The 144,179-nt window shown below is 42.8% G+C and overlaps 1 protein-coding gene across 1 annotated transcript; it reads left to right on the plus strand.

Annotated features, from left to right (window-relative positions):
• Positions 1–55,216: 55,216 nt before the first annotated feature.
• Positions 55,217–112,362, plus strand: LOC124775177 (serine protease 1-like). The gene is made up of 5 exons (XM_047250017.1): positions 55,217–55,534; positions 74,829–75,058; positions 103,262–103,430; positions 110,190–110,309; positions 112,306–112,362. Exons 1-5 carry the CDS (start codon positions 55,217–55,219, stop codon positions 112,360–112,362), a joined length of 894 nt encoding a protein of 297 aa, XP_047105973.1.
• The last annotated feature ends 31,817 nt before the right edge of the window (positions 112,363–144,179 follow it).

The following is a 144,179-nucleotide window of genomic DNA, read 5'->3' on the forward strand; positions in this document are numbered from 1 at the left end:
CGAATACTATCGAATTCATAAGCACGTTACCAGCTTGTCGACATTTGTATCCTATGGCAAAGCATGTTTCAGGCAATTCTTTAAACAGCTAGTAGTATTAACCACACTACGTTATCGACAATTCATCTAAGGTTGAGACAGACTTCCATATTCACAAGCAGGAATGGTTTCTTTAAGAGGGCACTGCCGATTTCCATCCGCATCTTGAAACAATTTGAACTTGTGCCCCGTCTCTTGACGTCGTTATCAACGGGATTCTAAAACCTAGTCTTCCTTGCTTCTGGTCCCCATTTGAAAAAATCCGCTATCTGTCTGGCCATTTATTTCCCTAGGAAGATTGTAAAAGAGTTTTATTCTTGCATATTTCACCCCTCTCCGTTACATTTTAATGAATCTAACTTTGGCACAGAGAGGGGTGAAATATACAAGTATAAAATTCTTTTCCAGGGAAATAAAAGACCGGACAGATAGCAGAATTTTTTTCAGGTGTGGATCAGAAAGAAGGAAGGCTAGGTTTTAACATCCCGTGGTTAACGACGTCAAGAGGCGCAACACACTTTCAGATGGTTTCAAAATGAGGACAGAAATCGGCCGTATCCTTTTAAAGAAACAATTCCGGCATTTGCCTGGACCGACTTAGAGATATCACAGGAAACCTAAACAAGTGTGGCTGGACGCACATTTGGACCTTCATCGTCCCGAATGCGGATCCTGTGTGCTAACAACCATGCCACCTCGCTTGGTGAAAATAGATTACAGATGTTCCTGCTTAACAATGATGACCATTATACATTAGTACAATGACTGATCGGTTAGCAGTGAACATGTTCTGGAACCTAGTGTCAGGGGCTGACACAATGGGCAGGAATGTACAATCCGTAAAAATAACCAAAGACGACTTTCAACGCAAAGTTACGTTTATTTAAATGGCACACGTATGTTTTTTCTATTGAAATGAAAACTATAGCTACAGTTGAGTGATAAGTCGTAGTACTAGCGTCCTAAACAAAATTATTATTACTTACATATAGCTCACAGACACTTCAAGTTTGTGTATGACATCCAGCAGGGAAAACGCACTCACAAGTAACCGGTAACGTCAAGTCCGATGAATTTGCATCACCTCAACAGATGTTCGAATTGTCCACACGTCTGGAGACGGTGAACAAGTGAAGGTTCCACAGACTGTAGTATTTCCACATGTACTGCCGCACACGCAGCGGTAATTCGTTGTTGCATATGCTCTGGGGCGGTTGGATGGTTGGTGGTAAACACACTCTTTCTCCGGGCCTCTGAGTCAGATATCCAACTAAGTCACATCGGAGGACGGGCTGGCTAGCTCACAGGACATCCCCGTCCAGTGCACCTATTTGGAAAAATTGCATCCACAACTTCCCTGGATACACGTGCATGGTACATAAGGAGACCATCATGCTGGAATCACATTGATAGAAGCGCCCACAATCTCACGTCCTCCCTGAGAAGGCGTAGAGTGTCTTGCAGAAATGATGCATATAGCCGCCCAGTTAATGTTCCCTGATAAAAGTAGAGCTCTGCAATACGGTTACCAATGAGCCACACGAAACACTGGCACACCCCTGTCGATGATGTGCAACTGCGGGAAGTCAGTGGGGGTTTTGCACGGAAATGGAGTGCATGTTCCGCCGATTCACATGATCATGTTTTGTGAACGAAGCTTTATCCCGTAAGCAATGTATCACGTAAGAAGTGCGGATGGGCTTGCAACAGCTGATGAAAAATGACAGAATTAACTGCAGGATTAAAAGTCATTCCCTTAGAGTTCTTTGTGGATTGAGATACGATACGGATGAATCGTATGTCTATGTGAAATTCTCAACACACTGCTGCGGCTTATTCCAGAACCGACGTACACTCACCTCCGGATTATGCACCACAGAAACCAGAATAGTGCTTCCGTTGTCATTGTTAGCTGGTGAGTTTTTACGTTGACGCTTTCTGGTGCCCAGCAGCCTGTTTTTCCATGTGACGCGTGCAGTTGTGGAAAATGGTACGATGTGTAGGACGTCGTCGATCTGGGTAGCGTTTAGCGTACACTGCAACAGCTGTGGTTGCATTTGCCTGACATTCGTCGTAAATTAACATTATATCTAGTTTCTCTTCATTACTGGCGACCGGCGTATCGATGAGACGACCGCAAATGTCACAGGGAAAGCAGTGTCCGAGACGTACGTGAAATGCGTCACAGTGTATTTACTGTTTGACACAAACAGCAGTACAGGAGGCCCGAGCAGGAGAAACTAGTAGACTTAACTTTCATTTTACTGATGACGTCTTCCATTCGTAAGGTATGCGACCACCCAGAATTGGCGTGTAGTAAGTCCATGGAAAGTGACAAGATGATTTCTCAGAATTACTACATACAGAGACTTAATAGTGTAGGTAGAACTAGCGCACTGATAGTAGCTTGTTTATAGCAGGCAACCCTTGCCCTGCAAATTGCTTCAAAAACGGTGACACCGTTGCCATCCCTGAAAATCTAGTATTTCGGAATATAAGAGGTTTAGAGCAGTGTAACCAAGTCTGCCATCACAAGCGGTACCTCTAGTATTCGTTCCTCAGCCATTTTTTAAACTAACATCGTGTTGAAATTGATGCTTCGTGAACCTTTATGGATTATGCATTCCTGTCTACTGTGTGAGCCCCTGGCATTGGTGCACCCCTAGCCAATTTCATTTTTCGTATTTTGTTTCTTCTCGGAAATATATGAGGTGTCAGAGTAAGGTGCGACATCCTGTATATATATTAAAATTTACGAAAACTTCTGTAAATTTATTTTAAGAGTTAATCCCTATTCAGAGAATATCTACACTCCTGGAAATGGAAAAAAGAACACATTGACACCGGTGTGTCAGACCCACCATACTTGCTCCGGACACTGCGAGAGGGCTGTACAAGCAATGATCACACGCACGGCACAGCGGACACACCACGAACCGCGGTGTTGGCCGTCGAATGGCGCTAGCTGCGCAGCATTTGTGCACCGCCGCCGTCAGTGTCAGCCAGTTTGCCGTGGCATACGGAGCTCCATCGCAGTCTTTAACACTGGTAGCATGCCGCGACAGCGTGGACGTGAACCGTATGTGCAGTTGACGGACTTTGAGCGAGGGCGTATAGTGGGCATGCGGGAGGCCGGGTGGACGTACCGCCGAATTGCTCAACACGTGGGGCGTGAGGTCTCCACAGTACATCGATGTTGTCGCCAGTGGTCGGCGGAAGGTGCACGTGCCCGTCGACCTGGGACCGGACCGCAGCGACGCACGGATGCACGCCAAGACCGTAGGATCCTACGCAGTGCCGTAGGGGACCGCACCGCCACTTCCCAGCAAATTAGGGACACTGTTGCTCCTGGGGTATCGGCGAGGACCATTCGCAACCGTCTCCATGAAGCTGGGCTACGGTCCCGCACACCGTTAGGCCGTCTTCCGCTCACGCCCCAACATCGTGCAGCCCGCCTCCAGTGGTGTCGCGACAGGCGTGAATGGAGGGACGAATGGAGACGTGTCGTCTTCAGCGATGAGGGTCGCTTCTGCCTTGGTGCCAATTATGGTCGTATGCGTGTTTGGCGCCGTGCAGGTGAGCGCCACAATCAGGACTGCGTACGACTGAGGCACACAGGCCCAACACCCGGCATCATGGAGTGGGGAGCGATCTCCTACACTGGCCGTACACCACTGGTGATCGTCGAGGGGACACTGAATAGTGCACGGTACATCCAAACCGTCATCGAACCCATCGTTCTACCATTCCTAGACCGGCAAGGGAACTTGCTGTTCCAACAGGACAATGCACGTCCGCATGTATCCCGTGCCACCCAACGTGCTCTAGAAGGTGTAAGTCAACTACCCTGGCCAGCAAGATCTCCGGATCTGTCCCCCATTGAGCATGTTTGGGACTGGATGAAGTGTCGTCTCACGCGGTCTGCACGTCCAGCACGAATGCTGGTCCAACTGAGGCGCCAGGTGGAAATGGCATGGCAAGCCGTTCCACAGGACTACATCCAGCATCTCTACGATCGTCTCCATGGGAGAATAGCAGCCTGCATTGCTGTGAAAGGTGGATATACACTGTACTAGTGCCGACATTGTGCATGCTCTGTTGCCTGTGTCTATGTGCCTGTGGTTCTGTCAGTGTGATTATGTGATGTATCTGACCCCAGGAATGTGTCAATAAAGTTTCCCCTTTCTGGGACAATGAATTCACGGTGTTCTTATTTCAATTTCCAGGAGTGTAAGAATTACGAAGATATACACACACTTTTGTCATGATACTGAATCTATGACGCCAGTATAAGGAAAAAGGACACTAGGAGAAAACGTATTCTCTAAATGATGATTTATCATTAAAATACATTTCTGAAAAGTCAGAGAAATTAATAAATTACGAAACTCACTAGCGGTAAATAAACGCAAGTTGCCACGATCAAAAGAATGCACAAATAGCGCGCTTTTACATCAAAAGGACAGAAGAGTGATGTTGGTCTGTGTTCGGTTTTCGTTCGACGGAACGCATATGTTTTCTCATAGTGGAGATGGAATAAAAAAGAATACAGTCACTTTGTTTGGACAAAATTTGTTTATATTTCTTCTGAAGCGTGGGGTATAGCATCAACTTATTTCAGATTTCTCTCTTCCTCTGATGGAGCACATTTGCAGTTGTATACACTGTGTCACTTAATTTTCGTCTTACTGGATCAACAGTATCACAAAACCCTGCTTTTTAGGAGGCAATCTTTGTCCAGAAGTCTGTCATTTCGCCCTGACGGTGCTACTTTACAACAGACACTGCTTTGTAGGAGGCCATCTGTGTCCAACAGTCTGTCATTTCATTTTGTCGGTGCTACTTTACAACAGCAGGATCGTCCTTATTAGGATTCGTTTCGAACTTCTGCACGCGTTAAAAAGAGAGAACTAACAGAGAGTAGGAAGCTACCACCCCACCACCGTTCTCATACTCCTCATACTCACGGAAGAGCAGCGCAAAAGAAGGAAGCCGGTATGGTAGTATTGTGTAAAGCAGAACTTTGATTTCTAGTGTATGTAACCCTCAACACTAGACTCGTACTCGCTATGTTTGTAACCTCTAGTTCCAGAGCGAGCAGAAGCTCATAGACAAACATCCTCCACATCGCTGTCTAAGAGACCCAGGAAAGTTGCTATATTCAAATTTTGTTCAGATTTCGGTCAAGGCATCATAGACATCACTGTCCATTCGGTGACATGCCTTATTTTGCATGCTATCAACTGTGGCGGCTAGCAAATATCGGCCTTGACTACTGGTGATAACATCAAGATCTGCCATTGTACTGCACACTACCTTGCTAGTGTTAATAATACCAGCAGCAGACAGGCTACATGATCTCATGCTGCAACTAGAAATTAGTGGACAAATGGCAGATTTTCCATCTTATACACATGTGGCTGTATCTCAGATTAATTTAGACACATACTGGCACGTTGGTTCACCACAGTGCACAGTGATCACGTCAATCCTGTTGCAGGTTCAGATCGTAGTCCGTGCCGAGTACAAAAATGCACTCAGCCACTGGCCTTGTTTGTAGTAATTTCTTGGACGATAACCAACACTTTTGACTTAGAAGATTTTGCACATTTTGGTTTCCAAATCCAATACTAGGTGAAGCTAGTTCCAGCTGAGATTCCATGCAAGGAACTTGATAGGTTACGTGCACAATATAATCAACTGTTTGAATACACATTCGTTTTTGTAACAAGGTTTGAAGCCCATGATTCTTTAAAGCAACCAACAGTGCTCAAGTCTTTAGAATAAGTCCAGTGCCTCTTACCATGCATGATTACAATAAAGCAGAACAATAAAAAGTATGGGAGTAATATTCCAGTATCAGCTAGCCAGTGGGCAATGCCTGTGGGTAAACTAAGAAAGTCAAATGAATCACTCACAACACGTGGTGATTTTAAGTGTATCAATAACATTCAAGCTAATACAGATCGATATCAATTTCTAGGAAAGTGAATTGTTTGTAAAAATTAGTGGCGGCCGTCTGGTCTCCCACGGGTGAGAGACCAGGAAAAGAGTAGCCCCTTGAGGCTCCCTTCCTGGGAATATGTGGGTGGAAACCACAGCAGCCCTTGGCTAAGTCTGACGTTACTTCCACTTGTGTCATGTTCCTTCTGTTTTCCTTCTATCGAACCTGCCTGGGACAACACTTGTTTTTTCGACCTCAAAGCTAATAAGTTCGAAGCCTGAGCGTGCCTTTAATTTTCTTTTCTAGGGCCAGAGGCAGCGTTAGGATAGCTTTCGGTACACCAACGAGGCCGGAAGAGGGAAACTGTAGCGTCTGTTCTCCCAGGGAACACATTGTGTGGTTCTGTTTGTAAAAGAATCCAGAGGCATAACTTCCTCTCAGTCAGATCTCCAGGAAGATCAGAGACAGAGATCAAAGACAGAAGCACTGAAGGAGAATGAAGAAAGGAAGAGGAAACGGAAGAGGTAAGGGAAGTTAAGGATTGGAACATGGAATGTGCTCACACTATTGCAGGCTGCCAAACTGGAAAATGCTAAACACGAAATGATGAAGAATAGACTGGACGTACCAGATATGTGTGAAGTGGATGGGAGTGTACGGAAGAACTGGATGGTGGAGAGTACGAATTTTTTTATTCTGGCAGAGAGGTGAGTGGCAGCTATGTTGTGACAATTAGTAAAATAGACGATGGAAAACGTATTGAAAGTGGAGTACACAGACGAAAGACTGATGATGATGAGATAACAACTTTCAAGAAGGGTGCCTTTTTAATACAAATATACATGCCAAAAAGTTGACACACTGATTAAAAAGTAGAAATATATTATAAAATACTGAAGAAACTATGGATAAAGAAAAAAAGAAACGCCTGCATAATCGTAATGCATGTATGCAGTGGTAGGAGAGGGGAAAGAAGAGGATTCGAAGATATGGACGAGAATTCAAATTAACAATAATTTCTGGAGAGAGAATTCTCTTGTGACTGGGAACACATTGTTTGAACATCAAAGGAGACGAATATATGCAGAGATATCTAGGTTGAATGACTACAGATTGATTACATCATAGCTCAGAATAGTTACAAAATCTGACCAAGGAATGACAGAGCGTAGAGTGGAGCAGACGCAGATTGAGAACAGAACTCGGTAATGGAGGACTTCCAAAGAAGATTGAAAAGAGAGGACGAAAAGTAAGAGAGAAATTTGATGCAGAAACGATAAAGAAAGAAGGTAAGGATGCTGAACTGGAAAACACATTTATGTCAAAACGGGGTAGATGGCCCAATGAAATGGAAGAGAATGAGACAAACTCTTAAGGAATCTGCAGAAGAAGTTGTAGGGAATGCAAATGCGAAAGAATAGGAAAAGAATGGGTACCAAAGACAATGCTGGGTAAGAGAGAAGAGAGAAGGAAATGGACGCCAGTAGGAATCGAGGAAGTGAAAAGAACGTACAGAGAGCTGAACAATGAATTGAGAAGACAGACAGGACAGGCAAGGAATACATGGACGAAAGAAAGAGGTAAAGAAATAGATAGGCTAGAAGAGGAAGCAAAATACGAAATGCATCTTTAAAGGAGAAGAAGACAGGGCTTTAAGAGACATGAAAAATCATAAAGGAAGTGGAAGTGATCCGTTACCAGCAGAGTTGTTTAAGAGCCTTGGGAGTAGCGGAGTGAAAAAGTAAACTCATCTATGTAATAAGATATACCAAAAAGGTGAACGGCTGGGTGGCTTTCTCTCGGCTTTAATGATACCACCAGGGAAGAAAAGCAATGTCAAGAAATGTGAGTATTTTAGACCCATAAATTTGATTTCTCATGCAGCAAAATTTCGGCTAAGGGTGATAAATGGAAGACATCACAGATGGCTGGACAAAAAATATTGTGGAAGAATAATACGGGTTTTAAAGAGGTAAAGGTAGAATAGATACAATTGTCCTGGTGAGAATTATATGTGAGAGATACATTGAAACAGGAAGAGAGATTAATAATATTTTCACTGACTTTGAGAACACCTTTAATAGAGTACAGTGGAATAAATTAATGGACATACTAAGGAAGACTGAAGTCGCCTGGAGGGATAGATGCTAATTAAAAATCTAAACTGAAGAGCCAAAGAAACTGGTACACCCGCCAAATATCGTTTAGGGCCCCTGCGAGCAATCAGAAGTGCCACAACACGACGGGGCATGGACTCGACTAATGTCTGAAGCAGTGCTGGAAGGAACTGACACCACAAATAATGCAGCACTGTCCATACATTCGTAAGAGTACGAGGGGTTGGAGATCTCTTCTGAAAAGATATGCTCAATAATGTTCATGTCTGGGAGTTTGGTGGTCGGCGGAACTGTTTAACATCAGAAGAGTGTTCCTGGAGCGACTCTGTAGCAATTCTGGACGTGTGGGGTGTCGCATTATCCTGCTGGAATTTCCTAAGTCCATCGGAATGCACAATGGACGTGAATGGATGCAGGTGATCAGTCAGGATGCTTACGGAAGTGTCACCTGTCAGAGTCGAAACTAGTCGTATCAGGGGTCCCATATCACTGCAACTGTACACACCCCATACTATTACAGCCCCATGCTGACATGCAGCATCCATTGATTCATGAGGTTGCCTCCATACCCTTACACGTCCATCAACTAGATGCAATTTGAAACGAGACTCTGCCTGTTTCATATCTCTGTATTTGAATACACATACCTATACCAGTTTCTTTGGCGCTGCAGTGTATAACTACCTCAGAAGGGAAGAGTACAGATTGGGAATCAGATGACAGAGGAAAGCACACTTGGAATGGAAGGAGAGTGAGGAAAGGCAGCTGCTTCTTCCCAATACTGTTTAACATATGTTTGGAGCATATTACACAGAAAGGTTTGAAACGAAAAGACAAGCGCGGATTGACTGTAGAAGGACATAATGTATTCGATTTGCGAATGGTGTGATGTTATTGGAAGAGAGCGAATGAACTGTGACTGGAAGGTTAAAAGAATTAAATAACATCTGTGAGGAATGTGAGAATAACGAAATGACAAAATGAGTGGAGATACGTGCAAGAAAATTAGGAGGAACTATAAAGGTAGGACAAGAAGATATAGAACAGGTTAGTGTCCTCACATATCTGGCAATCATGATTACGAAAGACATGAAATGCAATAAGGAAGCGAAAACACGCGTAGCAATGTCCAAGGAGGCATTCAGTAATAACAGGAGCTTCTATGTAGGTACATAGACATGAAACTGAGGAAAAAACTGGCGAAGTGCTTTATATAAAGCGTGGTAAACAGACGGAAGAACATCACAACACCTAAAATTAATTAACGTAAAGTAATGAAACTTCCGCAATACGTTTATGTAGGTACATATTTAGACGATTAACACAGGTTCTTGAAAGCCCGAGATAAGCCATTGCAAATATGAACTGTCTGTACATTATTAACAGGTGTAACCGCCAGACTAATGAACGCAAGCGTCCATGCATTGTGTTGTACAGGTGCAGGATTTAGTTGGTGTAATAGAGTTCCATGCCTGTTGCACTTGGTCCGACAGTACAGAGGCTGTTAATGCTGTTATTGGATGACGCTGGAGTTGTTGTCCAATGATGTCACATATGTACTCTATTGGAAACAGATCTGGTGATCGACCGGGCCAAAGCAATATTCCGACACTCTGCAGAGCATGTTGGGTTACAACAGCGGTATGCGGGAAAGCGTTATCCTGTTGGAAACCTCCCCCTGAAATACTGTTTGTAAATGGCAGCACAACAGGTCGAATCTCCAGACTGACGTACAGATTTCCAGTCAGGGTGCGTAGGATAACCACGAGGGTGCTCCTGCTGTCATACGAAATCACACCCCAGACCATAACTTCAAGTGTAGGTAGGGTGTGTCTAGCACGCAAACAACGTTGGTTGCAGCCCCTAAACTTGTCTCCTTCTAACCAGAACACAGACATCACTAGCACCGCGGCAGAACCAGCTTTCATAAAAATACAACAGACCTCCGCCCTGTCCTCCAATAAGCTGAAGCAGGAAATGGCAGTGGTTTGGGGCCAATGGAATTAACGCTACAGAGCGTCTGGCTCGGAGCTGTCCTTAAATCAACTGATATGTAACAGTTCGTTGTGTCACTGTGGCGCCAATTGCTGCTGCCGATGCAGTACGATGCGCCAGAGCCATACGCTGGACGCGATGATCTTTCCACTCGGTTGTACTACTAGGCCGTCCGGAGCACGGCCTTCTTGCGACCGTGCTTTCTCTTGACTACCTCTGCCATCAGCCATGTACAGGAGCTACGTTTCTGTCAAGACTTTCCGCAGTATCACAGAATGAACATCCAGCTTCTCGCAGCCCTGCGGCACGACTTCGTTCAAATTCAGTGAGGTGTTGATAATGGCGTCTGTGTCACCTTAAAGGCATTGTTGACTAACATCAACTCGCTACATCCAGTGTCAATGGTAACTAACCCTCACGACGGTTACAGCGTATATTTAAAGTGAACCTCACATGCATTCTCGTAGTAGCGCTGCTGTCGCTATGCTTATGCCACTGGGCCGAAATCTGAATAGACATAATCTCTCAAATGCAGAAACACACCTATCAACTTTCGTATCTGTCGCACAACTCCTTATTGCTGTTGCGTTCTTTTTTTTTTCTTTTTTTTTTGCTTAAATGTATTATACGGAGCTGAGACATCAACACTGAGTAAAATGAAAGAAAGAAGAATAGAAGCATTTTAAATGTGGATTTGGAGGGGGATGAGGGGGATAAAATAGGTATAAGTGAGGAACTAGAGGAGCTGGGAGAAGTGAGAGAGATTTTAAAGGTAATCAGGAAGAGGAAACACGATTGGGTTGGACACTAGATGAGAAGAGACTGTTAACTGATACATGCTATAGAAGAAACGGTGAATGGAAGAAGGAGGTTCAAATGGTTGAAACGGCTCTGAGCACTATGGGATTTAACTGTTGAGGTCATCAGTCGCCTAGAACTTAGAACTACTTAAACCTAACTAACCTAAAGACGTCACACACATCCATGCCCGAGGCAGGATTCGAACCTGCGACCGTAGTGGTCGCGCAGTTCCAGACTGTAGCGCCTAGAACCGCTCAACCACCCCGGCCGGCGAAGAAGGAGGAATGGACACAAATGATACCAGATGGTGGATAGTATAACGATAGAAAACAGTTGTCGGAAAACGAAGATGGTAGCAAATGACGGAACTGCATTGGGAGCTAGGGCAGATGATGAAGATTTTACTTTTAGAAAGTATGTAATAACTGATTGTTGAAGTATCGTTATGAGTAACATTCACGGTCGCATTTGCTTCCACAATATGTCCTAGACACCTAAGCAGCTGATCCAAGGTATTCGCAGTTGTGTTAATCAACTAATTACTGTTATTTATAAAGTGCTATTCATATTCTGTAATGACGTAAAATACACAATGGACGGAAATTGAATGTTGTGCAATTCTAATCATGGGCAAAACAAACCACCAGACAAAAAAACAAAAAAAACTAAGAGAAAACATCGGCTCCCAGTTTCTCTCTTACACATAAATTTACTGAATTTTCTCTTTTTGAGAGTACTGAAAAGTGATCTGTTTTAATCGTTAAAAACCATTCAACAACGAATATAGTATAAAGTATTTCCTTATTTAAGGCAGTCGCTTTCAACAGACTTTGCTGTCATCTTGAGGTCTTAAAGTGTCTTTGTTGTAAAACGTGTTCATTTTACGCTGAACGTCGCGCAAAAGATGTCAAATGAATAAAAATCAGCACATTATAACAGATTTTTCGTAGCTAAAATATTTGAAAACATAAAGCACTTTCCGCAGAAGGCCGTGTCCATATGTATATTGCTCACAGATGCTTGTTACATCTTACACAAGCGGTACACTATAGCCCATCTGTTTACATATGCTGGACAATTCTGTTGAAACCAGTCGTCGTAAAGAAAGAAATATTTTATGGGATCTTGGCTGTTAAATGCTTTTTTAACATTAATTTATGTTTGTTTCGCTATCAATGCTACCAGAACTACCGGTAATACTACAAAGCCCCGCGGAATTAGTCGAGCGGTCTGAGGCGCTGCAGTCATGGACTGTGCGGCTGATCCCGGCGGAGGTTCGAGTCCTACCTCGGGCATGGGTGTTTGTGTTCGTCCTTAGGACAATTTCGGTTAAGTAATGTGTAAGCTCAGGGACTGATGACCTTAGCAGCTAGGTCCTATAAGATTTCACACGTTTGAATACTACAAAGTACTACGTCATTTACATATATAGTGTACTAAAACTACCAAACAAATTTCAACGAGTGCGGAGGCGTTTGAACAATAATTCTTCCCAATCTTCCCGCGTGAATGGAACTGGTTCAAATGGCTCTGAGCACTATGCGACTTAACTTCTGAGGTCATCAGTCCCCTAGAACTTAGAACTACTTAAACCTAACTAACCTAATGACATCACACACAGCCATGCCCGAGGCAGGATTCGAACCTGCGACTGTAGAGGTCGCGCGGTTCCAGACTGAAGCGCCTAAAACCACTCAGCCACACCGGCCGGCTCAATGGAACTGGAAGAAATACAAGAAGCACAATGGGGGGTACGCTCTGCCACGTATTTCACTGTGGCCAGCAGTCAATGTAAACGTTGCTGGAAGCTCAGTAGTGTGAGGACGCAACCTGATAAAAGACTGGCATACTCAGGGTATACATTCGATAAATAAGACAGAGGCAAAGGGAAACTACGCCACGCGGAAAGCCAAACAGAGCACTGCCCCTGCCTTGCTCTTTGCAAGTGATTTCATCTTATGCGGTGCCTCAGTGATATCCGCGTTTTTACCACCGACGAGTTCTGTGCGCTGAATGCGTCCTGCGACACTTCGTGCGATGCCTCAAAGGATGGCGGGCGCTGGGCAGTGTACAGACAGCAGGTAGTTGATCCCCTGTCTGCCAGAGTAGCGGCATTGCAGGCGCAGCCCGTCCGCGGTGCAGAGAAACGGCGCACCATCAACCTGGCGACCCCTAGTCATGAGCGGCGGTGGCGGAACCGATCGAGACGCGCCCCACACTCTGCTGGCCGGCTTCTGAAGGCGGCGATGACGTCACGCGCAGGCCGCCTCCTGCCGGGTGCGTCGGTGCGTGGGAGGAGCGGACGGACTAATAAAGGGAAGCCTCAAGACTGGACAGTGACGCTCGCAGTTCAGGCCATCGCTGACACCGTTCTGGACGTCCTCTGAGCTACTTTTGGCAACTCCGTTTGTAGCCAGTGATTGTCTTGCTTAATCCAGCGCTTGCGTACCTGAACAGGTTCGCGTAGGATGCTTCTCTCAAATCTGTGACGTATGCCTCGTTTTAATCGAACACTTCAGTCAGCCATATGGTGTTTGTTTTCACGCAGGCGCTATTTTGTCGCCTGCATGACTAATTAATGTCTTCTTCGGGGGCAGCTTTGCGGGGAGTAGGCTGATTAGCAACTTTATTTTCTGGACTGGTGGCGTCCACTTTGATGAATAGCTCGCCGCCGCTGAAAAAGGCTACTAAGGGCGTCCTGGTACGACAGATGCGTGGGTCCTAGGGCAGTACACACACAATGAAACTAACACAGATTAGTAATAGTAAAATATATTACTCAACTTTGGTAACGCTCGGTACAACTCATAACTAGTCCTTGCTCTCCAAGTATCATCATTTCGGTTCCTTCCAAAAAGTTTTCGTGGTATTCTTCGTTAAAATATTCTGAGTGGTTGTTCATCATTGGTGTAACGCTAGTTTCAGAAGTTGTAGAATGCAGTTCTGTCCTATGTCTACTGCGTTGACTATAGTTCCGTGAACACAAAGTAAACAATGTTCCCTGAACTAAAATCGGAAGAGAACTAATTTTCTGTCTTGATTTACTATTAGAAAACAGTTTCAAACTAATAGGACTCAGTTAAATCTCTAGGCCTGTCCATACACGATAATTCTTCTCACTGTTCTGTTCCTGCCGAAGACCAACCTCTGTCTATCTATCGGCCATTGTTTCTGTCTCACTGGACGATTTGCAGACTTGAAAACACGTTTAACGTTCCACAGGAATGCCCTAGGAAGGCTCAGACTGGTTTACAACTTGCAACAGTCAGCTTCTGCTCATGCACGGTTACTTAATTTGCGTCTCTTCCTGTCGGCGCTGCCTCTCCAAGGAGCGTGATTCTCGCTGCGGACGAACGTCCGCAGTACGTCTACTACCAACTGTCGCAATTTCTTCTTGTGGGGTATGTCAGTACACCACACTTTCTAATGCCAGTTTCGATACGGCACAAATAAAGAGATCTCGATACGACTCGAGGCAACCATGAATGCTTACGTAAGACATGTGTCTGACAGTCGGTTGTTTAATTACGTCGGTACTTACGATGCTCAGTTAGGATGGACGTGAAGGGATAGACGACTTGATTTTCATACGTTCTGTTCGCTTCATGAGTTTCTTTTGTCACTGGTATCTCATACCGCTTCCCAAATACCTATCATAATACCATAACAGCACTACCAGATCCGATACATTTTCTTGGCTGTACTTTCGCGTAACAACAAATCTTTCTCTAGCTCCACTTCAGTTACACCTTTCTGTGAAAAACGGTCCTTTGACCAGCATCTCTTACTACTCTGCTTTCCAGAGAAGATTGAAGCTTAGCATGTTACCATCGCTGTAGCTTCCCTCTCGCCGTATTCCCGATGTTTTCCTTGCATACAACACTGAGTCAGTATCTGTCACAATGTCTATACAATACATGTTTTTTTTCAGTCTGTGTCCTGTTTTTTCCATCTCACCTGCCAGTCTTGATCTGCTGTTTCTCATTCTTCCTCTGGCCACTCAAATTATTTTCCACATTTAATTCCTTCTACACTGTCTCGATGTAGTTCCGTTAGATGTTATTACTCTTATTCGACCAGAACGTATTAGGAAACCTTTTTCTTCTTGTGGTCTTACAACCCTGCGTGGGTCATTGCCTTATGAACACTTTCCTTCCATTGTACCCTCTCGTTTACTTCCCTCCTCCATCCTCTGATTCTTAGGGCTCTGATATTTCTTCCACGTCATCCAGCCATTGCTTATGTGGTCTTCGTTTTAATCTTCTACACCTATATCTACATGATTACTCTGCAATTCACATTTAAGTGCTTGGCAGAGGGTTCATCGAACCACAATCATACTAACTCCCTACCATTCCACTCCCGAACAGCGCGCGGGAAAAATGAACTCCTAAACCTTTCTGTTCGAGCTCTGATTTCTCTTATTTTATTTTGATGATCATTTCTACCTGTGTAGGATGGGCTTAACAAAATATTTTCACATTCGGAAGAGAAAGTTGGTGACTGCAATTTCGTAAAAAGATCTCGCCGCGACGAAAAACGCCTTTGCTTTAATGACTTCCATCCCAACTCGCGTATCATATCTGCCACACTCTCTCCCCTATTACGTGACAATACAAAATGAGCTGCCCTTTTTTGCACCCTTTCGATGTCCTCCGTCAATCCCACCTGGTAAGGATCCCACACCGCGCAGCAATATTCTAACAGAGGAAGAACGAGTGTAGTGTAAACTGTCTCTTTAGTGAACTTGTTGCATCTTCTAAGTGTCCTGCCAATGAAACGCAACCTTTGGCTCGCCTTCCCTACAATATTATCTATGTGGTCTTTCCAACTAAAGTTGTTCGTAATTTTTACACCCAGGTACTTAGTTGAATTGACAGCCTTGAGAATTGTACTATTTATCGAGTAATCGAATTCCAACGGATTTCTTTTGGAACTCATGTGGATCACCTCACACTTTTCGTTATTTAGCGTCAACTGCCACCTGCCACACCATACAGCAATCTTTTCTAAATCGCTTTGCAACTGATACTGGTCTTCGGATGACCTCGCTAGACGGTAAATTACAGCATCATCTGCGAACAACCTAAGAGAACTGCTCAGATTGCCACCCAGGTCATTTACATTGATCAGGAACAGCAGAGGTTCCAGGACTCTTCCCTGGGGAACACCTGATATCACTTCAGTTTTACTCGATGATTTGCCGTCTATTACTACGAACTGCTACCTTCCTGATAGGAAATCACGAATCCAGTCGCACAACTGAGACGATACCCCATAGGCCCGCAGCTTGATTAGAAGTCGCTTGTGAGAAACGGTGTCAAAAGCATTCCGGAAATCTAGAAATACGGAATCAACTTGAGATCCCCTGTTGATAGCGGCCATTACTTCGTGCGAATAAAGGGCTAGCTGCGTTGCACAAGAACGATGTTTTCTGAAACCATGCTGATTACGTATCAATAGATCGTTCCCTTCGAGGTGATTCATAATGTGTGAATACAATATATGCTCCAAAACCCTACTGCAAACCGACGTCAATGATATAGGTCTGTAGTTCGATGGATTACTCCTACTACCCTTCTTAAACACTGGTGCGACCTGCGCAATTTTCCAATCTGTAGGTACAGATCTATCGGTGAGCGAGCGGTTGTATATGATTGCTAAGTAGGGAGCTATTGTATCGCCGTAATCTGAAAGGAACCTAATCGGTATACAATCTGGATCTGTTGTCCGTATCAAGCGATTTGAGTTGCTTCGCAACCCCTAAGGTATCTACTTCTAAGAAACTCATGCTAGCTGCTGTCCGTGTTTCAAATTCTGAAATATTCCATTCGTCTTCCCTGGTGAAGGAATTTCGGAAAACTGCCAGAATTTCTTCGGATTTTCTACCAAATTTCGAGACAATGCTTCGTTGTGGAACCTATTAAAGGCATCTCGCATTGAAGTCTGTGCCAAACTTCGCGCGTCTGTACTTTTTAGCCAATCTTCGGGATTTCGCGTTCTTCTGAACTTCCCATGCTTTTTCCGTTGCCTCTGCAACAGTGTTCGGACCCGTTTTGTGTACCTTGGGGGATCAGTTCCATCTCTTACCAATTTATGAAGTAGGAATCTCTCAATTGCTGTTGCTACTATATCTTTGAATTTGAGCCATATCTTGTCTACATTTGCATAGTCAGTTCGGAAGGTATGGAGATTGTCTCTTAGGAAGGCTTCTAGTTACACTTTATCCACTTTTTTTACCTGTCTGTTTCCTTTGGAAGACCTTTATTGCAGTCCTTGTGTCCTCCATGCTTAGGAAATGCACCAGTCAGGCTGTTCTTTTAATTTTAAGTAGTCTTACAATATCAGCTACTCGGTCCAAATCAAAGCTAGTCCTTGCTCTCCAAGTATCATCATTTCGGTTCCCTCCAAAACATTTTAGTGGTATTCTTCGTTAAAACATTCTGAGTCGTTGTTCATCATTGGTGTCCATCCTTCACATCCGCACTTAACCACTGGCCTAATTATAACTTCATATACAGTCGTTTTCAGCGGTCTACGTGCATTTATTATCATAGACGTCATTAGTTAGTTAAGTGTATAACAACACCTCTTACCACTTAAAATGCAGGCTCTTACTTCAGTGGACGTGGAATTTCCTTTATTAATGTAAGCTCCTAAGTATTCCAAATTCTCTACATGCTCAAAATTAAAACCTGCTGCTGATTAGTTATGTAGGTTATTTTTCCCTGTTCTATGGAGTTTCGTATGTTTAGTTTTAGATTCGTTAATTTCCAGTGTCCTGTGCTGTGTTGCTTCTTTATTGGTAGCCAACTCCTTCTACTCCATTGATGAATTTCTCAGTCCCCCACCATTTTAGTGCAGTAATGTGTTCATTGTAAATATTACAGTAGTTCTATTACATGTTTATCACCTTATAAATAATAAAAAAAATTATTTTGAATTCAGTGCATTAGTGTTTGTAAAATGATTCTTTCATATAGTGTTCATTAAAAAAATGACGATCATTCCACTTGGGACCTGTGGAAGGTACATTAGCTTATTTGTTTCAGTTGTAAATATTTGTCGTGTATTATTGTTTTTTGACATGTTCTACATCCTGGAGGACCTCCTCATTACGGATCAATTGGAATGAAAGTAAATCTAATCTAATCGAATCAGTTACACCATTGCTGTCTCCAGTGACATCCCTCGTCTACAAAACTGCAACGTCGTCAATGGAACGGCTCTCCAGCCAACTAAAGAAATTTAAGGAAAACCAAGGTGGACGGACGCAACGTAGTTTAGATTTATTTTCAACCCCTTTCAACGTTTCTATTTTCTGGAGATATATATAATTTATTCAGACAATCTTAATATTTTACAAAAAACAAAACATACAACAAGCCCAGTCAATATAAAACCACAGAATCCGTGAAACGGGAGTTCAGGTTAAATTTTAGTAATTCAAAATTTTAGAAATTCCAAAAATGACTAATCAGTCCGAACGGTGTTAATTTTGTTGTATCTTGAATCTACAGACAATTCACAAGAAGGTCATTGCAACTTAGCAGATGGCAAACTTTCACAGGCATTAAAGGTTGTAAAAGGAAAACTGGAGCTTTAAGCCTCATCCGCGCCGCAAAAGCAACAAGAAGATGAACTTTCCTCCGCCAGGGAGGGCCCGCACCACCAGTTCTTCACCTCGGCCATGGTCCAGGGAGACAACAACAACAGCAACAGATACTACCACTTCTCCGTGAAACGGGAGTTCAGGTTAAATTTTAGTAATTCAAAATTTTAGAAATTCCAAAAATGACTAATCAGTCCGAACGGTGTTAATTTTGTTGTATCTTAAATCTACAGACAATTCACAAGAAGGTCATTGCAACTTAGCAGATGGCAAACTTTCACAGGCATTAAAGGTTATAAAAGGAAAACTGGAGCTTTAAGCCTCATCCGCGCCGCAAAAGCAACAAGAAGATGAACTTTCCTCCGCCAGGGAGGGCCCGCACCACCAGTTCTTCACCTCGGCCATGGTCCAGGGAGACAACAACAACAGCAACAGATACTACCACTTCTCCCAAGCGACCCATCACATTTCGAGCAACTTCGCACACAAGATCTCGCCGTCGACTCATCCAAACACTGGTCTGTGAATGCCACAGGAGGACTCTCTCGCCGCAAGCGCCACCTGTCCGTCGGTCGCTGAAAGGGGGCAGAGATCAAAATTTGCGGTCAAAGATCGATCGAATCGAGCCGCCATGACTGAATCAGCATATTCAGGCAACAGATTGCTCCTTATACTGTATCTAAGTGCCCAAATATTTGCAGTTTTCATATAATTGCTTCCAAGGTGCAATTGAAAAGTAATGTGGAAAGAGCACCACTTTGTCTGACTCCTTTATGGATACTGAAACAGTCCCCTGGTTCCCCATTGACTTTCACCACAGCCTTAGACACAGCCACTCTCACCGTTGCCGTAGACACTGCCAGTGTTGCCTTATTATCGGAAATATATTTGGATGCTATCAGTTTTATATCCTCTAAACACCTTCCCTATTTAGACTATAGGGGGTCTGCTTAAAGTCCACGTAGATATTGTTAAGTTCTGTATTACGTTCATATGCTTTTTGCTGTGTTTGTATCAGCACGAATATCTGGTTTGCAGCTGACCTAGGCCAAAAACACACTTATACCTAACCAAAATATTTTCCAACTATAGGGCTAGCCTACTGTAATTACAAGATTCCGGATAAAAACTTATATATCACATTCGACAGAATGATCCCTCTGTAGTTACAGCAACATGCATTGTCGCGTTTCTTATATATGAACAAGATTACACCTACAGCAGGAACTCTTTCTTGCCTCTGGACCTCCTCGACCTTAACGCTCTTATCTGAACAACATGGTAGAAGCACCTGTTCCCAAAAGAGCAAGTCCCACTGTAATGTGTACGAAAATTTAACCTGAACTCTCGTTTCACTGATTCATTGGTTTTATATTAACTGGGCTTATTGTATGTTTTGTTTGTTGTTGAACCATTTTCTTGAAGTCCTTCTCAATAGTAGGATCTGACTCTTGAATAACCTCCCACATTGTATTTGAAAACTGGATAACATCTCCAGCTTCAGAAGACAGTTAATTATACACCTACTTTGTGCATCCTTCTTTCCAACCATATCTTTCACTTTTCCTAGCATTCTTAGTTGGCTCAGTCCCCTTAAATTTCCCTTCCCCAGAACTCTCTATATCAGAAACATCTATGTTCTACACCTACAAAATCTCTTTCTGATTGTCACTACCATCATTGTTATAGTCACATTATGATTATTATTGTTATTAATACTATTATTCTTTTATTATTACTGCATCAGCTGCAGTAGGACAAGTACTGCGAGTACTGACTTTGTTGCTTCGCAGTCAGCATTATTTACTGACATTGACACATCACATCCATGACACTTTGTCGTATTAAAATTGTTATTTCGTTGGAAACTATGATTTAAAAAAAGGTACTATATGTGTGAAATCTTGGTCCAATGTACGAGAGTACTTGACGGACCTGACCAGGTTAAATAAATAAATAGATAAATTGATGTGTCCGTCTGTATAAAGTAATGTCTCCTCTCTTTAGCAGCTCGGCAATTGTTCCATCATTTCCTTGAGATTTGTGAATTTTTTCAGTACATCACCTTCTATAGTTCCGCAAGAGTGGGCTCCTCTATTTCTCATTGTACTAGCATGCGGAGTATCGGAGCAGACCTGCGACTGGATTCAAGACTTTCTTGCAGATAGAACTCAGCGCGTCGCTCTTAACAGAACTAAATCGACAGACGTAAAGGTGACATCCGGAGTACCGCCGGGAAGTGTGATAGGACCGTCGCTGTTTAAAATATATATAAATGATCTAGTAGACAGCGTCGGATGATCTTCAAGGCTATTCACAGATGATGCAGTTGTTTATACCAAAGTAGCAACGCCAGACGATATCAAACGTTTGCAGAACGACCTGCAGGGAACTGAAGAACGGTGCAGACTCTGGCAGTTAGCCCTCAACGTAAATAAATTAACATATTGCGCATACATAGGAAAAGAAATCCACTACTGTACAGCTACACTGCTGATGACAAACAGCTGGAGACAGCGTCTGCCGTAAAATATCTAGGCATAACGATCCAGAGCGATGTTAAGTGGAATGGCAGTGCAAAAAAATGGTTCAAATTGCTCTGAGCACTATGGGACTTAACGTCTGAGGTCATCAGTCCCCTAGAACTTAGAACTACTTAAACCTAACTAACCTAAGGACATCACACACACCCATGCCCGAGGCATGACTCGAACCTGCGACCTTAGGGCAGTATAAAACAGATAGTGGGAAAAGCAGACACCAGACTCAGATTCATCACAAGAATCTTAAGCAAAAGTAACTCATCCAGGAAAGAAGTGGCTTATATGGCGCTTGTTCGCCCGATTCTTAAGTATTGTTCATCTGTATGGGGTCGCTAACAGGTAGGGCTGATAGAGGAGATAGAGAAGACCCAACGAAGAGCGGAGCGTTTCGTCACGGGATCGTTTAGTTGGCGAGAGAGCGTTATGGAGATGCTAAACAAACTCCACTGACAGACGTTACAAGACAGGCGTTGCGCAAGACGGAGAGACTTGCTATTAAAATTTCGGGACAGCAGTTTTCAGGAGAAGTCCGACAACAATTACATCCTCTCACATACATCTCTCGTATTGACCACGAGGAAAAATTCGAGAAATTAGAGCCAATACAGAGGCTTACCGACAATCATTCTTCCCACGCACTATTCGCGAGTGGAACAGAGTTGGAGGGATCAGAGCACCCGCCCTCCAGCGTTTGTTTAAAATATTCTCTCGATCTGCCCATCATTTTTCCCATCTCTGTCAGTAGGTTTTCACATTTAATTCCTTCTACACTGCTGCGATATATTTTCGTTGTACCTTATCACTCATTTTCGACAACAATGTAATACGAAAACTGTTCCACACAGTAATAATATACAGGCTTTTTCTGAATTCCATGCATTCATTACTATACCTACTATCATCATTTTTATCATTTTGTTCTGCTGACGTGCCACACATTACTAAGGGTGTCCTCTTAGATATGACATCCTGTTTCTTCCAAGGTGTAGCAAATGCACAAATAAGTAAATATTTGCTACCGATATCAGTACATCAAATTGGTAATATCGGAACAAAAGTGCAGACATAAACAGTGGACCGAGATATCGATTGCTTTTCTCTACAGGGTTTAGCGGGTATGAGTGCAGATATTTTGATATTTGTGGTATGGAAGAGCTCAGCCCCAGTTTGCAATCCTCAGCTTCAGCTTCAGCATCTTGTGTTGATTGTTTTTTCTCTGTGCCGAACAGTCTTCCCATAAACACGCAACAAACGTTTTCGACCTGATGTTTTTTGCGTGGCTACAGCTACAACACTAAGCGGTTTATATCTGTCAGTATAGACTTACCATTTTGCGTCCACGCTTCAACACCTGACCTGCTTCCCAATAGTGAATCAGTATTAACAACCTGCTCTTGCCACGTGTACGTATTTGGAGGTACTGCACAACCTAAAAACATACGACTTGTAAGAGCAATATTTATTAGTCTGCAAATAACGTAACTACCGATGTAATGTTGCTCAGCACGCCGTGTGAGTCACCAACAGAAATATATATATGAAGATGGTATCTGTTCTTTCGGACATGTCCGAATGAACAGATACCATCTTCATATATATATTTAAGGCTTACCGGCCATTTGACCATCTTCTTCTCTGCAGGCGCACAAACAGTGCCCGAACTCTTACGAGAATCGGCAGTAAAGCCGCGAGTAATGAGTATAATGGGCAGGGGCACTATGAATATAGTGCGGGACAATGTGGGTCTCACGGGAGGAGTGCCAGAGATAAGTTCCTGCTGTTCTCGGCGGCTCAGATGGATAGATCGTCTGCCATGTAAGCAGGAGATCCCGGATTCGAGTCCCGGTCGGGGCACATATTTTCAACTGTCCCCGTTGACTTATATCAACGCCTGTATGCAGCTAAGGGTATTCATTTCATTGTAATACCAACAGAAATGTCTGCAGTTAAATCTGTTACTACCTGTATAGCTTCTTTATCACAAAGGGGCTGATTTAGAATATAAGAAGAAATATGTAAATTATAAGCTACGTTTGCAAGAACCAAACAGTGTTTAAAAGCATATAAAAATATGTGTACTATACGAAAAAAGTTCAGACACAAACATAATCATACAGAATGTATCGTTTAACCGTGAAAACTGACTCAGGTAAAAGTATATCATAACGGAAACAAAGAAGTTCCAGTAAATGAACCGTTTCTGAGATACGTGAGAATGTCAATTTCCGAGCCACCACTAACCTCAGTCTCAATTTCGTCCCATTTACTACAAATGTATTTTAAATGGAGATTTTCGATTAATTTCCCAGGTAACTGTGCCCCAAATTTCATACCGCATTACGAAGAAATACGGCACTACTTAAGCGCTTTACATGTTACAGTTTACTGTTGAGTCGTTCCTGTTACAGGACTTACTGCACCCTTCGTTATCGCGGTTGGTTGCGCTGCAGCAGCCGTCCCTGCAGTGAGTCCCTAAGGTGCTGCTGTGGTCAGACTTCACTGTACTCGCAAAAAATGTATGAAAGAAATCCTTAGTAAATTTCGAAAGAGGAAAAATTTTCAGACAATTGTAACCAGATGAAAAAATTTGAACCATGATTGTCCCATGGTAGGTGTGGCATCGTCAGAGATCGCCATGCCACGCCAAAGTCTGCAACGAGAATCGATGCCAAAGAAACTAGCGAGCACTCGCTGTAGTCCGCTATGACGTATGGGAGACGCTCCTCAACATGACCTCTCACCTCTGAGAACAGCAGTTCCTTCGCCCCTAAGGTCAATACAATGTCGAGCATGCAAGTTTATAGCCCTCAGCTTCAACAGTGAACTTCATGAAAGACATTTAACGTTTCTGACGGAATGCACCTCTGTAAATGTTGCATTTTTTACTGCAAGAGAACAGTTTCTAATTAATGTATCAGTTGATGCTTTGTTAGTCAATCCCAGTTGCAAATTATCAAGCAATCCTGTGGCAAAGAACTGTGTCAAAGTAAATCTTTTATTCATTTATGTATTAAAGTGAACTAATATTTCATGCATTCTGGTTTGATGAGGCTTCTCCTATAGCAATCAAAGAACCCACTGTTGTGGTTTCGTCTAGTCACAACACTAGGTTTGTTACAGGTAGCCAACGCTCCTCGACTTCTGCACCTACAAATAATTTCTGCATGCCATTACACTGTGCACGGCCGAATGTGCATCGTACCAGAACTATACATTTTCTCTCCTATTGCCTTCTCATACTGAGCGAGGGAAAAATGACTGTCTAAGTGCTTCTGTGGCGCTCTGATCTCTTTTATTCTCGTGACCCTTTCTGCCAGATATAAAATATCGACAACGTAGTTTTCGAGTTTTCGCGGGTTTCTTCTACATTTTCGCGACAGCGTGTTGCGAGAGCTTCGTCGTCTATCGTCCTAGATTGCCGATAACGTTCCGCGAGCATTCTTGTTACTCTTACTACATGGTCTATAGTTGTTACAATCTTGTCGGGGCGTCTCTGAACTCGTTCTGTGTGCGTTGTCATGGCTGCTTACTAAAAACTCCAAAAACTGGAACAATATGATTGATATATAAGTCTGTTGCGTGCGAGTTTCTTTGAGTATGCACTTCACTTACGCAGAAACCTTTCATCAAACCAAAGTCTTCTATGCGCCTTGCCTAATGAACGTCTTATGTGATCATCCCTTTTCATATAGCTAACTACTTATGCGATGTGATGCACCCAAGTAGTTTGCCACTAATCTTGTGATGAGATACGATCCTTTGGTTTTGTTATTAGGATTTTCTTAAAACTGTTCACAGACAAAGACACCTGGACAGCTACCATTTCTTTTAACAAGCGGAAATTTTGTGTCTTTTTACAATTGCTTGCCATCGTGCAATGACGACACTTTTCTATACACACCAGCATCGCCAGCTGCTGCTGATCAAATGTGATAATCGTCTATATACGCTGAGAACATGACAGTTCCTATCACACTTTCTTGGAGGACACCAGATGCTACTTTCGTTTCTGTGGCACATTCGCCGTCCGGTACCCAAACTCAAGTTTGGTATTCGTTCTCTCATACACTACTTTTTTTCAGGCTGTTGACGATTAGACGGTACGGTCACATAGTGCACATTGTTTTACTTTGACTTTGCTTCTCAAGCTAATAGTTAAGAATCTTGCCGCACTCACTGTAGACTGCTCAGCTCCTACACTGGCGGCGAAAAACACAAACGATAGGTATTGTACTGGTGGGCACACTTTGGTACAGGCAGGAACTTAGAATTTGCACGTCTCGTGTACAGCTTGCTCGTAAGAATAGTAAAATTGCAACACGAGAATAGAAGACAGTGTGAGCATCATGTCTAGGGTTTGATCCAGTTTTTTACTGAAAATTATTTGAATAAAACAATGATACGGTGCCCCCAGCAAGAGTACTTGCCCGCGAAATGTAAAAGTCTCGAGTTCGAGTCCTGGTCCGGCATCCAGTTTTTATCTGCGAGGAGCTTTCTTCTCTAATTCTTATTGAGGTTAATGCAATGTTTCACACTTTCGTTTACTGCACAGCCGAAACCGCGAAACTGGAGACTCGTTATTGGTGTTCTGGTACATTTCTTAACCTCGCCTCACTTAGGAAGAAGGAATTACAGATCAGTGACACATTATCTTAGTGGCCAGTTCATCTTCCACACTTCGTTGGTGAGAAACCAGCAGAGAACCGCCAATAACTTTTTAGTCGTAATGATTGGCCATTACGCCAATCAGTATTCAAGTATCAAATGCTGAAGCCACACGTGCCCTTTTAAAAGTACCGTCAACTCATTTAATGCACTTAATACACGATTCAATACTCCATACGAAGAAAAATGTAAATGTTCGTCTGTTCGAAATCGTATACTTGCGTAAGTTCTTCGCCAATAGCTTTACCATTGTCACACAAGGTTGCATTAGGACAAGAGCATGTTTTTATATACCTACTGTACCGCCATATGGTAAATATATATAAATATAATATATAAAAGGGTAATACACTGAAGCGCCAAATACTGGTATAGGCATGCTTCATCAAAAGCAGAGATACGTAAACATGCAGAAAACAGCGCTGCAGTCGACAACGGCTATATAAGACAACAAGTGTCTGGCGCAATTTTTAGATCGGTTACTGCTGCTACAATGACAGGTTATCAAGATATAAGTGAGTTTGAACGTGATGTTATAGTCGCGCACGAGCGATGGGACATAGCATCTCCGACGTAGCGATGAAGTGGGAATTTTCCCGTGCTACCATTTCACGCGTGACAGAAGAGCAACCCTTCCGCAAATTGCTGCATATTTTAATTCTGGGCCATCAACAAGTGTCATCGTGCGATCCAATCAACGAAACATCATCAATAGGGGCTTTGGGAGTCGAAGGTCCACACGTCTACTCTTGATGACTGCACAACATACGGCTTTGGGCCTCGCCTGGGCCCGTCAACACCGACATTGGACTCTTGGTGATGGGAAACTTGTTGCCTGGTCGGACGAGTCTCGTTTCAAATTGTATCGAGCGAATGGACCTGTACGGGTATGGAGACAACCTCATGAATACATGGACCCAGCATGTCAGCAGTGGGCTGCTGAAGTTGGCGGAGGCTCTGTAACTGTGTGGGGCGTGTGCAGTTGGAGTATCCCTGATACGCCTACAAACGACTCTGACTGGTGACATGTACGTGAGCATTGTGTCTGACCATCTGCATCCATTCATGTCCACTGTGCATTCAGACGGGCCGGCCGTGGTGGCCGAGCGGTTCTAGGCGCTAAAGTCTGGAACTGCGCGACCGCTACGGTCGCAGGTTCGAATCCTGCCTCGGGTATGGGTGTGGGTGATGTCCTTAGGTTTGTTAGCTTCAAGTAGTTCTAAGTTCTAGGGGACTGATGACCTCAGAAGTTAAGTCCCACAGCGCTCAGAGCCATTTGAACCATTCCGACGGACTTGAGTAATTGCAGCAGGAGAATGCGACACCCCAGGCGTCCAGAAATTCTACAGACTGGATCCAGGAGTTTAAACACTTCTGCTGGCCACCAAACTCCCCAGACATGAAAATTTTTGATCACACCTGGGATGGCTTGCAACGTGCTGTTCAGAAGAGATCTCTTCCCCCGCATATTTGTGGTCATCCCTGCAGGATTCATGGTGTCAGTTCCCTCCAGCACTACTTCAGACATTAGCCGCTTCCATGCCACGCCGTGTTGCGGCACTTCTACGTGCTCGTGGGGGCCCTACACGATATTAGACAGGTGTACAAGTTTCGTTGGCTCTTCAGTGTTTATAAAGGGTATATATAGTTATATATATGAACCATGGAGCTTGCCGTTGGTGGGGAGGCTTGCGTGCCTCAACGATACAGATGGCCGTACCGTAGGTGCAACCACAACGGAGGGGTATCTGTTGATAGGCCAGACAAACGTGTGGTTCCTGAAGAGGGGCAGCAGCCTTTTCAATAATTGCAGGGGCAGCAGTCTGGATGATTGACTGACCTGGCCTTGCAACATTATCCAAAACGGCCTTGCTGTGCTGGTACTGCGAACGGCTGAAAGCAAGGGGAAACTACGGCCGTAATTTTTCCCGAGGGCATGCAGCTTTACTGTATGGAAAAATGATGATGGCGTCCTCTTGAGTAAAATATTCCGGAGGTAAAATAGTCCCCCATTCGGATCTCCGGGCGGGGACTACTCAAGAGGACATCGTTATCAGGAAAAAGAAAACTGACGTTCTACGGATCGGAGCGTGGAATGTCAGATCCCTTAATCGGGCAGGTAGATCAGAAAATTTAAAAAGGGAAATGGATAGGTAAAAGTTAGATATAGTGGGAATTAGTGAAGTTCGGTGGCAGGACGAACAAGACATTTGGTCAGGTGAATACAGGGTTATAAACACAAAATCAGTGCAGGAGTAGGTTTAATAATGAATAAAAAAATAGGAGCGCGGGTAAGCTACTACAAACAGCATAGTGAACGCATTATTGTGGCCAAGATAGACACGAAGCCCACGCCTACAACAGAAGTACAAGTTTATATGCCCACTAGCTCTGCAGATGATGAAGAAATCGAAGAAATGTATGATGAGATAAAAGAAATTATTCAGCTAGTGAAGGGAGACAAAAATTTAATAGTCATGGGTGACTGGAATTCCAGAGTAGGAAAAGGGAGAGAAGGAAACGTAGTAGGTGAATATGGATTGGGGCTAAGAAATGAAAGAGGAAGCCGCCTGATAGAGTTTTGCACAGAGCATAACTTAATCATAGCTAACACTTGGTTCAAGAATCATAAAAGAAGGTTGTATACATGGAAGAATTCTGGAGATACTAAAAGGTATCAGATAGATTATATAATGGTAAGACAGAGATTTAGGAACCAGGTTTTAAATTGTAGGACATTTCCAGGGGCAGATGTGGACTCTGACCACAATCTATTGGTTATGAACTGTAGACTAAAACTGAAGAAATTGCAAAAAGGTGGGAATTTAAGGATATGGGGCCTGAATAAACTGACTAAACCAGAGCTTGTACAGAGTTTCAGGGACAGCATAAGGGAACAATTGACAGGAATGGAGAAAAGAAATACAGTAGAAAACGAATAGGTAGCTCTGAGGGATGAAGTAGTGAAGGCAACAGAGAATCAAGTAGGTTAAAAAGACGAGGGCTAGTAGAACTCCTTGGGTAACAGAAGAAATATTGAACTTAATTGACGAAAGGAAAAAAATATAAAAATGCAGTAAATGAAGCAGGCAAAAAGGAACACAGACGTCTCAAAAATGAGATCGACAGGAAGTGCAAAATGGCTAAGCAGGGATGGCTAGAGGACAAATGTAAGGATGTAGAGGCTTATCTCACTAGAGGTAAGATAGATACTACGTACAGGAAAATTAAAGAGACCTTTGGAGAAAAGAGAACCACTTGTATGAATATCAAGAGCACAGATGGAAACCCAGTTCTAAGCAAAGAAGGGAAAGCAGAAAGGTGGAAGGAGTATATAGAGGGTCTATACAAGGGCGATGTACTTGAGGACAATATTATGGAAATGGAAGAGGATGTAGATGAAGATGAAATGGGAGATATGATACTGCGTGAAGAGTTCGACAGAGCACTCAAAGACCTGAGTCCAAACAAAGCCCCGGGAGCAGACAACATTCCATTAGAACTACTGATGGCCTTGGGAGAGCCAGTCTTGACAAAACTCTACCATCTGGTGAGCAAGATGTATGAGACAGGCGAAATACCCTCAGACTTCAAGAAGAACACAATAATTCCAATCCCAAAGAAAGCAGGTGTTGACAGATGTGAAAATTACCGAACTATCAGTTTAATAAGTCACAGCTGCAAAATACTAACACGAATTCTCTACAGACGAATGGAAAAACTAGTAGAAGCCAACCTCGGGGAAGATCAGTTTGGATTCCGTAGAAATATTGGAACACGTGAGGCAATACTGACCTTACGACTTATCTTAGAAGAAAGATTAAGGAAAGACAAACCTACGTTTCTAGCATTTGTAGACTTAGAGAAAGCTTTTGACAATGTTGACTGGAATACTCTCTTTCAAATTCTAAAGGTGGCAGGGGTAAAATACAGGGAGCGAAAGGCTATTTACAGTTTGTACAGAAACGAGATGGCAGTTATAAGGGTCGAGGGGCATGAAAGGGAACCAGCGGTTGGGAAGGGAGTGAGACAGGGTTGTAGCCTATCCCCGATGTTATTCAATCTGTATATTGAGCAATCAGTAAAGAAAACAAAAGAAAAATTCGTTGTAGGTATTAAAATCCATGGAGAAGAAATAAAAATTTTGAGGTTCGCCGATGACATTGTAATTCTGTCAGAGACAGCAAAGGACTTGGAAGAGCAGTTGAATGGAATGGACATTGTCTTGAAAGGAGGATACAAGATGAACATCAACAAAAGCAAAACGAGGATAATGGAATGTAGTAGAATTAAGTCAGGTGATGCTGAGGCTATTAGATTAGGAAATGAGGCACTTGAAGTGGTAAAGGAGTTTTGCTCTTTGGGGAGCAAAATAACTGATGATGGTCGAAGTAGAGAGGATATAAAATGTAGACTGGCAATGGGAAGGAAAGCGTTCCTGAAGAAGAGAAATTTATTAACATCGAGTATAGATTTAAGTGTCAGGAAGTAGTTTCTTAAAGTATTTGTATGGAGTGTAGCCATGTATGGGAGTGAAACATGGACGATAAATAGTTTGGACAAGAAGAGAATAGAAGGTTTCGAAATGTGGCGCTACAGAAGAATGCTGAAAATTAAATGGGTAGACCACATAACTAATGATGAAGTATTGAATAGAATTGCGGAGAAGAGGAGTATGTGGCACAACTTGACAAAAAGAAGGGACCGGTTAGTAGGTCATGTTCTGAGACATCAAGGGATCACAAATTTGGCATTGGAGGGCAGCGTGGAGGGTAAAAATCGTAGAGGGAGACCAAGAGATGAATACACTAAGCAGATTCAGAAGGATGTGGGTTGCAGTAAGTACTGGGAGATGAAGAATCTTGCACAGGATAGGGTAGCATGGAGAGCTGCATCAAACCAGTCTCAGCACTGAAGACCACAACAACAACAACAACAACATATAGTTATCAAAGCCATCATGTTCGTTTATTCCAAATCGTACAGCTTCGATTGTTCTTTCCGACTACTTTGATATTTACTCGCCATATATATAAGCAATACAATACTCTTGTTAGTTTATTCAAAACCTTAAATCTCAGAAAGTTCTTCACCGTTTCACTTGAAATTTTGACTCAAAATATCATCTGAATACACACGAGTTTTTACTTACCTATTTTTAAAATATGGAAAATATAAATAAATGCGTAATATATAAGGGTGATACCTTACTATCATAAACCTTGAAAAAGTCTTAACCGATGTTTCCTATATATACAGGGTCGAGAAAAATTGTGTCACGCGATTTTAACACTGGATAGCTGATGCTGTTGTTGTTGTTGTGGTCTTCAGTCCTGAGACTGGTTTGATGCAGCTCTCCATGCTACTCTATCCTGTGCAAGCTTCTTCATCTCCCAGTACCTACTGTAACCTGCATCTTTCTGAATCTGCTTAGTGTATTCATCTCTTGGTCTCCCTCTATGATTTTTACCCTCCACGCTGCCCTCCAATGCTAAATTTGTGATCCCTTGATGCCTCAAAACATGTCCTACCAACCGATCCCTTCTTCTAGTCAAGTTGTGCCACAAACTTCTCTTCTCCCCAATCCTGTTCAATACCTCCTCATTAGTTACGTGATCTACCCACCTTATCTTCAGCATTCTTCTGTAGCACCACATTTCGAAAGCTTCTATTCTCTTCTTGTCCAAACTAGTTATCGTCCATGTTTCACTTCCATACATGGCTACACTCCATACAAATACTTTCAGAAACAACTTCCTCACATTTAAATCTATACTCGATGTTAACAAATTTCTCTTCTTCAGAAACGCTTTCCTTGCCATTGCCAGTCTACATTTTATATCCTCTCTACTTCGACCATCATCAGTTATTTTACTCCCTAAATAGCAAAACTCCTTTACTACTTTAAGTGTCTCATTTCCTAATCTAATTCCCTCAGCATCACCCGATTTAATTTGACTACATTCCATTATCCTTGTTTTGCTTTAGTTGATGTTCATCTTATATCCTCCTTTCAAGACACTGTTCATTCCGTTCAACTGCTCTTCCAAGTCCTTTGCTGTCTCTGACAAAATTACAATGTCATCAGCGAACCTCAAAGTTTTTACTTCTTCTCCATATATTTTAATACCTACTCCAAATTTTTCTTTTGTTTCCTTTACTGCTTGCTCAATATACAGATTGAATAACATCGGGGAGAGGCCTCAACCCTGTCTCACTCCTTTCCCAACCACTGCTTCCCTTTCATGCCCCTCGACTGTTATAACTGCCATCTGGTTTCTGTACAAATTGTAAATAGCCTTTCGCTCCCTGTATTTTACCCCTGCCACCTTCGGAATTTGAAAGAGAGTATTCCAGTTAACATTGTCAAAAGCTTTCTCTAAGTCTACAAATGCTAGAAACGTAGGTTTACCTTTTCTTAATCTTTCTTCTAAGATAAGTCGTAAGGTTAGTATTGCCTCACGTGTTCCAACATTTCTACGGAATCCAAACTGATCTTCCCCGAGGTCCGCTTCTACCAGTTTTTCCATTCGTCTGATGCTAGTGAAGCCTAAATTACTAATGAATTGTATGTCGACAACGCACCATTTTTAAACTACGGAAACTTAAAGGCGCCACGGTCTCCGATTGGTCGCGGGATTGTCATGTTGCCGAATGCTCTACACTAGGCTTATCCAAGCATTGCGCCCCGCGGGCGCCAGGCAGTGTAGTTCAGCGCCCCGTCCGCGACCGTGTGTCGCTAGTGTCGTCATAGGAGCGAGAGAGACAGCTGCGGAGCGGCTGAGACCGCACACCACTTGTCTGCGGTGGACTGTCCCGCGGTCGGATCCAACGTAGACAAAATAACAGAGGAAGTGCACCTCTGTAAGAGAGGCCGATGAGCCGTAAAACAAGCAAACCATTTACCGTTTAGGTGACAACTAGTCTTCGTGTGGCCGAATTACTACGCCAAGCTTTAGACAACAATATCCAAAACAAGAATCGAAGAACATCTTAGTTGTTTTCTGACCCACAGGTTCATTCTATTAGTACTGCACATGAACACTCGTCATATGTACAATATGCGTCTTCAGAAAAATATATCAGTTTCTTCAGTGAACTAGAGTCATGAATATTCTATTTTAGAAATAATTTTATGTAAGGGATATAGAGTCTCATTCATACTGTTAGCAGTTACAAGTAAATATGTCTTTGTTATACTTCGGGCTTCATCTTTTTGTGTCCCTTTTCTGACTTTAGAAATCGCATCCTTAGTTTGCCGTTTTGTACGTAATAATTTTAAACGACCAAGTTTGAAAACTTATTAAAAAATAGAATTAAGGTTATAAAGCTCTATAATTCTTACAGTCAACATTGTTAAAGAAGACAATTAACATTTTACACTTTTTTTCTTTTTCGAGTAAACCGTTCTGCCTACATTTGGTACAATATTCCCTGAGACTGATACCCTCACAGAATTAGTCAAATTTTTATCGCCGAGTAACGAACGGTTCTTAGTTTTAGCAAGCTTTAAAAGAGAGAAAAAGCATTCACAGATATACGTGGAACGAAACATTGAGAGAACTTCAGCCACGTGCTTGTGCAAAAGAGGATATTTCTCTCGTGGAAGACAGCTGTAAAAGTCATCCAAAGTTTTACACATGAGAAAGCGGTCCTTCAGGCGGATATCGCACTGCAGATCAATCAGCTCTAGTTGACGCATTTGTGAGACGTCCTACGCCGAAGGGAAAACGGGCGAACAAATATATCTAAGGCCGATTGAAACTCACTAATTCGCAAATGATTTCAACATAACCTGAAAAATCCGCATCTCCTTTAACGCTGTTTAGCGCAGGAAAGTGTCCACAATTCCTCTTGCGCAATTTATTTTCCCGCAAAATTAGTTTTTTTTTTTTAAATGATTGAATTGTCTGCACCCAAATGAGCAACATAGTGACTTTCGCGTTGGAGTGAAATGTTCAAAGTATTTAAATGACCAGTAAGGTCACTCAAGAAAGGCAAATTCGCCACCCACTTAGGAACACAAAGTAATTCTTCTGGACGTCCTTTCATTTCCAAAAAGTTATTTATTTCGCCCCTCAAGGATAAAAACCGATGAAGCACCTTTGCTCTGCTCAGCCATCTTATTTCGGCGTGGTAGGGGATGTCCGGGTATTCCGCTTCGATATCAGCCAGAAATTCTTTTAATTGGCGATGTGTGAGTCCATGCGAGCGAAGATAATTAACCGTTCAAAGAACTGTGTCCATAACATTTTTAATGTTGACAATCTTCGCACAAAGTGCCTCCTGGTGTATCAGACAATGGACTGCCGCGAATAAGGACAACCCAACTGTCGTAACCCAGGAATCCAGTGCGCATCCCTCGTAGAGCAGGGGCTCCATCCGTTGTTACACTGGTCAGGCGTTTCCATTTTACGCCCATTGACTAATACGTTTTCCACGGCTAGAAAAATATCCAAGCCCGTGGTTGTGTCTTTTAATGGTATAATGGTATAAGATCGACAAATTCTTCGGTGACATGCAGATTGTCGTCGACACTTCGAATGAATAAAAACAGCTATGTCCGCAACGTCCGCGGACTCGTCAAGAGCGATAGAAAGTGAAATGAAGTTTGCCGCTCTCTCCATTAATTGCTGCTCCATATCTGATACGTATCTTCGACTCTGTGAGCACGATGCGCGCGTACAGCGGCATGGCGAGGTTCGGCGGGCGGTCCGCACGGCCAGCTAAGCGACACGGCTCGGCCACTGCGACAACATGGGAATTCGCCCGGGGCGCCGGCCGCGGGAGATCGCGGGCGCTAGCGCCCCGGGGGCACAGTTTGGACGAGCCTGCTCTGGACAACGCATGACCGCGAATGCTTTGCCTGCCGGAGATCGAGATGTATCCAAGGCGACCAACACGTTCGGTGGCAGCGCGCCAGCCTTCCACTGTGGGGGCCTGGTGGCGAATCCGCCGGGGACCCGACACATCCATTGTAGTTTCATGTACCGGGTTTGACGCGATACATGCTTGCTAACGTCGAATGGTGTTTTGCCGAACTGTTTCAAAGATTCCTGGCATTGCCCTGATGTGATTGGTGGCGTGTTGAAAGCGATCCATTAATTGAAGAATCCCCACAGAAAAACGTGCAATGGTGTGAAGTCTGGTGATTGCCGGGGCCATGTCCTACGAGTACCTCTGCCAGTTGCCAGGCCTTGAAGAGTTCATTTAAATATTCGCTCACAGTACCACTGTTATGTATGGGCGCCCCATCATGCTGCAACCACATGCGTAGCCGTATGTCCAGGGGAACATCTTCCAGCAGGCCTGGTAGAGTTTCATGCAAAAAGTGAAGATAATTTGCCCCAGTACGTCGAGGAGGTAGATGGACCAGGCAATCAGATGGTCACGCATAATGCCTGCCCAAATGCTGAGCGAACATAGTTCCTGGTGTCCGTGGACGCACTTGACGTGAGGATTTCTCCTTGCCCACTAATGAACGTTTCGAGTGTTGTAAAGGCCATCCCGATGGAAGGTGCACTCGTCGGTAAACAACGCAATGGCGGGGAAGTCGGGATCTCATGCAAGACGTCGCAGAAACCACTGGCAAATCCCTGGCCTGTGTTCATCGCCCGCCACAGGATTTAGGTCTTTCACAGGGTGGAAACTAAATGGATGCTGGCGAGTTGCTTCCTCGAAGCGCCCTAGAACAGTCTCTACAAATGCAGCATCCCGTTGTGTTCGAGGTCTTCCAGCATCACCATGATATCCCGCTAAAGAGCCTGTTTCGCCAAGTCGCCGCTGAACTGCTGCAAACGTTTGGCAGTGTGGGTGGCGTCTTGCTGGGTACCGTTCCTCGTACAAGCGCTGAGCTTCATGCGCTATTCCATAAACAAATACCATATCTCGTTGTTCTTCAAACGAATACTGTGACGTCATTCTTACTGCATGACTAAACCGAAGGTGACGTGTGTGTACGCCGAAGCGAGGCTTAAGTGTGAATGCTTCTGACGTGATGTGGAGACAAACAGCAAGACCTATTCGACACGTGTGCGTATCACGTTGTGGCTGTGGAGGGGTGAGAGACGTTTGTATGTGTGAACCGACAACCATAGTGCTGCCCGTCAACCGACGGACGGCAACAGGTCAATCCCAGGGCCAATCGGAGCGCGTAGTGCCAAGTTTCCGTTGCTTAAAAATGGTGCATTGTCGACCTACACAGCATTAATAATTTTGGTTCCTACTGGCATGAGCTATCTAGGGTTAAAATTTTATGACAATTTTTCTCCATCCTGTATGTACAGGGAACTATGTTCTCAAAAATCTCACAAAGTAGTCGACCGATTTACAGCAAATATTAGCATGTTATTGAAATAAACGTTTGGATAAGATAGGACATATATATAATTTCAATAAATCTTGCTGTTAGCATACGTGAATGTTGTATTTATAGCTTTCTGGATTATGATTACAATATTACTGTGTGTGTGGTCTTCAGTCCAGAGACTGGTTTGATGCAGCCCTCCATGCTACTCTATTCTGTGCAAGCTTCTTCATCTCCCAGTACCTACTGCAACCTACATCCTTCTAAATCTGTTTAGTGTATTCATCTCTTGGTTTCCCTCTACGATTTTTACCCTCCACTCTGCCCTCCAATACTAAATTGGTGATCCTTTGATGCCTCAGATTATGTCCTACCAACCGATCCCATCTTCTAGTCAAGTTGTGCCACAAATTTCTCTTCTCTCCAGTTCTATTCAATACCTCCTCTGAATTTACAATAACAACAGAAAAGACTCAAGGTCGTAGAGAGAGAGGGGGAGGGGGGATAGGAGTGGAAGGAAATACACATAAAAAGGGGAAAGAAGGAGACGAACGACGAGAGGGAGAGGAGAAAATGAACAAAAAGAAGTTGAGAGGAGGTGATGGACAGAGAGAAGAGGAAGGAGGATGGGATGGGCCTAAGAGAGGGCGAGTAGGAGACTGACAGAGACATGGGGAAGTAGGAGATTAGGATGTATGTCCGGTTAGCATATACACACATCAAAAAAGTTTGGCATCACCTCGGTTCCTAGAGTTACGGAACCTGTACAGAAAGCTGGAATAGAGATTAAGATAAACATAATTTCCACCATTTTTATTGCTAATGAAAACAACACATTGCATGTTGTAACACCATACAGCGAGACCTTCAGAAGTGGTGGTCCAGATTTCTGTACACACCAGTACCAATAGTACCCAGCAGCACAAACCTCTTTCATTGATGCACGCCGGTATTCGTCGTGCCGTACTATCCACAAGATCATCAAGGCACTGTTGGTCGATATTGTCCCACTCCTCAACGGCGATTCGGCGTAGATCCCTCAGAGTGGTTGGTGGGTCAACTCCTCCATAAACAGATCTTTTCAATCTATCCCAGGTTTGCTCGATAGCGTTCATGTCTGGAGAACATGGGGCCACTCTAGTAGAGCGATGTCGTTATCTTTAAGGAAGCCATTCACATGATATGCACGATGAGGGCGCGAACTGTCGTCCATGAAGACGAATGCCTCGTCAATATGCTGTCGATATGGTTGCACTAACGGTCGGAGGATGGCATTCACGTATTGTACAGCCGTTACGGTGTCTTCCACGACCACCAGCAGCGCACGTCGGCCCCACATAATGCCACCCCAAAAAAGCAGGGAACCTCCATCTTGCTGCACTCGCTGGACAGTATGTCTAAGGCGTTCAGTCTGACCGAGTTTCCTCCAAACACATCTTCGACGATTGTCTGGTTGAAGGCATATGCGACACACAGTGATGAAGAGAACGTGATGCCAATCCTGAGCGGTCCATTCGGCATGTTGTTGGACCAATCTGTACCGCGCTGCGTGGTGTCGTGGCTGCAAAGATGGACCTCACAATGGAAGTCAGGAGTGAAGTTGCGTATCATGCAGCCTATTGCGCACAGTTTTTTGTCCTAACACGACATCCTGTGGCTGCACGAAAAACATTATTCGACATGGTGGCGTTGCTGTCAGGGTTCCTCCGAGCCATAATCCGTAGGTAGCGGTCATCCACTGCAGCAATCGCCCTTGGGCGGCCTGAGCAAGGCATGTCATCGACAATCCCTGTCTCTCTGTATCTCCTCCATGTCCGAGAAACATCGCTTTGGTCCACTCCGAGACGCCTGGACACTTCCCTTGTTGAGAGCCATTCCTAGCAGAGAGTAACAATGCGGACGCGATCGAACCGCGGTATTGAACGTCTAGTCATGGTTGAACTACAGGCAACACGAGCCGTGGACCTCCTTCCTAGTGGAACGACTGGAACTGATCGGCTGTCGGACCCCCTCCGTCCAATAGGCTTTGCTCATGCATGATTGTTTACAGCTTTGGCCTGGTTTAGTGACATATCTGAACAGTCAAATAGACTGTGCCTGTGATAAACATCCACAGTCACCGTCTATCTTCAGAAGTTCTAGTAACCGGAGTGATGCAAAACATTTTTTGTTCGAACTGGAAACATGTACTCTCTGTTTTCTTTCTTTCCCGTTTGCTTCAATATTTTTCACCTTCATAAAAAATGAAATCCTACAAGTTGTTTATAAAAATATCGACTAGCATCATAGAAATTAGTAGTGTACAAATTGTGCAGTTGATCGTATACGAAGACACTGCTGACATGCAAGCTACTGCTCAACTGTCAACAAAATCCATATTTTCCGCTATCCGCCGCTCCCGGAATGACCGCTACAGTGGAACAATTTATCTGCGCTGTGTGTCAGTATAAAAGGGTCGAAGTCAAACTTATGTTACGCTTTTAATAACCGCATGGTGATACACTGTGACGCGAGGACGTACTGCTGATACATAAGAAAGGCAGATGTGAGACATCCTGTATATGCTGAAGTATGTTGCAGGCAATAAATGGTACCCGCTCTTAAAGTGCTCCCAAATACTCAAGGTCTTCTACAGTTTCCAAGAATTCTTCGAAGTCGACCATTTGCTTGTCTCATGTGCTCGATTTGCAGCACTATATCTGGAAATATAATCGATTTGACTGTATCACTTCTAACACCGTAGGGATGTTTTTATACATGTAATTTCGTTACATGACTTCATAGTTATTAACAGCTAACCTAAGTAATTCAGTCTCAGTTCGCCACTGTACGTGGTATATGTCAGTAGCGTTACGAGCATTAGAATGTGCTATGCAGCTTAAGAGAGGCAACTTGATATGCATAATGTTCCTATTTATGTGTTACCATTATATTTACAGCTTTCTTTGATACTACTTACATCGCGTATTTATGTGCAACAACGTTGTGTCTGTCATTAAAAAGAGAGAAGGCATTCTGTATTGTGATTCACCTACTCATTGTCTCAGCGGAGCCTGTCAAACAGATTCAGATTACACAAATCATTATCTTTGCTTGTACTTTCAAATTTGGCAATGGGTTACTGATTTTGATGTGATAACGGTTTCATCATCAAATCAAGACGTTAACATACGAAACACCTTTTGTTTGTTATGCCTGAAAGGTTAGATATGTGTCTAAATGTAGTGAACTCGATATTAAGTATGTAATCATTTATCAGAGTTTAAATCTGGCACGTATTCGTTTGGAACTTTTAGTTTCATTACATAAATTCTGATAGAATACGAGGAGCGTTTATTAGTTTGCAGAGATTATCAGGGTGGTTTTAGAAAAGGACGTTCTTGTGCTGCACAGATCCTTAACTCGAGGTCAGTATTAAGTCAAATTAAAGTAGCGAATAAACAGTGCATAGTTACTTTCGTTAACTTCAAGAAAGCACACGATTCAAGCGACAGACATACTCTTACGAGAATTTTACAGGAAATCGGCCTGGACCAAAAAATCCACAGCCTTATCCAATACACGCTGAGTGACACTAGGATACTAGTAAAGTTCAGTGGAACACTTTCAGAAAGCTTTGAGATAAAGACAGGAGTTAGACAGGGAGATGGACTTCCACCTCTTCTCTTCAACTGTGCACTGGACAAGGTGATCAGACAGTGTGGAAAATAAATGTAATTACAAAATATACCGTGCGGTACTTACCTGGGACACAAACGGAAGGGACTAGTAATAGACTGTTTAGCTTTCGCAGATTATCTGGCACTTAGGGCCTATAGCAAGCTCAGTGTAAGTAGCAGTAAAGCAGCTCAATATGCTCAAACTCGAGGCTGCCAAGGTAGGACTTCAATTGTCACTGGAGAAGATAAAATACCTCACCAACATCAGTGATAATCCCAGTGAACTTGTAACGCCGGAAATGCATATACTCCTATTTCCATCTATTGTACTATAATTTGTTTTCCTTATTTTTGCTACCTGAATATATGATATTTCTGTGTCTTTACATATAGTAATTGTTTTACTATTTGTATATATATATATGTATTTATGCATTTATGTCGATGTATAATTGATTTGTTGTGTAAAGATTATTTGTATTTTTACGCTGGGTCTTGCCTAGGGAAAACTGCTATCGAACGATTACGTCGATAGGTCGTGTGAAGAATCAAAGTGTGTAGGATCTTTGGTAGTGTTAACTCTGCCGCGTGGAGCGCGGGCAGGGCAGTGAGAGTCTGGCGGGAGTAGCGAGTGGAGCAGGTGTTGTGTGACGCTCCCGCGAGTTGCCGCGCTTTCGGGGTTTGGCAGCATGTAATTGCGCTCGACTCGCGATGATAGTTTCTGACATGGTGTCGCGGACGGGAAGCATTAGCTGGCGCACATCAAGAGCCCGTTTCGCCTGGTGACCGTGTCGAGAAGAAGGCGCGCCAACATCCAGCTTCTGCAACAGCGACGGCCGACAATCAGTGACTGTCGCCACCTCCTCGATCGACGGCTTCAAACCTTCAATCAACCGACAAGGAAGACTGGACGCACGTAAAGTTTTAGAGCTGTATGGCAGACCTCAGCTTTTAATCTTGTTCCATTTTCGTAACTATAATTACAGCAACTTAGCATGAACGTTTGTTGCTCATTGTCCCAATTGCATCACCAAGCAGAGTCCCTTCCTTTTCCGAAATGAACCCGAGTGTCGTTGAAATTCAAACGCCAGCATTAAAGTAATATAGCTAACTCGTTTTCACTGCTTTAATTTCAAAGTTCAATTATGGCATTAATAGCTGGCTACAATATTCAGATTACACAAGCACGAATTAAGAGCGCGAGCTTTGTTACCGTATTTTAGCTTACCTGTGACTGCAGCTCAGCTTGGTACGTACTAAATTTTACTATTGTTAATTGTTCAGAATCATTTAATTCAAGTTCAAAGCTAAATCTCTTCTTTCTAAATTGCGTAGATTCAAGTAGCTTTTGAAATGATTGTTGAGGTAGTCCAAGACTAACCGTATTTTACTGGATTTCGATGTGCTTCAGAAAGAAAGCTCACTATTAACTTCAGTCACTAAATTAACTTTCGATTTTCCGGTGTTATTAATTCTTTTGCTAAATTAAGTCAGAGTGTAGCGAAATTTATTACTTCTGACAGACTTTCAGTTTTCACACTACACGTGTCAACCTTCAGTTGCCACGCTTCTAGTGTTAATTATATGTGTAATAACCTTTCTTTTTCAGTTACTATAGTAATTGTCCTTAGGACTGGCGACCGTGATTTCCCCCAAATCTCAAATATCTAATTACCGCTAGTTAATTGTTAACGTAACGGCCGCACATTTACTTTCTTTATTAACTTTACCCCTTTTCAAAATTAATTTCCACCAGTTTCATTTGCATTTTTCCTTTCATTTAGATGTAACCCTTTCCTCCCTCTTTACCGATAGATTAACTTCGGTGACGATTGCTTTTCCCAAATTTCCATTAGGTACACGCGGTTTAATTTTTCACTGTCATTAAGGTCGGTAAGTGAGGGGGGAGGTTACACGCTACTGACAGAGTGAAAACTTGCGATTTATGTCAGAAGGTGAAGGTTACCAACTGTACGAGTCGTGGTCCTATGCAAAGTATAAGGCCTAACGACACCTTTGAGTTACTGTGCGTGGACTTGTACGGACCTTTGCCCAAGTCATCAGGAAACTTTGCTTACATTTTAGTAGTGCTAGAAGCTTTTTCCAAGTTCATCAAACTATACCCGATTAGGAAAGCTACAGCCAAAGCAGTCTATAGCAAGCTTGTGAACGATTATTTTGTTCATATTGGTAAGCCCAAGGCGATTCTATCAGACAATGGGGCACAATTTACTTCTAAGTTGTGGAATGAAGGCTTGGAAAGTAATGGGGTCGAGGTGATCCATATTTCAGCTTATTGTCCGGCTGGGAATCCCGCTGAGAGGTATATGCGCGAGCTAGGCCGACTGTGCCGTACCTATTGCCATCACAACCATAGGGCATGGGGCAAATATGTAGCAGTATTTGAGAGAATTATGAACACCTTGAGACATGAATCGACGGGATTTTCTCCAGAGGAAATCCTGTTGGATGACAGAAGTAAAAGTTTAGTGGAAGAGATAACCAAATTCCCTCCACGGATTGACATTAGTATTGGTGTGAAAAAAGATCGTTTGCGAGAAGTAATGAAGCTTAAAGCCGATGCTCGCATACGTCGTCATGACGCTAAAGCGCGTTTTGCTAAGTTTGCGATCGGAGACTTAGTACTTGTAAAAGCTCATGAGAAATCGAGCGAGATAGACAATGAAATCTCTAAATTTAAGTTTGTTTATAATGGACCATATAAAGTCATTGGTATACCTCACACAAATGCTTATTGCTTAGAGTATCCAAGCTCTGGAAAGCTGTTAGGTATACGAAATATAATAGATTTGAAATTGTACCAACCTAGGATCGATTAATACCACACAATGGGTAATTTGTACAATATGTAAATATAGAGTGTAAGACTTAAGGTTTGCTAGATTGCCATGATTTTGACTGACCAAGAGGACATTAAAGAAGTTGTAATTAATAAGTAATTAATTTTGACTAAATGATTTAAGAGAGAGTGATTATTTATCAATTGAAAAATCCAAGCTGCTAATTTAAGTTTTCAGCTGAGTCACAGTAGATTAAGCAACGTAAATATGATTTTGTAACTAGCTGTAAGATTTCATGAATATGTGTTTTACTAGTCATTGCCGATGTACTTAGACGCTGTTTTAAGTTTCAGGCTAGTACATGCGTGTGATGATGGACAGTGTTGAGTTATCCACTGTGATAGTATTAAGGGACTCCTTGAGATTACTCGGGAGTGAGTTTTTCCTAAAGAATTCAGTGAAACGGACGTTCTGGAAACGCCGTCACAAGGGCGAGTGAGATCAAGCGTGCCGCACACGCGGGCGCAACAATACTGGCGAGGCGAGCCGCTGTCGGCTCTTGTGCCGCTGTTGGCTCTTGTGCCGCTGTCGGCATCCTTTGTACTCGCGAGTACGGAATGTGGAGTTGCTTTTCTTCCCGGACAGCTGATGTGAAAGGATTCTGCTGTCAATATTTATGTTTTATTTTATCTGCTGTATATTATTTTCTTGTTTAGCGTTAATTGGACATGACGAGAATATTAATTATGAAAAGGTTACATAAATATGTGTATTCTATGTAATTAATTATTAGTTTGCGTATTTTGATATACCTGTTTTTTATGACCATGTACTCTGATCAATTTTGCAAATAGTATTCCATTTCTCATAGTGTTATGAATTTTAATGATTTTGGAATAGCTAAACCATTTTCTATATCTTCTATGAATTTTAATATGTTGTCAACCTGTTTTATTTTGTGCAAGATGACAGAGTCGAATAAGATTAGGAGTGTCCCCACTCAATTATTATGGTCTAAAAATTGATTTATGATTAATTAGACGAATGCTAAATTTTGTTGATGTTTTGAGCATATGCATTTCCGCTGTTTCTTTTTTGGGACATTTTCTGAGTCTGTTTACGTTACACGAACATCCTCAGACAATGTGGGGCACGTGTAACGCCGGAAATGCATATACTCCTATTTCCATCTATTGTACTATAATTTGTTTTCCTTATTTTTGCTACCTGAATATATGATATTTCTGTGTCTTTACATATTGTAATTGTTTTACTATTTGTATATATATATATGTATTTATGCATTTATGTCGATGTATAATTGATTTGTTGTGTAAAGATTATTTGTATTTTTACGCTGGGTCTTGCCTAGGGAAAACTGCTATCGAACGATTACGTCGATAGGTCGTGTGAAGAATCAAAGTGTGTAGGATCTTTGGTAGTGTTAACTCTGCCGCGTGGAGCGCGGGCAGGGCAGTGAGAGTCTGGCGGGAGTAGCGAGTGGAGCAGGTGTTGTGTGACGCTCCCGCGAGTTGCCGCGCTTTCGGGGTTTGGCAGCATGTAATTGCGCTCGACTCGCGATGATAGTTTCTGACATGGTGTCGCGGACGGGAAGCATTAGCTGGCGCACATCAAGAGCCCGTTTCGCCTGGTGACCGTGTCGAGAAGAAGGCGCGCCAACATCCAGCTTCTGCAACAGCGACGGCCGACAATCAGTGACTGTCGCCACCTCCTCGATCGACGGCTTCAAACCTTCAATCAACCGACAAGGAAGACTGGACGCACGTAAAGTTTTAGAGCTGTATGGCAGACCTCAGCTTTTAATCTTGTTCCATTTTCGTAACTATAATTACAGCAACTTAGCATGAACGTTTGTTGCTCATTGTCCCAATTGCATCACCAAGCAGAGTCCCTTCCTTTTCCGAAATGAACCCGAGTGTCGTTGAAATTCAAACGCCAGCATTAAAGTAATATAGCTAACTCGTTTTCACTGCTTTAATTTCAAAGTTCAATTATGGCATTAATAGCTGGCTACAATATTCAGATTACACAAGCACGAATTAAGAGCGCGAGCTTTGTTACCGTATTTTAGCTTACCTGTGACTGCAGCTCAGCTTGGTACGTACTAAATTTTACTATTGTTAATTGTTCAGAATCATTTAATTCAAGTTCAAAGCTAAATCTCTTCTTTCTAAATTGCGTAGATTCAAGTAGCTTTTGAAATGATTGTTGAGGTAGTCCAAGACTAACCGTATTTTACTGGATTTCGATGTGCTTCAGAAAGAAAGCTCACTATTAACTTCAGTCACTAAATTAACTTTCGATTTTCCGGTGTTATTAATTCTTTTGCTAAATTAAGTCAGAGTGTAGCGAAATTTATTACTTCTGACAGACTTTCAGTTTTCACACTACACGTGTCAACCTTCAGTTGCCACGCTTCTAGTGTTAATTATATGTGTAATAACCTTTCTTTTTCAGTTACTATAGTAATTGTCCTTAGGACTGGCGACCGTGATTTCCCCCAAATCTCAAATATCTAATTACCGCTAGTTAATTGTTAACGTAACGGCCGCACATTTACTTTCTTTATTAACTTTACCCCTTTTCAAAATTAATTTCCACCAGTTTCATTTGCATTTTTCCTTTCATTTAGATGTAACCCTTTCCTCCCTCTTTACCGATAGATTAACTTCGGTGACGATTGCTTTTCCCAAATTTCCATTAGGTACACGCGGTTTAATTTTTCACTGTCATTAAGGTCGGTAAGTGAGGGGGGAGGTTACAAACTACAGCTGGAACAAGGTTAAATTGAGAAAATTCACAGACTCAAGTATCTAGGAGAATGGTTGGAACCTAATCTATCAGAAGGAACAGCACTAACAACTCGGATTAATACGTTACAATTAGCATATCGATTAACCAAGAATATCTATAATAATAAATGCCTATCTCGTAATTCAAAACTAAAACACTACCAAACAGTTATCCGCCGTAAAGTCCTATATGCCTCAGAATGCTTGAATCTGAACAGGAAAAGCCTGACAGATAAACTACAGATTCAGGAGAGGACGATTCTGAGAAAAATTCTGGAACCGATCAAAACAGATGGTGAGTACAGAAGACAATCAAACCAGGAGCTATACAATCATACAGAGAAAATCACAGATGTAGACTGGAAGAGACGTCTCGCTTTCTACGGACATATCACAAAGATGGACCAAACAAGAGTGACCAACTCACTTCTCAGCTACTGGAAGAGCAGGAAGACCGTGACACCATGGCTGTTAGAAGTCAAGAAAGACATCCAGGAACTGAACGGAACTGACAGTGACATTAGTAACCGCGCACTTCTCAGAAGGATACTAAAAGAAAAGAGGTTTCAGGACAGATCGCCCCGTAAAAAGATTGGCACCCTTTGGACAATGGAGAGAAAGAAGAAACATATCCAGAGAATGCGCGATTACTGGGCAAACATCAAGTCCCTCTCCAGGCTGAAAAGTTGAACATCGTGGTCCTTAGCTGAGCCATTCGAAAGAAGAAGAAGAAGAAGAAGAAGAAGAAATCGAGCAATTTGTTTGACGGTTATCTCTAACATGACGATATATATATGGCAAATCGCTACAGTTCCTTCGCAGATGGCGATTTATGAGGTGCAGTTGGTCACAGTTTCGTTACGGTTACATTTTACAAATAATTCAGAATCTTTTTTTTTTTTTTTGTTTCTTTCAGCCAGTTTATGGTATATATAATGTCAGCATCTGGTATGCATAACAGTTTTAACATAAAGTCGCGGACACTCACTGTCAATTAATGGCCATATATCCCGCCAGCTTCTAGAATCTGAATATGATTAGAGTTCTGACTGCCTATTTCTTTGAGACAACTATCACTATTTTGCCTTCTGAGCATATTGTTTTGTTTCAGTTTTCCTAATGAAATCTGACATAGGGGATAGAAAAGAGCTTGTAAATAAATGTGTTGTAATGAAATTCCCTGTTCTTATAGTAATGTCTTAGTTTATTTCGTCAAGGATCCGTCATTAGTGCATTATTTAAGCATCCAACAGCAGCGCTGGATTAGCCGAGTGGTCTCAGGCGCTGCAGTATGGACAGTGCGGCTGGTCCCGGTGGAGGTTCGAGTCCTCCCTCGGGCATGGGTGTGTGTGTTTGTCCTTAGGATAATTTAGGTTAAGTAGTGTGTAAGCTTAGGGACTGATGACCTTAGCAATTCAGTCCCATAAAATCTCACATACATTTGAACAACATTTTTGAAACATCCAACAACAACGATTGGAACTTTCCGAAATGCCATACGTGTTTAATAGCACAGAATGCATACGAAAACGTTCAGAGGAAAATTATTTAAAATGTCGACTCGAAGTAATTCCAAGTGAAAATTTATTAGCATAGACAGTCAGAAACTACAGATCATGACAAAAACCAATTAATATAATTTATAGTTAAACCCTTGGTTTTCGTACCTTTAATCGTCTCAAAATCTATTAAAAAGCTTATATGATCTGAGCTAATGCTCTCAATGGTGTAAAACTTCAATTCTAGGTTCCTTTGTACATCCAGAACACAAAATTGCAATCGAGATGATAAATCACTCTACAACACAATTTCAAGATACAGAATAAACAAGGCTGTCGTTTTAGCTTTATTGTTGAATAAGATTAATTCAAAAACTACGCAATATGACACTATATACTTGAGTATAATATATAATTAAACCCTCATACCTTATTTGATGTTTGTAGCTTTAATCGTATATCGGATCTCAGTTTCAACTAAATATCAATAAAATGTTAATAAACCCTGGACTATTGCTCACAACTCTACAAAACTTCAGCTCATAGAGTATATGTACATCCCAAACACAAATCCATAGGTCATCATAGTAGACAATTTTAACAGTAGGCTGCTGGCTGGTCTACAGGCAGTTGACTGTAGTTAGCAGTTTCCTCCATGCATTATCTTGTCCAGCTCGTCATCTCACTGCAGTTGCTGCTGAGTTACAGTGATGTTCATAGAAACAGTGAGATAGCAAGGCCTTCAAAGATTCTCTTTGTTCGAGTTGATTCATTTAGTCACTTTCTGCACTGAAGTATAGGAGATATTGTGTGAAAAATATGGTTTTCAGATGTGTGTGTGTATTAGGTGCTTCCACATTTTTGGTAAATAATACAAAGATAGAAATATGTATGTTACAAACTTTACACGTGTGTTAGATACATTTTAAGTTGGCCAACATGGCGGATACTTACTGATTCGCATGTTTCGTTTCACTGCATGGTAAAATACCGGGCTCTAATTGCCCATTTCAGTTCAATGGATGTTAAAATACTGGGACATCATTGGAGAATAGGATAAAGGAGATGATTATTGTAAATGAAGTAAAACATCCACACAAAAAATATTTATTTAACAAAAGCCTTACTAAAATGGGATCTATGGTGGACAAAGCGATCTGCTGGGGATCGGCACATGACACTAACCAGAACACTACTCGCTCTATCTCACTTCATACACGTGAATCCAGGTTATGGCATCAAACTGCGCCACCACCAAGCATCTATATTCTACCATACAAAAAAAAAGGAAAATATGGTTCGAAAGAACAGGGTGCTGAGAAGTATATATTACGGACCTATGTTGCAGCAGCGAATACTTTACCATCCTGCTGGTCAAGGCGTCACACCACGATGCGTTCGGCGACTGAAGTCATGGACGACAACAATCTGTTGTTAAATGCGCGTTCCCAAAAAATGCAAGTACTCGGTCTCACGTTTGGTTAATTCAGAACGCAGGTACTTCCTTACGAGCCTCTGAAACCCCGATGGATTCCAGTGTGCAAATGGACCCATTTGCTGGTCTGCCAAACCAATTTGACATGCCACAACTGTGAGTGTCGGAATACGTCAAATGTTTCAGACGGCCGACTCAAGACAAATAAGCACACGCACGCATCATTTGTTGTGACCATGATGACATAAGCAGTACCTCTGACAGTTCACAAGGTGACTGACACAGGCTCTAAGTCACACACTAGGAAAGGACACAAGTCTCACCATTTAGGGAGAGCCCTGCAGTTCTTTACTAGCGAAGCGCTAGTACAAGAGACTTGTACCAGAGTGATCTTTCTTCCTTTCTCCCCATTTCCTCCTCAGCTCGGTTCCAAAAGCACATTTCTCTTTTTGCTTTCCCCACTTTCACACAAGCCAATCACGAATTGGAACGCGGTATTCTAAGCTCGGAGAATGGTCTTTGCACTGAAAACCGATTTGACCAATCAGAGACTTTAAAGTTAATTGGCAGAAAATTGAAAATAATTCAGCTTCACGGCCTCTTTCCCATATGTTTGCCATGTCTTTTGCTAAGACAATACAGGGTGAAAGCACAGCCCTCCATACACAGCTTGTTATCTCCCCTGTTGCGTCCATTTTAAAGTTTACAAATAACGGCCATAAGCTCGTAAAAGCTTCATGCTCTCACAAACATCTTTTTCAAACAGAATCTGGATGTCTAGACGCCAGATTCCCTGTCCCACGTACATTTGCAGAACGTTTACATTTCTTTTGGCGGCTTGCTCGCTAACTAGGGCCCATCCTCTGATTTATTCTCGGCCTACAATGCACTGTCGGCGACTTTTCGGCGCTAGGCCATATACCTGGACGTCTGCCCCCAGTCCAGCACCAAGCTGTGTTTTGCACGAAGTGACCGCTGCACGCTGCCGTTTGGAAATGTCTCCTCATCGTTCCCCAGAAAAAACGCGCTTTGTCGGCCCACCAACGCCGTGATTTTACCACAGTCTTTTAAGTCGGCACCCTGTTCCTTTGAACTCAGGTAAAGCTTACCGTATTTAATTCCCTAGAGCATGCAAACAAGACCATTAACTACTGCCCACCATTTCATCGTAATGTATGAAGTCAAATCGTAGTAGATCGTATTCCCTACACGAAATCAGAAGTGAGTGCCCTGCAATCTCTCACAGGTTTGGGTACAGGAGAAGGGAGGGAAGAGAGGAAGGGTTGATGATGTCATGCATTCAAGGTCAATGACCGCCGAAAGGCAGACTTCGTCCCCAAAATTGACATTGAATAACTAAAAAATTCTTATGAAATATCGTCTCAGATGTGTGGCTGGGTTGATGATTTCATGTCGTGCAGTTCACAGTTAGCAGCCACTAATGGGATGTCATTGGTGAACAGAAATATAATGATGTGTTGTCCAAGGAAGCGCTGTTCTTAATCTATATAAAGAGATTAGGGTACAATATGAACAGGCACCTTGCACTGTTCGCAGATGAAGCTCTTTTTATTGTCTAGTAAAGACAAAATGATTCAGGTAAGATATCGGCATAGTTAGAAAGGTGCCATTCGATCCTGAAAGACGTGGATTCCTCAAAATGGGTACTAAAAACATCCCCTAAATTTCATTTATACGGTAAGTTACACTAAGCTCAAAGTTGTCAATGAAACTAAATATCTAGGGATTACAATTATGAAGAAATTAAAATGGAACCTTCATACACAATATGTTGTAGGAAAAGCGAACCAAAAATTGCGCTTTATTGCCAGAATACTTACAAGAGGCTACAATCTATTAAGGCATTTCTCGAGTACCTAAAAACCTTGGACTCAGTTCAACATATATACATATTATGGAAAGCAGGATCATAAGAGATATCAAGCGTAGTTTTTGACTGGAGTGATGACTTTTTGGTGGGGAGGATGCAGCATGTTGCCTTGGATAGAGAGTCATCGACAGATGTGGAAGTAACTTCAAGTGTGTCACAGGAAAGCGTTCTGGGAACTTTGCAGCTCATATTGTATTTTGTAGAAACATTAATTGTAACATCATCTGCAGTTTAATGCATAGTGAAGTTATCTATAATGATGTAGTGTCTGAAGTTCCACGTTCAGGGCGCCATCGGCTGATCAAGCACGACCGATCACCGTGTCATCAACTGCCGATCGCGTAATTGGATGCAGCATGGAGGGCATGTGGCCAACACACCGCTTTCATGGTCAAAATGGTTCAAATGGCCCTGAGCACTATGGGACTCAACAGCTGAGGTCATCAGTCCCCTAGAACGTAGAACTACTTAAAGATAACTAACGTAGGGACATCACACACATCCATGCCAAGGCAGGATACGAACCTGAGACCGTAGCTGTCGCGCGGTTCCAGACTGAAGCGCCTAGAACATCGCGACAACATGGGTCGGGGTCGTTACAGGGTTTCTTGACTCTGTAACCGCTACCGATCGGTCGAGTAGTTCCGCAGCTGCGATCACGTGGCTCTTCACCTACCAGCAACAATTCCCTGGTAGTACCGGGAAACGAACCCAAGACCCAGCCTGGTAATCTGCCGCCCTGACTTGCCCCCCTTCTTGCAGTGGTGTACCGTAGGTCTCTAGAAGAGCGTAGCGTTCCAAAGGATTGGAAAAGGGCACAGGTCATCCCCGTTTTCAAGAAGGGACGTCGAACAGATGTGCAGAACTATAGACCCATATCTCTAACGTCGATCAGTTGTAGAATTTTGGAACACGTATTATGTTCGAATATAATGACTTTTATGGAGACTAGAAATCTACTCTGTAGGAATCAGCATGGGTTTCAAAAAAAAACGGTCGTGTGAAACCCAGCTCGCGCTATTCGTCCACGAGACTCAGAGGGCCATAGACACGGGTTCCCAGGTAGATGCCGTGTTTCTTGACTTCCGCAAGGCGTTTGATACAGTTCCCCACAGTTGTTTAATGAACAATGTAAGAGCATATGGACTATCAAACCAATTGTGTGATAGGATTGAAGAGTTCCTAGATAACAGAACGCAGCATGTCATTCTCAATGGAGAAATGTCTTCCGAAGTAAGAGTGATTTCAGGTGTGCCGCAGGGGAGTGTCATAGGACCGTTGCTATTCACAATATACATAAATGACCTGGTGGATGACATCGGAAGTTCACTGAGGCTTTTTGCAGATGATACTGTGGTGTATCGAGAGGTTGTAGCAATGGAAAATTGTACTGGAATGCAGGAGGATCCGCAGCGAATTGACACATGGTGCAGGGAATGGCAACTGAATCTCAATGTAGACAAGTGTAATGTGCTGCAAATACATAGAAAGATAGATCCCTTATCAGTTAGCTACAAAATAGTAGGTCAGCAACTGGAAGCAGTTAATTCCATAAATTATCTGGGAGTACGCATTAGGAGTGATTTAAAATGGAATGATCATATAAAGTTGATCGTCGATAAAGCAGATGCCAGACTGAGATTCAGTGGAAGAATCCTAAGGAAATGCAATCCGAAAACAAACGAAGTAGGTTACAGTACGCTTGTTCGCCCACTGCTTGAATACTGCTCAGCAGTGTGGGATCCGTACCAGACTGGGTTGATAGAAGAGATAGAGAAGATCCAACGGAGAGCAGCGCGCTTCGTTACAGGATCATTTAGTAATCGCGAAAGCGTTACGCAGATGATAGATAAACTCCATCGAAGACTCTGCAGGAGAGACGCTCAGTAGCTCGGTACGGGCTTTTGTTGAAGTTTTGAGAACATACCTTCACCGAAGAGTCAAGCAGTATATTGCTCCCTCCTACGTATATCTCGCGAAGAGACCATGAGGATAAGATCAGAGAGATTAGAGCCCACACAGAGGCATACCGACAATCTTTCTTTCCACGAACAATACGAGACTGGAATAGAAGGGAGAACCGATAGAGGTACTCAGGGTACCCTCCGCCACACACTGTCAGGTGGCTTGCGGAGTATGGATGTAGATGTAGATGTAGATAGATGTAGTTATGGAGGTGGACATTGTTTGAAGAACGTTGCACGGACGTTCAGTTGGAACTTGATAAGATTTGAAATCGATCCAAAGACTGGCAACATGCTTTAAGTGTTCAGAATTGTAAAATTGTGCACTTCTGTAAATGAAGAAACATAGTGTCCTATGACTATTGTATCGGTGAGTCACATTTGGAGTCGGTCAACTCATACAAAAACCTGTGTTTACCAGTTGGTAGGTATATGAAACTGGACGAGCTCATAGGCTCGGCCGTAGATTACACAAATGGTAGATGTCGATTCATTTTAAGAATGCTAAGGTAAAGCAATCAGTCTACAAAGACAAAGACGACTGCTCAAGAAACACTCTCTGCGACAGTAGAAAAATATACACTGAGGGGCAAAAGTTATGAGAAACCTCCTAACATCGTGTCGGACCTCCGCATGGACTCAACAAGTCGTTGGAAGTCCCTTGTAGAAATATCGAGCCATGCTGCGTCTACAGCCATCCATAACCGCCCAAGTGTTAGCAGCGCAGCATATTGGGAATAGCCGACATCTCGACTATTCCTCATAAATGTTCGATGGGATTGATGTTGGGCCATTTGGGTGGTCAAATCATTCGCTCGAATTATTCAGAATCCTGTTCAAACCAATCACGAACTATTGTGGCCAGGTGACAGGGCGCACTGTCATCCATAAAAGTTCCGTCATTGTTTGGGAACACGGGGTCCATGAATGACTGAAAATGGTCTCTATGTAGCCGAACATAGCCATTTTCAGCCAATGCTCTGTTCGTTTGGGTAAGATGACTCAGTTCATACCATACAAACACAGCTCACATCATTATGAAGCAACCACAGGCTTGTACAGCTGTCGACAATTTGGGTCCATGACATCGCAAGGCATGCGCGACACTCGAACCATGTCATCAGCTCTTATCAAAGGAAATCGTGACTCATCTGACCAGGCCACGGTTTTCTAGTTGTCGAGGGTTCAACCGATATCGTCACGAGTCCAGGAGAGGCGATGTCGAGCTGTTAGGAAAGGCACTAGCGTCTCTCGTCTGCTCCCATAACCAATTAACGCCAAATTTCACTGCACAGTCTGAAGGGATACTTTCCTCGAACGTCCCACATTGCTGCTTGTCTATTAGCACTGAGAATTCTACGTAAACGCCGCTCCTCTCGGGAGTTAAGTGAAGGCCGTCGGCCATTTTGCTGTCTGTGGTGAGAGGTTATGCCTGAAATGTGGAATTTTCGGCATATTTTTGACACTGTGGATCTCGGAATATTGAATTCTCTAACGATTTCCGAAATGGCATGTCTCATTTGCCTAGCTCACCCGCGTTCAAAGCCTGCTTATTCCCGTCGTACGTCCGCATTTACGTCGGCAACCTTTTGACTGGAATACTCTCTTTCAAATTCTAAAGGTGGCAGGGGTAAAATACAGGGAGCGAAGGGCTATTTCCGATTTGTACAGAAACCGGATGGCAGTTATAAGAGTCAAGGGACATGAAAGGGAAGCAGTGGTTGGCAAGGGAAGGAGGCAAGGTTGTAGCCTCTCCCCGATGTTATTCAATCTGTATATTGAGCATGCAGTAAAAGAAATAAAAGAAAAGTTCGGAGTAGGTATTAAAATCCATGAAAAATAAATAAATACTTTGAGGTTCGCCGATGACATTGTAATTCTGTCAGAGACAGCAAAGAACTTGGAAGAGCAGTTGAATGGAATAGAAAGTGTCTTGAAACGAGGATATAAGATGAATATCAACAAAAGCAAAACGAGGATCATGAGATGTTGTCGAATTAAGTCGGGTGATGCTGAGGGAATTAGATTAGCAAATGAGACACTTAAAGTGGTATAGGAGTTTGCTATTTGGGGAGCAAAATAAGTCATGATGGTCGAAGTAGAGAGGATGTAAAATGTAGACTGGCAATGGCAAGGAAAGCGTTTCTGATGAAGACAAATTTGTTTATGTGTCAGGAAGTCGTTTTGTGAAAGTATTTGTATGGAGTGTAGCCATGTATGGAAGTGAAACATGGACGATAAATAGTTTGGACAAGAAGAGAATAGAAGCTTTCGAAATGTGGTGCTACAGAAAAATGCTGCAGATAAGATGGGTAGATCACATAACTAATGAGGAGATATTGAATAGAATTGGGGAGAAGAGAAATTTGTGGCACAACTTGAGTAGAAGAAGGGGTCGTTTGGTAGGACATGTTCTGAGGCATCAAGGGATCACCAATTTAATATTGGAGGGCAGCGTGGAGTGTAAAAATCGTAGAGGGAGACCAAGAGATGAATACATTAAGCAGATTCAGAAGGATGTAGGTTGCATTAGGTACTGGGAAATGAAGAAGCTTGGACAGGATAGAGTAGCATGGAGAGCTGCATCAAACCAGTCTCAGGACTGAAGACCACAACAACAACATGAATCACGTGAGTACAATTAACAGCTCCGCCAATGCAATGCCCTTTCATGCATTATATGCGTGATTCCATCGCCATCAGCATATGTGCATGTTGCTATTTCCGTGACATTTTTTTACCTTAGCGTATTAAAAGAAAGGCAGCACGAATAATATCTAAATTGTTGGACTCATGAGAGGGCGTATAACGGGTATAGAAAGAACTGAACTGGTAAAGGCTTCAAAATCATACTTAATAAGCTTCAAGAACCAACTCTAAGTGAAGAAACTAGGAATGTAATACAACGCCATACATATCATTGTTTTTGGGATCGTGTAGATATTTGAACAACCCTTCTTCCCATACTCTACACGTTAACGGAACGGGACAAAGCCCTAAGAAATGGTGCAATGGAAAGTACGGTCTGCCATGCATTTCACTGTGGTGTACAGCAACGCGTGCATTTTGGAGAGGGATCCTCCGTCTCCGTTACCGTGGAAACGACAACCGCAACCGCGCAGGCGACCAGCGATGTGGCTGCGAAGGCTGGCGGCGGCGATCTCGCTGGCGCTGGTGTTGCGCGTGGCTGCGGACGGCGAAGGTGAGCGGCACGCGAACGCGCATCTGGAGATCTCCATCGAGGACCGGCCGTACATGGTGTCCCTGCACAAGAAGCTGCGGGGACACGTGTGCGCCGCGTCGCTCGTCTCCACCACGTGGCTGCTGACCGCGGCGAACTGCCTGCACGACGGCTACAGAGTGTCCGGGCCCGCCGGGTACATCGTGGTCGCCGGAATCACCGACCTCACGGCCTGCTACAACAACCTCGAGGAATGCGTGAAGACCGAGGTACCTCTCTCACTTTCTGTTCGTACATTTAACGAAATCACCCGATCAAGGTAACCGGTAATACTGGCGGCAATTGGGTAATTTCTACGAAGTGTTGCCTGTCGAACACGAGGGCTCCGAACGGTATAAGCTGAAGGAAAAAAACCGCAGCACCAGTAAAGAGTTGTGCGACATAATCGAAAGTTAGTAGGTGTCTTTCTACATCTGAAGGATTATGCCTGTTCAAAATTCGCGCCAGTCGCATACGAGTGCTATGAGGATGCAAGGTAATTTCCAAGAATGATTGCCTGTCAAAGTCGCTGGGTCCAAACGACACATATCGAATATGCGATTGCAAACCGATCATGCGACTCTCGTCGCGAGCGTTTTAAGTATGTTTACGGTGGTCACTACAGCAACGACAAAAGAAGAGCGTCAAAAAAAGACTTTTAGTTACAAAGGAGACGACTTACCTTACTCGTCATCGGTGTTCTAGTCATGTCAAAGTCCATGTTATGTGTACGCTACAAGGACAATTCCTTTTTAGCCATAGCCAGGGTAAACTCAGCCAGTATCACGCCAGAATATCGGCTGAGTGTCACATGCGTTTACTTTTCCCTGCAAACGCAAGCTGTGGAAATAGAGATACTGGAACAATTAGAGTTCGTCTCTTTGTCCTGGACGCACTTCTCTTCACAAATTTCCATAGCCGCTCGATATTCTGCGTGTGCACACTAGCATCATCCAAAGACACGAACTCTACAGAATGGTTCACAAACTCGTGGTCGAATCCATCAGCTTTCAGAGTCTTGTAGGACTGAAACCCGTCTGTACTGACTTTTGTACCAGGCAGCATGAAGTGCTTTATCAGTCTAAGTGACCTTGTCTCAAGACAATACTCTGACAACGAAACACTTCCGTGACATTCTTTCTATTCTACCGAATACCCAAATATGATCGATTTCACTCTTTGAAGATTGTCCTCTCTGGTTCTTCCCTCTAGCTTTATGAGATTGGCCCACTTCCACAACTTTACTCGCTCCACCAATTGCTACACTGTCGTTTGTCACTACCACGTAGCAGACTTCTCTGCAAAACCCGAAATAATCACATACGGTATTAGCAGACAACTCAGTTTCAGATGCTGTTGTTTGCAAGCTGTAGTCTCGAATCCAGCAAGATGGAAGAATTGCGCTGGTCTGGATGGATGATTTGGAAGAGTCGAACCATGTATTCTCCTACATCTACATCTACATCAATACCCCGCAAGCCACCTGGCAGTGTGTGGCGGAGGACACTTTACGTGCCACGGTCATTACCTCCCTTTTCTGTTCCAGTCGCAGTATGGTTCGCGGGAAGAACGACTGTCTGAAAGCCTCTGAACGCGCTCGAATCTCTCTAATTTTACATTCGTGATCTCCTCGGGAGGTATAAGTAGGGGGAAGCAATATATTCGATACTTCATCCAGCAACGCACCCTCTCGAAACCTGGCGAGCAAGCTACACCGCGATGCAGAGCGCCTCTCTTGCAGAGTCTGCCACTTGAGTTTGCTAAACATCTCCGTAACGCTATCACGGTTACCAGATAACCCTGTGACGAAACGCGCCGCTCTTATTTGGATCTTCTCTATCTCCTCCGTCAACCCGATCTGGTACGGATCCCACACTGATGAGCAATACTCAAATATAGGTCGAACGAGTGTTTTGTAAGCCACCTCCTTTGTTGATGGACTACATTTTCTAAGGACTCTCCCAATGAATCTCAACCTGGCACCCGCCTTACCTACAATTAATTTTATATGATCATTCCACTTCAAATCATTCTGCACGCATACTCCCAGATATTTTACAGAAGTAACTGCTACCAGTGTTTGTTCCGCTATCATATAATCATACAATAAAGGATCCTTCTTTCTACGTATTCCCAATACACTACATTTGTCTATGTTAAGGGTTAGTTGCCACTCCCTGCACCAAGTGCCTATCCGCTGCAGATCTTCCTGCATTTCGCTACAATTTTCTAACGCTGCAACTTCTCTGTGTACTACAACATCATCCGCGAAAAGCCACATGGAACTTCCGACACTATCTACTAGGTCATTTATATATATATTGTGATAAGCAATGGTCCCATAACACTCCCCTGTGGCACGCCAGAGGTTACTTTAACGTCTGTAGACGTCTCCCCATTGATAACAACATGCTGTGTTCTGTTTGCTAAAAAATCTTCAATCCAGCCATACAGCTGGTCTGATATGCCGTAGGCTCTTGCTTTGTTTATCAGGCGACAGTGCGGAACTGTATCGAACGCCTTCCGGAAGTCAAGGAAAATAGCATCTACCTGGGAGCCTGTATCTAGTATTTTCTGGGTCTCATGAACAAATAACGCGAGTTGGGTCTCACACGATCGCTGTTTCCGGAATCCATGTTGGTTCCTACAGAGTAGATTCTGGGTTTCCAAAAACGACATGACACGCGAGCAAAAAACATGTTCTAAAATTCTACAACAGATCGACGTCAGAGATATAGGTCTATAGTTTTGCGCATCTGCTCGACGACCCTTCTTGAAGACTGGGACTACCTGTGCTCTTTTCCAATCATTTGGAACCTTCCGTTCCTCTAGAGGCTTGCGGCACACGGCTGTTAGAAGGGGGGCAAGTTCTTTCGCGTACTCTGTGTAGAATCGAATTGGTATCCCGTCAGGTCCAGTGGACTTTCCTCTGTTGAATGATTCCAGTTGCTCTTCTATTCCTTGGACACTTATTTCGATGTCAGCCATTTTTTCGTTTGTGCGAGGATTTAGATAAGGAACTGCACTGCGGTCTTCCTCTGTGAAACAGCTTTGGAAAAAGGTGTTTAGTATTTCAGCTTTATGCGTGTCATCCTCTGTTTCAGTGCCATCATCATCCCGGAGTGTCTGGACATGCTGTTTCGAGCCACTTACTGATTTAACGTAAGACCAGAACTTCCTAGGATTTTTTGTGAAGTCGGTACATAGAATTTTACAAACTCGTTCATTTTCCACACTGTCCTCAATGCAACTGAAACGGTATTTCAGCATCGAAACTCCTCTTACGAAGCTTTACACACATCTCACTACCACAGTCCGTACAGTCCCTCCTTTTGTCGTCCGGTAGTACTCCATATCTGCGACAAAAAGTCGAACAATTTTCTACGCTATATAAACATGGAAATAGATTTTTCCCTGTGAAAGAATCCGTAAGAACGGCGGACATCCCACTCACTAACGACATAAATCGTCTGGGATTCCCTAGCAACTCACAAATAATTCGCGGAGGTATGTCATTTAGAGCAAGTAAGGGAACGACGGAAAACAGCCAAAAATGACAATCATAAATAATTGACCACAACGCCCACCACCAGAGTCGCATGATCGATTTATGATCGCACGTGCGATATGTATCGTTTGGACACCGCAATTTCGATACGCAATCATTCTTGGAAATTACCAATTCTAGTGTCCGATACCCCCCATCGACTTTCACGAATTACGTCATACGTAAAGCAAAGATGCTGCAATGGACAATCTATGAATAAAACGGATCATACTCGTAAACGAACGAATGTAGCGTGCCACAAAATAATACATTTAACGCGACTATTGTTTACTCACGAATTTCATTTAAACGAGTTGAAGACGACCGAAATAAATAGGAACACGAGAGCAATTACGACTGCATATATTATATAGTTGGAATCGGTAACTGGAAGCAACCTTTGTAGGAGGTCATATCTCATTTCTAGTTACCGATTCCAATATTGTTGTTTGTTGCGCAAAAATCTTATAACACATCGGAAACGACTAGACTTTCAAAAATGAAAATCTTTACACACTTTCCTGCACACGCAAAGAAATAAAACGCAAAAATGACCAAACCTTGCAACCGATAACTATACTGCACGAAAGTCACACCAGCTACAGTAGCTCCAAATAACACTCAGTAAAATCGATACACCAGGAGTGACAGTAAAAATAAGAGAAGTGTAGCAGAAACATCGAAAGGGGAAACATAAAAGTGGCTACATAAAAAGAAACTTACCGCATATGAACTTCCAAAGGAGTCAAAGATCGAGGCAGACAAGAAAGAAATATGGACATAACAAGAAATAATAACGTTTGAAGCTCAAACTGTATCGAAAGAAGCAAAATTCAGAATAACTAATGGAAAAAATAATAAGAAACACAAACTACCAGGTACGAATCAGGTACCACCCAAATCAGTTCTTCCCTACCACCCGCCCTCAATCAGACGCAAAATTTTAAAATAGTAAAAAAAAATGAAATCACGAGTCAATTGCATAAGCCCTCCAGCAAAGGCACAGAAATACCCCTCGGCCCACCATTGTAACCAGAAAGTATTAAAGCGACAGAAAAACCTCCCTCCACAGAAACCAAAAAAGTAGCACTCGCACAAAACAGCAAAGAAGAAACACAACGTAAAACAAGATAAATGTAGCAGACCCACCAACATCTAACAAAACGAAGCCTGTACTTTTGCTGACTACTTTCATAAATGCAAGAAGTAAGCAATCCTTCTCTTTCCCAGACCGACAACAGATTTTACAGCCTCCCAATACCCCTCGATAGTATTAGTACATGCCTTCGTCTTATAATCTTTAAACTGGGTACTGTGATTCAGGATAAAATGATGATAACCCCTTTCACCCAACCCCTTGTACGAAGCAAAGCCATCCGACATGACTACAGAACCTTCTTCCGCATATTCTTCAATTAAAGATGTCAAGACTTCCTTTGTCCGATTTGGTACAACCCTAAATACAACATCAGCGCAATCTCCTCCAGAAACTACTACTCCAAAAAACCAAAGCCCAACAACTTCGTGCCCCCTTTCGTACTTTTATTTCCAAAATGTGACTAATCTACTTCAACTATAGACCCTGCCACCTCTCCCCCCCCCCCTCCCCTCCCCCCCCCCCCACAATGACCCCGTATACTTTATAAATTCCCTGCAGACTTCTCTACAAAACGCAAAACGAGAAACAGTCGACTACAGTGCCACACGAAACCCCTGCTTCGTGCATGACAAATTTGCAAGAATATTCATAACAAAAATAGCAGATTAGCATGACAATTACTTCTAAATTCAGCCTCGATCTTTCGAACCACGTCCCCCTGCGTGTGGATCTCCATATGTTATTTTTTCTGCACTTCCATCCATGTATTTGTCGGAAGTTCGTGATAACGCAACTTTAGTCAAAACCATGTAATTTCCACAGACACTGCACTTGCAAAATTCAGCAATGACGCCCAATGATTGCAAAAATTTTATAGTTGATTTACTGTCACTCATTTTCGGAAGCAGAATTGTCGCAGTAAAAACAACCGACTCATCCAAAACCGACAGTGTGAGAAATCAGGACCTCATAAATCTCGACTACTTATAAATCACGAATATGTTCATTAACAAAAGATGCCGGAAACAAATTACGAGATGAAAACAAAACAATCTACATCGAATTTTTAATATACGCGCGTAACGAGGAAATCCAGAGAAATCATTTAACGTTTATCGACAGCAATCTGAGGCATAAACAAAATAACATCACACATTACGTCATTGGTCATTGGTTATCGGACACTAGAATTGACCCAAAATCGCAGCACCAGTAAAGAGTTGTGCGACATAAACGAAAGTTAGTAGGTTTCTTTGTACATCTGAAGGATTATGCCTGTTCAGATTTCGCGCGAGTCGCATACGAGTGGCGGTAGTAGCACTGCTGTGAGAATGCAAACCACATTTGGGTTAAATACACACTGTAACGAGCGTAAGCGTCAGTTGCCTGTGAGACTGGACGTGATGTTAGCCAAGAATGCCTCCAAGGCGACAAGAACGCCAGTATCAACATCACAGTGAGTTTGAACGAGGTCGTGTAATTCTACTATGAGAAGCGGAATGCTCCTCCTGCTATACTGCAAAAAGACTGTGCTGCAATGCAGCCGCCGTACATGGTTGCTGGCAGCGGGGGTCACGGGAACGTACGGTCGCAAGAAGACCGGGCACGGGACAGCCACATGGCATTTCCGAAAGGGAAGAGCATCGTGATCAGCGTATGGCTTTCGCGCCTCGTACTTCATTTGCAGTAGCAATCTGAGCTGCAGTTGGAACCAGAGTTACACAGCGAACTTTTACAAAACGGCTACATCAAGAACAGTGCCGACCCAGACGCTGTGTAGTGTGCACTCCAAAAAAATGGTTCAAATGGGTCTGAGCGCTATGGGACTTAACATCTGAGGTCATCAGTCCCCTAGAACTTAGAACTACTTAAACCTTAAGTAACCTAAGGACAGCACACACATCCATGCCCGAGGCAGGATTCGAACGTGCGACCGTACTGGTCGCGAGGTTCCAGACTGAAGTGCCTAGAACCGCTCGGCCACACCGTCCGGCGATATGCTGCCATTCATGAAAAGCATTGCAGGAGGTGTTTTACAACAGTATTACGCTCGTTACGTACCACTGTTATAACCCAAGATGCTCTACAGAATGTCGACATGTTGCTTTGGCCTGTTCGTTCACCAGATCTGACTCCAATCGAACACATATAGGACATCATCGGACGAAAACTCCCGCATCATCTTAAATCAGCATTAAACTTCCCTGCTCCTTGGAGCGAACAGTATTAACCGTCCCTGTATGGTACGACCTTCTGGTGACAAACAAACTCGAACTACTTGAAACAGTTAGCGCAGAACACGGAATCAGCGATCTTAAAGCCGTTACAGCATCGATTATTTCAGCCGTAAATAGAAATATTAAAAAAGGTTTAGCAAAAGTGACATAAAGCAAATTTCAGAGTACTTGAGGGCTCAAAACAAAAGTTTTATCTCAAGTACAGGAACAGTGGACAAAGTTCAAAACCATCGTACAGTACGCATTACATGAGTATGTGGCAAGCAAGATAGTAAAAGATGGAAAAGAGCCACCGTGGTACAACAACCAAGTTAGAAAACTGCTACGGAAGCAAATGGAACTTCACAGCAAACATAAACATAGCCAAAGCCTTGCAGACAAACTAAAATTACACAAAGCAAAATGTAGTGTGAGGAGGGCTATGCCAGAAGCGTTCAGTGAATTCGAAAGTAAAGTTCAATGTACTGACTTGGCAGAAAATCGTAAGAAATTTTGGTCTTATGTCAAAGCGGTCGGTGAATCAAAACAAAATGTCCGAACACTCTGTGACCAAAATGGTACTGAACCAGAGGATGACAGACTAAAGGCCGAAATACTAAATGTCTTTTTCCAAAGCTGTTTCACAGAGGAAGACTGCACTGTAGTTCCTTCTCTAGATTGTCGCACAGATGACGAAATGGTAGATATCCAAATAGATGACAGAGGGATAGAAAAACAATTAAAATCGCTGAAATGAGGAAAGGCCGCTGGACCTGATAGGATACCAGTTCGATTTTACACAGAGTACGCCAAGGAACTTGCCCCTCTTCTTGCAGTGGTGTACCGTAAATCTCTAGAAGAGCGTAGCGTTCCAAAAGATTGGAGAAGGGCACAGCTCATCCCCATTTTCAAGAAGGGACGTCGAACAGATGTGCAGAACTATAGACCTATATCTCTAACGTCGATCAGTTGTAGAATTTTGGAACTCGTATTATCATCGAGTATAATGACTTTTCTGGAGACTAGAAATCTCCTCTGTAGGAATCAGCATGGGTTTCGAAAAAAAAACGGTCGTGTGAAACCCAGCTCGCGCTATTCGTCCACGAGACTCAGAGGGCCATAGATACGTGTTCCCAGGTAGATGCCGTGTTTCTTGAGTTCCACAAGGCGTTTGACACAGTTTCCCACAGTCGTTTAATGAACAATGTAAGAGCATATGGACTATCAAACCAATTGTGTGATTGGATTGAAGAGTTCCTAGATAACAGAACGCAGCATGTCATTATCAATGGAGAGAAGTCTTCCGAAGTAAGAGTGATTTCAGTTGTGCGGCAGGGGAGTGTCGAAGGTCCGTTGCTATTCACAATATACATAAATGACCTTGTGGATGACATCGGAAGTTCACTGAGGCTTTTTGCGGATGATGCTGTGGTATATCGAGAGGTTGTAACAATGAAAAATTGTACTGAAATGCAGGAGGATCTGCAGCGAATTGACGCGTGGTGCAGGGAATGGCAATTGAATCTCAATGTAGACAAGTGTAATGTGTTGCGAATAGATAGAACGAAAGATCCCTTATCAGTTAGCTACAAAATAGCAGGTCAGCAACTGGAAGCAGTTAATTCCATAAATTATCTGGGAGTACGCATTAGGAGTGATTTAAAATGGAACGATCATATAAAGTTGATCGTTGGTAAAGCAGATGACAGACCGAGATTCAGTGGAAGAATCCTAAGGAAATGTAATCCGAAAACAAAGGAAGTAGGTTACAGTACGCTTGTTCGCAAAAATGGTTCAAATGGCTCTGAGCACTATGGGACTTAACATCTATGATCATCAGTCCCCTAGAACTTAGAACTAGTTAAACCTAACTAACCTAAGGACGGCACACAACACCCAGTCATCACGAGGCAGAGAAAATCCCTGACCCCGCCGGGAATCGAACCCGGAAACCCGGGCGTGGGAAGCGAGAACGCTACCGCACGACCACGAGCTGCGGACGCTTGTTCGCCCACTGCTTGAATACTGCTCAGCGGTGTGGGATCCGTACCAGATAGGGTTGATAGAAGAGATAGAAAAGATACAACGGAGAGCAGCGCGTTTCGTTACAGGATCATTTGGTAATCGAGAAAGCGTTATACGGAGATGAGAGATAAACTCCAGTGGAAGACTCTGCTGGAGAGACGCTCAGTAGCTCGGTACGGGCTTTCGTTGAAATTTCGAGATCATACCTTCAAAGAGTCAAACAGTATATTGCTCCCTCCTACGTATATCTTGCGAAGAGACCATGAGGATAAGATCAGAGAGATTAGAGCCCACACAGAAGCATACCGACAATCCTTTCCACGAACAATACGTGACTGGAATAGAAGGGAGAATCGATAGAGGTACTCAAGGTACCCTCCACCACACACCGTCAGGTGGCTTGCGGAGTATGGATGTGGTTGTAGATGTAGATGAGGGCTTGCAACCAACCAGTTTGTGTGCTAGGCACGCTATACCTTCATCTGGAGTTATTTTCTGGGGTACGATTTCGTATGACAGCAGGAGTACTCTGGTGGTTATCCCCCTCACCCTGAATACAAATTTGAACGTCAGTCTGATGATTTTACCTTTCGTCCTGCCGTTTATGAAAAGCATTCCAGGGGGTGTTTTACAACAGGATAACGCTCGTTACGTACCGCTGTTGTAGCCCAAGAACGTCGACGTGTTGCTCTGCCCTGTTCGTTCACCAGATCTGTCTCCAATCGAACGGATACAGGACATCATCGGACGACAACTACAGCGTCATCTTCTACCAGCAATATACTTCCCTGTTCGTTGCAACAAAGAACATTAACCATCCTGGGCTTGCTTGCGGTCAACATTCTGACAGCTATACCGGTTATTAATATATCAGTACTTCACTTTTCAGTGCCTTATCTCGAGCTCATATTAACCTGTGACCATGCAATACTAATTTCACCTTCATCTACATCCTCTTCCATTTCCATAATATTTTACTCAAGTACATCACCCTTGTACAGGCCCCCTATATACTCGTTCAACCTTTCTGCTTTCCCTTCTTTGCTTAGAACTGGGTTTCCATCTGAGATCTTGATATTCCAGTAAGTGGTTCTCTTTTCTCCAAAAGTCTCTTTAATTTTCCTGTAGGCAGCATCTATCTTACCCCCAGTGAGATATGCCTCTACACCCTTCTTCAGTGTGTATCAAACGACGAAATACATCGAACATACAGCTGTCGAGAAGGAAGATATGGAAAGCGTTAACTGCGTTGCCAAGGCAACAGCGTGTAACGCTTAGCGTTGTGAGTAGGAACAAGAGAAGGTGTTATAGTCTCGTTGTAATGTCGTACCGGCCGAAACTTAATTCCTCGATTGTGTAGTGTGCAATCTTGTTTGTGTTTCTGTTGGGAATATAGATTTCTGCCAAATGAAGGACATAGCTGAGCGAAATTTCGTAAGGAAGGCGCCATTGTTGATTCCTCATTTGAATTGTATTGTGCGCAGCGTCAGAAAACGTCATCGATATGGAAAAACACATGGATCGACAATTGTCAGATGGCCATCGAAAGGAGCATTATTTTTGTCTCGAGTTGCGCAAGACACTGTACCCTACAAGCGGCTCCTTCCAGAACTGAGTTATCGACAAACACCGTTTGTGACCACTACGGGTTCTGTTGAGAAGTATGCTACGCTATATTCACGAATGAAAGTGTTCCTATCTGTGGACAAACAAGATAGTTGAAATAAACGAATTAATTGAAAGGGAAGCCCCAAAGGCCGGCCGGAGTGGCCGTGAGGTTCTAGGTGCTACAGTCTGGAACCGCGAGACCGCTATGGTCGCAGGTTCGAATGCTGCCTCGGGCATGCATGTGTGTGATGTCCTTAGGTTAGTTAGGTTTAAATAGTTCTAAGTTCTAGGGGAATGATGACCTCAGAAGTTAAAAGTACCATAGTGCTCAGAGCCATAGGAATCCATTTTTGAACCCCCAAGGTACTTCATAGTTCGAATATTCTCGAGTGCCAAGAAATTTTTGCGACTATTAGAAAGCTCTTGATATTGACAGGATCCATAGTTACAACTTGAAGATGTAAGTCCTAGAACATCTTAAAAAAAGAAGGATTCAAACCCGAATATGTAAATCATTCTGTGGAATTTGTCTCTTCGGACGACCCAAATGTCTCAAAACAGGAATATACAGAGCTGTGAACATTTGTGAAATCTTCGATCAAAAGACAGGGCCGACCTGGAGACAGGGACGAACTCTACGCATTCCCGTACTGCTACGTCTACACCATGCGGTGATAATTCAACCTCCTGAGGCCCTACCAGTATTCCTGAGAGGCATATCTATAGTTTATCTGGGCTACAAGAAACAAGGGTTGCTTCCGGTGGCGCATACAACCTGCGGGAGAGCCCATGAAGAAGGCGCGGCTGACGAGTAAAGTGACTGAAATTACTAGTTCCCGTTGTAATTAATCATAACTAGCAAACATTTGTCTTTTGCCTTGGATTTAGTCGCCACAACAAACAGTATCATATTTGTGACCACGAGAGTATCGCGGTCGGTGTACAGGGATGGGAAAAGAAATCCCGGCACGAAGAAGGAGTTGTGCGACATAAACAAAGATTAGTACGAGTGTTTCTGCATATGAAATACGATGTCTGTTCAGATTTCGCGCCAGTCGCCTACAAGTTGCGCCAGTAGCATCACTATCAGAATGCAAATCAGGTTTGTTTTAAATACACACAGTAACGGCCTTGAAATTTAATTTCCATTGAGATTGGATGTGGTGAGTTGCATGAGTTGCTGTTGGTCAATAATATCTTTAACACGACAAAGACACCATTAGGTTACCCTCCATTCAGAGGCTGTTGGACGCAGCGACTGTTATTGACTGCCGGCCGGAGTGGCCGTGCGGTTCTAGGCGCTACAGTCTGGAACCGAGCGACCGCGACGGTCGCAGGTTCGAATCCTGCCTCGGGCATCGTTGTGTGTGATGTCATTAGGTTAGTTAGGTTTAATTAGTTCTAAGTTCTAGGTGACTGATGACCTTAGAAGTTAAGTCGCGTAGTGCTCAGAGCCATTTGAACCAATTTGTTATTGACTTGTAAATAATAGATTTCAGTTGTCAGTCATCCTTTTGAAATTTTATTGGCAGATCTAGATTTCAGCTAGAAACTAGCCATTCTCAATGCACTGTCGTTTTTGATCAATGCATGCCATGACTCATTCAATGAACTGTGGATGAAGCCCGACCAACAGGCATTACATGCATTGATCAAAAATGATAGTGCATTGAGAATGGCTAGTTTCTAGGTGAAATCTAAATATGCCAATAAAATTTCAGAAGGACGACTGATAGCTGAAATCTATTATTTACAAAAGACGCCATTATCAACACCTCATTGCGTTTGAACAAGAACGCGTAGCTGGGCCACGAGAAGGAGAAAGACCTATCAGGAATGTAGCCACTTACATGACTGCCCGCAGCGGTGGTCACGAGAATGTCGGTCTCGAGACGACCGGACACCGGATGGCCACTACAGATAGAGATGACCTTCGTTTTCGACTATGGCTCTGGCGCAACATACTTCATCTGCAACAGCAATTTGAGCACCTGTCGGCACCACTGTGACACAAAGCACTGTTACAAGCCGGTTACTTCAAAGATACTTCAAAGATATCTCCGTGGCAGACACCCTGTCAGTCCACTAACCCCAAACCACCACCTTTGGCGGTTTTTAGTGGTGGTCAAGCGAAAGTGCAATGGAGGGCAGGGTGGAGGTCTGTTGTGTTTTCTGATGAAAGCTGGTTCTGCCTCGGTGCCAGTGATGGCCGTGTGTTGTTTCGTAAAAACCCAGTTTAGGGCCAGCAAACTTATTGTCTGCCTGTTAGACACAATATACCTACACCTTGAGTTATTTTTTGGGGTGCGATTTCGTATGACAGCGGGAGCACTCTCGTGGTTATTCCACGCACCCTGACTGCGATATGCACATATGCAGATGGCGGTAATACCACGAACAGAAGGTACATCAGGGCAATGCACTGACGCAGCTTTCAGTTGCACTCAGGTCATGTGAAACCAACGTGCTTATGGTCACACGACAGAAATTGACAGAATTTGAAACCGGAATTGTAGTTGTAGCTAGACGCATGGGACCTCCCATTTTTGAAGTCATTCATGGACTTCACGTTCCCAAACAGTGATGGAATTTTTATGGATGACAATGCGCTATGCTACCGGGCAAAAGGTGTTCGCGACTGGTTCGAAGAAAATTCTGGGCAGTTGGAGCCATGGATTTGGCCACCCAGGTGGCCCGAAATGAATGCCATCAAAAATTCATGGGCAAAATCGAGAAGTCAGATGTTGTTAGTGATAGCAAAGGCCTACTGTTGCGTTCTTCTGAAAGGCCAGATTCAACAATTAACTCATTACCAAAAGAGTTACGATCAGGTCTGTCTGATATGTACGATGGGTGAAAGTCACTGTGAGTGATAATGTCCCTGTTTAAGGAGGAGATGCCTGTCACTTTGAACAATATATCTGTGGGCGAAATTGCCTTTATAGTGCAGTATTTACAATACTAGGAGGCTGTTCTCAACCATGCATCACTCGCCAAGTTTATAACCTTCTGAAATAGCACAGTCAACGGAGACCAAAAAAGATCAATTAGAGGAAAAATGCTGTAGTCGCCAATTTTTGCACAGTGCTAGGAGTTTGAATTCTGACAACGTAATACAATTGCTGATCAGTGTGATGTGAACGTTGGGATGGCGGACGTTTAGGGGTCACTTCTTTATGTTTTTCTCCAAAACCGCACCTTCTATCGCAAATTTTTCGCTGTACAAAGTTAAACTAGAAGAAAAGGTCTTGTTAATTTTTTCTGTGAGACTAACAGTTCCCGCGTTGCAACGAATGAAATAATCGCATATTTCTTAAAAATATTCATTTAATCGTACGAAATTAATGTTTAACTTCAATTGAGTTGGATTATATACAAATATTAAACCTGTGTACCACGTCTAAGTGCAGTCGAGCCGTATCAAGGGACAAATTGTGTTCCGGAGGGTTTAAGAAGATGAAGGGGGGATGTGTAGGAAAAAAGCGCGAAGTAAGATAAGACGCCGGACTGTGTTCATGAAATTCCCTACTCCATAGGTCTGCAAATCAAAGGTCGAACAGGTGCTTCACTACGTTGCAAGAAGCAACTAGAGATTGTGTCAAAAAGTAATACCAACCCTTCACGGTGCAGCTTGCGAATCACGGGCGACAAACTATGAGGACATGCCCGAGGGACGTTAGTTTTCCACAAAATGAGTTAACACTACGTGGAATACAAATATGAGTTAGGAATGAAACTTACACAAGAAATGCGGGTGGTTAGAATCTACAAAAATCCCTACACACTTTTCTGTGCTGCTAGAGGAGGCGCTGATCCCTAGTCATCCTGTGCGGTAACTGCAGCGTTCGTTCTAGAAAGGCTATTGCATCCCATCGCGAGCGCTGCTCTGTCCAGTGACACTATCCCCATACAGGCCCTAGCGCTCCAGGAAATCTCCGCTGTTTTCACTGTTCTACTAAACTGAAACTGAAGAATATATCGGAACTGTTCCGATATCTCCACTTAGCACTCCATTTCTAGCGTCCACAGCTCCACTCACTATCTGGCTCTGAGCACTATGTGACTTAACATCTATGGTCATCAGTCACCTAGAACTTAGAACTACTTAAACCTAACTAACCTAAGGACATCACACAACACCCAGTCATCACGAGGAAGAGAAAATCCCTGACCCCGCCAGGAATCGAACCCGGTAACCCGGGCGCGGGAAGCGAGAACGCTACCGCACGACCACGAGCTGCGGACACACTCACTATCACCAAATGAGAAAATGACAGTATGCAAACTGAAATCCACAGTTCCACTCACTATCACCAAATGAGAAAATGACAGTATGCAAACTGAAATCCACAGTTCCACTCACTATCACCAAATGAGAAAATGACAGTATGCAAACTGAAATCCACAGTTCCACTCACTATCACCAAATGAGAAAATGACAGTATGCAAACTGAAATCCACAGCTCCACTCACTATCTCCGAATGAGAGAATGACAGTATGCAAACTGAAATCCACAGCTCCACTCACTATCTCCAAATGAGCAAATGACAATATGCAAACTGAAATCCACAGCTCCACTCACTATCTCCAAATGAGCAAATGACAGCATGCCAACTGAAATCCACAGTTCCACTCACTATCACCAAATGAGAAAATGACAGTATGCAAATTGAAATCCACAGTTCCACTCACTATCACCAAATGAGCAAATGACAATATGCAAACTGAAATCCACAGCTCCACTCACTATCTCCAAACGAGCAAATGACAGCATGCCAACTGAAATCCACAGCTCCACTCACTATCTCCAAATGTGTAACTGACAGTATGTAAACTGAAATACCAACGGTGAGCTATAAGTAGAAAATGACAATCGACTAACAAACCCATAGCAACTGGAATACCAACATTCATAGGTTAGAGAATTCCCTCCCTAGGCCAGACAAGACGCCTCCTGAGACACGACAAGGTAATAGTAAGCAAAACGCAACAGGGAATAACAATATTAATATGGTAATAGTAAACTGCTGGAGCGTCTATGGAAAGGTCCCAGAACTGCTCTTATTAATAAACGGTCACAACGCCCACATAATACTAGGGACGGAAAGTTGACTGAAACCAGATGTAAACAGTAATGAAATTCTAAACTCAGATAGGAATGTATACCGCAGAGACAGGCTGGACAGTAAAGGGGAAAGCGTTAATATAGAGATAAAAAGTGCAATAGTATCGAACGAAATTGATGGAGATCCGAAATGTGAAATAATTTGGGTGACGGTCACGGTTAAAGCACGCTGAAACATGGTAAATGGATGTCTCTATAGGCCTCATGGCTCAGCAATTGTTGTGGCTGAACACCTGAGGGAAAATTTGGAAAATATTTCGAGTAGATTTCCCGATCATGTTATAGTTCTGGGTGGAGATTTTAATTTGCCAGATCTAGAGTGGGAGACTCAAACGTTTATGACGGGTGGCAGGGACAAGGAATCCAGTGAAATTTATTTAAGTGCATTATCTGAAAACTACTTTGAGCAGTTACACAGGGAACCGACTCAAGGCGATAACGTATTAGTTAGACCTTCTAGTGACAAACAGACCCGAACTATCTGAAACAAAAAAGGTAGGAAGATTTTTGTGTTTAGCAAAAGTGACAGAAAGCAGATTTCAGAGTATTTGACGGCTCAACACAAAATTTTTATCTCAAGCAAAGTTAGTGCTGGGGATCAGTGGACAAAGTTAAAAACCATCGTACAATATGCATTAGATGAGTATGTGCCAAGCAAGATCGTAAGAGATGGAAAAGAGCCACTCTGGTACAACAACAAAGTTAGAAAACTGCTACGTAAGCAAAGGGAACTTCACAGTAAATATAAACATAGCCAAAAGCCTTGCAGACAAACAAAAATTACACGAAGCGAAATGTAGTGTGAGGAGGGCTATGCGAGGGTCGTTCAGTGAATTCGAAAGTAAAGTTCAATGTACTGACTTGGCAGAAAATCGTAAGACATTTTGATCTTATCTCAAAGCGGTAGGTGGATCAAAACAAAATGTCAAGATACTCTGTGACCAAAATGGTACTGAAACAGAGGATGACAGACTAAAGGCCGAAATAGTAAATGTCTTTTTCCAAAGCTGTTTCATAGTGGAAGACTGCACTGTAGTTCCTTCTCTAGATTGTCGCAAGATGACAAAATGGTAGTTATCGAAACAGATGACGGAGGGATAGAAGAACAACCAAAATCGCTCAGAAGAGGAAAGGCCGCTGGACCTGACGGCATACCAGTTCGATTTTACAGAGAGTAGGCGGAGGAACTTGTCCCCCTTCTTGCAGCTGTGTACCGTAGGTCTCTAGAAGAGCGTAGCGTTGCAAAGGATTGGAAAAGGGCACAGCTCATCCCCGTTTTCAAGAAGGGGCTTCGAACATTTATGCAAAACTATAGACCTATATGTCAAACGTTGATCAGTTGTAGAATTTTGGAACATGTATTATGTTCGAGTATAATGACTTTTATGGAGACAAGAAATCTACACTGTAGGAATCTGCATGGGTTTCGCTAAAGACGATCGTGTGAAACCCAGCTCGCGCTATTCGTCCACGAGACTCAGAGGGCCATAGACACGGGTTCCCAGGTAGGTTCCGTGTTTCTTGGCCTCCGTAAGGCGTTTGATATAGTTCCCCACAGTCGTTTATTGAACAATGTAAGAGCATTTGGACTATCAGACCAATTGTGTGATTGGATTGAAGAGTTCCAAGATTACAGAACGCAGCATGTCATTCTCAATGGAGAGAAGTCTTCCAAAGTAAGAGTTATTTCAGGTGTGCCCCAGGGGAGTGTCGTAGGACCGTTGCTATTCGACCTTGTGGATGACATCAGAAGTTCACTGAGGCTTTTTGGGGATGATGTTGTAGTATATCGATAGGTTGTAACAATGGAAAATTGTACCGAAATGCAGGAGAATCTGCAAACGAATTGAAGTATGGAGCAGGGAATGGCAATTGAATCTTAATGTAGACAAGTGTAATTTGCTGCGAATACATAGAAAGAAAGATCCTTTATCATTTAGCTACAATATAGCAAGTCAGAAACTGTAAGCAGTTAATTCCATAAATTATCTGGCAGTAGGCAATAGGAGTGATTTAAAATGGAATGACCACATAAAATTAATCGTCGATAAAGCAGATGCAAGACTGAGATTCATTGAAAGAATTCTAAGGAAATGCAATCCGAAAACAAGGGAAGTAGGTTACAGTACACTTGTTAGCCCACTGCTTGAATACTGCTCACCGGCGTGGGTTCCGTACCAGATAGGATTGACACAAGAGATAGAGAAGATCCAACGGAGATCAGCGCGCTTCGTCACAGGATCATTTAGTAACCGTGAAAGCGTTACGGAGATGATAGATAAACTCCAGTGGAAGACTCTGCAGCAGAGACGCTCAGTAGCTCGGTACGGGCTTTTGTTGAAGTTTCGAGAACATACCTTCACCGAGGAGTCAAGCAGTATATTGCTCCCTCCTACGTATAACTCGCGAAGAAGCCTTGAGGATAAAATCAGATAGAAGGGAGAACCGATAGAGGTACTCAAGGTACCCTCCGCCACATACCGTCAGGTGGCTTGCGGAGTATAGATGTAGATATAGATGCTGTCCCCGTCTTTATACGTGCTTATTGCTATTGCTATTTTGTCACCCCAGTGTATATGCAGGACAGGGATCAGTGTGTCATTCGTGTCTTTCCAACGTTCGTGCATTAACGGGGAAACGTGTTATCACTAAATGCGTCCAAATAGGACCAACGTGCTGTTACTCTTTTCTTGGCTGTCGAAGGCAAACACAAGTAGATAACCATCGTGTGATGAAGAATGTGTATGGGGCAGCATGTCTATCGATACCTACCATTGCGAATAGTGTCTTATAATGGGTGCTGCTGCTTCACGATAACTTACGTCCCCATATCGGAATGTCATGTCTTCAGTCACTTAAAAAAATGTCTTCGGAAGGTTGACTCTTCCTGTCGGACTTGGATGTGCAGCGGGTAGTTACGGACTTCATGCAGCAGGACACAGAGTTTCACCAAACAAAGTGCAACGGTGGAATGGCTGCGTCAGCACTCACAGAGATTTTGTTTGTTTGGCAGACCGATTGTGTACTGTATTGTCTTCGAACAGATACTTTTTTAATCGTTCCTTGTAATATATCGACTTTTTATTTTGGAAATGACGCAAGTCCATTCTTTCAAAGAAACGGCAGATCACATAAAATAATTTTACAGTATAATCATACAATGTAGGCTTTCACTGCCGGTGTTGTCTTCAGTTGAAACTTCCGGGCTGAGAGGCCGTGGTCGATGTATAAAATTTCCACCTAACGTTTCGTCTCCGTCTGCGGGAGACATCTTCTAAGGTCGTCCAGCTACTGCCATTGAGGCTCCAGGTACTCTCGCATTTATAGAGCGCATTTAGGGCACCACTATTCGTCACGTTGATGCCGACGGTATGCCTATCTTTGGAAGGCGTCATCATTCTCGATTAAAAGTAATCGATTGTCATTCCGCTGGCGCAACGTCGACATTCATATTTTGTCCAACTTTAAAACTTCCTTTTCTGTATTAAAATTATTATGGTGTTCGTGAATCTCTATTGCTTGTCTATACATGCGCGCATGATAACGGGATGTTCGTGCTAGAACGCTTGTCTCATTAAATTTAATTTCGTGGTTACCATCTCGAAAAACATCCTCAGCTACGGCCGATTTTTCGATGTGTCCGAAGCGACAGTTTCTTTTATGTTCGGCTAAGCGGGTGTTTACACTTCTTTTCATTGTTCCCATATACACTTGTAGTGTAGACTCATGGTGAAGAAGAGCTGGATGTCTTCTTGGCAGAGTCGAACGAGAGCTACCGTTGCTACATCTTAATTAGTCACTTTTTTCCTGCGTTTCGCTATTTCGCACATGGTACATACATATACTTCGTCCAGAAATGAGTGAGGAGCACTCTTACGGCCCACATGCCTTTACTGGATGCAGGGTGCACAAGTTGGTCAACCGAGTCGCTTCGTGGTGCATCCCAACTACGACGGCAACAGGACGCTCAACGATTTGGCACTGGTTCGACTGAGGAGAAGACTGAACTTGGGCGTTCGGGTCAACGAAGTCAACCTGCCCACGAACGTGCTGGACCCCGAAGAAGAGCTGCGCAATGGAACTCTCTGCACCATTGTTGGGTGGAGCAGAACCCTGACAACGAGAGGAGACCGGTGAGTACTAGAGTGCCGAAGCACTGCTAGGTCATATTATCGACGTACCGTGATTGCTACGTGTAATTGTACAATGTCATGTTGGATCTCCCGTTGAAACAAAACACACCGAGGAGCCGACGCGTTATGAGCACTGCCTACCACAATACTGAATGACGCCTGGTGACGTTGCACACACGTGACTCGTCAGGGAAAGATAATAAGCAGAGTAGAGAGGAATGGGAAATCATTTCATCGATGGTAAGGACTGCCACTGGCGTAACCGACACTGATAAAGGGCATATTATTGACGGTGTCTGTGAACGGGCATTTCGGAAATGGCGAAGCTGGTTGGGTATTTGTTTGCTACTGAATTAAACATCTACAGATGGTGTTTGGAGGATGTATTTAAATTGCGAGCAGACAACGAGGTGTTGGACGTCCACGCTACCTTGTAAAACATGGAGGTCGGACGTTTGCCCTCCACATATAGCCGGCCGGTGTGGCCGTGCGGTTCTAGGCGCTTCAGTCTGGAACCGCGCGACCGCTACGGTCATGGATGTGTGTGATGTCCTTAAGTTAGTTAGGTTTAAGTAGTTCTAAGTTATAGGTGACTGATGACCTCCGATGATAAGTCCCGTAGTGCTCTGAACCATTTGAACCCTCCACATATAGCAGAATAGGTGGCTATCAATGGGAAACATGAGAGCAGAATGCGATATTGGTACAGTCACAAGAGTTTCAGACCACACCGCTCAGCACACATTATTGAATAAGGGTCTCCTCTTAAGACAGCTCCAAAGTGTTTCCAAATTGACCCAACAACATCTTAAACTACAATTACAGTGGGCATGAGATTGTTGAGGCTGGGTCCTGGATCAATGAAATTAGTTAGCTTGGTCGGTTAAATCACTTTGCTTGTTACAACGTGTCGATGGTCGTGTCGTGATATGCTGACAAGCAGGCTAACAGCTGCTGTAAACTTTCACAGCGCCGCGAATGCAGAACGATAAAAGCATTATCATACTCTACAAGATATCGACTTGGGCTTCCATCAGAACTGTACTAGTAATTGATGGCACCATGACAGCTCTGAGCTACGTGAACATTTTTCCAGGCCGTTCATGCTTAATGACTTCCTCATTTTTGGCTCTGAGCACTATGGGACTTAACATCTTAGGTCATCAGTCCCCTAGAACTTAGAACTACTTAAACCTAACTAACCTAAGGACATCACACAACACCCAGCCATCACGAGGCAGAGAAAATCCCTGACCCCGCCGGGAATCGAACCCGGGAACCCGGGACTTCCTCATTGTGATGGCATGTGCCGGCCAGATAATTGTTCTTGTCACAAGAACAGAATCGTGCTTCAGTGGCTTGATCAGCTTGACGTTAAACTCACATTGATGCCTTGGGTGCCAAATTTTCCTAATCTGAACGCAATGGGTCACAGCTGGGGCGCTTCGGGCTGCGCAACCGCAAATCGCCGGTCCATAATTTACTAAAACTGAGCGGCCTGTAGTAGACATCTAGTGCCACATACGTAAGGGAACCTACCAATAGAGTGCATTCTGGGTATCACGGCAAAGACCCTAGTATACTCCTTGTTATCAATGTCGAGGTCTGGGGTCAAAGTACTGAGACAGTTATTCTCCTTCAAGACCGCTGGTCACTGTCCTCCTTGAGAAATGTTCTGAAACAGAATGAGATTTTCACTCTGCAGCGGAGTGTGCGCTGATATGAAACTTCCTGGCAGATTAAAACTGTGTGCCCGACCGAGACTCGAACGCGGGACCTTTGCCTATCGCGAGGAGACGGATACTGGCAGAAGTAAAGCTGTGAGTGCCGGGCGTGAGTCGTGCTACGGTAGCTCAGATGGTAGAGCACTTGCCCGCGAAAGGCAAAGGTCCCGAGTTCGAGTCTCGGTCGGGCACACAGTTTTAATCTGCCAGGAAGTTTCATGTTCTGAAACAGTTGTTTCAGTGTTACAGGTCAAAGTCCTCGTTCGTCAAAGTCCTTCTCACTCCCCTCTCTTCTAACTTCCCTCACTCTGTAGGCCGATTGTGCGTCACCTGTGTTTTGTAGGCCATAGTGAGAGCATCTCTCATGTGCCTCGACCTTTTATGCATTTTGTTTCAGCTGGGCATAGCGCCCAGTGACATTTCTGCAAAATGCGACTGCATTCGTACACTGATGTTCACAGTTTTCTTACAGTTTTACTCATTATCCCGAAGACCTGCACTTTAAATTTAAAAAAAATATTTAACAAGGAACACAGTACATTATTTACACAGTTCACACGTGTAAACAGTTACAGCTTAACATGATCTTGTAAATTAGTACTTAACATCGATTAGATGTGTACTAACTTGGTGCTTAGGTGACATAAAAACAGTGGCACCATACAGGTGAGAAACAGGGGCTGCTATACCTCAACAGTGCCGCAGTCACCGATGCACGGCGTGTTGGAGAGGGGACTAAAGTAACGCCAGCTGCAGCAGCCTCCTGTGGTCCCCGTCAAACTACAAGCAGCCTCACACCGGTATCACGAGGGGTCACGGCTTCCTTCCATAGCGAGGGAGCGGTACAAACAACTCCCCTATTATTGCTGGCCAGAAAGCTTATCGTCTAAGGGAATTCACCAGGCTCTCAAGCGACCAAAAGTATCCGAACACCTGGTAGAAATGCTGTCACTATAGTGGTCACTGGAAGTACAATATTCTAGGAATAATTGTGAGGTGCATTTCATCAGGCGTTTCGGCGCATACGTGCAATGTATAGCTGCAGTCACCATAGAGAGATGAGGCAAATCACGTCTTTAATGCGACTGGAAGTGACGGTTTGTTTCGTGCAACGACCAACTGATTCTGCCTGGTTATTCGATATTCGCTTAGTTTGGATGTATTAACTGGCGTCTGCTTACGTCTATACTACTCCAAAATCCGATTTTAGGTCAGAGCCCCTAGCATGCAGCCAAGCTTTGATAAAACTATCATTGAGTATGCATAACACAGATTTCATACCACCATTCCATTCTAAATAAAGCTACTCCTACAAAGTGCCATTGTTTATATCGAAAATGAGATACGTAATACCTACAAATTATTTTATGATGTGTGGTGTAATAATATATATATATATATATATATATATATATATATATATATATATATATGTATATATATATATATATTGCCAGCAATGTATGCCATAAGATTTTTTAAACAGTGGGACCTCTCCGTGATGCATAATGTCTCCCTTACAGCTCATATTACAGAAGTCTCACAGACTAAACGAGTGCGTTTTTGTCACCCTTCGTCGAATCTTCTGTTAATTTGACCTCTAGGCGAAGTGTTCTGATGGCTCTTCGGAAGCACACCTCTGCCTAATCCGTGTTTGCACTCTGTATACTGCGGATGACATTGTACACACATCTCAAAAAGCTCTACCTTTCTAGAAGATGCTGATGTGGACTGTACCTTAAAGTCCTCCCATAACTCTTATTTAACTGTTGTTATAAAAAAAAATCCACGAAGACTGTAGTTTTAATGGAGCTTATGTCAATGGCGAGAATATAAGGAAAAATGGATTATTAGCGCAATGATCAAAATAGGCGTTGCCGCTACATCTCCAATTGCACACCGATTAGTCCAGCTGATATTCAATTTTCCGGTAGCATTTTGTATTCGTCTGTTTTGGTATTTGTTTTCGCCGTATGTTTCTGTTTTAATTCGTTCCACCATTCCCACATTTCTTTAGCATATGCATAACACATTAACTGCACTTAAAACAAACAATTTATTCAATAGGGAACGGGTTAGGTCCATCAGATACACTGGTTCTTTATTAGGACCTGTGAAATGGCTTTGTTTGTGGTAACCAATCAGAATTCCATAATATCTTTATTTAATGGTGTTGTGAAGAATAATGTCCAAAAGCGACGTATTGCAAATTACCAACCTGTCTATGACGTTACCTGATAACTGTGATTCACAATTAGAGATCTTCCATCACGTATGTACATTATGACAATCAACTTGCGTCTGTTTTGTGAGCGCGCTACTCTTCCACACTTCCAAAGCACCTACTTTGGAATGACATATAGGAGCGTGTATTTATTAAAGTATCAGCCTCGGCGTCTTTTTAATTTGAGTAGTCATTTCCCCCGAATAAGTGTTTCATAAACACACTCTTCTGTAGATGATATTCCCATCGGCATTGCACCTGCTCTTTCTATTTTGTGTGATACACATCACTGCACTATAGGTCGATCACCATGCCATCCCCTAGGTATTCTCCTGCCGCTAGTGAGTTATCACCAAAAATGTAAGAGAACAGAGGAGGGTCACTTTGCATATTTATGTGTAGTAGTTACATCGATTAGCGTCGAGGTGCATTTATGAAACAGTATCCGAGCCTCTGTATACGTGTTATGCTTTTCTGGGTGCATTGCGGAACATGGCACAAAATACTTCTTGTTAGTACGAAAAAGGTCATTAGAGCTATAAATGAAGAGAGAGACTGTAGTATATCTTCCTGATACAACCCTCGTAGCCAAAACCGAGCACATAACGCGATTTTATCACGAACAGTCTTGGGAAACCACATCTTTCGTGGTTGAGTTACATTTCTCCCAGGCAAGGATATACCTCCTTTCAGCTTCAGGCGCATTATTTCTAAGTATTTTACGGTAACTACTGCTCCTGGCAAAAATGAAGTAGAACATTAATGGGTTTACTTCCTGTATCCAGTGTCAACTACATGTTCTGTGCACTGTTCGCCACAACTGCAACTGACCTTCGTTTGTATTACGAAAAAATATAAAAAAAGAAAAAAAAATGTTCTCTTCTAGCAAGAAACGAAGTAAAAAAAATTCAATTTCACTTATTGTTTGCCGGCCGCGGTGGTCTAGTGGTTCTAGGCGCGCAGTCCGGAACCGCGGGACTGCTACGGTCGCAGGTTCGAATCCTGCCTCGGGCATGGATGTCTGTGATGTCCTTAGGTTAGTTAGGTTCAAGTAGTTCTAAGTTCTAGGGGACTGATGACCACAGAAGTTAAGTCCCATAGTGCTCAGAGCCATTTGAACCATTTTTGAACTTATTGTTTACATTACATTGCCACCATCCCCCTTCCTCCCTTGTTTATAAAAGCAGTTCACATGTTTTTCCTCCTGGAATAGAATCTACGCCAACAAAATTCAAAAATATTAGTTTGTGCGTCAGTTTGTAGTGTTTTCGTCTTGGTTGTTGGTTACTTATCGATTGTCATTTTTCATTTGTAGTTCGCTGTTGTTATTTGAATTTACATGTTGTCGTTTTTTCATTTGGAGGTAGTGAGTGAAGCTATGGAAGCTAGAAAAGTGCCAAGTGTAGAAACCGGAACAGTTCCGACATATTCTTCTGTTTGGGTTCAGTAGAGCGATGACAACAGCGGAGAAAGCCAGAGACGTTTTCGCCTATGTGAGGGTAGTGTCGCTGGACAGAGCACGGCAAGAAAATGGGTTTTATCGTTTTGAGGAGGATCGTTTTGACATTAGAGAATTTCCACGTCAAGGAAGACCTTCGGGGTTTGATGAAGGTCAATCAAACGCATTAATTTACAGTGATCAACGGCAGTATACTTGAAAACTGCCAAATGTTACGAATTGTAATCATCCCACCATCGTGCGACATTTGTATGCAACGGAGAAGGTTAAAAAGTCTGTATCACATCCTCTAAGCCAAAATCACAAAAATCAGCGGATTGCCATATGTGCATCCGTGCTTGCTGGTCAGTAGATGGCTCGTGAACAACACCGACCATTTCTGTGCTGTATCATTACTGACGACAAGCAATGGAGTCTTTATGCTAACATAAGGAACAGGTCGGAATAGTTCAGCCCAAACAAGACAGTAGCTCTTCGTACAAAGACCAGCGTGCATTCACGAAAGATAATGTTACTCATCGGTGGAACAGCGACACCGTAGTGTACTACGAATTGTTTTCCCGAGGTCTAACAATCACCTGTGACATTTATTGTCAACAGCTGAGACGTCTTGCAGACGCAATCCGAGAACGACGACCAGAAGAGTGCGTGAAATGATGCTCCTCCACGATAACTCCCGCCCGCATTCTGTTAGACGGACTGAAGACGCTGCACTACACTTATTCACCTGATCCTATGTCCTCACATTTCCACCTTTTCTGCTCTCTATTGAACAGACATCAAGGAACTTTCTTTCCGGGATGAAAATGTGCTTCGAACGTATCTCGACGAGTTTCTCTCCTCAGAACCACCGAAGAGTCTGTTATGTGTATCTTTCGTGTTTATTAAACTTATGGAATAACGCTAAGAACTTACTCACCCGCGAATTAGTACGACTCCACGTTAACTTGCCCGCACCCGCCTGAGAGGTTTCAGCTTGCCCACCACTCAAGGCAAATGTTACACACTTAATGTTTCACCAAGAACACTCTGTGAGGGATAAAGTGACATTATTTTAATCCTGTCGAAGTCTTTCCACATTGATAAACAATGGTATTGTCTGTTTATTCCATTTTTGCACTAAAATAATGATTCCTTAATGGTGACTAGCTTTATTGAAGGAAGTGTTAAGATCACGATGTAATCATATTAAAAACTGACCTATCTGTATCTATACAGAATGTAAATATTCGGTGCCTCACTTTAACAAAAACAACTGACACTTCCTTCAGGTGTGTATGTAATTGTGCAGCATTTTTTGCTAACTACACGACAGGACCTCTAACACAGCGTAAACTACACAGAATATCTAAAACACATACTTACCTTAAACACCTGAAGTATCGTGTTAAGAAATGTGCGAGTAGTAAACACCTCTGTAACTATCTTTTTCCCTGAAAGAACAACAACATATGACAACTCTCCTATAGACACAGACATCTTCTACTCCCATTTGGTATCCAGATTTCTACGTATTTTACATATGTTTCCACATTTCCATAATTTTTTTCATTTTGCACATTTGGCATTTTTGCAGGATTCAAAGACGGCTGAAAACTACTAATTACGAAACTTTACAGCTAAGTGATTGGTGTTGATATGGAACGGAAAAGAAGGACTGTGTTTAAAAAGCTGTAATAAACATGATCGATGTTGTCATTATGTCGGAGGTTGTGTGATTGTACAGGGTGAATAACTTAAAACTTGCGCAGCAAGTATTGCAGAAATGGTAAGTGCTATTCTTGTGCGGTTTTCACAAAATGGATTGGTTACCTGTGGTAACACACGATAAAGAACAACACAACTGCATATACTAGTTATGTGGATTCTGATCAGTAACGAAACAACTGACCATTACACATTGTGAAATGACAATTTAATCGACACCCTAGCTGCAAACAGCCGTTGATATACATCATTGGGGACATGTTGAAAATGTGTGCCCCAAACAGATACTACCTTCACATATAGTTAAAGTATATGGCTACCAGGCCTTTGACCTTCTTGTGCGATCACACACTCTATGCCCCAACTCGTACGGGACTTGGTAGATTAATCCGCGAGGAGTAATGAGTGTGATGTGCAATCACACATTGTATTCAACATGACCACCAGCAGGGGCAGTACACACGTCCAGTCGGTTACGAAACGACTGCTGCAACCGTGCTAGCATTCCGAAGTAGATGTCCGAGCATGATGCAGTAATACGTCATTGTACATCTTTCAGCCAACAGGGATTGTTAACAGGCCAATATGCATGTTTCGGTGGTTTACCTGGCCAAGACTGGTAAATGTGGCTTCATCACTAAACAAACTACATGACACATCTGGAGTATCCTGCCCATGTACACAAGTTAACACGATTCTCCTATGCATTTCCGTGCAGCTCTTGATGGAGAGAGATGTGACAGGAAGGGGACTTACATCGATGGGGAAAGAGCAGGGCGACTGCCTGACTCATGCACTTCCTCGTGTGGTTGCGCGAGTCTTACGTGCGGATCAATTGCAACAGCAGCAAGAGCATTAATTTCCGCCTCATCTGTCGTCACTTGCTTCCTTCTGTTGTGTTTTCTATGTATGACACTGCCACTTTCAAGTAATTGGTTGAAGGTGTTGATAAATAACTGCCAAGATGATTGATGTATACTGGGAAATCTTGCCGCATACGTCTACAAGAACGAGCTGCATTCTGCCAACATCGTTCATATACCATGAGCCTGTCGGCTTTTTCTGCACTGGTAAATCCTATCGTCCGCTCGCGACCTACTGCTTGCACTGCCACGCACCAGGTGTCTAGCAGCTCGCAGTGCACTCAAGGAACACACAAGCACACTGTAAGCAAACATAAAAAAATCTTTCCTAGCAACTACGCAGGCTGAATGGCACAAACAAGTGTCGGTGTGCGATCTTTTACTTGCAAACGACTCGCACTAGAAACCTCAAACAAACACCACTGACATTCTAATTTGCCCTACTTTCTGGTTTTTAATTTTAGTAGGTATTCTTCATACACAATTACAAAAATGGTTCAAATGGCTCTGAGCGCTATGGGACTTAACATCTGAGGTCATTAGTCCCCTAGAACTTAGAACTACTTAAACCTAACTAGCCTAAGGACATCACACACATCCATGCCCGAGGCAGGATTCGAACCTGCCACCGTAGCGATAGTGCGGTTCCAGTCTGAAGCGCCTAGAGCCGCTCGGCCACTCCGGCCTGCTGTGTGCGTTTGCACAAAAATACACAAAGTATGACTACAATCCGTTTATTGGCTAACAATACAAGCGCCTGACTACCAATCCATTCCGTGAAATTACACACAAAAAGCACTGTGCAAGTTGCAGGTGAGTGTATATATATATATATATATATATAAGGCGTTCTAGCCGCCTCTGCCGACGTCGTTTCTTGCTACTGGCAGTGTTATATCTGGCCTTCAAAAACCATGTGCGAGATTTTCATATTCTCGCGGTCACTGTCGCAGACTGTTAGTCCTATAGGAAAAAATGAACATGGCGCTTATGCAGAAAATTTAATATAGCTACATTTTGTACTGGGATACGTTTTCGCTGGAGACCGTAGTTGTGATATTTCAGAAAAATATACAAAAGTGATCTTAAAATGCACCCCACCCTCAACGCCCAACTCCTACCGGTTTGGATTTCTAGTGCGAAAGTTTTCGACTGTACGAAATACTTCCCACATTTGAACTTCTTTGGTCCTCATTGACTGGGCCTTGTTACACCACCTGTCTAGTCGAGCACTTACAGATTCTAAAATTGACTTTTGTGTAAGTCTTGCATATTAATTTTAAGAATGTTAATAACATAAAGTAAACATTAACATCGTTGTACTCATCAGGACTTTGACAACGACACTACTGTGCATGTAACTGTTAAGTTTGGATAGAATTGTAAAAGAAGTTATTTTTAGTGAACGTTTACAAAAGTCTTTTTTTCTTTGCTTACCTTCTGGGCAGCTTCAAGTAAATAACGTTAACGAAGTAGCCGATTATGCTGTTGGCTCAATAGTCCAATCAGTAGATACCAAAGGAGGTCGAATATCAGGAACAGTGCACGTACTCGGAAATTTTTGTATAGCTGTAGGAGAGAGTGACGCCAACTACCTGCTAGAAATCCTGACTGATGAGGGATGCGTGTGTGACTGGAGGTGCGTTCGAAGGTCACTTTTGTACGTTTTCCTTGAATAACTCGGAATTTCTCACAAAAAATCCCATGTTCATTTTTTGCTGTAGAACTAATAGTTTACTTTTAGAGAGCGAGAGAAAATCCTGCTCGTGGTGTATGAAGGTCAGGTGTACCATTGCAGGCTGCATAAAAAGACAGCGGTAGGGACCTCTGAACCACCCTGTGTGTGTGTATAGACACCGATTCCTTGGGGAAAGAAAGTAACATTTGTATGCAACACGTTTGTCTTCGCGTGATAGATGGCACTGCAATCGACAAAAAAACTGATTGAATTCAATAGACAGTATTATCTTGAGAGAAATGCATTGGATAGAAAATAAAAAAGGACCAGTTTAATAAAAGGGAAAAAAGCTTGTTTGAAGTTTGTATTGTGACCTCTCACCAATGGGGTGTTCGTGTGAGGTGAATCCTCTCACCTATCGTCAAGGGGGTGCTTGTTCATAACAATTATTTTACAAAAAAGTCCTTAAAAATCCGCACTTATTTACTCGCAAGTTGAATCATTCGACTCAGCTGAGAAGTGTTTCTAATGTAATCTTTTTACGTGCTTTACTGATAGGATGAAACATGTTATTGCAAAATGTGGTCACATAATAAACTGTCTTAAACTAAATCCACAAACAAAAGTCAGGTGGAGTAAGATCTAGCGATCTTGCAGCCCATAACACTGGACTGCCTGTATCCATCCACCGACGGTTGTACACCCAATCTAGTGCTTCTGTGCTGCGACGGGATATGGAGCTGGACAACCATCACACTGAAACCACGTTATGAGTCGCAAGTATAATGGAAGTTCTCCAAACAATACTGGAAGCTCGTTTCCAAGTGTATTTGATACTGATCTCCGTCTATGGGTACCAACGACTGAGAATGGACTAACGAGATTGCCACCAATTATTCCACATTCTACAGACACTAATGTTCAATTTGGAGTAACCAGTGTTGGTTTTCCACATTTCAATTATGCATGTTATGTCGATTAATTGAACCCAGGTTCGTGAAGGCCACCTATTGTAGTAGTCATGTGATCGTATATCGGGGGTGTACTGCAGGGGAAAACATTTGATTCTGTTACCACACAAAGCATCTGTAACATAACTATAATTCTCTGCTTACATTGAGCAGCATTAAAAATTGAGAGTTTCTTGACACAATGGTAGAGTTGGTAGATAGTACATCTAATTGTTCATGAAGGCAGTCTTCCATAGGGTTAAAAATAGAATTTTTATTGTTTCCTGGAGAATATTGTTGAGATTAGCTGCAATATCTATTAATAGGTGCTTTGTGATGTGGCAATAGCATCCCACTCCGGTAGGTTTTATAAACGTGCATTAGATTCAAGAAAAAAACATACACATATACATCTCCACACATACCAACAATAATCGGCCACCTACACTGATCAATGGATAGACTTAGAAAAATGCATTAAACAGTGGACGTAAACAGAATTTTTAAAGATCATAATGTTATTACAAGATGAGTATGTAATTGGTATAGGTTCATCTAATTTTTTCTCCTTTTGTGTAGACAATGATTCCAATATTTTAATAAGATTATTATTGTACAAATTTTCTGTAAGTAAACATAAGACAAATATTTCGTTTGGTGATTTTGTTTTATTCCCAATAAGTTCAGATATAAATTATTTTTTTATTTGTAGGATACATTTTGTTTATATCACATTTCATTTTCACCTTCTATTAATACAGAAAACTTATAACATTAGTATAACAGCAGCTAGAATTAGAGGGGCAAAATACTTGCACTATTAAAAGACATAAATCAATCATAAAATTTAATTATTTTCAAAAAAGCTAATAGTGGGTAGCTGATAGCCCAGCTCTGTGATTTTTGCATGTATCTGAAGATTGATGAAAATGAATGACAGTTGTTTCCCTTACGAATAAAATGTGTAGAAGAAAGAACAAATGAATGCAATAACAATGATGAAGAAAGAGGTTTTGTTGGAATTTGGAAACTGATGAACTAAATAAAGCTAAGTAAAAACATGTCAGATATCTATGAAGTGTGGAATTTTAGAAATAACGCACGCTGAATTACAGACCCTTATCACTAACATTAATTCGTAGTAGTGTTTTGGAAAATATACTGTATTTGAACATTGTGAAGTACCTCGAAGAAAACGATTTATGGACACATAGCACGGATGCAGAAGATATCGTTCTTGCAAAACACAACTAGCTCTTTATACTTATGAAATAATGAGTGCTATCGATAAGGGGTGTCAGATTGATTCCATATTTTTAGATTTCCAGAAGGCTTTCGACACCATTCGTCACAAGCGCCTTCTAATCAAACTGTTTGCCTATGAAATATCGCATCAGTTGTGCGATTTGATTCGTGATTTCCTGTCATAAAGCTCACAGTTCATAGTAATAGTTGGAAAGTCATTGGGTAAAACAGAAGTATTATCCGGCGTTCTTCAAGGAAGTGTTATAGGCCCTCTATTGTGCATGATCTATATTAACGACATAGGAGACAATCTGAGTAGCCGTCTTAGATTGTTTGCAGATGATGCTGTCAATTGTCTTGTAAAGTCATCAGATGACCAAAACGAACTGCAAAATGATTTACATAAGATATCTGTAAGGCGCAAAACAATTAATCCGCTATATTTCGATTATGTGATAAGTCACACATCTGAAGGCTGAAAATTCAAATAAATGCTTAGGGATTACAATTACAAATAACCTAAACTGGAATGATCACATTGATAATGTTGTGGTAGAGCAAACCAAATACTGTGATTCATTCGCAGAACACGTAGAAGGTGCAGCAGGTCTACTGAAAAGACTGTTTACACCATGATTGTCCGCCCTATTCTGGAGTATTGCTGTGGAGTGTGGGATGACATTGGTACAATCTTTGCTTCATGTGCAACAAATAATTGAAAGTGTTTGTAGACTTTATGTACAGACTGTATTTGGAACTGAGTAATTAATTTAAGATTATTTTGCTTGACATATTTTTAAAATTAATTAATTGTTGGATTTTTCAATTTTTTGAAGGACTGAATATTGAACTGATATATAACAGAATGAAGAAACTTAAAAACGATGATAATGAATTTCATGATCTACAATTTTTGATTTTCCAGATTTTTATCTATACAATTTTTTCTTCAGTTTGTGGGAGCTTGAGAAGAATTTTAGCGACTCTGATCTTAGCAGGCAGAATTAGAGATGATAAAATTAATTGTTTTCAAAGAGTAAAGTGCTTTTTTCCTTGGGTTTCATTTTATTTCGAAAAATTAATTCTAGTATGTTTAAAATCAATGTGGGATTTTGATATGTGAGTAGTAAGTGGATACATTGAGTACAATCGGCATGTTTTCATTGAATACTCTTTTTTGATGAATTAATTAAATTAATTTTGTTTTAATGTTAATTAATTAAACTATTTTTATAATATTTTAGTTAATTTTGTTTATGAAAATATTCACATGGAAAGTTAATTAAAGATTAAATTAAATTAATTTATTTAATTCATATTAAAATTAAGTTATTTGTCAAAAAAGTGTGAGCAATAAAAATATGCAAGTTGTGCTGCGTGTAAACATTTACTGTTGAGGAGTTATATAAAGTATTAGAAACATACTTTTCCTCAATCTAGAACATTGTTCGCTAAGATATAGACAAAAATAAATATACCAGATAAGGACTGGTGCCAATAAGCAATGTTATTCCACTCGACTTAAGAAATAGAGCCTATCTGTCAAGCGAATTTAAATCAGTTCTTACTATGATTTTCAAGAACAAAGTAACTCACATATAGGTGTAACACTTCTAGAGTAGTGGTTGTCAGTAGCCATACAATTTAAACGTAATGCATGCCGTCTGTTTAGCAGATTTCTGACATCTTATTCTAAGCGTTCTGGAAACAAAGCACATTACTACTACTGTAGCACAGGAGCACACACTATTTTACACGTTACCTAGGACATAAGAGATTTGAACAGAGATTTGGTACTAGGTAGGCATGTCATAGAAAATACCCTGGAACATGTTTTCCTGATTAAAGAGCATGACAAAAAGCTCTGCTTTCCTGATTAAAGAGCATGACGAAAAGCTCTGCGAAGTTCTCTATTTCTGTTTGTATTCCCTTGGAAACGTAACGTTCAAATTAATAAGGAATTGAATTCATACTGCAACTTGTACAAGTATCAGTTTTTGCAGGTTTTTTTTTTTTTTTAATTTAGATTCATCTCTCTCACATAGGCATACACACACACACACACACACACACGCACACACACACACACACACACACACACACACACACACACACACACACACACATGTGTCTGTTTTTTCTCAGCTTCGCCACAGATGGCGCTGTAACTGGAGGAATAGAATCGGTACACAATCGTAATTTACGACATGTTACTTAATGGCTTTTGAAAATCCAATGACACGTAGAGCCACACCCGAGTGCTGCGAGGGTAGGACAGGCCAGTATTTCATAAGTTCTAATTGGAAGCCCTAACCGCAACGTTGTTGTCCTTCGACATATTGACCAGTGAACAACTCGACGCCCCACTGTGGCCGTGACTCGAGGCGAACGCTGCTCTACTTTTCCAGTTAGAATAAGTGTTCAAGCGAAGTATTGCCAACTTCAGTACACTTAGTGGTCGGATTTTCAAATGACCGTACACAGGAAAGAAGCATATAAGCGGGAATGTCAGCAAAGGCGTTTCAGGTGCGGTGGACCACGTCTTCACCGCCTGTTGGCACTTGGTGGTACACTTTACCTTTTAAATACCCCCACAGAAAGAAATCCGGGGACGTTAAATCTGACGACCTAGCAGACTAGGTAATAGGGCCACCTCTGCCGATCCACCGACTAGTGTAATTATGGTGTAATACCTCCCGTGCTTCAGTTGCGTAATGCGCTGGGTAACCGTCATGCTGAAACCACAACATCGTCGAACGTCCAGGGAAACATCCTGTAATAGTACCGGTAATTCCTGCTTCAAAGCCGGCCGAAGTGGCCGTGCGGTTAAAGGCGCTGCAGTCTGGAACCGCAAGACCGCTGCGGTCGCAGGTTCGAATCCTGCCTTGGGCATGTATGTTTGTGATGTCCTTAGGTTAGTTAGGTTTAACTAGTTCTAAGTTCTAGGGGACTAATGACCTCAGCAGTTGAGTCCCATAGTGCTCAGAGCCATTTGAACCTGTTTCAAAAACGTTCGATATTTGCGTCCATTCAACGTGCTGTCGATAAAATATGAAACATTGAGTTTTTCCCCATGATACCACATCGTACGTTAGCCGACCAATGACATTGATGATCAACTTGCCAAGATCTGCAGAGATTGTCTACACTCCAGTAATGCGTATTAGTCCCGTTAACGCTACCACGGTTTCTGAATGTAGACTCATTCGAAAATAATACTTGTACCTCGGCAAAGAACGTGGGGGTTCGTTTGCATTTGTTGAAATGCCCTTTCACAAAACACTAGCCCGTTATGGAAATCGGTGCCATGAAGTTATTGATGCAGTGACACGTGCTATAGACGATACCTCTGACGATGCAGTATAGTTACCATACCACCTACGGACATACCGCAATTACGGTGTAACGGTCTGGCACTTATCCGTCAATTGTGGTGCACTGCTGTTAGTACAGCTATTTCATTAACTTCTTGCTTCGTTTCCTTTTGCCGGACAGTATGCTGCAAACAGACATAAAGCCGTTCAAAACCTTATAAAAGAACGAACGAGCGCGAGCTTTCTCTGGAAAACCATCGGCATTCAAGGAAACATTTCTTTTGCATTCCCCGTAAATCAGGATCATTTAAATTTTTCTTCAGGAGGTGCAACATTCATCGTCCACATCAGTTCTCCAAATGATAGGTAGGTATGCAGGCAATAAACACTGCGCGAGTATTGTAACGTTTAGAGCCATTATCCGTTTTACGTCTGCACCAGACGTGAGCTCCGATCGCAGTGTACTGCCTGTAACGATACGTCGTAGTTTGTTACGTGGCTACAGGGGCGCGTCGAGTAATCCCCCGCTCGATATGTCGGAGGAACACAACCATGCGGATGAGATATTCAATTAGAAATTACGGATTCCTGACCTGTCCTACCCTTGCAGCATGGAGGTGGGGTTCCACATGCTATTGTATATTCAGGAGCCGTTAAGTAACATGTACATTATGATTGTGTACTCATTTCTGTTCCTCCGATTACAGTTTCATCCCTGGCAAAACGAAGAAAATGTTTCAGACAAAGCGTATGCAGAGTTTGACATAGAATCTTAATCTTCCAATTAAAAATTGGTGTTCTCATTGAAGATTTCAAAGTTCCCCCCCCCCCCCCTCCCTTGACCCGCACGGGGTCGAATGTTCATTTTTGATCCAACTGTTTACAGAAGATGCTTAGAAGATAAGTGTGTCTTTTGGATGCTCGGTATAGTTTACTCTGCGTTAGAGATCCTATACTACAGCTACCAAAAAATGTGTATGCTTCTATATACACCCCATGGATGTGCCAGTTTTTTTTTTTTTTTTTTTTTTTGTTATATTGAGATACCACTTACTGACATTCTGTACTGAGCCAGACAAGTCGAGCTAGGTCAGTTCTTAATATGAGTACATCATGATCTTGACATTTTCTTCGGTAACTCTGGTCACAATTAAGGAATTATAATCTTACTGCAAAAACATAAAGCGAGTGTCAAATACCACCGTTCGTCAAAGCGAATGGCTTCCCACAGGGTTAAAAAGAGAGCGTTTTGTCCCTCACAGACTGCTATTGGTGAAACATTCGTGTTTGTATCATTTGTCATGAGTGGTGAGGGGAGGGCTATCAAGTTGAAATCTGTCATTCTAGGGTGCGCCAGTTACGATGGATTGGTACTACTTTTTTTATTTTTTAGTTATAGAACCTATCACAGGAGAATAAAGAACTGAACTGCTTGCATAAACGGGAGAGGGAATTGAACGGAGGAAATGCTATATACCTAGATCATAATGTGGGTGTGGACTTCTTTTACGTCCTTTTTGTGAGGAAAGGACATAATGGTTTTATTGTAATACAAATGTCGGTTACAGCTGTCTATAAGAAGAACAGCAGTACTGTTAGGCTTCAGTGAACTTCAGAGAGACTTAGAGTTGACACTGGATGTGCCATTCGTAGGGGAGAAAATGTAGTACTGTTCTACTACGCAGATGTTAGAAACTGTAATTACCGTAAAATATCTAGAAATAACCTACCTAATGCAGAATGGGCACATGCCTGGCAGACAGACTAAATGTATGGTTCTCAAACACTGCTACTGACAAAACGCGTTACTTTATCGATTATGACCACTAGAGTTGTATAAAGCGGATATACTACAGTTTCTCTCTTGATTTACAAATCTGTGTTGGTGGTTCTATGCGTTTTTCCCACTAACAATTATGCTATGTTATGTCATTAGTCCATAATCACACAGTATGCAACTAGATCAGTTTCATAATTGGAGCTGAAGGCAGGTAAATATACCTACTACATACAAATACTTGAAGAGACCCTCCATAGGTGTATTACCTTGTTGGTGACAAATCAGTTGCGAGGGTAAAATACCTAGGGATAGGTGTCTGGAGCGACCTAGAGGATAATGAGTGAGTAAGAAATAACTAGGAAATGCAGATGCCAGGCTAAGGGGAATCTTATAAACGGAGTAACTTGTTGACGAAACACATCATCTCCGTTAGGGAGTCATATATAACTTTAAAAAAGACGCCGAAGCTGATTTTTAATAAATATTCATTGCGAAATGCCATCACTATGTACATATATTTTGTAGATGTAAAGTATGAGTGTGCATACAAAACAGATGCAAACTGACTGTCGTAATATACCCATATGATTACAAATGTCTAATCACGGATCACATTCATCAGGAAAGGTCGGTAAAAAATCAGTGTTTTGCAATATGTATCGCTTCAGGATTCTTCAAAATGTCATTGAAGACAGATATTATCGAATTACGATTGATTCCACAAACCATGTTGCCGGGCGAGGTGGCGTAGTGTTTAGCAATACTGTACTTGCATTCGGAAGGACGACGGTTGAAACCTGCGTCCGACCCTTTTGATTTTGGTTTTTCCGTGATTTTCCTAAATCGCTTCAGGCAAATGCCGGGGTGTTTCCATTGAAAGGGTACGACCGATTGTCTTCGCCGTCCTTCCCTAACCCAATGGGACCGATAAACTCGCTGTTTGGTCCGCATGGCAATACCAACGCTCGTGTAGTCGGACATCGCACCGGTATTCTACACACTACTGTCTGGCGAACACTAAAGTGTACCCTTCAATGCTATCCGTACAAAATCCAACATCATCATGAACTACTAGCCACCGATTTTGTGACATAGCGAGCATTTGCGGTGTGGGTACATCAAAAGATAGGGGATTGATGATCGTTGGTTCCATAACGTGTTCTGGACCGACGAAGCCCATTTCACACTGCGAAGGCAACACACAAAGCTGCAGAATTCTGGTTACCGGAAATCAAAGAAGTGTCGTGAAAACTCCACTGCATGATGAGAAAGTCATGGTTCGGTTCGAATGTCACACATTAACTGTGACTGGACCTTTTTTCTTCGAGGAAATGCGGAGTGCTGCTTTTCAAACTGTCAGCGTGATGAGTGTGAGGCCAGCCTCAGTAGCTGAGCAGTTCTAGGCGCTTCAGTCCGGAACCGCGCGACTGCTACGGTCGCAGGTTCGAATCCTGCGGCGGGCATGGATGTGTGTGATGTCCTTAGGTTGGTTAAGTTTAAGTAGTTGTAAGTCTAGGGGACTGATGACCTCAGGTGTTGAGTCCCATAGCGCTTAGAGCCATTTGAACCATTTTTGATGAGTGTGAGGAACGCCGATATGTTGCACAATAGTATCGTCCCCAGCCTAGCTGATGGACACCTGCTGCAAAGTACGACGTTTACGTAGGATGGCGCTCCACCCCGTATTGCCACGATCTCTTGCGAACATCGTTCGATGAGGATCGCGTGCAGAGCCGCCACTTCTGTCATGTGTGCTCTTCCAGGTCCCCAGACCTCAATCCGAATGACTACTGGTTCTGGGGCTACCAGAGGTACGCCGGATGTTACAATCGCGTCATATCTAGCCGGGCTGATAAACATCTGCAACAAGGTACGACTTTTATGGAGGAAGGCGTCCCACTCCATATTGTTATGGTATTTGTTCACATCGCTCATGAGGACCACCTTCTGAGCAGCCACTGCCATCACGGTTGGCCTTCCAGGTAGCAAGATCTCAAGCCGTCTGACTACTGATTGACAGGTTATTGGAAGTTGCTTCAGATCAGTGAATCCAAAAGACTTTGTCCGACTGTCACCGGAATTTCTAAGGCGTTACCATCGTGCATCAGTTATCTACTGCACTGCTCAAGTTAATTTCCGAATTAGTCATTTACTAAAATATGACCGGAACCTTACGCTTCGTGACTTTTCTAAGCACGTGAATCTCCCGGTCTGAGATGTTGCAGTGAAATTTTCCTCAGTCATGGTGCCAGGAAATTTATGTGCCCAGCTTTCAGCAAATCCTACTCTCATTTTCCACAAAGTATTCTCATACTACTGTCTGTATGTGAACAATGACGTTACCTCCTGATTTTTCTACGGCGTCTCTCCTTGTTGCAATTTAAATGTCTTCCATCCAACACCATTACGTGCATCTTCTCGATGGTCCCATGAGTTTTGCAGCTCTGAGACTTCATCTACATCTACATTCATCTACATTTACACTGCGCAAGCCACCCAACGGAGTGTGGCGGAGTGCACTTTACGTGCCACTGTCATTACCTCCCTTTCCTGTTCCAGTCGCGTATGGTTCGCGGGAAGAACGACTGCCGGAAAGCCTCCGTGCGCGCTCGAATCTCTCTAATTTTACATTCGTGATTTCCTCGGGAGGTATAAGTAGGAGGAAGCAATTTATTCGATACCTCATCCAGAAACGCACCCTTTCGAAACCTGGCGAGCAAGCTACACCGCGATGCAAAGCGCCTCTCTTGCAGGGTCTGCCACCTGAGTTTGCTAAACACCTCCGCAACGCTATCACGACTACCAAACAACCCTGTGACGAAACGCGCCGCTCTTGATTGGATCTTCTCTATCTCTTCTGTCAACCCGACCTGGTACGGATTCCACACTGATGAGCAACACTCAAGTATAGGTTTAACAACTGCTTTTTTAAGCCACTTCATTTGTTGATGGACTACATTTTCTAAGGACTCTCCCAATGAATCTCAACCTGGCTCCCGCCTTATATGATTATTCCACTTCAAATCGTTCCGTCCGCATACTCCCAGATATTTTACAGAAGTAACCGCTACCAGTGTTTGTTCTGCTATTATAGTCATACAATAAAGGATCCTTCTTTCTATGTATTCGCAATACATTACATTTGTCTATGTTAAGAGTTAGTTGCCACTCCCTGCACCAAGTGCCTATCCGCTGTAGATCTTCCTGCATTTCGCTGCAATTTGTAATGCTACAACTTCTCTTTACACTAAAGCATCATCCGCGAAAAGCCGCTTGGAACTTCCGACACTGTCTACTAGGTCAGTTATATATACTGTGAAAAGCAATGGTCCCATAACACTACCCTGTGGCACGCCAGAGGTTACTTTAACGTTTGTAGACGTCTCTCCATTGAGAACAACATGCTGTGTTCTGTTTGCTAAAATCTCTTCAATCCAGCCACACAGCTGGTCTGATATTCCGTAGCCTGTTACTTTGTTTATCAGGCGACAGTGCGGAACTGTATCGAACGCCTTCCGGAAGTCAAAGAAAATGGCATCTACCTGGGAGCCTGTATCTAATATTTTCTGGGTCTCATGAACAAATAAAGCGAGTTGGGTCTCACACGATCGCTGTTTCCGGAATCCTTCAAGGGGAACATCTGTAAGACACTTACAACCAAGTTTGGCTCAAAAACTTCACCAAATGTGGATTTTTAAAACATTTTTCTCGCTTACACAACATTAAATGAGAAATTCAGTAGCAGCTCTGAATGGGTGCACACAAACACATACAGTTCGAATCCTAAATTAGCAGCCCCGTCACAGCTGCAATAGAGTCGGATATGAGAACATTCCAAGAATGCTTTGTCCTGTTCAACAAAATCATATATAACGGTGACCGTTGAAGTGGAAACTCCGGGTCGGACAGTAAACAAGAAAATTTTACTTACGGTGCGAAAACAGCATATGTTTAGGGTGAAACCATCATTAAATAAGAACATGATTTTTGTGTGTACAACATGCGAAATTTGTACTCGGATCTGGCATCTCTGACGGCAATACTGGTTATAAAACAGCTGGGAACCGTATCGAACTTAGCTTGTGTTGTGGTGACAGGTACATCGGTCCACGCTGCATCAGCAAAATTGCTGAGTTCATCAATCGTAGTGGCATGCGTATGAGGACGCGTCAGTTTCTCAGCAACCCCAGATTTAGAAATTTTAAATGCTGCGAGTTTTGAAGAACATTCGGCTGCTTTGAGCTGTCTTGTTAAAAGACGTCACGGAGGTCTCGAAGAAGGGGTACAGCTATTGGCCCTAAACCGCAAAAGATATAATGACAACTGTGCGGCTTACCTTCGTTGCCAACCACAGGTTGTCGTATTGTGCACCGAAAGGCATTCCACTCAGTAATGCGAGGTGCTGCACCAATATGACCATGACAGATTCTATCTGACAGCGCTTGTTCCCATCGGAGCCTTCATACAAGAGTACACCCATCATGACTTTGTATGCAGAATTGGAATTTGTCTGTAAAAGCCGGTCGGAGTGGTCGAGTGGTTGTAGGCGCTTCAGACTGGAACCGCGCTACCGCTACGGTGGCAGGTTCGAATCCTGCCTCGGGCATGGATGTGTGTGATGTCCTTAGGTTAGTTAGGTTTAAGTAGTTCTAAGTTCCAGGGGACTGATGACCTCCGATGTTAAGTCCCATAGTACTCAGAGCCATTGGAACCATTTTTTTGTCTGGAAAATAATTTCTTTGTGCGGTGGTCCCTAAGGGCACAACACCGTTGGTTCCCTCCTCACTGCTGCCACCTGTACGGAAGCTACAACGATTTTGGCCACTCTCAAAGCCGGTGTTCCTCCACAAGTCATCGTGCTGTCTGTGCAGGAACTTGTCTTACACCAACCAGGCAGTTGGTCCGTGTGGAACGTTCTCCATGACAATTGTTACTACCCTTATCACTTAGAGCCTGTGCAGCGCTTACTAGCGACAGACTTTCCATATCAGGGAGCACTTTTGTCACTGCTTCCTTCATCAGGCAGCCACGATTCCGGGATTTGTATCACCCATCCTATTCACAGATGAGGCCACCTTTACGCGGAATGATATCTTCAACTTTCATAACATTCATATGTGGGGTAGTACGCAGAACCCCTACCATATGGTGACACCGAGTCACCAGCATCGGTGCTGCCGCAATGTCTGGCCCGGGATAATTGGCGACCGTATTTTGGGACGAATCTTCCTTCTACGTCGCCTAAAAGGCCGGAACTATCGGTGTTTCTTGCAGATGACTTTGCCTTCTTTGCTGGAAGAGGTGCCATTGATGATTCGAAGGGTTATGTGGCTGCTCCATGATGCTGCTCCAGCCCACTCCGCCACTAACGTCAATGGAGCGGACGAGAGGATCCAGTTGCACGGCCTGCTCATTTACGGGATCTCGACCCGTACGAATTCTGGTTATGGGACCATCTCTAAACTGTCGTGTATGCAGAGCCCATTCCAGATGCGGAGACACTGTAGCAGCGTATTCATGCTTCCTTTGACACGGATCGGATGATGCCTGGCCTACGTGAATGTGTAAGACGGTTCAGATGGTTCAAATGGCTCTAAGCACTATGGGAATTAACATCTGAGGTCATCAGTGCCCTAGACTCAGAACTACTTAAACCTAACCAACCTAAGGATATCACACACACGCATGCCCGAAGAAGGATTCGAACCTGCGACCGTAGCAGCAGCCTGGTTCCGGACTGAAGTGCCTAGAACCGCTCGGCCACAGCGGCCGGAGTGTAAGACGGAACATTCTACAGCGCGTACACGTATCCGTTGAGGCACATGGAATCAATTTTCTGCACATTCTTTAACCGTGGCTGCGTGGCGCAACACCTATTAGGGTGCAGTCTCTGTTAAAATATATGACTGAATCTAGCACGGAAACCATGCATTTCCGGCCATAAGTTCATTAAACCTTTTTTGTTCTGAATCCTCTCTTGGATCGATCCCTAGAGTTTGTAGACGGTGGAATCCCCCCCCCCCCCTTTCCCTCCTATTTTTCAATAGTAGAAAACGAGCTGTCCTTCATGGAGTTTTTTAGACAACTCCATCAATGCTGTCTGAAAAGGATCCCTTAACATAGAGCAAAACTCGAATATAAAACTGACAAACGCAGTGCAGGCAGTCTTTTCAGTGGATTTGTTGCGTCTTCGACCGTGCGGAACAGCGGCGGAATCAGTGACCCCTGGGTGTATGCCTCTTTAGTTAAAGGAATGCTTCCACTCCTCGACGCCATGCTTGCCCCCCACCCCCCTCCACTTGTAACACCATAGCCGTAAAGCTCTACTGATTTATTTTGCCTTTTTGTTTTATTTAGCATTCTGTAGTTAAACTGTTGTAAATATTATTTGACTGTATCGATACCATAACAGTGTTTACTATTTTCTTTGTAAAAAGTTTGATTTCCTGGTAAAAACACGTGCAATGTATTGTCTTTATTAGCTAAACACTTTGCCTCACTTCGACGGACACAAAACTTATATATAACTGGAATTTGGGTGAATACTCTTTTGTAGAAATGTCAATATGTGCAAATGTTCCGTTTTATTTAATATGTTTGGTTGCTGTTATGTAATTGCTGATCCTCACTTAGGGTTGTTAGTTCTTTATATGTATAAAAGGTGTTGTGGTTCCCCTTGGGAACGGAGTCGTGTGCCGGCCGGGGTGGTCTCACGGTTCTAGGCGCTCAGTCCGGAGCCGCGCAACTGCTACGGTCGCAGGTTCGAATCCTGCCTCGGGCATGGATGTGTGTGATATCCTTAGGTTAGTTAGGTTTAAGTAGTTCTAAGTTCTAGGGGACTGAAGACCACACTGATGATGCTCAGAGCCATTTGAACCATTTTGAACGAAATCGTGCAGCGCGCGCAAAATGTGGTTGGCATGGATAGAAAGGTGGAACCAAGAGTTAGTCGGGCACGAGCTACCAAACTGTCAACAGCTTATGTAAAAGTCGTGTATTGTGCTGGCGCCGAGAGTGGCTTTTTGTGCCGTTTTCCAATGTGCCAAGGCCTCGGATGGAAGTGTAAATAGCTGGCTCTATTCTGGAAATGATACTTATTAATCTGTGGATCGTCGCTACCAAGAAATGACAAGAGTCCAGCATTTCTACCTGCAAATTCACCTACCAAAATGCACTCGCCACCACACTGCGCAATGACTGTAATGCAATGGAGGAATTACAGATATGTAAAGTGAAGGATCAGCACATTGGATGTTTTAGTGTGCTAAAATATAAGGTAACTTATAACTTAATTTATGTAACTACCTTGATTTTTTCCTTATCACAACACCTTTCAGGTTCCTCTCCGCTTGAACTATAACTTCCGAATGTCACAATTTTGAAAAATGATATTCAAAAGGAAACACTATTACCTAATTAAATTTGTTCAAAATTGAGTGAAATAACTTGTCTAAAATTATTGTGGATTTTGGTGAAGTCGAGGGAGGAAGTAAGTGTAGCTTTTGTGAGAGCCTCCCGGTATCTGAACTTCTTAATAATTTTCGTTTTGTGATCTTTCAAAATTTCTCACTTCTGGTTCAAAAAGGTAAAGAACTATGAAACAGTTTTCTTAACTTGGCATTCTTTAAATTGTTTATGAAAGTGTGTTTAGTTTGCTTTACTACAGTGGTCAAGATTAATGCCCCCCCCCCCCCATTGAAAGATTCCGAAATGCACAAAGTTACTTTATTATAAAAAATTCTAACTACACTTGATATTTATGGTGAGTTGTGTGCTCATTGTGTTATAATAAGTGTAATATCAGTTTATGTGTACCCGCTCACCGTTTTATACTCACTGAAGGTAAAGTGGCTAGGAATGTCATTATCCATTAGAACAGTTACCTCTTTTTTTTAAAGAACAGTGAGAATATGCTTGCAAGTGAACTATATTTAAATTCATGCTATGTAGAAAGGTTTTGTCAATTTGAAACAGTTCATACCCAATTCCTAATTCAGTATCGACTTGCAGTAATAGTATTAATGAAGTTACTCAGTTTGACAAAGTATTAATATAGAAAAGTGCATCAGTGTTTGTTGTGTTGGTGAGAATAGGTTTGTTATTTACTAAGACTGTTGGTACTCACTTTACCACTATAACGTTTGTTGGTGCTTGTATCTGGGTTCATTGCATTTTCGTAACAGAAAAGTATAGGCTGAGTCTTTCCATTAATGTTGCGTATATCTTACTCTTTGAAAAGAGATGTTAATCATTCTCATGCTTAATTAGGTTGGCGACCGTTTTTCTTCATTCTTTGTGCAGTGTGGACAGGTAAAATATTGTTTGTTACTGTTTAAATATTTACGTAATTCTGACTTTCACTTCCGATAAACCACCTACGTTAGGTACATCACAGTCAACACAACAAAATTCCTTTCAGAGGATAACACTGCACTGTTGCCATACACCATAATTGATCACCAATATAGTTTCAGAACGTAAATAAAGAGCAGTGGTAGTGTTATGCCCAGCACAGACATTCAGGTGATCCTGCCTGTCATGTTACAGCCTACTAAAAGCAAACTTCTTGTAGTTATACACTGACACGAAAGGGATCACAACACCAAGAAGGAGTTTTGTGAATATAAACTAAATTTGGTAGGCGCGTTTCTACCCCTGAAAGATGCTTGATTCAAATTTCGCACCAGTCTCAAAAGAGTAGCGGTAGTAGCGAGACTATGTGGATGCAAATCAGGTTTGCTTTAAATACACGCTGTAACGGTCGTGAGTGTTAGTTACACTTTGGATTGCACGTGTTGAGTTGATTTACTCAAAAATGCCTTTAAGGCGATAAAGATGCCATTATCAACAATTCTCTGAGCTTGAACGAGGTCACGTAATTGGGTACGAGAAACTGACCGCTCCTTCTGCGATACTGCAAAAACACTAGGCAGGAATCTAGCCACGGTACATGATTTCTGGCAGTGGTGGTCATGGGAATCTACTATCACAAGAACACCGGGCTCTGAACAGCCACTTGGTGTTACAGAGAGCGTAGAGCACTGTGGTCAGCGTATGGCTGTGGAACATCGAACTTCATCTGCAGTGGCTATCTGAGCGGCAGTGGCGCCATAGTGAGACAACGAACTGTTACAAATCGGTTAGTTCACGGACAGCTCCAAACCAGACGCTGTGTAGTTTACATTGCACTGATCCCAAACCACCGCCATATGAGACTTCAGTGATGTGAAGCAAGAGCTCATTGGAAGGCAAAGCGGAAATCTATTGCGTTTTCTGACGAAAGGTATGGCCGTGTGGTGGGTACAAGGGAACCCGTTGAGGGCCTGCAACCAACCTACCTGCATGCTAGACGCACTGGATCTACACATGAAGCTATGGTCTGGGGTGTGATTTCGTATGACAGATGGGGTACTCTCGTGGTTATTCAGCGCTACACAGCTGCAAATTCATTCGTCACTCTGGTGATTCGATATCCTATGCTGCCATTCGTGAACAGCATTCCAGGAGGAGTTTTCCAACTGGATAATTGTCGCCCACATACCGCTGTTGTGGCTAGATAAAGGAAACAAAATTCGGAGTAGGTATCAAAATTCATGGAGAAGTAAAAACTTTGAGGTTCGCCGATGACATTGTAATTCTGTCAGAGACAGCAAAGGACTTGGAAGAGCAGTTGAACGGAATGGACAGTGTCTGGAAAGGAGGATATAAGATGAACATCAACAAAAGCAAAACGAGGATAATGGAATGTAGTCAAATTAAATCGGGTGATGCTGAGGGAATTAGATTAGGAAATGAGACACTTAAAGTAGTAAAGGAGTTTTGCTATTTACGGAGTAAAATAACTGACGATGGTCGAAGTAGAGAGGATATAAAATGTAGACTGGCAATGGCAAGGAAATCGTTTCTGAAGAAGAGAAATTTGTTAACATCGAGTATAGATTTAAGTGTCAGGAAGTCGTTTCTGAAAGTATTTGTATGGAGTGTAGCCATGTATGGGAGTGAAACATGGACGACAACTAGTTTGGACGAGAAGAGAATAGAAGCTTTCGAAATGTGGTGCTACAGAAGAAAGCTGAAGATAAGGTGGGTAGATCACGTAACTAATGAGGAGGTATTGAATAGGATTGGGGAGAAGAGAAGTTTGTGGCACAACTTGACTAGAAGAAGGGATCGGTTGGTAGGGCATGTTTTGAGGCATCAAGGGATCACAAATTTAGCATTGGAGGGCAGCATGGAGAGTAAAAATCGTTGAGGGAGACCAAGAGATGAATACACTAAGCAGATTCAGAAGGATGTAGGTTGCAGTAGGTACTGGGAGATGAAGAAACTAGCACAGGATAGAGTAGCATGGAGAGCTGCATCAAACCAGTCTCAGGACTGAAGACCACAACAACAACAACAACCGCTGTTGTAACCCAACATGCTGTATACAGTGTCGACATGTTGCCTTGGCCTGCTCGATCACCAGATCTGTCTCCAGTCTACCACATATCGGACATCATCGGACGACAACTAAAGCGTCGTTAGCAAACAGTATTAACCGTCCCTATATTGACCGACCAAGTGGAACAGGTATGTAACTCCATCCCACGAACTCGGATCCGACCCGTCCACAACACAATGCATACACGTTCGCATGCTTGCATTCAACGTGCTGTCTGTTACACGGGTTATTAATGTACCTGTATTTCACTTTTGCAAGGTCTTATCTCCAACTCCTTGCCCCAATGATAACACCGGTTCCCGTCAGATCACCGAAGTTAGGCGCGGTCGGGCTGGGCTAGCACTTGGATGGGTGACCATCCGGTCTGCCGAGCGCTGTTGGCAAGCGCTTGTGAGGCAAACTGAAGACCTTCTTGATTGAGAAGTAGCGGCTCCGGTCTTGTAAACTGACATACTGCCAGAAGACCGGTTTGCTGATCACATGCTCCACCATATCCGCATCCAGTGATGCTGTGGGCTGAAGATGACACGGCGACCGGTCGGTACCGTTGAGCCTGGCCTGTTCGGGCGGAGTTTAGTTTTAAGAGCTTATCTGGGGTTTACGTTACCTTGTGATCTTGCAATGTTAATCACTTAAATGTGTTACCTAAACAAATGTATTCCAGAAGTTTCATTAGTTCACTTCTTTTTTTAAATTTTGATTTTACAGCTTTTTTCCGACACTGTATGTTGCAACACGACGTAAATGTGGATTGGAAGTAGATTCTTAACACTTTGGCCAGCGGACGACTGGACTAGGCTTGCGAATGTTCGCAGGGGGCCGAAGCTGCTGTTTGAGATGAGAGTCTCTCTGTTGGACATCGAAGATTGCTCTGATAAGACGGAGAGAGATCTGGACGCTACTGCGAATCTCTGCACGTACGCGGAGAATGTGGTCGGCTGCATGGGCGACTCTGGTTCGCCTCTCATGTGCCGCGGCTTTCAGGTGAGCCATTAGTGAATCACTGTAATGCACGTTCGAGATCGGGAAGCTGTTACGGAAATCTAATGGTTTCGCTCGCTAGTGGGTATGCATATACACTGCCCGGCTAAAGACAGTGAAGCACCTAGAAGACATTGCGGCGGCGCGGTTCTTTCCGTCCCTTTACGACGGACCTGCACCTATCTGTGAACATTGTCTCAGCAGATCATCAGTAGGGAAGCCGAGTGAAACCTACTGTACTTCGACGTGAACCAGGCTGCAATTAAAGTCACTAATCTACGTTTCGTGAGAAAGTTTTCATATGAAATGAAAGGTTGGAAATTTTGTCCTCAATTAATATATTCTGAAACTTACATTAACAACTATCACTGCCAAGCCCGTGCTAGTCTTAACACAGTCACTCACAATCCCTTTCACTCACGTTAGCAGTTTTATGGTGTTTCATTTCCCGAAAACGTAATAGCTACAAAAATACTGATTGTTTTTGATTGATAATGGTCGCCAAATATTAAGTCTGTCGGTAGCAAATGCAGTCACAGTTTTTAGCCACCGACCTGCTCAATACGCCACGCGGAATATATGTCTTATATCGTCACAAAATTCAGTTAAAAATTCCGAAATTTCTACACACACATCGGCATAATTATGCCGTCACTTTCCAACACTTTTGATGTATGAAACACTGCTAGATCCGGCAACTTATTATTTCCATCGGAACTACTACTGCACACGTCCGATCTCTTTCATGGCTAGGCTTCGACTCCTCTCTAGAATACTCTAAGTCTTCTCTACCAGCCGAGAAAAGCGCGCGAAGAATATTGCTTTACCATTGGTCAGTTTACTCAACAGCCAATAGCTAAACAACATTCTCCCGCGTCAGTCCGCGCTTTTCATCAATAACCAATGGCAAAATAGTAAATCTAATGACTGCACTTTTTACCGACGTAATTATCTAATATGCTGAAGTTTTGCTGATGCATAAAATTATTTACTATTGTTATTTATACCTGAATTAACTTTCCCTTTACCATAAACTTACTGTTCAAAACTATTCTACAAAAATCCCCTTTGTCCATATCCATACTTCTTCGAAATGTTCCCACACTACATCCTACTACATAAATCGTTAAACAATTATCTTCATATTAACCTTATACCACACTCACGCATCATTCATACTGCTGAAACACATTTACAACATTCTACATACAAAAAAACATAATAACAATTTATGAAAATACTAGAACAGTTTATGAAAAACATTCTACTACTTTAGGGCACTGTAGTGGGCACAATCGAAACTAAAATCACAGTCCCCCTATCCAATATTGTCCTCTATCGACTGATACATAAACTACGTGCGCGTCCAGTCTCGCGTCACCATCTGTCACTATCCAGCTCTGAGACACATCTCCCACTTAACCGCCTCCAAGGCAGGATCGTTATACGGCGCTACGCCTCAACATGGCCGTATGTCGGCGTATCTCGGAAGACGTATTCATCAGCGGCGGGCACACAAATTCTTGTACGTGAAAATGCCTAAGACGAGGTAAGACGGGCATCTGAGTGCATTACTGTTCGTGTTCAGCCTTGTTACCACGCCTGGTGGGGTATATAAGGTATTCGGAAATTCCAATTACAAATTTCTGTAATTTGTAGAGGGGAGTGAGTAGATAATATTTTGAATAGGAACCCATGTCCGGAAAAGTACCTCTTCCGTTTTACGACGGTTTCATTTCAGATGCTTAAGTCATCCACTTCCCCTTGACGAATTGAATTAGGCGTGACACAGTGCAGTTACTAGGTAACAATTCGAAAAGAAACATAACGAAACATCCACTTATCATTGAAGTTCACCTTTTTGCATTAACACTTGAACATTACGTGTTTACATTTTTCCAAGACAAAGGAAAAACCAGCGTACTCTATGTAGAAAAGAGTACTGATGCACTGCGTCTGCAGTTCGATATGGTGACCATGAACGTTGTTACAGACATTGTACTTACGACGCAATCTCTCAGTTCCATCTGTTGACTCTTCAGTTTCTAGTACAGCGGCCAGAAATCGTGGCACCAGATCTTCCTTCTGCCTCCACAGGAGTCTCGTAAATTACCTGCATACGGTCCCACAACAAGTAGACCATAGGAGTTAAATCCAGCGATCTCGGCGGTCACGCAGTTGGACCGCTTCGGCCTATCAGTCTTTCACCATAGCGTCCGTTGCGATGTTTCCGAACCGCACGTGAAAAGTAGGGTGATGCACTATCATGGAAACCACATTTTCTGACTGACATTCAGTGGCACAGCTTCCAAGAACGAGTCCACGACATTTTGTAGGAAGCTGAAGCACGCAGGACCAGTTAGCTTGAGGGGAAGAAGGTATGGCCGCTTCACGTGACCGTAAAGAATACCTGCCCACACATCAATATCAAACTGGTGCTGAAATCTTTGAACATGCATGACACGAAGGTTTTTGTCTGCCCAGACATGGCTCTTTTATCAATTCAGAATACAGTCCCTAGTGAACTTGCATTCATCTGTACACAGAACTCCACTTGGAAAAACAAAGTATAGACGCAGCTTGATGGAACCAAGTGCGGTAGGTAAAGCGTTTGTATAGAGGTGCGTTTACGGATAACTATCTACGTTTTTCTTGAATAACTCGAAATCTGTGGCCTCCAGCTAAAACGTATCCTAGCAAATATTTAACCACATTAAATTTCCTACAAAAAGTTCCCGTTCACTTTTTCTGTGGAGCTGGAGCTCTGCACATAGTGAGTGAAAGAATGAGAAAATCTCTTGCATTACTTTTGAAGATATTCTGGACATTGAGGGTTTCATAAAACTACATCGGTAGGGGCAGGTGACTCACCCTGTACATATAGGGGTGATGCAGCTTGGACGGGCCACACAAAATGTATCCAGAACGACGTAATAATCCTGGTGCGGCTATTACTGGGTTATTACTGATGGATGCGGCACATTTTCTCACATATCGAGGTCCTCATAGTTTTTTACGTTTATAGGTACAGAATTTTGGTTACGTTTTCATTTAAACTGAACGTTATAATTTGTACCGTGGCACAGGGAAGAAACTTCAAATAGGACTTCAGTAACATAACTTGTGTTGGACTTGATCACATACACTGTCTTATCAGAAGTATCCAGAGAACTGTTAGTAACAGTGTGTCCACTCTCAGCCTACATGACAATTTGAATACTGATGGAAACACTCCACGTGGCACGACGAGGCAGGTTGAATGTGGAGTGGAATGAACCAAACGACTGTTCTGCAAATATGCTGCATTCCAGCAAAGGCAATACTTTCTACACCTCGGCAACTGCTTCGTGATAAAGACTTTTTAATTCGGTTATAGTTCTCAGAACGGTGTTTAAGAAAATTAGAATGTTCTGTTGTTCTTATGCGCAAGATTTTGTTAACGGGTGAAGCATCGTTTGTAGAACATTCGTTGTATGCAGTACGGGACACTTGAAAACCCACGCTAAGCGACAGAACTGGGTAAACACACTTCATCTGTCAACATGTGGTGCAGGCTTTTCAAGAATTGTACCACTGGTCCCACTTCTATTGACAGGATCCTAAGTAGCCACAACATTCAGATGTCCATTTTCTACCGAAAATATGAAGAGGCCAAAATTTTGTCAGAGACATTTTTGTGTTGCTAGTAGCCAAGTTTGAATAGGTGCTTTTTGTTTCATCAGACACACACACACACACACACACACATACACACACACACACACACACACACACACACACACACACACACCGTCGAAGTTAGATGACGCACATCAGACCTAAAATCTCCCAATGAACCTAACAGGATTCAGGACATCAGATAAAGACTGAAAAGTCTGATACCCTCTACAATCCCTCGCATTTCGTCGGGCTACTTACCTGTTTTCAACCTCTATGGAGATGTATAATCGCCAAGTGAAACAGTACATTTGCGACAGATCACGTCATTTATGTATTTCTCGAGTAAGTCGTGGATGGACATTAGTGGCAAAAATTATCTATAGAAGAATGGAATGATTGATAGAAGTTGGACTGATGGAAGATAACATTGGCTTCTGGAAAAATTTGTGGCAGTACAGACTCTATGACTTATCTTAAAAGATGTTTTGAAGAAAGGCAAATCTACATTGTGACATTTACAGATCAGACGAACGTTTTGTAAAATGACCATTTGTTGTACAAAAAAACTTTGTATTTCTTCATCTGTACCCTGTATGATCCACTTAAGAATTACTGCATAAAGTTTGTTGTAGTAGGTTAGGTACCGCCTGATATACGATGTTTCACTTTAATTATGGGACTGTTGTTTATATTACTGGAATATTATTGCACTATAAGTATGATTTATGTATTTGTTATGTTGTGTGGACTTTTCTTTTATTTTGTGCACTGTAACTTTCACTATCCCTATTTTGCACGTCTTCCGTCTGTCAAGGATGTTTGGTAAACGTATTCTGTCCTTTGCTTTGTTAATGATATAAATTTGCTTGTTATGTTGGCTATGTCTTACAAATGCACTATCATTGATGTTACCCTGAAAATGTGGAACTTTCCCACTTTTACGTTCATTTCTTTCTCCTGTGGTAAACTGTATATTTCACTTCAAGCATTGTGAGATACCTTCGTTAGTATTTCAAGAACGGATTACGATCTTTGACTGGATGCTTTCATCTTGACAAACTTGATGCTGTATCAACTTAAAGGAAAATGAGATTTGATCTTAACTGAACTGTTTTACCTTGTAAGTATACATATTTGATTTTGCACCCAAGTTTTTGTTGAGTTATATCATTTTCGAGCACAATGTATTTTCTCAAATGATTCTAGTTTCGATGTTGATAGACACCCAGTGATAGTGGTCTATGACCGAAACCGGTAGTTGATATATAGGCCTGATCGTTAAAAGGCATTTTATAAATTACTTTACGATTTTTGGTTTTCATCTGATAACAACTGTAGGAATGGATTGGTTTTGAAAATATGTTGTAAGATGGCTATCAACAAAAGTAAAGCAAGGGCAAGGTAATGCTGAGAGAAATATATTAGGCAATGGGTCACTAAAAGTAGTAGACTGGATTGTTCATATGTCAAACAGAAAACAGACGATGGATGGCATAAATAGGATATAAGAAGGAGTCTAAAATGGTAAGAGAAATTCTATAAAAGAAACTGGTTCGGTATCATCACATAAAAATTCAAGAATTTGGAAGAAAAGAGTAGCAGCGAGAGGCCTAATATTGATAACAGGATACAGGCTCGCATGAACGGACGTTGCATTAATTATGCAGTTATGTAGTGGGGTTTCCGTGCAAACTTACGAGGCACTAGTCTTCAGACTAAGAAAAATGGCAACATCGGCAAAAACTACAAGAAGTTATAATGGGAGAAACACACATCTCTGAAACTCTTCTTTAGGGGTAAACTGCTATTTTTGACTTGGAGACAATGCAGTTTCCTCCAAATGTCCTGTACCTACTTTTCATATTTCGGAATATCTCATGGTTATTGCCACTCTAGTTTGCAATAGCTGATGGAGGCTCAAATTTTCTTCTGGTTTTCTAGCGCTGTTGCGAACGTGACCTTTCCCTTTCCCAGCAACTTATTGAACACTGTTTTCGTCTACGAGATGTTTACGTTATGTATAGTTTCATCACATTACCGTTTTTATGTGACATGGAGCTACAGAATCGATAGGGCACACAGAGCCCTCCCGCCTGCTACTGGCGTGCAGTTTACGCTTGAAAATAGTCAGAAGGCGATGCACGGGAAGTCACAAGAACCCGGAATTTACACCAAAAGTGTTATTGTACGCATCTGTCACTGTTTAAATATAGGCCTTAGATATTTTATATTAGCTGTATATTCATATAACTGTATATTCATATAGCTAATTAAAATTATAATTAATGTATTGACGTTGTTACTAGTTATAGGAAAATAATATGAAACCATATAAAAATTCCTGGTAGATTCAGACTCTGTGTTGGGCCGGGACTCGAAACCAAAACCTTACCTTTCGTCGCAGGTGCTATACCAATTTAGCTCTCCAGCACAACTCACGCCTGGTCATGTGAGCATTAATTTGCCATTACCTCCCTCCTACTTTTCACAGTTTTCCCGCATACCTTGTTTGACTGGTACGCATGGAAGAGACGATATTGAGGAGAAATGGCTTAGCCACGACGTAAGGCACGTTTGGAGGATGAACATTCACCCTGAAACGGAGAGTGTGCTGACTTTAAAATCCTTGGCAAATTAAAACTTCCTGTTGGAACGGGACTGTTACCTGGAACCTTTGCCTGTCGTGGGCAGGTGCCCTAAAGCTGGAAAATAGGGAGAGAGGTACGAGCGGAATTACGACTTTCAGCGACAATCGTATGTCATGCATGGCGAAGCCAGTTGGATGAACGTTTGCCCTGAAAGGTAGATTCCGAGTTCGATTCCACGTCCGGCACACAGTTTTTATTTGCCAAGAAATTTCAGATGAGCACACAGTCTGCTCGTAGTGAATCTTCATCTTGCAATGGAGTGATATCATCCGCCGAACCTAGTTTTCTGACTTAGTAATCGTGAGTTGGTGCTGACCCGATATACAAGCCTTACAAGTGATTGTTAATTTTGTCTTGGACGTTACATGCGCAAGTCTGTCAACGGCACGCTGCGGTGACGAGGGCAGGTGGCTGCTACCAGCCAGCTCTGACTGTGGCCTCTTTCCCCTGACAGGTGGGCGTGGTCTCATCGTGCCTGAACTGCACGACATTGAAGCCGTGCATCTACTCGCGCATCGACACGCATCTGCCTTGGTTGAAGCATGTGATGGCCTCGGCGGAGCCGCCACCGAAAGTGTGTTACTCCTGTAGTCTCTGCCTTCTTTACGCAATAAATCGTATGTTTCTATAACAACCTACCGCTTCTGATTCTAATGATTTATGTTCCCCTGAGAAATATATATTTTCAAATCGAAGGTCACACACATTTGCAGACAGAATCCCCGCAACACCATTTTTTATGTTGATGGCTCAACATAAAAGTTTTGTCTCAAATACAGATAGTGTTGAGGATCAGTGGACAAAGTTCAAAACCATCGTACAATATGCGTTAGATGAGTATGTGCCCAACAAGATAGTAAGAGATGGAAAAGAGCCACCGTGGTACAACAACCGAGTTAGAAAACTGCTGCGGAAGCAAAGGGAAATTCACAGCAAACATAAACATAGCCATAGCCTTGCAAACAAACAAAAATTACGCGAAGTGCAATGTAGTGTTAGGAGGGCTATGCGAGAGGCGTTCAATGAATTCGAATGTAAAGTTCTATGTACTGACTTGGCAGAAAATCGTAAGAAATTTTGGTCTTATGTCAAAGCGGTAGGTGGATCAAAACAAAATGTCCAGACACTGTGAGACCAAAATGGTACTGTAACAGAGGATGACAGACTAAAGGCCGAAATACTAAACTCTTTTTCCAAAGCTGTTTCACAGAGGAAGGCTGCACTGTAGTTCCTTCTCTAGATTGTCGCACAGATGACAAAATGGTAGAGATCAAAATAGACGACAGAGGGTTAGAGAAACATTTAAAATCGCTCAAAAGAGGAACGGCCGCTGGACCTGATGGGATACCAGTTCGATTTTACACAGAGGAACTTGCCCCCCTTCTTGGAGCGGTGTACCGTAGGTCTCTAGAAGAGCGTGGCGTTCCAAAGGATTGGGAAAGGGCACAGGTCATCCCCGCTTTCAAGAAGGGACGTCGTACAGATGTGCAGAACTTTAGACCCATATCTCTAACGTCGATCAGTTGTAGAATTTTGGAACACGTATGTTCGAGTATAATGACTTTTCTGGAGACTAGAAATCTACTCTGTAGGAAACAGCATGGGTTTCGTAAAAGACGATCGTGTGAAACCCAGCTCGCGCTATTAGTCCACGAGACTCAGAGGGCCATAGACACGGGTTCCAAGGTAGATGCCGTGGGTCTTGACTTCTGCAAGGTGTTCGATACAGTTACCCACAGTCGTTTAATGAACAAAGTAAGAGCATATGGACTATCAGACCAGTTGTGTGATTGGATTGAAGAGTTCCTAGATAACAGAACGCAGTATGTCATTCTCAATGGAGAGAAGTCTTCCGAAGTAAGAGTCATTTCAGGTGTGCCGCAGGGAAGTGTCGTAGGACCGTTGCTATTCACAATATACATAAATGACCTTGTGGATGACATCGGAAGTTCACTGAGGCTTTTTGCGGACGATGCTGTGTAATATCGAGAGGTTGTAACAATGTAAAATTGTACTGAAATGCAGGAGGATCTGCAGCGAATTGACGCATGGTGCGGGGAATGGCAATTGAATCTCAATGTAGACAAGTGTAATGTGCTGTGACTACACAGAAAGAAAGATCCCTTATCATTTAGCTACAATATAGCGGGTCAGAAACTGGAAGCAGTTAATTCCATAAATTATCTGGGAGTACGCATTAGGAGTGATTTAAATGGTACGGGCTTTTGTTGAAGTTTCGAGAACGTACCTTCACCGAGGAGTCAAGCAGTATATTGCTCCCTCCTACGTATAACTCGCGAAGAGACCATGAGGATAAAATCAGAGAGATTAGAGCCCACACAGAGGCATACCGACAATCCATCTTTCCACGAACAATACGAGACTGAAATAGAAGGGAGAACTGATAGGGGTACTCAAGGTACCCTCCGCCACACACCGTCAGGTGCCTTGCGGAGTATGGATGTAGATGTAGATGTAGAAGAGAACCTTTTGTAATCATTGCACGTAATTTTTCGAGTACCTATCTTACTCAAACTATTCACAGTACTTTTGTAATTGGCGCTTTACAGATAACCAACGAATATGGATGTAATGTTAATGGAAAAAATACGAGGGGTGATCTGTAGCTAAGGCAACAAACTTTTTCCTCAACCAGTTCCGGTTGAAAAAGAAAATGCGGAATTTGTTGTGGGAAATCGTGGAATATTCCTGCTTCTGACCCTATAGTTCCATTACATTACGGTAGGTGGCGGTGCTATACGTAACCACCAAAATGGCGTCTGTAACAGAGGTGCCTTCCAAGCAGAGGGCTGTCACTGATTTTCTTTTTGCCGAAAACCAGAGAATCGCTGATGTTCACATCGTTTGCGGAGTGTCTTCGGATAGCTAGAGGAAAATAAAAGCATGGTGACTCGATGCCCTACGCGTCTGTTATCACCGCAACAAAGTCGCACAAGCCTGTCCTACGTGCCAGCCGGCTGACAAGGCAGTGTTTCCTGCAATGTTGTAACGTGCGGACATTCTCATTCGAGGTGATCGACGGATCACAACCAAACACCTACTTGCACAGCTGGACCCCTCTGTTTATAGTGCTGACTCACTCTCCACCAGTTGGGGTACTCAAAGCAGTGTGCCCACTGGGTTGCTCACAGCCCAGCAGAAGACCATAAAGAGCAATGAAGGACCATCTGTGCGGAATTTTTTGTGCGTTCCGAGGCTGATGGTAACAATGTTTTTGTGGAACATCAGTAGACGCAATGAAACGTCAGTTCATCCCTTAGAACCTAAAACAACAGCAAGCCATGGAATGGGGCCAAACTACCTCTCTTCCCAAGAAAATGTTCAAAGCCGCACCCTCACACAGTGAAGTCATGGCGACTGTCTTCTGTGGCTTTAAATGGGCTACTCTGTTTGACGTCCTCCTCCACGATGCAATGATCATCTCTGCAGTGTACTGTGCCACCTCCAGGAAAGTGAAGAAACGTCTTTAGTGTGGTCACAAAAATGCAAACGAACTTACTCTTCTCCTTGACAACGTAAGGCCTAGCATAAGTCTGCGCACTCGCAAGGAGCTCACAGTATTTCATGGAACTGTTCTTCCTCATCCACCGTACAGCCCGGATCTTGCACCTTCTACCTTCCATCTGTGTGACCCAAGGAATAATGCTTTCGGCGGGAAGCAGACGTGTATGATGGGGATGTGTTGATGCAGCTACTTGTTGACGCCGACGTCAACCAGTAGAGTGGTACCACGCGGGCATACTGGCCCTGCCAGTAACATTGTGTAAGGCCAAAGCATTGAGCGGAGGTTATGCTGAAAAACAAGATATTGTAGCCAGAAGAGTGAGGAATAATACGGCGTATTTGAATCTTGAATAAAAGCAACCTGCTTTCAGAAAAATTATGTGTGGCCTTACTTACCCATCGCCCTTCGTCTCTGGTTGCGTTGCTAGAATGTATGCTCATGAAATTTTAATAACAAACCACACTGTGACTGAGAAGACCTTTAAACTTGAATGCGCATCTACACCGTGTGATCAAAAGTATTCGCACACCTGGCTGAAAATGACTTACAAGTTTGGCCGTGCGGTTAAAGGCGCTGCAGTCTGGAACCGCAAGACCGTTACGGTCGCAGGTTCGAATCCTGCCTCGGGCATGGATGTTTGTGATGTCCTTAGGTTAGTTAGGTTTAACTAGTTCTAAGTTCTAGGGGACTAATGACCTCAGCAGTTGAGTCCCATAGTGCTCAGAGCCATTTGAACCATTTTTGACTTACAAGTTTATAGCAATCTCCATCGGTAATGCTCTAATTCAGTATGGTGTTGGTCCACGCTTAGCCTTGCTAGCAGCATCCACTCTCGCAGGCATACGTTCAATCAGGTGCTGGAACGTTTCTTGGGGAATGGCAGCCCATTCTTCACGGAGTGCTGCACTGAGGAGAGGTATCGATGTCAGTCGGTGAGGTCTGACACGAAGTCGGCGTTCCAGAATATCCCAAGGGTGTTCTCTAGGATTCAGGTCAGGACTCTGTGCAGGCCAGTCCATTATAGAGATGTTACTGTCGTGTAACCACTCCGCCACGGGCCGTGCATTATGAACAAGTGCTCGATTGTGTCGAAAGATACAATCGCCATCCCCCAACTCCTTTTCAACAGTGGGAAGCAAAAAATGCGCTTATAACATCAATGTATGCCTGTGCTGTGATAGTGCCACGCAAAACATCAAGGGTGCAAGCCCCCTCCATGAAAAACACGACCACATCATAACACCACCGCCTCCGAATTTTACTGTTAGCACTACGCACGCTGGCAGGTGACGCTCACCGGGCATTCGCCATACCCACACCCAGCCATCGGATCGCTACATTTTGTACCGTGATTCGTCACTCCTCACAACGTTTCTCGACTGTTCATGCTCCTTACACCAAGCGAGGCGTCGTTTGGCATTTACCGGCCTGATGTGTGGCTTGTGAGCAGCCGCTCGACCATGAAATCCAAGTTTTCTTACCTCCTGCCGAACTGTAATAGGACTTGCAGTGGACCCTGACGCAGTTTGGAATTCCTGTGTGATGTTCTGGATAGATGTCTGCCTATTACACATTACGACCTTCTTCAGCTCTCGGCGGTCTCTGTCAGTCGTGGTCGGCCTGTCAGACGAGATCGGCCTATACGCTTTTGTGCTGTACGTGTCCCGACACGTTTCCACTTCACTGTCACATCGTAAACAGTGGATACAGGGATTTTTAGGAGTGTGGAAATCTCGCGTACGGACGTATGACAGAAGTGACACCCAATCACCCGACCACTTTCGAAGTCCGAGTTCCGCGGAGCGCCCCATTCTGCTCTCTCACGATGTCTAATGACTACTCAGGTTGCTGATATGGAGTACCTGGCAGTAGGTGGCACTACAATGCACCTAACATTAAAAACGTTTGTTTTTAGGGGTGTCCGGATACTTTTGATCACACAGTGTGCGTTATGCTTTCACTCGGTGAGCCTGTGACGCAAACCGCAGCTCTACTTTCCAACTTCTCCAGTTCTTCTAACAATCCTGTCTGACATGGATCCCACGCTGATGGACAATACTTAATATTGGTCAAATGAAGATTTTGTAAGCTACCTCCTTCGTGGTTGGACTTCACTTCCTGAGGAATCGCCCAATAATCACAATCTGGCAACTGCCTTACCTGACATTAGTTTTACATCATGTTCACATTAATATGGACATTACCCATACTCGTGGGTACTGTACATGTTAATGTCTCCAACGACGGTTGTAAAATCGTGTAATCATAAAAGGGGCGTTCAATGAGTAGTGGAACACTATTTTTAAATTAACACACCGCCTTTTGGCTGTGTAGTTGTTTAATTAATTACGATCCAGATTTCGGCCTTTCGTGCCATATTGCAGTGATTGAGTTTATGTCATTAAAATATACTGCAGGACATCAAGACCAAAATTGGTCATAAATTAAGAAAAATATTCGCAATACTGACCTTACGACTTATCCTAGAAGAAAGATTAAGGAAAGGCATACCTACGTTTCTAGCATTTGTAGACTTAGAGAAAGCTTTTGACAATGTTGATTGGAATACTCTCTTTCAAATTCTAAAGGTGGCAGGGGTAAAATACAGGGAGCGAAAGGCTATTTACAATTTGTACAGAAACCAGATGGCAGTTATAAGAGTCGAGGGGCATTAAAGGGAAGCAGTGGTTGGGAAGGGAGTGAGACAGGGTTGTAGCCTCTCCCAGATGTTATTCAATATGTATATTGAGCAAGCAGTAAAGGAAACAAAAGAAAAATTCGGATTAGGTACTAAAATCCATGGAGAAGAAATAAAAACTTTGAGGTTCGCCGATGACATCGTAATTCTATCAGAGACAGCAAAGGACTTGGAAGAGCAGTTGAACGGAATGGACAGTGTCTTGAAAGGAGGATATAAGATGAACATCAACAAAAGCTAAACGAGGATAATGGAATGTGGTCGAATTAAGTCGGGTGATGCTGAGGGAATTAGATTAGGAAATGAAATACTTAAAGTAGTAAAGGAGTTTTGCTATTTGGGGAGCAAAATAAGTCATGCTGGTCGAAGTAGAGAGGATATAAAATGTACACTGGCAATGGCAAGAAAAGCGTTTCTGAAGAAGAGAAATTTGTTAACATCTAGTATAGATTTAAGTGTCATAAAGTTGTTTCTGAAAGTATTTGAATGGAGTGTAGCCATGTATGGAAGTGAAACATGGACGATAAATAGTTTGGAGAAGAAGGGAATAGAAGCTTTCGAAATGTGGTGCTACAGAAGAATGCTGAAGATTAGGTGGGTATATCACATAACTAATGATGAAGTACTGAATAGAATTGGGGAGAAGAGGAGTTTGTGGCACAACTTGACAAGAAGAAGGGACCGGTTGGTAGGACATGCTCTGAGGCATCAAGGGATCACAAATTTAGCATTGGAGGGCAGCGTGGAGGGTAAAAATCGTAGAGGGAGACCAGTAGATGAATACACTAAGCAGATTCAGAAGGATGTGGGTTGCAGTAAGTACCGGGAGATGAAGAAGCTTGCACAGGATAGGGTAGCATTGAGAGCTGCATCAAACCAGTCTCAGCACTGAAGACCACAACAACAACATTCGCTCTCCACGAAACGCTAGATGTAAAATCATCATCTTGTAAAAAGATCATTACATAATAGTGGGAGCACGTCATATTTAATAAAGGCAGGTTTACTTTGGTATGTAAAAGATGAACACATGTCCTTGAGTCGTAATGGATTTCCCTATGATTATGACTCAAGGGCATGTGTTCATATTTTATATGCGAAGGTAAACCTCATTTTATTAGATATGACGTTCTCCTTCTTTATTTATTAATCTTTTATCTTTCGTGGGGAGTAATGTTTTTCTTAATTTGTTGTCAATTTTGAGCTTGATGTCCTGCAATATACGAGTATGTTAATGACATAAATGCCATTAGTTGAAAATGGCACAAAAGCCCAAAGCAACAATACAATCAAATGGCGGTGTGTTCATTGAAAAATTATTCTACGACTGTTGCTCATCAACATCAAAAACTGTTTACTGCTTTTTGAATGCAGGTATGTTTTATTCATGCTACCGGATACCATATTATTCCCCAGTCAGTTGGCTACAAAACCCTGTTTTTCAATATAATCTCCGTCCTTTTCGACGCCCTTACGCCACATTAGTGGGAGCGCTTGTATGCCCACATGTTACCACTCTACTGGTCGTGTTAGAGTCAACGTCTTGCTTCATCAATAACAACCACATCTTCCATGTACTGCTTCCCGTTGCAAGCATCCATCATTGGACCTTACAGATGGAAGACCTTTATGGTCTTCAGTTCGGCGGCAAGAAACCCAGTAGACACAGATCTTTGATTGCCCCAACTGGTGGACAAGTGTACCAGCACTACCAAGTTAGTTAGTTACTTGGTTGCGTGTTCCACTGATCAATCGCACGGTACTGTAGCCGTTATGATGTGGAACATGTCAAGTACACAAAAATGAATATATGAAACTAGATTTTTAATATATATATATATATATATATATATATATATATATATATATATATTACAATACAGAGTTAAAGATTAATATTTCTATTATTTACCCCATTCCCTTAAATGACACAAAATGCTTATAATAAATTTATAGATTTATTTATTCCTGTTCAAGAATTCATCTATGGTATAGAAGGAGTTGTCAAGGAGATATGATTTCAGTTTATTTTTGAAGTTATTACTGCTGTCTGTCAGACATTTTATTTCATCTGTTAATTTGTCGAAAATTTTTATAGCAGCATATTTTACCCCTGTGCCAAAGATAGGTTGAGTAAAAGATAGTGTAAGTCTTTCTTTTTTCTGGTATTATAATCATGAATGTCACTGTTGTTTTTAAACTGGTCCATGTTGTTGAGAACAAATTTCATTAGTGAGTAAATGTACTGTGAGGCTTTTGTAAGAATCCTGAATCTTTTAAAAAGATGCCTATAAGATGTGCGACTATGAACCCCAGACATTATTCTAACCAATTTCTTTTGAGCGGTGAATACTTTCTGTCTACATGCTGAGTTACCCGAAAATATAATTCCGTATGACATCAGAGAGTGAAAGCATGCAATGTATGTTAGCTTACTAATTTCAATATCGTCAAAATTGGCAATTATTCTGATTGCAAAAGTTGCTAAACCTAGTCGCTTTAGAAGATCGAAAATATGACTTTCCCAATTAAGATTCTCATCTATGTGTACACCCAAAAACTTAATATGCTCTACCCTGTCTACTGACTTGTGTTGATGTGTTGTATTTATTGAAGGAACTGTACTTTTTGCAGCAGAAAATTGGATGTATTGTGTTTTTTCAAAGTTTAGAGCAAGCCCATTTGCAGAAAACCAATTAATGACTTTTCCAAAGACCTTATTTGTATCATTTGCAGTTGAAGTTTCTTTTACTGGATTAATAATGATGCTTGTATCATCAGCAAACAGTGTCAGTTCAGCTTCCTGTTTCAGATAGGAAGGGAGGTCGTTCACATATATCAAGGACAGAAGGGGACACATGACTGAACCCTGTGGAACACCTAATGTAATTTCACCCCAGTTAGATGAAGTTGCAAACTTATTTAAATCACTTGACCCATTTAAGGAAACCTTTTTGCTTCCTGTTCTGTAGATACAACTTAAACCAATCATATGCTATTCCATTTATACCATAGAACTGTAAGAGTCAAGCAGTATATTGCTCCCTCCTACGTATATCTCGCGAAGAGACCATGAGGATAAAATCAGAGAGATTAGAGCCCACACAGAAGCATACCGACAATCCTTCTTTCCACGAACTATACGAGACTGAAATAGAAGGGAGAACTGATAGGGGTACTCAAGGTACCCTCCGCCACACACCGTCAGGTGCCTTGCGGAGTATGGATGTAGATGTAGATGTAATTTCTGTAACATAATGTCATGGTTCACACAATGAAATGCTTCGGACAAGTCACAGAAAATTCGAGTTGGTGACATTTTACTATTTAAAGACTCTGTTACGTGGACAGTGAAATTGTATATTGCTGTCTCGGTGGAACAGTATTTTTGAAATCCGAACTGTGATTTACTAAGTATGCCATTACTGATGAGATGGCTAACCACTCTTCAGTACATTACTTTCTCGAAGATTTTTGAAAGTGCTGTAAGCAAGGATACTCGCCGATAATTGACTTCTGTGGTGTCCCCCTTTTTGTAGAGCTGCCTGACAATGGCATATTTTAACCTGTCTGGGAAAACACCTTGAGATCCACTTGCACAACGAGGTGTTTGGTGGTTGTTCCGCCGAACTCCTCGAATGAGAGTGTACATATATTCCAACACTGCAGGAGTCACGTCTGTATGTGGCTGGCCGGCATGTGGGAGATTGGACAGATTTGTGCGACCTTATTGCAATGATGGCAGATGTTATGTACTACTTTGTATGCAACAGTGAGGAGATGTGGGCCACAAAGTGGTGCAGTGGCTGTCATCTTAGGGACGCTGGACGGAAGCAGAAATGATTAGTGAACACATAAATACAGCAAGCGGAAGTTTTACTTAATTTATAGCTTTCTCCGAGCATTGCGAAGAAACTTTACATACCAACAAGCATCAATAAAGTCCAGCTATAACAAGAAGCAAACTAAAGAGTGTCATGCAGGGTGAGGCTCCCAGTACTAATTCTCAAGCGAACTGTCGAGGTCTGACTAAGACTGAATAGTGTTGAACGCTGCGAATGGGAGCGGACCATGTAGCTGCCGCTAACCATCCTATTTCGCAAAGGCACGATGCGCTCATAGTCGGAGCTGCTGAAGGTATTGTTCAGGGGGCGCGCATTATTGGATTCCTCGCGTGACCGCTATCGGTGTCTCTCGAAAAAAACCTACTTTTCTGCTGCAAAATGTGAGGCGCCACTGAAGGTGGTGTTGCGGCCACATGTAGTAAGCGTTGCTTCACGCAGTGGAGAGTGGCAAAACAGAGGCACGCCGGCGACCGAGGCGTTGCGAAGTAGGCAGGCACAGATAGCCTTGGTGACAGCAGCAGTCTACCAACAGGCTGACGCAAGGACGCAAACAGACCGAGCGCCGAGCGAAGCCTGGAGAGTGCTGAGTAAGGGAAGTGAGGCCAACACGCTTATGTTACGCTGCAACATATTGCAGGAGTAATAACAAAACGCTACGACTGAGAGTAAAAAATTTCCTCCTGCCGGATATAAATAATGGAGCGCAGGCAGCAACAAACAGAAGCAATTACGAAGCAGTTCGGATCTGAGGATGGACGTGGTCCGTGTCCAGATGTTCAGTCTTCGTAGGTGACGATTCCAGAAGTCTGTTCCAGCTCGTAGGAGTCATCTGTTCACCGCCAGATGTCAACTTCAGCTCTGGAGGTCGGCCCGAGTTCGGTCGGCACCATGGCTGACTAACTACAGCGAGAACTTCCAGCAGGACCGGTCGCAGTGTGGTCTTGGTCACAGGCACCGCCGGGGACTGACGCCCAGACTTCACAGCAACACGGCCCCACGACGCGTGGTCCTTTCATAACGGGACCTCACGGACATCGCGACTGACGGCTTCCCAGCCGCCGGTGCAGCAGGCGTCGGCAGCTGACCTCGCAGCGACGAACCTCCGTGGGCGTACTGGGGGCGCCAAGCGGCGACGAGTTCATCTCAACCACAGGGCATCCTGGCTTCAGTGGAGCACTGGTGGCCTGAGGCTGACGATTGCGATCAGCGGCGCGTGTTGCTCGCATTGTCGGAGAATCTATACAGCAGCAGCCAGGCGGAGGGATCCGCAGGGTTGGGCAGCGACGACAAGGGAGAAATTGTAAAGGAAGTTCAATAAATAATTGTAAAACTCCACGCCATCTCAGACTTTGGCGCAGCCACTGTGTCTGCTGCTAACAAGTGGTGCAGAAGCTGTAACAAGTGGTGTCAGGCGCACCCTCGCAACGACTTTGACTAGCACCATGCGGAGCAACCGAGAAACACCAAATAGGGTGAGTCCAGCAACTCGCTTCTCTCTGTTCTCTGTGTAGCTAGACATGTCGAGGATAACGTTAAGGGATGTGAGAGTGTCATTTGAAAGGCCTAGCAGCCCTGTAGACTTACCACAGTTTTTTGGGAATGATAGTCACGTTAACTTTGTACAATCTAAATGTGTAGTGTATGGATTAACAGGCCACATCGTTCCTTGCGATAAATTTGTACCAAGCCCTTGTGATGTGTGTGGCTTCCATGGTCATGTAGCGGGGCAATGTGGTAAGTCTAGATTGCTTGCCATTAGACGTTCTAGGAATTAACTTACTTCTGGGTAATACAATTTTATTTTTGTGAGGTGAGGTGTACCACACGGAAAATGTCGTTCACATATATCAAGGACAGAAGGGGACACATGACTGAACCCTGTGGAACACCTAATGTAATTTCACCCCAGTTAGATGAAGTGGCAAGTGACGCCGTAGTCACATTGACACAGCAAGTTAAGAAACTGATTGAAGAAAATAAGTTGCAAAAGCAGCACATGCAGAGGATGGAGCAACAATTATTGCAAAATATTCAATCAGGCTTGGGGAGCGATAGCATAGAATGCAAGGGTACTATCTTTTCCGGTGCAGCAGATTGTTCAGCGGCTGATTTGATACTTTCCTTCTCAGGTAAAACATCAGAGGATGTGAATGTTTTCATTGGTGACTTACGTAGTACGGCTAGACTGCGTGGCTCGTCAGATGAAATGTGTCTGCAGATAGCGAGGTTACGGTTAGTAGGTGACGCAAAGACTTATGTGGCATACCACGAAGGGTTAAAGGATGCTACTACGTTCACAGAGATGGCTGAGGGATTGTTGCAAAGGTTCAGGAAACAAAACAGCGCCAGATTTCTTAGAGAAAAATTGGGGAGGATGATGCAAAAAAGCCGGCCAGTGTGGCCGTGCGGTTCTAGGCGCTTCAGCCAGGAACCGCGTGACCGCTACGGTCGCAGGTTCGAATCCTGCCTCGGGCATGGATGTGTGTGATGTCCTTAGGTTAGTTAGGTTTAAGTAGTTCTAAGTTCTAGGGGACTGATGACCACAGATGTTAAGTCCCATTGTGCTCAGAGCCATTTGAACCATTTTGATGCAAAAAAACAGGTGAAATAATAGAAGAATTTTCAGACAGAATTAGGAGAACGAATGTGTATGCGTATGAGTTAATGCAAGATGCGAGTGAAAATGAAGTTCTGTTGAAAGAAGCAGAGAATATAGCTTTAGACGCATTTTTGCGAGAGGTCTCGCCGGTTCTTTCACGCCGGATACGGATGGAAAATCCAAGTGACTTAGCAGCAGCATTGCGCGTAGCTACAGATTTGAAGGAAATGGATAGCGCCACTAGAAGTCGCAATGACAAGAAAATTTTTCCGTCTTCCAAAGAGTGTTGCCGCTGTGGGAAGCAAGGTCATTTTAAAGGACGATGTTGGGAACCGCAGTGTTTCAGTTGTCAGAAAATAGGGCATAATGCATGGCAGTGTAAAGCCAAAAAACCGATGAATGATACAGCAGGTAAGAAACTGTTAAACGAAAAAGGGAGTGTTCCTGCTGTCAGGAGGTATTCCCAGTAAAAAGAGGTACTCAGAGAGTGCACGAAGAGGCGGATTGTAGTTTGATGGTTTGGATAGAAGATAAGTGGCGAAGAGTTTTAGTGGATACTGGAGCGCATGTATCAGTTGTCAGTGTGGACATCGTGGGCAAGAAAGGATTGGAAGCTCTGAGGTACAATGGTGGATATTGGAGCGCATGTATCAGTTGTCAGTGTGGACCTCGTAGGCAAGAAAGGATTGGAAGCTCTGAGGTACAGATTGCGTGCAGTAGGTGATAAAAAATTTGCTGTACTAGGGCCAGCACAGTTCAAGTTTAAGTTAAGGAACATATAATTCCTGGAGCAAATGGAGGTGTTGTCAACTGTGGGACAGGGATTTTCAGCGATACTTGGGTTGGACTTTCTAGTAGTAGCGTGGTCCTAGTTCCGAAGAAGACACCGGACGGGTCGAAAAAATTTCGGTTTTATTGCAAATACAGACATTTGAATGAACGGACAGTGGTGGGCGAATATCCGATTCCGAATATCACAGAAACATTAGACAACCTAGGGCAGTGTAAATTTTTCTCCACTATGGATTTGCGAAGCGGTTATCACTAGATTGAAGTATGTCTGGAAGACAGGCCAAAAACAGCATTAACGACGCATTGCGGTCACTTTGAGTATAAAAGAATGCCGTTTGGACTAAAAAACGCTCCAGCATCATTTCAGAGGTTGTTGGATGGAGTCCTTCGCGGGTTGAAACCGAAAAAATGCATGGTGTATCTGGATGACATTATTGTTTTTGCAAGAGATATAGAGCAGCATGTGGAATAGTTGGAGGAGGTGTTTAAAAGATTAGAGGCAGCACGGCTAACACTAAATTTGGACAAATGGCATTTTGCGCAAGCACAAGTAAATTATCTCGGGCATGTTATCAGTCAGGACGGGGTACGGACAGATCCACGTCTCACTTCTGCAGTAAGAGATTTTCCGGTTCCGCAAACAGTTGAACAACTGCAATCGTATATTGGTCTTGCGAGCTATTATCGAAAAAGAGTGAGGCCACTTACTAGGTTGCTAAGAAAGGTGTTACTTTCGAGTGGACGGCAGAGTGAGAGAAAGCATTTCAAGAGTTCAGAAGGATACTGACATGAGATCCAGTTTTGAAGTTTCCAGACTTTTCGAAGGAGTTTATACGACAATGTGACACATCTAATCACGCTCTTGGGGTTGTACTTGGCTAAGAAATTGATGGCAAAGAACATCCGACTGCGTTCGCGTCTCGTAAACTTAACAAGGCGGAACAAAATTACTCCACGACGGAGAAGGAATTGTTAGCAGTAATATACGGGATTTCGTACTTTCGATGTTACCTCTACGGTAGAGGGTTTAAGGTTGTAACGGACCATTCATCTCTGAAATGGTTATTAGGTCTGAAAGACCCAGCGAGTAGGCTAGTGAGATGGACACTGAAGCTCAGTGAGTTCGATTATGAGGTAATACACAAGCCAGGAGTGAAACATGCCAGTGCTGACGCATTGAGCAGGCAAGTGGCAGTATTACAAGTAACAGGGGTGACTGAAGATGAGTGGACAAGGGCACAAGCCGTGGATAGTGACTGCCAATTGTTCAGAAAGCAACCGCAGTTCCTAGTACAGGACAGGTTACTTTGCAGGTCGACGAAATGCGGTTCGCACGTTGTCGTACCAGCAGCGTTAAGATCTGAAGTTTTGCAACAGGCACATGACCATTTTCTTTCAGGGCATGGCGGGAGAAAAGCTACGGATTGGCGGATAGCGGAGAAGTTTTGATGGAGGACATGATGTCAAAACGTGGACTAGTATGTCAGGAATTGTGTGCCATGTGCACAGAGTGAGGACTTGAGCCATCAAAAAGATTCAGCTTCAAAGATTACCAGAGGCAGACAGACCTTTCCATCAAACCGGAATTGATGTATTAGGCCCATTTAATAGGAGTGCAGCAGAGAATAAGTATGTGTTAACAGTGATTGACCACTTTTCTAGGTATTCAGTCAGGGTCGCATTACCAGGTCAGAAAGCAAGTACGGTGCCACAAGCTATAGGTAATAATTGGTTACTCAGGCATGGGATACCTCAGTCCTTAATCTCAGATCAAGGTACTAATTTCGCATCTGATCTGACGAAGCAACTGTGTAAGTTACTGAAGGTAAAGAAACTAAAGACTAGTCCATTCCATCCGCAAGCAAACGGACGAACGGAGAGAGTCCATCGCACGATCACTAAGATGTTGGGTCACTATGTAAATAGTCAATACACCGACTAGGATGTGTACTTGAAATTCGTAACCAGTGCATATAATAAGGTCCATACGTCGACAGGATTGTCGCCATACGAAGTGGTGTATGGGCGGAAGATGCCATCACCTTTTGACATACTTCGTCCAAGGCTGGGAGCGGAGGGCGAGCACGTAAGGCAATTTGCGAAAACCGTTAAGGAAGTATGGCAGAGAGTTAGACGAGCTAACACATAAGCATTGGAACGACAAGAACGGATGGGAGGTACAACGAGAAAGTTGCCACAGTACAGAGTAGGTCAATGGGTGCTACTAGCTAATCCATATGTTACAAGAGGGAGAACCAAAATGTTCCCAAACAAGTTCCAGGGACCGTACCAGGCAGTGGAAATGACATCACCTGTCAATGTAAAATTACAGTTGCCTACCAAGACAACGGTGGTTCACGTTAGTAGAGTTAAGCCGTTCCAGGGGGTAGTATATCCGTGTATATGTACTTCTCCTTCTGGCAGAAAGCGAAAAGAAGCGCCAGAAGCAGACAGTAAACCAGGTATTAAGTATAAGTTGCGTTCGAGGGATGTTTAGTTAGCAGTAATTATCATGTGTGTATTATTTTTGTGCACGGACTAGGGTTATTTTGTTGGTATTAAGGGGTAGTGATGGGAGTTTTTTCCTTCTCTCTCCATTCTGTAGGTGATGCACAAAGGGGTACAAGTGTATAGTATGGGGCATAGTTCTCTGGCAGCTGACACAAGCTGGCCAGGTACGGGATATGCCGTTTCGAAGTTGGGTGTTTTTCGGGAAACAGCCGGATGTGGTCCTCACGAGTCACGAGTGGACACTTGGGCTGGCACTCAACATCCTGCAGGTAAGGAACGAGATGCGGCAGCTACAGGAAGTGGTATCAAGTGTGGAAACGGTTGCATCTAAGAACGGAATATTACGGAACGTGCAAGAAGAGTACGAGGCTTTGGATAGGTCATGTAAGGAAATAAGGGAACAACTGCGCCAAGTCGTGAGCATGATTCCACGGAGGAGAAAGAGAGTAAAGAGGGGTTGGTTGATTGCAGATGGAAAGTTGCTGAAAACAATTTTTGGAACAGCGGATAGAGACGATATTGAGGGTTTGAACAACCTTAAACACTTAGTCGCGACAGGGAGGAAAGCATAGGGAAGTTGGTGGATATACACACAACAGAGATACGGGGATTAGGTACAGGGTTGTTGAATGTCAAACGCGTGGTGCGTGGGATGGCTACAGGGTTACGAGAATATATAGAACAAACACAGACATTATTGAATACGGATCTGGAGCAGGTACAAGCGTGATTGGATATAATGGAAAGGAAGCTGGAAATGGCTAAGTTGCTGCGGGAACTGGTTAACGGCATCGGTGATGCACAAGTGAGGACGGATGAATTCCAAGAGGCAGTACATCACGCATTGCACGGGCAGGTGAGTGTGACGTTGATGTGAATAGAAAAATTCAGATGGAGTCTGAAGCAGGCAGAGGGAGAGTTTGCAGTGGGGGTAGAGCACGTAGTGCTGATAATTGAAGTGACTATGTTACTTTTTTATCATATGTCTAGGATTAAGGTAACAACGGATCTAGTTAAGATGTAGATAGAGATTAGATTTCCAGAAACTAGTGTAGGGAGACAGTATCATTGTTACACAGTGCATCCTTATCCGGTCAGATGGGAGTGCATGGGGAAGGTCGTACATTCAGGACACAGGAGGTTTTATTAATTTCTAAGGAGGGGGGTACTAATGCTACTGTGTCGAGTTTAGAGTTGAGTAGATGTCTAATGGAGTCAGTTTCCATTTGTCCATCATGGGTTGTTTTCAGGGGCAAGGGGTCTTGTAAGATCCGGTTATTTAGGGTAGAAGCGGAAACTTCGGAGTGTCGGAGAATAATAGTGAAGCCTACGCCACATTTTCAGCAAGTTGGGAGGCATTGGTTGTATTCAGTATTCACTACGGAGAGGATATCAGCCAAGTGTTATGACAATTGGAATTGGACAGCAACCACGGAGATGGAATTACAGGACAGTGGTTTGCTAATCAACGGGAAAATTTGTGAAACAGTAGGGGATCGTTTCAGCTTACCAGCGACAGTCACGGGAGTCACCAAAGTTACAGATACTCATCTGACGTTGTACTGGCCAGATACATAATTCAGCATCGCTCCAGGAGAAAATTTGATGTATATTAACAACACCTTGGATGCTACACTATTGCAAACGATAGATAAACTAGTAGATTCGGAGAAAGGTCTAATTTCAATGCAGCAATTATTAAGGCATGTGGAGGAGTACGATACCAGGTGGAAACGTAGCATAGTGACCATTGGTATTTCAACCAGTACTATTTCCGTGTTGACTGTATTTATCGGTGTCGTATATGTCTTATTAAAATAGAGGATATAGTGCACTCGCTCACGAACCGCATAGGGGGGGAAAAGGGTACCACGTAATATTTGCTACAAAAACCACTGATAACACAAAGGATACACTAATTAGCTAAAAAGAAGGAATAATTAAATGGTCCCCAGCCTACTAGGGCACTGAATCTCCATAATCTTGAGGAAGGTAATGGTGAAGAAATTTAAGCAAATAATCATTGGCTTGATAAATTAATCAGAAAGCACTGACTTTGCAATTACTTATTCTGAAATACTAAATTTTGAGAGTAGAATTAAATGATGTTACTAGTTAAATGAATGGCTGGCTTAAATTAAATTCTGTTAAGTAAAAAAATTACTTTTAGGAACCTCAGTGTAACGTAAAGCAAAATTTAGAAAAAGGCAAGTAATTTACTTTTGATTATTGAAAGATTGAACTGAAACGAGCAATTGATTTTACTTTTAAAAAACAACAATAAAATATGTACCAAGCCAGCAAAATCCATTCGCTAAGCTAAATACAGAATAAATGAACCTGCACACTCTTAATTTGTGCGGTATCATTAGTTATTAGTTTCGCCAGTAAATTTTACTTTACTGTAAGTAGCTTCCGTGATGCAGTACAAGAATGAACAGTTACTGTGGCAGAAAATTTAGACTGAAACTTGTCTTTAGCAAACACACAAACTAGCAGTAAATAGAATGAGATTTTCACTCTGCAGCGGAGTGTGCGCTGATATGAAACTTCCTGGCAGATTAAAACTGTGTGCCCGACCGAGACTCGAACTCGGTCCCGAGTTCGAGTCTCGGTCGGGCACACAGTTTTAATCTGCCAGGAAGTTTCATATCAGCGCACACTCCGCTGCAGAGTGAAAATCTCATTCTGGAAACATCCCCCAGGCTGTGGCTAAGCCATGTCTCCGCAATATCCTTTCTTTCAGGAGTGCTAGTTCTGCAAGGTCCGCAGGAGAGCTTCTGTAAAGTTTGGAAGGTAGGAGACGAGGTACTGGCAGAAGTAAAGCTGTGAGTACCAGGCGTGAGTCGTGCTTCGGTAGCTCAGTTGGTAGAGCACTTGCCCGCGAAAGGCAAAGGTCCCGAGTTCGAGTCTCGGTCGGGCACACAGTTTTAATCTGCCAGGAAGTTTCATAGCAGTAAATAATTCAGCACTTTTCATATTCTTATCACACTCGGTGGTTGCATGGAAAGGAAAGGGACAATGCTTGGTAATAATGTCTGAGGACAATGACAACACGGGTGCCCGACAAGTTTTAACTATTGCAAGTTATTATTCAAGTTATTCATAATTTGTGAAAGAAATGTCGCTTAGCAATGCCAAAGTGAGCTTATAATTTTTCACTTAACAGTCTTACGATGGTATTGGCTGCCTGGACGACGAAGAATGTAGTCGACGGCAATGCTGAGCTGCCATTGCTGCTGCCGCTGCTGTTCAATGAGAACCTCCAGTCGTCTCCAGAGCCACAGATAATTACGGGACAGGCAATAGCAGGCATTGCAGCTTCCTCCGCCAGTTCACTCTTACCTTGTGCTCAATACTCGAGGGTTAACAAACGAGGCGCGTCTCCATTTGCGCAAGTATAGCTAAACAATGCGACTGCGCGAGCGCCCAACAAACACTTCCCCACTCTTTCGTGACTCAAGCTGCTCTGCCTCCTCTCTGGTCGCAACGCGACGGAGACTCTCCTTACGTAAAGATAAATAACGGCATAGCTACTACCATCTTGTCGTGGCTATCATACATTTCAATAAAGTTCCCTTTATTATGATCCAGCAATAAATACATTAGTACATCGATTACATTTTAAATATAGTTTCTCTAATACAGCTTCAGAACCAAAGGTACAGTACAAGTTACCAACGGATATTAAATGGTGAAAACTTTGGATGGTGCGGAAGGTATTTTATCTGTATTTTCGGTTTTACAGGGTGACGTTAGTAAGGCTGGTACGGAACAGTCTTCGCAGAATGGCATTGCAGTATTGGAATGAAAAAATCGGATTATACACCATGTGATCAAAAGTATCCGGACACCCCCAAAAACATTTTTTTTTTCATATCAGGTGCATTGTGCTGCCACCTATTCCCAGGTACTCCATTCAGCGACCTCAGTAGTCATTAGAAATCGTGAGAGGGTAGAATGGGGCACTCTACAGAACCCAAGGACTTCAAACGTGATCAAGTGACTGGGTGTCACTTGTGTTATACATCTGTACGCGAGATTTCCACGCTTCTAAGCATCCCTAGGTCCACTGTTTACGATGTGATAGTAAAGTAGAAACGTGTAGGGACACGTACAGCACAACAGCGTACAGGCCGACCTCGTCTGTTGACTTACAGAGACCGCCGAACGTTGAAGAGGGTCGTAATATGTAATAGACAGACATCTAACCAGACCATCACACAAGAATTCCAGACTGCATCAGGATCCATTGCAAATACTATTACAGTTAGGCGGGAGGTGAGAAAACTTGGATTTTTTGGTCGAGTGGCTGTTCGTAAGCCACACATCATGCCGGTAAATGCCAAACGACGCCTCGCTTGGTGTAAGAAGCGTAAACATTTAAACATAGGACGATTGAACAGTGGAAATACGTTGTGTTGTGTGACGAATCACGGTACACAATCTGGCGATCCGCTGGCAGGGTGTGCGTATGGCGAATGCCTGGTGAACGTCATCTAACAGCGTGTCTAGTGGCACCAGTAAAATTCGGAGGCGGTAGTGTTATGGTGTGGTCGTCTTTTTGATGGAGGGGCTTGCACTCCTTGTAGTTTTGCGTGGCACTATTACAACAGAGGCCTACATTGATGCTTTAAGTATTTTCTTGCTTCCCACTGTTGAAGAGCAATTGGGGGATAGCGATTGCATCTTTCAACACGATCGAGCACCTGTTCATAATGCACGGCGTGTGACGAAGTTGTTGCATGACAATAACATCTCTGTAATGGACTGGCCTGCACAGAGTCCTGACATGAATCCTACAAAACAGCATTAGGATGTTTTCGAATGCTGACATCGTGTCAGACCTCACCGACCGACATCGATACCTCTCCTCATTGCAGCACTCCGTGAAGAATGGGCTGCCATTCCCCAAAAAACCTTCCAGCACCTAATTGAACGTATGCCTTCGAGAGTGAAAGCTGTCATCAAGACTAAGGGTGTGTAACACCATAGCTCTAATACTCTACTGATTTACTTTGCCTTTTGTTTTATTTAATGTTACGTCGTTGAGCTTCTGTAAATATATTTGATTGAATCGATAACACAAAATTGTATACTCCTTTCTTTGTTAAAACTTTGATGTCGTGGTTTGATTCTATGTAATGTAGTATATCTGTCATTTAAATTCTTTGTCCCATTTGGAGGGAACAAAACTTACTATATGTAAATATAATTTATGTGTGAATAATTTTTTGTAGATATGTCAATATGTGCAAACGTTCTGTTTTATTTGATGTGTTTGGTTGCTGTTATGTTAACTGCTGACCTTCATTTAGGGTTCTTAGTTCTTCAGTATATAAAAGGTGTAGTGGTTCCCCTCGGGAACGGAACTGAGTAGTGCGCGCAAATTGCGGTTGGCCTAGGAAGAAAAGGTGGAACAAGAGTCAGTCACGGTCGAGCTACCAAACTGTGCACTGCCATATAAAAGTTGCATATTGTGCGGGTTCAGAGAGAGGCTTTTTCTGCCACTTTCCAATGCTGCGGATGGATGGATAAATAGCTGGAACAATTCTGGAATTGGTATCCGTCATCGCCACCAAGAAGGGACAGAGTCCAGCAATTCTGCCTGCAAATCCACCCACCAACATGCAGTTGCCACCACATTGCGCAATCACTGTATCGGAATGCTATAATAATGTACAGTGAAGGATCAGCTTATTGGATGTTTTAGTGTGCACAAATATTAGGTTACTTATAACTGAATTCATGTACCTACCTTGATTTTTTCCCTATTACAACACCTCACAGGTTCCTCACCATTTGAACTATGATTACCGAGTGTCCTAGTTTGTGGGAAAAATGAAAGCCTCAAAACATTAAATGATGTTGTTTGATCTTTGGTAATAAGAGAGTATTCAGATTTACTGTGGATTTAGTGAAATTGTGGGAGGTAGTAAATGTAGTCTTGTGAAGGCCCCCTAGGGATGAAAACAGTCTAATTTAAAGTATTGTGGAGTTTCAAAGTCACCCATTTTATCATTTACTTGAAAGTAGAAGACTGTGGTTGTTGTTGTTGTGGTCTTCAGTCCTGAGACTGGTTTGATGCAGCTCTCCATGCTACTCTATCCTGTGCAAGATTCTTCATCTCCCAATACGTACTGCAGCCTACATCCTTCTGAATTTGTTTAGTGTATTCATCTATTGGTCTCCCTCTACGATTTTTACCCTCCTTTGATGATCCCTTGATGCCTCAGAACATGTCCTACCAACCGATCCCTTATTCTTGTCAAGTTGTGCCACAAACTCCTCTTCTCCCCAATCCTTTTCAATACTTCCTCATTAGTTACGTGATCTACCCATCTAATCTTCAGCATTCTTCTGTAGCACCACATTTCAAAGGCTTCTATTCTCTTCTTGTACAAACTATTTATCGTCCATGTTTCACTTCCATACATGGCTACACACCATACAAATACTTTCAGAAACGACTTCCTGACATTTAAATCTATACTCAATGTTAACAAATTTCTCTTCTTCAGAAACGCTTTCCTTGCCATTGTCAGTCTACATTTTATATCCACTCTACTTCTACCATCATCAGTTACTTTGCTCCCCAAATAGCAAAACTCCTTTACTACTTTAAGTGTCTCATTTCCTACTCTAATTCCCTCAGCATCACCCTACTTAATTTGACTACATTCCATTATCCTCGTTTTGCTTTTGTTGATGTTCATCTTATATCCTTCTTTCAAGACACTGTCCATTCCGTTCAACTGCTCTTCCAAGTCCTTTGCTGTTTCTGACAGAATTACTATGTCATCGGTGAATCTTAAAGTTTTTATTTCTTCTCCATGGATTTTAATACCTACTCCGAATTTTTCTTTTGTTTCCTTTACTGATTGTTCAATATACAGATTGAATAACATCAGGGACAGGCTACAACCCTGTCTCACTCCCTTCCCAACCACTGCTTCCCTTTCATGCCCCTCGACCCTTGTAACTGCCATCTGGTTTCTATGCAAATTGTAAATAGCCTTTTGCTCCCTGTATTTTACCCCTGCCACCTTCAGAATTTGAAAAAGATTATTCCAGTCAACATTGTGAAAAACTTTCTCCAAGTCTACAAATGCTAGAAACGTAGGTTTGCCTTTTCTTGTGGTAATAAAGACAATTTGCTGTTTCTTTTAAAGATTAAAAGTTCATAAAACTGAGGCTTATAAAGTTTTGCTTAGTACATGATCACGTTGTTGCCTGTAGTAAATTTTTAAAAGTGTGTCAGTTTCTTGCAATTTTGTCAACATTGTATTTCACTGTAGTAAAAGTGGAAAACTGCAATAGTAGAAAGCTATATGCTCATGATTGCTAAGTGTTTGTTTCTCTTGTGTATTGGAGGTGCATATTAACAGTATAACGGGATCCACAGTTTGTTTATTGGGCTAATGCTAGGTAAGAAGTAACGGGAAGACCACTATTTATGGAAACCATAATTTCTTTATTCAAAAGACAGTGAGAAGTAACCTGTTAGTGAATTCCATTTAACTTTCATTCTAAATAGAATAGTATTTAGTTGAGAGATATTTGACCTGTGACCAGTTCATAAAAATGCAGTGAACTGCATTTATAATTTTATGTCAGCTAGGAAAATATTTGAACAATAATACTGAACCTATGTCCAATTAATGATTCTGCAGTGAATAGTAATAATAACGTTATAAAGACCATTCAGTTTGAATAAGCACTGAAAGTAATAGTGTGTTTCGCTATTTGTTATGTTTGAGCAAATAGTTTGTGCTGCTCTAGCTGTTAGCTTCAATCTTACCGTAAACATACGTATGTGTCAGAGTTCATTGCACTCGCGTGTGGCCAAGTCTAGGTTGTGTTTGTCCGTTAAAGTTACTCATGCCTACTTTCTTAAACGAAAACGTTAATCTTTCTCTTGCCTAATTAGGCGGGCGACCGTTTTCCTTATTCTTTAAACAATATAGCTAGGCAAATATATTGTTTGTTACTGTTCAAATATTTACGTAATTCTGACTTTCACTTCCGATGATCCACCTCCATTAGGCACAACACGATCAACATAACAAAGTTCCTCTCAGAGGGTAACACTGCTCTGTGGCTTTATTAAACCATAATTGCTTTAACAAGATAGTTTTATTTCACGACCTGCCTCCAACTTTAAGGTTATGGTATAGCAGTAGCGGACAGGAGTTTTACAGGTGGGCCAGCACCATACTGAATTCCAGCATTATCGGTGTAGGGCGCCACGAACTTGTAAGTCATTTTCAGCTAGGTGTCCTGATGCTTTTGATTACATAGTGTATCACAAGCGCTGGTCATTACAAGTTTGAAACAGGTGTTATACACCTCACAAAAGCAAAATATCGCAGTGTGTAGATTATTTAGAACTCAGCTCGTTCTATTGCTTCACGAGACATCGAACGTTGCATTTTTAGTACCCTCCTCCATCTGCTCAGTTTCAAATTAAATCAGACACAGTGTCACAGGGAGGGTTGGTTAAAGACAGCGGAAGAGTTACAAAATGCATAGAGAGAGGGTATATAGAGTTTTCCTCAGGGTCTTTGACCTATAGGTTCATCGAAGGGGTAACTCCTTTCGAAATAGAGGGTTGAGTGCTAGAGCTTTCAATCTCCAACTTGATCGCACCAGTGTGAGAAGACTTTGTGACTCCATCTACGAAGGGAGGATGGAAAATCGTAATAAAATCTTACCAAATTTTTGAAGTTTTTCGGCTAAGGAACGTAGTTTTAGTACCACCTATCTGTTGATGGCTATTTCCTACACTAAGAAGCAGTATTTGTGTCATGTGATGTAAGCTGTGTAACAGTGTTTGTGATATGTCCACATGTATAAGACCCTCGCAAAGTAATCAGAGGGTGGTTTAGTAATGACAAAAATTTAGAACTGTGCTGCAATGTCATTGGATGATACCTTCACGAGATCGATGCAATGAGATGTTTTGTTGTTGTGACAATTCGTTGAGAATGGCATTCTGGACCTCGAGTAATTGATCAAAATGCGTAGAAATTACGGAAAATCTACTAACGTTACGAAAATTGACGGGAAATATGTAAAATTGATGAAAATACGACAAAATATGTGGAGGACTGAGGATACATACATGCTCGCCTGGATGAGTGAAAATCATTCCGTTCTTCCAACAGGGGGGTTGACAACTGATGGTGCATACCATTAATGCTCTGTGGGTTTTAAGCCCTGCAGAATACGCCTTTGTTCCACCTGTAGGTATGGACTGTAAGTCACAAAAATGAAAGACACTGTGTCCAAAGATTTGGAGGTCAGGATGACCACCACATAGGATGTCGAAACAGCGATCACCTACCTGGGTACTGTATGTACCACTAATATGAGGAGTCGATGCTCAGGGTATCTTCGGAAAACGGAACACCAAGACATTTGCTAACCCATCACTGTGGAAAATGAGATTACACGTAGAGATTATCACTTCTGAATAAACTCTTCCAGTTTCCATATTTTGTGATGTCCTTCCCATTTTTGTCAATAACAAACACTGCCTCTGTCTTTTAATTCAACAATCCTGTAGGTTGTGGCAGCAGCATAGTTTACACCATGAGCCAATGGATCAAAACATGTTAATGTCAGTTTAGAACCTGACACAGACCTACAAATCATGGTAGAAAAACAATGTGTGGCTGTGTACACAGCTGTAGCCATATACTGCTTCGATGTGTCACAGAAGAAAACAATGGACCAAACTACTTATGAAGGTGCAACACAGGAAACCTCTCCTAATGAGTGGGTTCTTGTTCTCCTACAGTACAGGCGACGCTATTTTGCTATGGTGTGTACAAGCGTCATTGATCACTGGACATCTGCTCCAGTGGACCAATACCTATATATTTAACAGCATCGCCATATACGCTCGATGTTGGCATACAGACGGTATTTGTTTTCGATGTATTGGAAGAGTGGGACATGGTAATACTCATCAACTTCTCAATCAGGTAATGTTAATGAAATACACTCCTGGAAATTGAAATAAGAACACCGTGAATTCATTGTCCCAGGAACGGGAAACTTTATTGACACATTCCTGGGGTCAGATACATCACATGATCACACTGACAGAACCACAGGCACATAGACACAGGCAACAGAGCATGCACAATGTCGGCACTAGTACAGTGTATATCCACCTTTCGCAGCAATGCAGGCTGCTATTCTCCCATGGAGACGATCGTAGAGATGCTGGATGTAGTCCTGTGGAACGGCTTGCCATGCCATTTCCACCTGGCGCCTCAGTTGGACCAGCGTTCGTGCTGGACGTGCAGACCGCGTGAGACGACGCTTCATCCAGTCCCAAACATGCTCAATGGGGGACAGATCCGGAGATCTTGCTGGCCAGGGTAGTTGACTTACACCTTCTAGAGCACGTTGGGTGGCACGGGATACATGCGGACGTGCATTGTCCTGTTGGAACAGCAAGTTCCCTTGCCGGTCTAGGAATGGTAGAACGATGGGTTCGATGACGGTTTGGATGTACCGTGCACTATTCAGTGTCCCCTCGACGATCACCAGTGGTGTACGGCCAGTGTAGGAGATCGCTCCCCACACCATGATGCCGGGTGTTGGCCCTGTGTGCCTCGGTCGTATGCAGTCCTGATTGTGGCGCTCACCTGCACGGCGCCAAACACGCATACGACCATCATTGGCATCAAGGCAGAAGCGACTCTCATCGCTGAAGACGACACGTCTCTATTCGTCCCTCCATTCACGCCTGTCGCGACACCACTGGAGGCGGGCTGCACGATGTTGGGGTGTGAGCGGAAGACGGCCTAACGGTGTGCGGGACCGTAGCCCAGCTTCATGGAGACGGTTGCGAATGGTCCTCGCCGATACCCCAGGAGCAACAGTGTCCCTAATTTGCTGGGAAGTGGCGGTGCGGTCCCCTACGGCACTGCGTAGGATCCTACGGTCTTGGCGTGCATCCGTGCGTCGCTGCGGTCCGGTCCAAGGTCGACGGGCACGTGCACCTTCCGCCGACCACTGGCGACAACATCGATGTACTGTGGAGACCTCACGCCCCACGTGTTGAGCAATTCGGCGTTACGTCCACCCGGCCTCCCGCATGCCCACTATACGCCCTCGCTCAAAGTCCGTGAACTGCACATACGGTTCACGTCCACGCTGTCGCGGCATGCTACCAGTGTTAAAGACTGCGATGGAGCTCCGTATGCCACGGCAAACTGGCTGACACTGACGGCGGCGGTGCACAAATGCTGCGCAGCTAACGCCGTTCGACGGCCAACACCGCGGTTCCTGGTGTGTCCGCTGTGCCGTGCGTGTGATCATTGCTTGTACAGCCCTCTCGCAGTGTCCGGAGCAAGTATGGTGGGTCTGACACACCGGTGTCAATGTGTTCATTTTTCCATTTCCAGGAGTGTACTTATAGTGTGCAGGTTTTCTGTGTTCGGTGGTACAATATAACTAGGAGGGAGAGAATGTTTCAGTGACAGGCATGAATGCACCCTGAAAGACACAGATCTCCTTTGAACTATAGTACATATATATAGTTTGGAAATTCACTGCAATACAACAGCAAAATCCTTGTCCTTCATCCAGTCCCTGTATGATGTGAAGTGTTCCAAATTTTCCCAATAAGAAACACCACTGTAACTGCTTGTAAGCCGGCCAGAGTGGCCGTGCGGTTCTAGGCGCTACAGTCTGGAACCGAGCGACCGCTATGGTAGCAGGTTCGAATCCTGCCTCGGGCGTGGATGTGTGTGATGTCCTTAGGTTAGTTATGTTTAATCAGTTTTAAGTTCTAGGCAACTGATGACTTCAGATGTTAAGTCGCATATTGCTCAGAGCCATTTGAACCAAGCCAACTGCTTGTACTGTCTTTTCTACTACCTCGGCAGCTTCGTTTAGCGCTGGCGTTACACGCTGCATGAGGTTGGTGGAGCTATGACAAGATGTTCCCATTTCCACCCAGTGGTCACAACAAAGTCCTGTCGCAAAAACTCAGCCTACTATGTTTCTCCACAGGATGCCATAGGTGGTAGACATAGCACACTCTGACTTCCACTCCGCCCGACGTAAACTGGAACAACCACGTGGATAAAGCTGCAGGGAGGGCGGGGTAGAGACTGAGGAACAGTTATGTAATGCAGAGACACTCTCTAAAACCACACTGGACTTTTTCTGTATGGGGTCCCCAGCAGATATGTTCTAAAAGGGTGTCTCGTTTCGCTATAGGATGGTGCCATGAATATGCTTCACCAGTGGCTGTAATCACTAAACAACATCTCCATAAGATCTAAAACAAATATGTGGTTGAATGGTGAGACTTTATTCCAAACCGCCAACAGAATTTCTACTAGAAAACATAGCACTATAGATCAGAAAATCCAGTGTATTGGTCATAAGATTTTGTACATATCTTGCGGTTTCAATCTAGAGTTGTATATTTCAACATGGTATTTCAACATGGTATTTTTCTACATGGTATCAACATAGAATGTGTTACAAATACTGTTTGTTAGCGTGGGAAATAATGAGTAGCAGTATGAGGGAGATGCAAATACCACTTTCCTTAGCCGAATCACTTTCTAAATATGGTGAGAAGGGTCATTATAGTACGGGTCTACACTGCTGGGGACGTACGCCCTCACTGTCAGTCTATTAATACACACCTCCACGACCACCGTCTACATTCACAGTCATTGCATTTAAGAGGAAGGCCACTTCATACGGAAGCAATACCTTACATCGAATTGTAAAGCATGTACAGTTTTTATGTGGGTATCGATAGTGATACCTCTGTGTGCCTGTAGAACCAATACCGCCTTTTATTGCTGGGTGACAGCAACATGGTCGTTGCGATCGTGTTTTTAATAGCTGGTCGCTTATAGGATGATTATCTCTCTCTTCCCAAAACACACTGGTACCAGTAGCAAAAGAAACAAATGAGGTATGTCCGTTCATCGCGGATTTTTCCGCAGTATTGTTTGGTGCCACTGGCATTCAGTTATTTGCGAAGTATTATACTTAGTGGTGGTGGAAGTGTGATAGATTCGCTGTGATCGGCAGGCTTGTAATGTAGGTTTTGGGTGTAAAGCTATTGTAGCCAGTGTCCCAACAGGTGCAAAGAAAATGACTATGTCCGACCATAAGGGAGGTGTGGATTTGATGTATAAAATTGCGATCTGATCAAATCGATAACCGCAAGGGAGATCTGGTTTATATCATTTGTGTATTAGTGGGAAAAAGTACTTAATCCCATCCTAGCTGTATGTCTAGCTTATTTGATTCTCGTGACACGTTATTATTCGTAATATAAAGTTCATCACAAATTCCTGTCTACATCTAACTTGTGTGTAATATAGCATCCATAAAAGTAATAAAAGTTCCAAAATAATGTTCATAGTCTTTTCACAAAAATAATTAATAATTATATAAGTAAATAATACTTATTCATTTTGTGTCAAATTATAAACTGCAGATATTTTAGTGATGTGTAATCAGTTTCGGTTAATTACACCATGTGTAGTGGGATTTCTTTCTTAATGACAAATCTGACGATCTGTGAGGAAAAGACACAGTGCGACAGCCAGTATAATAATGGGCTCAAATGTAGGTTCAACAGTTAGAAATAAAAAAATGCGTTAAAATAATTTACCTTGAGTTTGTATTCAAGTGAAATGTTAGTACATTATACTTGTTGCAACAACACTGAGCTCTTGAACACCAGTAGCATTTAGTATGTACAATAATTCGTGTCTGTTAAATACAGAGCAAATCGCGTTCGCATCCTTGTACGTTGAACGCAAAAGGTAGACAAATACAGTGAGAATTCTTTCTATGTTCTCTTATTTCATATGATAAGGTCCTAAATCGATCAGCGAGGTGACAGTGTAAGTTTTAATAACTACTCTGTGCTCAAAGATTACTCGGTTTATGAAAACTTAACGTATACTGGAAAAATATTGTTAATATGTTACACTCCCCTTATGCTGAGTTACAATATTGCACAACATAAGGTACGGAAACATCAATAATGATTTCAATATATTTTTGAGATGTATCAGATAATGGGCATAAAGGGTTTTTTAAGCAGTAGTTTTTTAAGCCTTAAGCTTAAACTCATACAGACTGAGTCATAATATCGACTTGACATCTTTTTACCTACTAGCAAAAGGTAAGAAATTACATAGGTAAAGAGCAATGTGGCCAGTTTATTAGTGTGTCGATAGCACAATGGTTGGGTAGATAAACAACTATGCTCACTCATACACTTACCAGTATTAGTGTTGATTAACTTCAATCTGTCCTAAAGGTAACTCAATGAAGTTATATAAAATGTAAGGCACTGTAACAAATATGTGTAGCTACAGAGTGTCTATCTTGACTACTACAGAAAAGAACAAAATTTTATATGGATAGGAACCACACATCAAAGTAAGTGATAACTTTTGTACGAATGTGTATCACATAAACGTAATTTGAAGTAAATTGAACTGTATCTGCACATCATCCGGCGGCAAGTCTGAATATCGTTTACAATAATTATTTTATAGGCAGTTGGGAGTTTATACTGATATTTTATTCTTTGTTGCCACGTACTGAATGCCTTTATCGTTGCTGTGTAGGATACATAGCGCCATTCGCCCACGTTCCATATGAAAACAGAGTAAACTATGCAGATAGCGCCCCAGTCCATCCCTAATTTCGGATACAAAGTTTTGTGACATCGTAGTGTGTTCAAATATGCAAGGCGTGAAGTGCACCAAGGTAACTGTCAGGTAGGTGGTGGCAGGACTGTGGTCCATCTCAAGGGCAGCAGCACAGCAATGTGATACATGGAACAAACAAAAATCTTACATCGAGGATTAGATTGCTAAGCATTAATGCTCTTCCTGCAAGGAAGTTCTTCATAAGCTTCTCAGTATGAAATTTAGTGCTGCGCTAAAGAACAGAAATTATATATTTGACTCCTCGTGATACATGTTGTATTGGGTGCAATCGATTTATTATTACTTTTCCACTCGAAAACAATATAACGTTTGCTTATTGCACGTATTTCCTTTTTTTATATTACATGCGCTCATGGCATAGATAAATGTTCCTGCAGTCACAGTAAGTTTAGATGTTTGTGGCGGTACGTGTCCGTTGTTTGAAAGTGATGGTCAAGCGGAATACGCTCGTCAGTTGTCCACAACGAAGGCAGTTAGCTTCCGACTACCTTGGGAGTTGTGACGAAACAGAACCCCTCTGAAAATGAAACTAACTAGAAAGGAGTGTGCTACTGCAACAAAAGTGAAAGAACCCTGAAATCTCATGTGCGTACGTTTGGAGGTATTTAATTTTTCAGAGGATTAATGGAATATTATGCCCACACAGATTGAAATGACCACTAATATTTACCACATACACAATCAACGTTCAGAAAACCATAACATGACGAGTGTTGGCTTAAGAATTAAAACTTTTCCCTCATAAATACACTTCACCAATTTGTTATTTGTGGCAGGCTGCTGCCTGCTAACTCAACGCCGGACCCTCCACGAAGCACGTCTTTTCCCAACACATGATGCTAATCCATATCTGAATTGGTACAAATTCAAGGTAACATGCAAATCCAGAAAATGACACTCGTGAAACCATGCAGATATACGTACATAGGCAATAAAGATGAACAAAAAAATAGAAAATGATCGCTAGTAATAATACTCATTTGCAATACTGAGGCTTGTGTTGGAAGATGATGAGCGTACAATAAAATGGGACTTGTAGTATAAAGTTATATAATGAACGAATAGTTTTCAGTTTCAATTTTTAACGTTACTGAAAATTGCTGTTCAAAACTGAGAGCATTATGAATTACATGAAAGACAGTGACAACGAGAAAACAAGCACAGCTCTAATATAAGTGCTCAACTTAACACAAAATTCAGGCTCAGGCATCACAGTTGGTAGAACACGTGCCTGCGAAATGTGAAGGTCTTAGGTTTGATCCCCTGTCTGTAACAAAGTTTTAATCTGCCAGAAAGTTTCATATTAGCGCAAACTCCATTGCAGAATGAAAAAGATATATCTATGTTCAATGTATGTCAGACACACAGTGTATTATTATGGCTATGATTTGTGCATTCTCGATGTGGTAAGTAACATTCATTCTGGCGGTATGTTACAACTACCATGTGCAATGTATCGCTATATTGTGTAAATAAATGATCGTCTTCAGCTGGTGGCCAGCAGTGGTTTGTGTTTGCTATATAGGGTGAGTCACCTAACATTACCGCTGCATATATTTCGTAAACCACATCAAATACTGATGAATCGATTCCACAGACCGAACGTGAGGAAGGGGCTAGTGTAATTGGTTAATACAAACCATAAAAAAATGCACGGAAGTATGTTTTTTAACACAAACCTACGTTTTTGTAAATGGAACCCCGTTAGTTTTGTTAGCACATCTGAACATATAAACAAATACGTAATCAGTGCCGTTTGCTGCATTGTAAAATGTTAATTACATCCGGAGATATTGTAACCTAAAGTTGAGGCTTGAGTACCACTCCTCCGCTGTTCGATCGTGTGTATCGGAGAGCATCGAATTACGTAGGGATGCAAAGGGAACTGTGATGGACTTTAGGTACAGAAGAGACTGGAACAGCACATTACGTCCACATGCTAACACCTTTTTATTGGTCTTTTTCCCTGACGCACATGTACATTACCACGAGGGTTGAGGTACACGTACACACGTGGTTTCCGTTTTCAATTACGTAGTGGAATAGAGTGTGTCCCGACATGTCAGGCCAATAGATGTTCAATGTGGTGGCCATCAGTTGCTGCACACAATTGCAATCTCTAGCGTAATGAATGTCGTACACGCCGCAGTACATCCGGTGTAATGTCGCCGCAGGCTGCCACAATACGTTGTTTCATATCCTCTGGGGTTGTAGGCACATCAGGGTACACATTCTCCTTTAACGTACCCCACAGAAAGAAGTCCAGAGGTATAAGATCAGGAGAACGGGCTGGCCAATTTATGCGTCCTCCATGTCCTATGAAACGCCCATCGAACATCCTGTCAAGGGTCACCCTAGTGTTAATTGCGGAATGTGCAGGTGCAGGTGCTGATACCACATACGTCGACGCGTTTCCAGTGGGACATTTTCGAGCAACGTTGGCAGATCATTCTGTAGAAACGCGATGTATGTTGCAGCTGTTTGGGGCCCTGCAATAAAATGAGGTGGTCGCCAATGATTCCGCACCATACATTTACAGTCCACGGTCGCTGTCGCTCTACCTGTCTGAGCCAGCGAGGATTGTCCACGTACCAGTAATGCATGTTCCGTAGATTCACTGTCCCGTGGTTTGTGAAACCCGCTTCATCGGTAAACAGGTAGAACTGCAACGCATTCCCTGTTAATGCACTACAGCCACACTCGTAAACACGGTCGTCATCGTAAACATGTCCCTGCAGATGCTGCTCGCCGACCGTGGCCCGTGTTTGTTACAACACGCAACTGAACGTCGGAGGTTTCAAGCGTCAACTTTAGGTTACAATATCTCCGGATGTAATTAACATTTTACAATGCAACAAACGGCACTGATTACGTATTTGTTTATATGTTCAAGGGTGCTAACAAAACTAACGTGGTTCCATTAAAAAAACGTAGGTTTGTGTTAAAAACCATACTTCCGTGCATTTTTGTATGGTTTGTATTAAACAATCACACTAGCCCCTCTCCTCACGTTCGGGCTGTGGAATCGGTTCGTCAGTATTTGATGTGGTTTACGAAATATATCCAGCGCTAACGTTAGGTGACTCACCCTGTATAACTGTACAGACCGTGAATGAGTTTCTGTTGTAAGTTGACCGTTGACTTGCTACATTCTGTCTGTTATGATTAACGCTGGCTGCGTGTACAAACAGTAACTCTTGTTACTAATAGAAGGTGGAGTTCTTATGTGTTTTTAATGGTGAGTTGTTTCCCATTAATTTCTGAGGTATTCCTCGTGCTTTGTATGTGTCAGTGGACTGAAGTCGATTACCAAGGTGTATGTAATGAAAGTATCCAGATGCCAAACATCCTGCAAAGGGAAGCTTCTTTCTTAATGGTTCTTAATAATGTTTAGCTTCTTACTGTTCTCAATTTGTTATGATTGTATGTATAGTCAATTTTTGATTCATTTCGGCAGAATAGTTCTGAACCTGTTTGAACTGGCTTGTTATACTATGCTGTATCATACTACGTGTGCTGCTAAATTTTTAATAAATATTTTCTCATTATTTCTTTTTTATCACCTTTGGTATAATATTTAGATAAGGAAGCATTCTGTTCAGTTTAAACCAATTTAGTGTGTGACTGCTTTTCAGAACAATTAAAATTCATAGTTTCATGATGCTACTTATTTATGGTTTCAATAACAGACAAATGCTGTACACTTAACCTGAACACAAACAATCTATTCCA

This window comes from Schistocerca piceifrons, chromosome 2, assembly GCF_021461385.2.
Source record: "Schistocerca piceifrons isolate TAMUIC-IGC-003096 chromosome 2, iqSchPice1.1, whole genome shotgun sequence".
Taxonomy (NCBI): domain Eukaryota; kingdom Metazoa; phylum Arthropoda; class Insecta; order Orthoptera; family Acrididae; genus Schistocerca; species Schistocerca piceifrons.

Coding starts and splice junctions, on each gene's coding strand:
- LOC124775177 (XM_047250017.1), top strand. CDS start 55,217: ATGTGGCTGCGAAGGCTGGCGGCGGCGATCTCGCTGGCGCTGGTGTTG. Junction 75,059..103,261: donor CTGACAACGAGAGGAGACCG/GTGAGTACTAGA, acceptor GAATGTTCGCAG/GGGGCCGAAGCTGCTGTTTG. Junction 103,431..110,189: donor TCATGTGCCGCGGCTTTCAG/GTGAGCCATTAG, acceptor TTCCCCTGACAG/GTGGGCGTGGTCTCATCGTG.